Raw genomic sequence first — 144,179 nt, 5'->3', positions numbered from 1 at the left:
CCCCCTGTGCATACATTAAGTGTCCAATCTGTTGGTGGCTCTTCCTCCTTTCCCTGTTCATAACTTTTCCACAATTCAAGAACAGCAAGGCGTTTTTCTAACTTCTTGCCTGTATATGTGGCATGCAAATATGTTGTCATATGTTGTAAGACGGCTTTAGATAACGACCCATTTTGTGGCCATGGCATAAACATCTTGTGGGCGGTACCTTTAACCCACTCGGTACTATACTTCTTTAGCTTGGGTGTGTGTTTTGGCAACTGCTTCCATAAGTGTGCTAATGGAGTCATGTCCTCCATGCTTAAATCTGTTCCCTTTCCTCTTATACAACACTTGTCAATGCTTTCGTGTGGTTTAAACAACTTCTGACAATATGAGCGAGCACCAACACCGCAAACTCCAATCCAAATTTTCTCAAATTTTTATATATCCTAATCTACTCAAAAACCATCACTTCATGTGCGATTCTATCTCAGCTATTAAATCGCAAACATCTTAAATCAGTTCTCTAAAATAATACAAAAATATTTTACATATAACGTCACAACAAAACATGTAAGACAGACGCTTGACAGACTAGACAGACACCAGCTGGACACAGATATCCTTGCCTCTAATCATTACCCCTTCATGGAGTGTAAATGTACCCCTTTCACGACGTCTTTAAACGTTGTGGTAGCCTTTCATTCCCCATTATGTGGGACTTTGGGTACACGTTTCTTCTAGCTGCTATATTAAGCGTAGGAATAAGGCAAATCCTCTCACTTCTCGGGTGTCTACCCGGTAACCTCTTCGTTCTCGGGTGTCCTCCCCGGTAACTTTTATTTATTTAATTTATTCTCTAGTCATTATCTCCTTATATATATATATACAGTCTTCCCTACTTCTGACTGTTTTTGTTTTCCCTCCTCCCTCCGTTACCTTTTCCCTTTATTTGTTCTAAGGCATGCACTAATTGCCAAAGCATTCAATTCTTTGCTTCACTCACCGTTCGCATTGTTCGTCTCAGGACCCTCTGGATCATAACCTTTGTTACCGCCTTCTTCAGCTTTTCGCCCGATCAACTGCCCGTAGGAATGGGAAGGGAAGTGTGGGGAACACGGGACCCTTCAGGCCCTGACTGCAGTCTCTTCTTTATCTACCACTGTCTACGGGGAGCTTCACGGTCTACTCAGCCGAATGGCAAATGACTCGTGATATTGCCGAGGACCTAGAGTTACTTTATGTCATCGGTCAATAGGTGTCTTATTTTAATCAATAATCGATAATCGATAACCATCCTCTGCTACCAAGTGTACTGGGGAGACCCCCGGCCGGCCCATAGAGTCAGGGTTTGCTCTGAAGTACTTTAAGATGAGATAGATGCACCTTCAGATGGATGGGGGTGCAGATTTATTACTCCAACACCAATCAATAAGGACAACTCAAGGGTTTGGCAAAGGGGAGTCCGTTTAATGATAGGTACAAAAAACGTGGAGTCATGGCAATCAGCAGTGATGCGATAGTCTGTCTTGCTCCAACTCCTTGAACTTCATACAAAACATAACTTTTATACTAAAAACACGTCATAATCTGACGTGTAACACTCAACAGTTAACATGCAATTCTATTGGTCAGGAAAAGGTAACTTTAATATAGGTGCTATATCTGTATATGGTAACGGAGTGAGGGGACAGGGTGAACACTATCAGGTGGGCAACTAAGCCCTTCCTTCAAAAATGACTACTGCAGATGTCACTAAAAGTATGACGTCCCATTGGTTCTACTGACTATAGGACCCTAGATTATTTGGTCCATTGTGATTGGGTTGGCATCAACCCCATGCATAAATTTCCACTTTGCTTAGCAGCACGCAGAATAGTCAGCCAGGTGCAAGGTGTCCCCCAATTCACCCTACCTTCCTTCAATCAATCATCACTTTATGTGCTATGTGTCAATTAGTTCACTGTGGTTGGCCTCGAAACTGCATCTTCTTGTCTCGAGAAAGTTCTGATATCTCTGTCTTGGCGGATGCCAAGCATAGGTGTGAACCCGTGCCTCTTCTCGCTCGGATGGTCACGTGCTACCACACTGTGAATTTGCCTTGGTTCTCTCAATTTGTTTATTTGATTTTTGTTTCACCCGCCACCTGCCTTTGCCTTCTTATCTCGATCCTTCAGAGGCAGGATATTCTGTTCTTAGCTTCAATTAAAAGTAGCTACTGTTCATAGCTGCCTCTGCCGAGTTTTGATTCAGCCTCTTTCCTTGTGTTGCTAGAATATGAAACTTCTTGCGTTTGGCCTATAATAACCTGGGTTGGTTCTGCTTTTCATGCAAAGTGGACTCGCACTTATATAAAGTGCTTCCTTTTGAGGTAGATTGTGTGCAATGGCACTTGCCACTCTATTCTTCTACTTAGCATAGCAAGCCGCACTATTTTCTTAGCTTTCTTGCTGTTACAAGCATATGTACAGGTGTTAGCTGGTTGAATATCTTCATCCTGCCTACTGCTTAAGCTCCCTTGTATTTTAAAAAGGATCTCTTCTTTCAGTTTCACGATATCTTTATTCATGGCATTTTGTCTCTTTACGTCACCCTTGGATCGTCATATCTTCTATGGGTGCGTTAGTCCAGGCCCTTGTGACATCACCATTCGTCTTCCTTTAAGGACCTTTTGGTTTCTTCCTGTACAGTACTTAAGCAATCTTCATTTTGTCTCATTTGCTGGTAGGGTTTTCTCAATGGATACTTTACTGTCCATGGTTGTCTGGTTATGGGTACTTCAATAGGTATTGTTCTTCTGATAGGTACTGGGCAGAGCCCTACTGCGGCTCTCTGCTGGTTTATCTGCTCATCATATGTCACATATTTTGGTGTGAACGTTCCTGGCACTTCAAAATGGGCGACTGGAGTGCAGGCTTTATTTGGGACCTCCTCTACACTACCACTGGTGCGCGGTCCTGCCTGGAGAAGAGAAGGTGAACATCTCCCGCCTGGAGGAGGTAGAGACCGAGGTCCGAGGGTGGCCTCCTGCTGCTGTGGAGAGAACTAGGCAGCAAGTGGCCCCAACACCGTACTACTACAGTCACCCCGCCTGCCCTACAGGTGGCCTTGACACTGTGCCACGTATGTTCCTAGACTTCCATGCGGTCCAGGGCAATACCTGCCGGCCCCCTGAGCTGAGCCAACAACTTGTCTCTGGCCGACCAACACATGTGGCCCTGACACACACCACCAGGAAGCAGCAAGAAGCAGTGCAATGGGCAAGGGAGGGGTTGCAGCTCGGCATGAGTGTGTGTGCACCCTCCTGTGCCCCTGGAGACAAGTGACACTCCTGACTGGGGAGCATAGCCATAAAGGAGGGTGAGTGTCATTCTGTTACCCCAAGCCTTCGCAGCATCACGTGGCGTGGCCTAGACACCCTGCTATCTGTGTCTCGCTGCCCTGCCCCAACATCAAGGGACTATGCTGATGTGGCCCCTGTTACCAGCTAGGTGCGGCTTTGACGGCTATGGAATTGTACCATCAAGGGACCTGGACCCCGTGGAAGTGACTCCTGAACGGACACTGATGGAAAGTGAACTGGACTCCTGCAGTGCTGCAATTGCTTAAAGAGGACTCAGTGAACATATGTTTTTATGCTGTGATCCCGCAGTTAGTAGGTGTGCTCTATATGGTGCCAGCAGCTAACAAAAGGCGTCATTCGGTGGTTGCAGTTCCACATCCCAGGTTAATAAAGGGTTTTGTAACATGTGGTCGAACTGCCAACATCTCACTGGCAGTTCACCAACAGCGACTGTCATCTGCGGGTTATGTGTTGTAGGTGTACAAAATATGTGAGACCCATGTGTGTAGCAGTGGCATATCCTATTTGTTGTTGGTCCCATAACTTAGAAATAGCCCAAGTAATGTTGTTCTGTAACAGGGGAGGGAATAATTTATGTTGTAGTAACATTTGTTTGTTATGAAAAAGGAGTGTTGTGTAGTGACCCTGCAACATGTGTTGCCCCTTTAAGGGGATGTGTCCCTCCCACGTGTATTGCCCTTTTAAGATGGGCCATGGCTGTGTCATGGCCCAAAGCTAATAAAAGGAGCCCCTGCAGCCATGTGCACCAGAACGCTGCAGACTCCAAGATGGAATGACCCGAGTCCATGTCTCATTTCAGGCCTGCACACCCACCCCGTGTAAGCATGGGCGTGCATGCCATGTTGCCATGGGGCCCTCTTGCCAGCGAGGTGGCCAGGGTCCCCATGTGCGGGTTTAGTTTACTTTAGTTTATTTTCTTATATGGCGCAGCTCACACAATGGTAACTGGGCGCTTGGGCGCCGGGTAAGGCCCACCCTGCCTCAACAAAGACCGGGTGTCCCCCCGGTAACCCCTTGAGGCACTCGGCCTCCGTGGTGCTGGCGTCCCATAACACCCACAGGCGACTGGCGCGATGTCCATGGCCAGCCCCCATAACATGCACTACCAAATGCACCACCTGGTTACACAAATATTACCAGCCTTTGGTTGGGGCTGAGTGCACGCCCAGGTGTGGAGAAGACGGGCAGAATCATCAGGCATCAATCATTACAGGCAACCTGGACTGTGAAGATCAAACAGAATTGCCAGCGTTAAAGGGGAGGCTCCCGTGCAGAATCTAACTAGTAAATAGAGAAATGCACAAAGGAGAACACCCCTCGGCTGCTAATGCAGGCACCTGCCAGCGTGCGAGCATTTCAAGTAGTGTATAAAAGAGACCCGGTATGGTAGGGTGGACAAAGAAGGCCTGATTATGATCCCTGGGGAAAAGTAGTGTGGAAAGCCAACATTCTCCCCCTCCACTTTCCAGTGCTACCATTCTGATGTGGGTCGAGGGTCTGCAGGGGAGATGTTGTACTTTCCAGCTGCAAAAGCTGACCAAATCTAGCGTCGTAGAGGTGGCGTGTGCGTCAGTATAACCACAAGCATTTCTATAAAGTCCACCACTTTTTATTTAGGAAATGTGATTTTAACTTTTTGAATTTAAATGCAAAAGTTTGTTCTTGATTGAATATAAACTAAAAGAATTAATAAAAAAAATAATAATAATAAAAGTCAACCACTCTTCTGATGGCCGAAAGTGTTGGTGACCCGTCAGTACATCAGGTAAGTGGTGTCGCTGTCTGCAAAATGCCTGTCGTGTACAGCAACGACTTGTACACTAGATGCTAACGAAAACTCACAAGTGCATACATTAACACTTATTTTTGTATATGAAAAAATATGGTTATTCTTTCACGGGATATGGTGCTTTTAAGAAAAGTGTTGTTCCTCCACAAAACGTTTCTAATTTTCACGACCACTGAATTGGGCACAGAGTGTCTTGGCGCCATGCAATCTCCAAGAAGTGGCCTCTTCTTTCACAGGTGAGGATGGAAGGCCGAATGGGGTAACGTTTCCATGAGCACGTCTCACGCGGCCCCTGCGCGTGCATCTGGGGTTATTTAACTGACTGGCGTATCTGGGCCCAGTTCTTGGTTTTTCAAAGAAATTGAATGTATTCCCTGGTGCGTATTGAGGAAAACCAGCGATGTTTCTTCTGATGTGCGCTGGCATATCTGCAGACACTGCAGTTCATCCGTAATATTTCGGCCGCTCCCAGTGCCACGTAAATTATAATAGGTTTCCACAAAAATGGCATCGCGCAGCGGGGGTAAAAGCACACGGCTGCATTTCATACATCTGGACGCAGTTGTTCTCCGGTTGTTTTAGCCTCTTAAACCCTAGGTGGGCAATAATTCATCGGGCCCCTTTGCAGAGGTCTTCTGAGGAGTGATGACCTTTCAGCTGCCATGAATCTCTTCTCGCAACATCATTCCTTTGTGAAATGGGCGCGCCTGTCATGTGACACATGCTCTGCACGCTGTAGTAAAATGGCGGCATTCCACGACTCCTCTTGCCGTGGAGTGGGGGAAGACATTTTACATGTTTTGTCAATTGTGAACGCTGAGAGTGGCTTGGGGAAAGAACAGGAGACTCTGCGGGTCATAGCTTCCCATCCGGATCCCATCCAGCATTTGAAAGGAATCGAACGTGCACGGGTTTTGCATGGAAGAGTTGAAGGCATGTTGGCATGTTGTTTTGAAAAAGAACCCCATTCCTTAAGCATGTTTCTGTCCTATTTAAAGATGCAATAATGCACAAATTAACCTGTTATATTGTTTTGATTTGTGAGGTGGAAAATGCAAGTTCCATTTGCTTCGGGGTGCCGAATAATGGGAGAAGGCAGGGGCGTCGCTAGGGGGGGGGCTAAAGGGGCTATAGCCCCGGATCCTTTGCTTGTAGCCCCGGATGAAGATCACGGGGCTACAAGCAAAGGCTAGCCCCGAACATTATGATGCAGGCTAGGAGGCAGCAGCAACGTTCGCGATTAGCTAGAATAAAAGCACACTGTGACACGAACATTGCTGCCTCTTGGGCTGCTACTCGTGCTGCTGCTGCTGCTAACTGTCGTGGCTGCGCAGTCTGCACTTGAGCACAGGGAGCAGGGCCCAAACGCACGTGCCCTAGGTCTGCATGCGCACTTGCGAAGTAGGCAGTAGGTGTGAGAGACGCTTGTAGACACTGGTGCTTTCTGCGAGGAACTCGAGTTGCCATGCCACCACCTGCTGGTGTGACCCCCCAGCCGTCACCTACCCATCCCGGTCACCGGTGACCCCCGCCCCCTTGAAGAATTTACTAGCTGCCGGCCTGGGCGCCTTGCCATGTGCCCCCATCCTAGGTAGGTAATGTATGCACACGCTATAGGCCTACGATTGGAATTGGAAGCGAATCGACATTATTTTAGACAGTTGAGTGAACTGTCTAAAATAACATCGGTTCGGAGTTGAGTTGTACGCACTGACCTCCTGCCCCCAATCAAAAAGAGCCCCCACAAGCTGTGACACATCTTCAGCCTGCCCCTGTTTGTGCTCTGTGGCGTGCTGTTTCTGTTCAGGGTTTCACAGCTGTGCCTGTGTTCTTTGTGTGCGTGGGTCGGATCTGTGACAGGATTCAGTGTAGGTTTCCCATGGCATTTCTTTTTCAGGACTTCAGTGATGGACCTCAGTGTGACTTCATATATGTTTTCCTTAAATATACTGGCGGGGCACACCATGCCCGCACTGGTTTTAGGAAGAAGCCCTCCCCTGCATGGGCTGTGGATTTCTGCCCGCCACACACACCCACAGAAGTGGGACTTCGGGACTCCCAGGATGCTGCCCCATCTTTGCTTATTTTGCTGTATTGGTTTCTGAATGGATTTTCCTGGAAGGTGCTGCGCTGTTTACTCAGGTGGAGATAATTTCTAGTTTGGGCCCTGGTGAGTATAATATATCTCCTCTCAAAAGTTTGGTCTTTTCCCAATTTTTGGTTTTCAATGGAATAGTGCCTCGTGGCCAGGAGTGGGTGTGTACAATAGTTCAACGTGGATGGGCACACCAGAGAATGTTGAATCTTAAAATGCAGGCAGGGCTGGGAAAGGGAGTCGTATCAGGCGGTGCAACTGACTTGCCCTATACCTGCCAGCCGTGCGGTGTGCAGCGTTTTCACGTTTTGTCGTTTTCCCCCCCTGTCTATAGGGCTATAGGGATTTTTTGCTTGGCGCGAGGCTCTTGGATTCGTGTACGTTGATTTGCTTACCTTGTGTGCACTAGTGTGCTCCCGCAGCGAGCACAGTCCACTCCTGGCCGTTTCAAAATGTTCTCGCTGGAAGTGGAGTGTGATATGCTTCTGTTATTTGATGACTTCAAAGGCCCTTATTCGTGGCCCCTGTTCCTTGTACTGTATTTCTGCCGCAACCAAGCACTGGCAAAGCCAACAGTTCTGGCTCTTGTATAGGCATTTACCAGGAACTGCAATACTATTTATTTGTATAGCGCATAACGCAAGCCCAGAGGCATAGTGGCGCTTATACAGGACAAACAACAGGCAACAAAACATGTCGAATCAACACGAAGGTAAGAATGCCTAGGTATTACCATTTGCCAACTGTTGCTATCCTCTGGCCAGATAAAACCCGGAAAATGCCAATCCATGTGCCCACAAACAAGCCAAAACGTTGCTGTGCTTTTTGGTTTTTCATGTGACATACTGTATCAAGGTATACATATATTTTTTGGGTTGTGTGGAATGCGGTTCTCTGATTCGAATGACTGCAATATATTATAAGGCACACAGGTATTGAGGGCTTTTTTTAGCCGAATGTTGAGTGAGGGGGGCTTTACTGGGATTGGTTAATCTTTATATGAGATAAGCAAATCGGGTACTCTACGCTATGCTAACTTAGCTTGAGGCTCCTAAATAAGGAATATTTTCGTTTGTTTTGCCTCACTTGTTTGTGCCACCACCGTTTACCAGATGTTGACTGGTCCACCGTAGAGGGTTATGCATTCTACTGCACAAAGCACTGTGTCCTAACCGTTCCATGCTGTGTGCATCCTGTCCCATCAAAAGTAGTCCTTAGCAATGCCTGGAGTATCCTCTTGCAGAGTGTGCAGATGTGGGGTACAGGGTATGCTCTTTTAGCATAAATGTGCATGCACTGCAGATAAACAAACTGATTTTTTCATTACTCAGTTTACGTGGTTAGTCTCCTTCAGAACATTCCCCACCTTGATACTGGCAGAGAAAGTTGGGTGTTACTCTGCTTACAAGGGGAAGAGGTTTGTAGGGCTGGATTGAATGCAATTGTCCTACCTCCCTCATTGTACACTTGTTGATTTAGATCTAGCAATTCCACCATTTTCCCATGCATGCCTCTACATAGATGCCAAGTTGCCCTTTGTCATGCGTGACACCTCAATCCAGTCCATGTTTTTCCCATTCTATGCTGCGACTTGTAGACCTTTAACCTCAATGGTAAAAACAAAACCACAAATCCCAGCATGCAGTTTGCCCTTATTTGTTCTATGCCCTGCCAGGCTGCCTATTGGCTGTGCTTAGTACCATTGGGGATTGTTTATTTAGTGCTGTGCGGGTCAGTGTGGCAGCAAGATGTGGGTTCATGTTATGGCCTGCACACACCCGCCCCCTCAATCCTACTGAAATAGCTACAAAGTGGAGCATTTATTTACGAAATTCTAGCATGTGTGTTTAAAGTACAGGTGTGAAAGGGCACAATGGGGAATGTAGCACATGAAAGCAAAGGTTCTGACTGTGGCTACCACCTGCTGGAACTCTGCCGGTGGTTTTCTTGCGCACATGGAAACCCACAGTGGTAAACATAATAAACGGTTAGCAGCACTAGATCTGAGTAAATTAGTTTTAACACTGGTAGCTTCTGAAAACCGTATTTAGTGTCCACTCTAACATTTCAGTGGAACCTTCCTACCTAGGACAAGGCGCCCGAAAACTAATCAGCACCCGCATTCTTATGCTGGGCACTTTACAAAATAAGATGCGCTTTAAAAACAATCTACTTACAAATGTAGGGGCGTATGGTTAAACTAAGCTTTAAACAACATGGCCATGAGCCCCCCCGCCGTCCGATTTCACATTTGGGGTTCCCCATCGGCCTTGTACAATTCATGAATATTATCCCATGTAAGTTTGGAAGAGGTGTGAAGGCAGTGTAGCAAAGTTAGATCTCCATGCAGCACCTCCACCCCAAAGGCCATGCACCTCCTTTATTCCGCCTCCCCTGTCCCGGCTTGGAAAAGAACCATGAAACATCTTTCAATGTGTGTGTGTGTGTTTGTTCATTTTATTCATTTTTAAATTCATATACATAAATTAGTAATTGAGGCAGAAAGTAAAAGCATATTTAAACCAAACCGATTTTTTGTTGGGTAATGTTAACACAACTGTGTAAGAAGACAGACATATTTGTAAAAACTGCTCCCCCACTTGACCATGTTGTGTGAACGTGGGCAATACTTTCCTGCACTTGCTTTAGTTCCCAAATCTTCAAAAACTGGAATCTCTTAAAAACAGCCAACAGCTAGCATTGAACCCCTTTATTGAAACTATATATTTGCATAATTAGTTCCGTAAACTGCTTTTGCCCCAAAAAATGGTTTCTATTTGTCCTAGCCACCGTAATACATATTTGGCAGACTCAACCAGTTAACGCAGACTTGTAGAACTAAATCCTTTGACGTTTTCTTTACTTTGATTGTGTACTAATTAGCTGTCTATCCAATAAGATGATTGCGATTCTGGTGAAAGCAATGCTTATTTTGGCCGCCTCCATTTGCTTGCACAGTATTCTGCTTTGGCAGCACAGCTTCTTGAAGGTTTTTTGGGATTCATCAAGTTTGGTTGGACATGTGTTACTACTGAAATTGTATTTGCTTTCCCCTCTTGCTTCTCCACTCTTTTTGACTGCTTACTCTCTCTGTAGTCTCCTCCTTTCCCTTTCTTCATTTTCCTATCTCCTCCCTTCCCCCCCTTACTTTCTTCTATGCACTTCTCTATCAGAATTTTTCCTGGACCTAGTATGATAGCAACCTCGTCTTTCTCCTCCCCCTTTTCTTACTTGTCCCCCCCCACTATCTGAAATGTCATCAGGCCTAGTATGATATTTGCTTGTTTTGTTCCTCCCCTCCCTTTCTGCTCCCTCTCCGTCACCCTTTGGTTTTTTTCGGCTCTACTAGAAATGTCAGGCCTAGTATGGTAGTCGCCTGCCTGTTTCCATTTCCTATCCACTCTCCCCCTCCCGTCCCCCCACCCCATACCACCCTGTTCAAGTTGAGGCTCGCTCGCTCCATAATTACATTTGTTATGTCCCACCACTTCGTAAGCCCACTAGCTACCCCCTGTCAGTCCAACAACCAGCAGTAAGTGACTGTATGGTTAAGGTAGCAAACAGATATTTCTCCAGTTGCTGCTTAAATACAATTTTTCAATCCACGGCAAGTCTTTGACTGTCCTGTCCAAAGGCTTTTCTTTGATTTATATAACCTCATAAAGTATTACATAGCACTACTGGATGAATGTTCAGGTTTTGGAGTGGCAAATCTTTCAAATGAGAATGAGCACTTTGAGCATTATAGTTTGCAATATTAACGCATGAAATCGCAATGCGGCGCATTCGTTCATATCATGTAGTTATGTGACGTCCAAGCTTACAATGGGCTCTAGCCCCGGATCTTTTACAAACCTAGCAAAGCCCCTGGGAGAAGGGAAACAGGTTGAGAGCAGTTGTGCCTGCAGTAAGGACAAGAAAACACCTTTCATAGTAGTACAACGAACCACATTCCTAAGAATATGAGAGAGAAGGGAAAGCCATTGTATAGGAAAGATATCTATGTTCAACTCCTCGCTCCCAACCCTCTGACTACCCTCCTCATTTTCCACCCAGAGGGTGCCCCCAATCTCTTCCTCTCTGATTTTGCATTCTTTTCCTAAAAGGCTCCCGAATGTGGTCCTTGCTGTCCTAATGGGCAACCACAATCTCTCCGATGTGCCAATCCCCTCCGGACTACAGTGGCACAGGCAAAATGGAAATAAGTGCACAAAAAGGAAAGAAAATAGCCGGCGGCCCGGGTGCCGGGAGGGGGCGCCCGCCAAGGACATTTGTACTGTCTTTCCTTTTTATGCATTTATGTCCATTTTGCCCACTCGGGTGCAGGGGAGAAGGGCACATGCCTCTCCCATCAGCCTCTGTCAGGCTGCTCCGGTGACTCCCTTTTCTGCCCCCAGCCAATCCTGTTGTGTGAGGGCAAAATAGGGAGTCATGGCTTTCTACTATGTGGGCGGGCACGCAGCGCAGCGTAGGCTACATTTCATATTTTATTTCTAATGGTTCTCTTTTTTCGCCCGAATCGCTGTGGGCAACCATGGTGGGGCCCACAGTAGGCCTGTGGCGTCCGGGTTTACCGGCCCTACACGAGGGCGGGGCTAGAGCCCCAATTTCAGCCCGGATGGCTCAGGTCTAGCAAGGCTCACCCAACTCTAGAGGAAACATAGTATCTCCCTTGTAGAAATCTTTTGCTGGCAAACAATACTTCAATGTCTTTCTTTCAATGGCCTTGGAGCTTCAGAGTTGAAACATTGTATCTGCTGGCCTCCCGCATTCACATACATGTGTGTTTACATGAAAGGAGTCAACTTGAACTGCAATGAGTTTGTAACTGTATGAAGTCCTTTGCTTTCTGTTTGCCCGGTGATTGGGACTGGTTGTGTGTGCGTTTATGTGAACTGACCCGGCTTTGAACTGAGATGTGCTAGTAACTGTATCACATTGTTTGCTACCTTTGTCGAGCGTTTGAGACTGATTTCCCTTAAGGGGAAATGTAGCTTTTTGGATGTCAGTGGTTTTAAGTCTTGCTATGCAGCGTATTGGCCCTCCAGAGATCTCTCTTACAAACCTAAGGTAAATGGGACATTTTTTTGTTGGAGCATGCCCCTTTGTTTCCAGTGGGAAATCCATGAGGGTGGGATTGGGATCCTCCATGTACCTCCGCTGGGCTGAACATCCTTTAGCTTGTGAATTACCCTCTTCCCCCTCCCCCGAAACCCCATTAGCCACCCTACTGACTGTCCCGCAGTTAAGCAGGGGAATTTGTCACGCCTCACTTTCCCCATCTACTGACCCAGATCACAAGTCTTGATGCTGATAAATTGTCCTGTTACACTAATCGGGTTCCCTTTGTCCACTTAGACACACTTAAGTCCATGTCCCTCCAGGCCATCCGTCCAATTGTAAGATCTGCTCCATTTCCCTCCCCGCCACCACCGCTGATGACTTTGTCCCCAATTTCTCATCCCAAATCACCAAAATACAGGAAACCCTGTCCACCTATTTGTCCCGCTCCTCCCTCATCCTCCTCTCCTCTCATCTCCCACACGCTCCTCACTCTGCTCCACATCTCCTCAATCCCCATTAACCATTTACCCATCCTTTGCTCTGCCAACCAATCCTGCACTCCACTGAACTCCTTTGCCCCACAGACTAATGAGGGGCTTGCCCCTGTAACCTCTGCTCAACACTCCACCCTATTCAGCCTATCACTCTCAACCGGTATGTTGCCAGCCTGCTGCTTGATACAAAACAACCACACTCACACCTATTCTAAAGAAACCAGGTTCTGACCCCAACACCCCCGCATTCTATAGACCTGTCTCTCGTCTCCTGTACCTCTCTAAATTCCTCAAGAGGGTTGTCTTCAAATGAATAGTCAAGTATTTCCAGGTGCACTCACTTGTTCACCCCCAGACAATCTACATTTTGTTCCAAACACTCCACTGACACTGCTCTCACCCATGTCACCAATTCTCCCACCTTTTTCCACAATCCTCACCTCTTCGATATCTTCATTGTTCTAGACCTTTCCACAAACGTTCACACTGTGGTGCATCCATTACTCCTCCAAACTGCTTTATTCTTTGGCTTTCAGGAAAGGGCGACCTCCTGTCTCTCCGAGCCCTCTTCCTCCATCTCACAGAATAGTTACTCAACTGACCAGTTGGGGAGATGGCATGATGCCATTACGAGAACATTGGTCCAGCATTCTCTGCCAAGCGGTCCTGTCTGTCATTTTAATTATTCTGATTGTTTTAGAGCTTAAAAAGGTCTCCTGGAAAGTGTAGACTCTGTCTGTTATTTTATCGTCAGGGACGAACTAGAGACCAAAAACGTCTCCAAAAAGAATAGGATGATGTTGTATTTTATTTTCTGCAATTTTATATAATCAATTTTAGTCGTTTTAATATGAATTTTACTTATGATGATGATGTACATTTCTCATCTTGTCTTTCTATTGTGATATTTCAGCATATTTTATCTTACGTTGTTGTATATTTTCTGTCACAAAAGGCTCTTGGAGCCGAAAGTGCTAAATAATAATTTCCTCCGCATCACATCTCTCTGTGGGAGTTCCTCAAGGATCAGTCCTCGACCCACTTCTCTTCACCCTCCAACATCCTCCCATGGCAAACTGATCTCCTCCTTCGGCTTTAACTATCACCCCTTCAGAGAGGACACACAGATCCTGGCCTCGCTCCCTCCTTCACTCCTACAATCTCCGAACACATAACCGGGTGCTGCCTGACTAGCATCTGCCACTAGTTAGCTATATGCTGCTTCGCGCTCAACTCTTCAATGATGCAAGTCATCTTTTCTCCATACCCTCATGCCAACCAGCTCTGCCAATTCTCATCTCTTACCCACGACCTCCTCACCCCCTCACCCATGGCCTTCAACCTTGGAGTTCTCATTGACAGCGACCTGAGATTGTTATGGTTAATCACAGCCACTGCATCTGGAACCATACTCAATTTCCTAAAGACCAACATTGGCCCACACCTCACGCAGTTCTCAACTAAAACCCTACCCTTTACTCTTGTGCTCTGAAAGCTGTACTACTGGACAGCCTGCTTCTTGGCCTAGCCCCTCTACTTTGCTCCACTAAGGACAGTTCTCAACTTTGCAACACACACCTTTCTCAACCTGCCTGGATTCTTCTCCACCGCCCTCCTCATGCTAGATGGATCTCCAAGCAAAATCTCACCCTCATAAAATTCTGCCTATTCGTCTATGGCTCCATCTGTGGTTTTGCCCCTATTACTTCTCTGAATCCCTCTCACTGTACTCCCCCTCCAGAACTCTCTGCTCTTCGTCTCTCTACAACATGTCAGTCCCACATGCCCCGTGCCTCCTCTTGCTATTGCTCCTTTTCCCAACTTCCCCCATTCCAGTCTCCCTGTGGCTATCAAAGCCATCTCCTCATTAGAGAACTTCAAAACGGGGCTGAAACTCCACCTGCCAGCAATGGAAGGCGCCCCTGCACTCTCCCACCTTCCTGCCCTAACTAACCCCCCAAATCCGCTTCTCTTGCCCTCAGCTCTTTAAGACTACTCTATCTAAATTGGAAATAGATAACTACTGGTCTCAGTCTCCAAAAGGTTCAACAGTGTTTGTATGTCCCCCTGTCCCTGTTATACGTCCCATTCCTACTCATTGACCACCCATTTTACGTCATTCTATGCAAGAATGTATTTTTTTTTGTAAATGCACCTCAGTTTTCTATTGCTTTGTAAGTCATTTCTGCTCAAAATGACACCATGACACCATTGTTCTTCAATAAATATAAATAGCAGCAAAAATGGTTATTATTGTTTATTGTATTTGACATAATACTGGTGAAGGGGATATGCCACTGTAGCCTTTGGGCCTAACAATATTTATATTAGCCAGACAGATAGCTCAGTAAGTTAAGTGCTCGCCTCAGAGATCCTGCAGCAAAATGCAGTCGCAAGTACAAACCACTCAGCCCTTCGCCCTTTCAAGGTCGATAAAATGAGTGCCCACAAATTGACAAATAATAACATTGGGAGGGCTTTGGCAATATGTGCTTTATTACGTTCCTGTTCTATGTTGAAAGGTGCTGGTACATTAGTGGTGCTTTTCTGACATTGTAGCATGCACCTATAGAACAGGTAATCATTATTATGGGCCTCATTATAAGGTAGGCACTCCCGTAATGAAGGGTGCCAGTATAGGACCGGCACCCTTCATTACGGGGCGCCCTATTACGAGGTTCCCTTTGCGGGCCCGGTAAGGACGCCTGGTAAAGCCAGGCGTCCTTAGCGGGTCCCACGAGGGGAACAGGGAGCTAATTACGGGCTGTTACTAAGGGTCCCGTTATTATCTCTCTCCCCATTCCCTTTGAGCCCTATTGGGGCTCAAATGGGGATGGGTTCCTTCAAGGAGGAATTACTGGGTCCTCCAAAGTCGGAATTACCCGGTTATTCCTCATTGAAGGAACACGGTACTGGGACCCGGTATGGAGGCAGCCATGCCCTTATTAAGGAAACTACGAGCTCTGCGAGCGGGAGCCTTTCAGCCCACCAGGTCTGACCTGGCGGGTGGAACGGCACCTGCTCGCAGACCTTGTCAGATGCACCAGCACCATTCATGAATGGTGCCGGTGCATCCAACCACCCCATTCCCATTGAGTCCAATGGGACTCAAATGGGAATGGGGAGTAATATTTTCCGGCGCCCGAGAATGGGCAATTACTGGGTCCGCCAGGGCTATAATGCCCCAGTTATTGTCCATTCCCGGGTGCCAGAAAATTAATGACTCCGGGGGCTGCCGTGCCAGTATTTACTGGCACGGCTACCGCCAGACTCATAATGAGGCACAGTGAGTTGCGATTCAATGAAATCTCACAGATCCCTTAAATGCAGAGCGTTCTCCCCCAATTTTGCATGTGACTAGATGGAGAGACTCTCTGTTTTGGGAGACCACTATGGGTACCTGATCGCTTAATCATAGGGCAGGAAGAGTTTTGCTAGGTCAGTGGTCTGCCACATGCACCTATCCAGATGTTTGGAACTGTAACTCCCATGATGCCGGTGACGAAATGAAGTGGTTAAACCACATACTCAGCCTAATACTCCCACTAAACCAGCAATGATCCCATTCATAAAGGTGACACAGACCCAGCCCAGCCATCATAATGTCTGTGCCGCTTTTGGTAACGTGGGCAGAGTGCAGGCGACACTCTTCAGGAGGGGTGTGGGCTGATGACAGTAGCAACCCAAACATCAACACTACAACTATTTCTAAACAAAAAGGGTGCCCAATCAAGGTTCTATAACAATATAGACTTTTAATGAAACAATAAAAATACAGACAACTAGCTAAAAACACTAGCAAAAACCGTCCCATTTAAACAAAATACATAAAATGCAGACTGTTATAGAAGTGTAGAGGAGGAGCCAAATGCCTCTACCGGAAGTCCCGTCCCTATTTTGTCTATATGTTGGAAACCGGAAATTGCAACACGTGCAACGTCAGTATTGATGCCTATATCACGAAAAGCCTTTGAGGCAAGGTATCCATTGAGAAAACCCTATCTGATGTATCTTCTGAGAACTGACGGTCTCCTGGAGGAAATCCCACAGCGAATATGAAGATGAATGAAAGAGAAGATTGGTGGTGTCATACGTAGTAAAGGTGACACACCGAGGGTTAATCGAAGGATAGGATGTAAACACCGTATAAAATCTGATGACGAAATAAAGAATAAAGTGAATTTTAGTATGACGATTCCACGTGCGAAGATGCAATGTACAGATGCAGCAATGCAAATGGACTAAGTAATCATAAAGGCTGGCTATATGTAGTGAATAGACGGGAGGCGATGCTGCCAATATATACAATCTGGATATTTGATGTCTCAATTTTAGTAAGCCTGGACCCATGAAGAGAAGGGCTGGACGTGTGGCGCAGCAGAGAAAACAGCTGAGGATCAAGAAGGCTGTCTGGTCCAGTGTCAAGAGTTGTGGCAGCCAAGAACTGGTTATCTATTCATAAGGACACAAAGAACTTGAGAAGCGAGACGAGCCCCTGTTAAGGTGCGAAGGAGAGACACTATGAGTGCCAAGATGTATTCATTTAATACTATTAAATACAAAAAGGAGCTAAAACACAGCCTCCTGTCACATGGGGTAGATGGAAATAGAAACTGGGCAAGCAGCACCAACACTTGATTATAAGAACGTGCTTGCACTCCCTTCTATTCACAGGAGCAGTGATACTTTGCAAGGCCAAGTTCAAAGACAATTCAAATAGCAGAAGGCATGAGTGATGATAGATGGTTGGTTAATTGGGTGGGGAGGCATGGTCAAGTCCACCCACCAACACCTGTGTACCAGTTTATGCACTGCTAGCGAGCCGAATATTCCAGAAGGGTACAAGCGTGGCAACCAATTATAGAGGGGCGTATAACAAAGAGCCCTATAGTTTGAGAGCCAATGATGTGTCGTGCATCTAAAAAGTGTGAAGAAGACTTGCACTAGGGGTCGGCATAAGTTGTCCATCTGACTGTAGAGATCGAATCACTATCCAATCCCTTGAAAGTATACCTAGATGTTCCCCTTAGTCCAACCACAATCTTACATACGTTTTCTTAGTTTGCCATGTAGTATGTCGTCACGAATGACATGTTTTTTGTTATATAAGTATGTTTTTTATGGAATGCTTCAAGATTATGCTGTGCAACATCCGTTGATGTTCGTTGTACTCCCTGTTTTAGACAATTGAGATTAAAACAGAAATACTTTGCAAACTTCCTGAGTCTGTCTTATTATTTGGTGTAAGAGTTATTCTGCATCCCCACCATCGAGCGATGTGTTATCTCAGTTAAAAGGGCTGTAAGGGTTCACGTGGTAGCATGTCAGTGGTTGTATAGAAAGACCCATCGACCAGCAAACTCTAGTGTTTCGGTTGATCGGACACCATCCGCCATCTAGCTGGAAGATCGCAAGGTTTCCTGTGGAGAGCGGCCGACATAGAATTCTTGCAAGAAAATCAAGACGGTGGAAGAGGTCCCTCATTGACGAAAATCCCTCATGGTTTCCACAGGCGCCTTGTGAACAAAAGGTGAAAGTGGTTGATTGGAGGGGGGTGTAAAAGCATATTTGTATTATAATGTTGGCCTAAGCACACACACATTGAATCGTGCCATCAGTTTTCATTCTGAACGCAGTAAAGATTCACAAAGTCACCGCTTCGGAAGCTTCAATAAACATGCCCCTGCACAGGAATGCTAAATCTGCTGAGCACATTGTTTGTCTTTAACCCAAAGCCTTGAAGTACTGGCACGAACTTAGCTAATCTGTAAATTAGGTGTCATCCTGTCTTCCTGGACTCTCTTGCTATTCCGCAGCTAATTGTGAATGTGCACCCAGACTATTAAAGCAAAGCACAATTCATGGCACATGTTGTTCTGAAAGACTGAGTTACTGAGTAGAAATACAGACCTTTTAGTCTAGAAACATCATAGATAAAGTAGCGCAAGGAATGTTACCTTGTGTTAGGAACACAATATACTCCTACACCACACTCCGCTCTGCTTCCCACAAAGTAAATTGTCTGCGAGGTGATGCATATGTTGTTATGGTAAAATGCTCCGTCCTGTAGGTCATGAACCATCATCACGTGATGGGTTAGCGCAAATTTCCCATGATGTTCTAGTGTATAAAGAATGCTCATTCCCCTATGTCTTAGCTCACTTTCTCTATGCCTGTATACATGCATTGACAAACCTGGGTCCGTTCAAGCGCTAATAAACTGTTGTTTATATATTTGTTCCTCGTGATTGGTGTGTCTTTATTTCTTTGCAGTAGCCTCATATTTTCTGACTAACAGGGGAGCCGATACCGAAGACCTCGAGCTGAACGAATGAATGGTGAGTAGACTGAGGGGAATGGCAAACTGAGGGGACGGGATTGTGGTAAACTAGAAAAGTAACGGGGTAACTTAGAAAAGTAATAGGGTAACTTAGAAAAGTAACAGGAAGGTTTTTTAACATATAAATGAGAGAGAGAGGAAAGCCCAGAATTCCTAACCCAAGTGGGTTTTAGAAGAGGTTATCTCACACTCCAATCGGAGTAAAATAGGCTGCGTACTGGACATTTCCATATTAGGAGGTAAGCTAAATTCTGTAATCAGAGTATTATTAGGGGTGAAATGATGAGGAGGAATATCATGGTTTAATGTAAAAAAAAGTCAACTAGTCTGTCTGTTTATGTATTTGGTGTTGAAAAAGGTGTCGAAGAGCTACACAAATAAGTTGTGTGGAAATCAGGATTAAGATGAGAAGCTAGTACCTATCTAGGGCAATTGTCGGCGCCCACCTAGAGCTGTAGGTTGAAGTTATTGAGAAACAGAGGTTTTGAGTGGCAAGTGTTGGAGCGCGCTCATATTTGTTGTGTTTATAAAAGTATCTGTGTAAACGTTGGTAAGTATTGACAGTCAATTGAGACTCGTCACAATGGGAAATATTACTCCGCTGATGCATTTATGTAAGACATTGCCAAAACATATGCCAAAGCTCAAACAGTACAGTGTGGACTTGGTAAGGGGCATGGCAGATAAAATGTTCATGCCATGGCCACAAGGGGGATCACTGGCAAAAGCAGTATTGCAACACATGACCACATACTTGCACGCTGCATACACAGGGAAGAAATTGGAGAAGAGGTTAGCTATTCTAGAGCTTTGGAAAATGTGCCAGGAAGAGAGAGAGGATCCGCCACCAGAGGAATAGATGCTTAACCAGTGTAGGGAGGAAGGTGTTGAGCCTTCTGTTCCCCTTACCTCACCAGAAGAAAATGGCGACAGTATGGAAGACCTAGGATTGTATCCGTTAAAGGAACCAAAAGCGGTGACGGGTTATAGTTATCCGATATACGAACTACCTGTTTATAGCACTGACGTTAGTCCAGAAGAAACTAAAGGAAAGGAGGAGATCTTTAAGATCTTGCAGAACAAGGAGGAGAAAAGTAAGCGATCAAATGTAGCAACAGACATAGAAAGAGAGATTAAGAGATGGAAAGAAGAGAAGGATAAAACTGATGAGGTAGCGCTCATACAGAACAAATGGATGGGAGGACAGATATTACTCAAGCTTGATGGGAAAAGTATCAAGGAAGTCAGCAAAGGGGAAGATCAAGACGAACAAGATAGAAAACATAGGGCACGAGAAAAGAGACTGAAGGAAGATGAGCATAAAAGGAAAAGCAGACAGCAGCGAGAACAGATGTATCAGGAAGAAAGGACAGAGGAGCAAAGAAAGTATGACAACAAGCAGAGAGCAATCGAAGAACAAGATAGACAAGAAAGGAAAAGAGAGGAGGAAGAGCAGAAATTAAGGGATAAAAGAATACAGAGACGAAAGGAAGAAGAAGAACGAAGAGCAGGGGTAAGAAGGGAGGAGAGAAAACAAGAAGAGGAAAGAGTTAGATGGGAAACAAGAAAGCAAAGAGAATTAGACGAAGAATTGGAACGAAAAAGCAGACAACGGGAGCGCTATCTTGACTGCATTCAGAAGGAGCTAATGGAACTGAGCCCACTAATACAATCGGGCAATATAGAGGAGTTTCTTCTGCTAATGGAGGCAATGCCGGAGCCATCTGGGTAGCCCTAGAAGAGAATTTTGATATATGAAGCATTGGGGATAGGATTGATAGGCCTATCAAGACTTAAGAGAACATAGCAAATAGGGAAGGCCAGGAAAGGGAGATCGATCCCTGGTCTTCCAATTATGAAGTGAAGAAAGTGACATGTTCACCCTCGAGCATAGAGCCTTGTCCTTAGACAGATTAACCCTAGACAAGGGTAAAGGGGACGAGAGCCATCCTAGTTGGCTATATATATCAGATGAAGATAGGAAATCCTTCCATGTGGAAGAGGGAGGAGGTGCATGCGCCCCTGAGGGAAGCTTTCAGGCGGACAAGGAAGTGAAATGGTCTGGTCTAGATCAACCTAAGGATAGGACAACAGATCCCATAACATATCCAGAGCATCACAGAGGACGATCGTATTGTGAAAAGGGAGAGTCACTGGCATATGTGAGCAGGCTAAAGTCATTGCCAGGTAGAAGGCGATCAGGAACCATTGTCCCCACTATGAATAGGCAGATAATGGGAGCCGATTGCAGATTGGGGTTCACGCAGTTCCTTTAATTAGAGAAAGGAGGAGCAAGACCACAGTATATTCCATGGCCACAGATGGAAAAAGATAATTTAAGATGCAAGCTCCCTAGTTTAATGGCAGGTGCGGGAAAATGGATTTCTGAATTCGAAAAAAGGAGAGGAGTGTCAGTCTAGAAAAATAGATACCTCTCACGATCAATGGCAATGTATCATATTGGCCGAAGACCAACCGTTTCATGTACTGAACGTCAGAAATACAGACTCATAAGTTTGACCAATGTGCGGCCATTTTAATGTAGCAAGAATCGCCATTTTGTTCTCTAACGTTTGTTCATTGCTTTTTGTTCAAAATTGCTTAGCCGAAAGCTTATTCTGCTTGCTTATTCCGCTTAATCTGTTTCACTTTTACATTGTTGTTCAACGTGAAAGAGCAAGGCCGCAAGGCGGGGAGTTATTCGTTGAAACATAACGTAGGCAGCCACAGAGAGGAATGCCCAATCCCCTCCCGCGTATAGCCTTGGAGGAGAGCAACACAGCATTTAATAATTTCACTAATGCCAGCTAGTCTCGTTAATATGGTGGAAATGCTAGAAAGGAACAGTTAAAGGCTTGAATTATGCTTTTCTTATGGCCCCCCTTTCCTAAGCACAGCAGAGCGTGCTGACTCCCAGGACACAAATAGCAAATAGGAGATAGCAAGGCCTGGAATGCAACTCTTCCCCTGTAAGCAGCTTGCTCGCAAGAACAGAAGCACTGTGTTCTGTTCAACAAAGAAATATGTCTCTAGACTCGCAATGTTGCATATTGTTGCTAAAATAGGTGTTCGAAGGTGCAATATTCGTCAAAATTGTCAATCATCAGACCCAGTTCAAAGAAACTATGCAATGGCCGGTGTTAAACATGTCATGACTGATTGTAAGATGTCCATTTTTTATATATGTAACTGATGTACGTTATTTGCTCTCTTGCGTCCCTCAAGGTCTGGAGACACGTCGCGGGGCGTGAGACTGAGTTGGCCAACTGAGACTATTTTTCTTTGCAATAAACCCTAGCTTTTGGGAATACAACCTCGTATCTGGCGTATCAGTTCGTGTGTGGTGATTTGCCTTATTTCCACTACGTGAGGGACCATAGGGGCCCCTTCAAGATGGCGCCCGAATAGGGACCCTCCCCCACTTGTTCCATCATGTACGTAGTTATTTGAGGAAGGCAGAGAGAACGGCGAGGACAGGACGATCGAGCCGGGATCAAGAGGTGTTTGTGGCGCCCTGCGTAAGTGATGAGAGACTCCTTTGCAGATCTGCACACAACTGATCCCTGATCGACGTGCCCGGCCAGAGAAAAAGGAGGTGAGGGTCCCGAAACAAGGCAGAGCCAAGAGACGCAGACACAACGTCATTGGTTGCGTCAGCATACAGACAAATGGTTTGGAAGACAATTTGACTTATCAGGTGAGTCGTACCCCGATTCGAAATAGCCTTGATATTGGTTGAGAGTTGACTTTGCAAAAATCAAACACCCAGTATAAGGTTGATTAACCGAGGGTAAGGTTAAAACATGCCTGGGGTATTGTCCACCCTAGCAGGGTATTTCCGCTGTGGTAGACAATCTTTGGAAATTGGCCAGGTTGCACCACCTGGGGGAACGCTGGCGTATGAGATGTATGTGAAGTATGGTGTGGGTGCGATAATGTTCTGTGAGATTTGGCATAAGCAAACCAGAAAACAAGAAGACCTTCAGTGGCCAGTTAATGGAAGTTTTGCGATGGAGAGAATAGATAACTTGGAAAAGGTGTTGATAAGAAAGAAAACACGTCCCGCAGCATTTGATATCCTTAGGGACTGGAGAAGGGAAGCTATGCTGAAATAGCGGAAGAAAAGGAGGAGGAGGAGTAGACTGAGAGGCTGAGAAGGTCAGGTAGACGCGACCAGTTGAACATAGAAAAAATATACCCACACCGAGAATTGCACAAAGCAGACGACTTAATAGAGAAAATATTGACTGATACAAAGCGGGGTGCAAAACCAAAAATTAAAACGAGCGCGTCAGTAACCATTGTTCAGCCCCCTCCTGTTGCCCAGCCCCTCCCAACTGTTCAAATCCTAGCACAGCCACAGATTGCACACTTAGCACCTCCTATTAGCCAGTCAGGACCACAACAGTCACTTCCCGTTCCTGTTGTCCCATCCGCACCTCCCGCCCTAGAAACAGACACAGTCCCGTCCCTCCCTCCTGTGCTTGAACTTGAAGCTACGGAGGTGAGAGATGGGACTGGACAAAGTGGATGCACAAGAGTGACCCGTAGTGCGATTAGCAAGGAGAGGAAATGGGCAACAGGCAGAGATGTATATAGACTGGAACGATGGGACGGCAGGATTGGATTCAATGTATGACTTCCGAAGGAGCAATGAAAGACAGGTAGTGTTGGAATGCATGGGTGAATATTTAGTGGGAAGATGGAAACAGTTAATTGGGAAATTACCACCGCAACGATTGTTGGATTTAAATGCATTAGCACGTTGTAGAGAAAGAGATGAAGAAATAAGGGAACATGTATATGGACTTTTTGAGCTTAAAAATGAACTTGATAATGAATATGCTGAAATGTTTACCACACCTGGGTATCGGAGTAAGGATATCAGAAGAGATAGGAAGGAAGCGTTAGAGCCATATATACAGCGGCGACATTTACCATTGCCAAGGCAGATAGGCGATAAACTAAAAGTATACATACGAGAGGCGTTGAGATGGATGACGAATCCTAGTATTCCCGCAATGGAGATACACGAGATATTTGATGAATATTCCCTGCCCATGAAAAGAAAAGCACTGCAGGCAATGGCTGAACATTTAATAGATAAAGATATAAAAGACCAAAAGGCCAGCCCCCCTGAAATAATGGCAATATATAAGAGGGCACTAGAACGAGGGACAGGGGAAACAGCCTTGTCACTTGACTTGGGGATATTATTGCATATGAGAGAAAGGGGAGGGACAGTGAGTGCGGTATTTCCAATGAGAGAAGTCCCACCTTCCTGCAACAGCCACCACAGTGGCGCAGGTAACACCAGCCCATTATACAGCCCAATATGTACATGTCCCCTTTTCCAGACAGGAAGTGAACAACATAAAAGAGACGATTCCTGATATAAGAAAGAATCCCGCAGTAGAGTCCTGCCTGCAATCACCCGTGCTTACAATGGGTGACATAGATTTAATATTCCCAGTAATTCTGCCACCAGACATATGGAAGCAAATAAGAAAAGTGGATGATATAACGGCCTATGGTGCCACGTGGGCGGATTTAATACTGGAGGATAGGAACAAAGAGGTACGGGGAAAGCCGGGGACAAATATGGTAGCATTACCAGCACGAATAATACAGAGATTAAAAGAAATTGTTCCGGAAAAAAGAATCCAATGGAACAAGTTAACTGCCTGTGTGCAGGGCAAGGATGAGCTAGCTACAGATTATTTTAATAGGTTTGAGGAAGTATTCACAGACTTTAGTGGGCAGGATGTGAGCTCGGAAGCGGGGAAAATACTATTTGTTGATAAGTATGTGAGGGGGTTAATACTTCCAATTCAAAATCTGATAATGACATCCGAAAGTGCGTGGCAAGCAAAAATGTTGGGCGAAGTATTACACATGGCTCAATATTATGAGAACAGAGTAAATGCACAAAAAGAAAAAGAGGGAAAAGACAGAGTAAATTTGAAGACGGGGGTGCTACTTCAGCAAGTAGCGGGACACAATAGAGGGAGAGGAAACGCACAAGGGAGAAGCAATTCAAATATGCATGGAGGGCCGTTGGGGCAGAATCAGTGTGCATACTGCAAAGAGGAAGGACACTGGAGAGCACAATGCCCACATTTGCAAAATAGAAATGGGGGTGGTCAGAGAAGACAGCACTGAGGGCACCCAAGAGCAAATGGACCGAATAGGAATAATATGCAGCAGCATCAGAATAACCAAGGAAATCAGAATCAAGCTCAGCATCAGAACACTACCAACCAGAATCAGGGCCAGAATAACCAACAATATGGGAGTACCCAGAATGGGTGAGCTAGAGGAAGGGATGGGAACATTTTTGATACACAACCAAATGCGTATTACAGTAATAGCAGTGATTACACATCGGACGATGTGTTATTCCCTCAATAGGACAGCCCAAGACAGGAGTCGGAACCAGTGTCTATTCCCGTGAATCAAAAAGGACCCTATGTAGAAATGAGAGTCAGGGATACAGAGCACCATTTCCTTGTAGATACAGGAGCGCAGAAGTGTTCAATAGATCATCACTTGGTTCCAGATATACCACTCTCAGGGCAAAGAAATATTTTCGTAGGGTTCGCAGGTACACCAGTAATTAACCCAGTGTCCCAATCAATCCCAGTAACCATAGGCCCATTCACTGAGCATTGTCCATTTCTCTTAACAGAAAATTGTGGGGAAAACCTCTTGGAATTGAATTTATTGAAAAAACTAGGTGCAGTTATTCATTGCACTCCTGATGGAGTGTTTTTGACGATTTGGCCACAATATGCCCCGGTGTCTGAATTTCTGTCTAAACCCTTGCCAGGAGAGTTGAGTGAAGTGCCAACTTGTATATGGGCGATGAATGGCAATGATGTGGGATGTTTAAAGATAGAGCCAGTAAAAATAATTTTGAAAGAAGGGGTCACGTTGCCGCGTATTCCACAGTATAACATTTCTGCAGATGGAGAGAAAGGATTGAAAAGTATTGTTTCAGATTTGGTGAAATTAGGAGTAATAGAGGAAATTACAGGTAGTACATGTAACAGCCATTCTCCCGTTGTATAAGAAAGGAGATAATGAAGTACCCTATCTTTTCATAATTGTTTTGCGCGTGTTAAACAAGGTAGTTGACCCCCAATTTCCCTTAGTGCCAAACGTCACGACAATTTTGACAATGATACCTGCATCAGCAGAATACTTTAGCGTGATTGACTTAAAGAATGCTTTCTTTATCATTCCAGTGGACAAGGACAGTAGATATTTGTTCGCGTTCACATTAGGAGGACGGTCATTCACATTCACGCGCATTCCACAAGGGTACACGGAAAGTCAGAGTATTTACAGCAGGGCATTGAAGGAACAACTAGATATGGTAGAGTTGCCAGCAGGGTGTGTGCTGTTACAGTACATAGATGATTTGTTAATAGCTGCAGATACAGAGGAGATTTGTAAAAAGAGCACTGTTTTATTATTGTCACACCTAGCAGCACATGGCCATAAAGCAAGCTTGAAGAAGTTTCAATATAATCGAAAGGAGGTGGCTTATTTGGGTTACCTACTTTCGAAAGAAGGGAGAAGACTAACGCCAGAGCGCATAGAGAGTATTTCTGGTATGCCTATTCCAAAAACACAGAAAGGAGTCAGAGCCATAATAGGCATGGCTTCTTATTGTCGGCAGTGGATTGGAAACTTCGCGTTGATTGTGAAGCCAATGGTGGCAATGACGAAAAAGGATGCTGTGATGCCTTTGCAGTGGGATGAAGAATGTCAGAGAGCATTTGATTTGTTGAAAATTGCATTATGTTCTGCTCCAGTTTTGAGCACACCAAATTATGAGAAGATTTTTAGACTGTATGTGAAATTGAAGGATGTGCATTGGCTGTTTTGACACAGGAACAAGGTGGAAGAAATAGGCCATGCGGCTATTTTTCTTCCACGCTGGACCCTGTAGCGCGCGCACTGCCACGATGTTTACGAGCTGTTGCAGCGGCTGCTGCGTCAGTAAAACAACCGGAAGGGATGGTGTATTGGGGCACACTTTAATTTTGATGGTGCCACATGCCATAGACGTTCTACTAAATAGAACACAGACGCAACACCTCACCTCTGCTAGACTGACTAGATATGAAATCATCCTATTCGCGCCCCATATCCAAATTATGAGGTGTAGCGCTTTGAATCCTGCAGAATTAATGCCACTACCCACGAAAGAAATTGGTGACAATGAATCACCTCCCCATGATTGTTTAATGGTTACTGAGGAATAAACGAAGGGGAGAATTGATTTAAGCGACACCCCACAAAAAGAGCCAGATGGAGAGTTATTTTGTGACGGCTCCTGTTTTAAACTACCTGATGGTACATCAACTGCCGCCTATGCTATCACTGCACTAGAGAGTATTGTAGAAAGCAAAAGAATCCCCTACAACTCAGCACAAGCCGCAGAGATAATAGCCTTGACCGGAGCCTGTGAGATTTCTGAGAATCTGAACGTAAACATATATACTGACAGCCAGTACTCCTTTGGTGTAGTCCATAACTTTGGCCGACTTTGGGCTGAGAGGGGTTTCTTGACATCACATGGGGCCAGAATTCAACATGGCTCTTTGATTGTACGATTACTGTCTGCACTCACGTTTCCAAAGCGCCTAGCAATAGTGAAATGCGAGGCTCATAAGAAAGTAACATGTAAAGTGGGAGAGGGAAACGCATTTGCACACAGAATTGCGAAACAAACTGCCACTGATCTAAATACTAAAATGATGACAGTACAGTCTGAGGAAGTGCCTTGCATGATAGAAGATGGGATTGCCACTGTCAAATAAATGCAGGCTGAAGCTACTGCTGATGAGATACAAGGGTGGGCTGAGGGCTCTGCTGAATTAGATTTTGAGGGTTGTTGGGTGGACAAGGGAACTAAAAACTGATGTTGCCAAATTCCTATGTAATTGCAATGGTCACAATGGCCCACAGCCCTACTCATATTTGTGCCAAGAAAATAATCGAGCACCTAGCCACGGTATGGGAGAATGTAAACATAAAGAAGAATGCAGAGAGGTTGGTTCAGAACTGCATCACGTGTTTGCAACACAATGTAGGGAAGGGAACATTGGCTCCAACCAGCAGTTTTGGGTCTCCCTCTATGCCTTTTGAGGTAATCCATTTTGATTTCATAGAGATAGAGAGATGCCAAAACTTTAAATATGTACTAGTGGTGTATGTGCATTTAGCAAATGGGTGGAAGCATATCCCTTAAAAGACTGCACAGCAATGAGCACGGCGAAAGTAATGTTGAAGGAATACTTTTCCCGTTTTGGCCTGCCCCGTGTCATATGGTCAGATAACGGTCCACATTTTGTGGGAGCAGTGATATTACAGATTTGCGCAGGTCTCCAGATCAATAAGAAATTCCATTGTTCGAGACATCTGATGTCGGCCGGTTTTATTGAACGCCACAACAGAATCTTGAAATCTAAGATTAGTAAGATATCTGCAGGAAGTAGGTTGAATTGGGTGGACGCATTACCATTAGTGCTATTGTGTATGCGCACGTCAGTACAGGCAAGGACTGGGCTCTCACCATATGAAATTATCATGGGGAGGCCGGCGAATGTTTGGTGCGCACCTCAGCCTAAGCGGCTTTGCGAAGTCGAGCATCCTGTGCTTAGTACTTATTGTGGACTTTTAATACAAAAACTGTGTTTGATTCATCAGCAGGTGCAGGAGGCTTTACCCGTGAGGTATACTGGTCCGGGGCACGCGCTGGAGCCAGGAGACTGGGTGCTACTCAAAAACTTTGAACGAAAATCATCGTTAGCACCCAGATGGCGTGGCCCCTATCAAGTACTTCTGGCAACACAAACGGCGATTCGTGTGGATGGGAGGAAGGCGTGGATTCATGCCACACATGCCAAAAAGATCCCACCGCCGCTGAAAGACTTGCCTGATCGAGACGAACAGAAAGAAACAGCAGCTCCAGAAACGAAAGAAACTGTTGCTAGTCCCTTACTACAGGATCTGCCTAATCCTGAAGTCACGCTTGAAGCCAAGCCTGGAAAGATTGCTATAAAGAAGGAAGGGCAAAGAGTGCCCCAACGTTGGCCAGCAGAATCTGCATCACTGCTGGCCCACACAAAGCGTGTACCAATTGGGCGCCCACCAGCATCTGCCATTGTGCCACAGCCTGAAATGAAATCTGTACCACCACTGCGGCGTCCACAGCCACCTGTCACTGCGCCGCAGGACTCCGACTTTGAGTCTGGAAGTGCACCGACACTATTCATTGACCACACTGTACCAGGAGCTAAACGGTACAATCTACGGTTTCGAAAGAAGGAGTGATCGAATCTGCATTTCATTGATCTTTTCATTATTGCCTCTGGTTCCCAATACGGATGGAAAGGGAACTGGAGGACTAAAGAAGAGAAGCGTGACAGTTGTGCAAATCAGGCAACTCAAGACTCGCGGCTCCTCGGTGCGATCATAAAAATCCATGTGTCCTGAACCCGAGCGAACAAGCGGGGCACACAAGGTACAAAGGCAATTGATAAACGGCTCTGGAGTTCTTTTGAGCAAGATGCAAATGCATAATGATCTTGACTAATGAGTAAGCAATCTAGGCTGCTAAGAACTGGCAGAATGAACTGTTGACATTTATCGAACTCATTGACATTCGGACGAGTGCCACAAGGAGAGATATTCACAACGACCACTGCGGAAGAAGAAGAACGGTGAGAGAGAGAATGCCAGAACCAGCTTTAGCCTCCTCCTGCACCAATGCTGATAACAAATTACGTATGAAGACTGAAAAGTTAGAAAAAACACATTGTCGGACTAACTGTATGCTGATCTTAATGATAGTTATGTGTGCCATGAGTATGTTATCACCAATAATGACAGCTTTGATACTATGGTACGTGGAAGCAACGCACCCATTAAATATGCTCTTGCCAGTAATTAATATTTCCAATACTGAAAGCCCGGTTCATGTCATTACTTACACCTTGTCCCCAATGGAAGAGAGGCACAGAGAAGGATATGGGAATAATACATTACTGCTTATAATGAACATGACACATGCAATTTTAAAGAAAAATAATTGCTGGGTATGCGCCCATTTACCACAACATGCTGGAAAGGGAATAGGTTGGTATGTGCAGCCATTACCATTAAGTTCTGCATGCAGTGCATCGCTAAGTGCATTATTTTATGGGAAATGGAATAAGAGTGATACGAATCAATTAGATAAAACAAACATTAATGAATTTGAGGAAATAATTATGAGACCCGTAGGTTGTTCTTTATTCCATAAAGCGCGAATGATAATCGAAAAACCTACGCCCAAACCTGCACGACAAGACAGACTGTCCGTACCATCTAAAACATCAGTAATCACTTTTCGTGTGAGAACAGAAGGAAATAAAGATGCAATGCCCCCTTCCTAAACAGTGAATTATAGTCCATGAACTGTCCCTTTCTGCCTGAAGAAAAAAGGCTCCTATTCAGTAGGAACGTTCACTAAATGCATGAATACAGCGGTTCTCAAAAGAGAAGTAGAACCAGTATATGTAGGTGATCCTGTTTTTTTTTTATATGCAGAGAAAAAGCGTATCCCTGGTTACCTAGAAACTGGGGAGGCACATGTTATTTGGGTCTATTGTTCCCGGGAGTGTTCCTCTTGGAGACAGCAGATGTAGCCAGGTTATCCAGATCTAGGTTACGAAGAAGTACAGAAGGTGCTTTGATTACAGAAGACTTAGCAAAATCATTCGCACCATTTTTGGCCCAAGCAATACATTCCTGTAACATAAGGCAACTGTCCAGAGTATTAGAGAGTACAATACACATAACAACTGATATACTATACAACATGACGCTGGAAGAAAAAGGAATTAGATTAATGACGCTGCAAAATAGAATGGCTATTGATGTAATCCTGGTTTAATTGTGGGGGAGTTTGCAAAATCGTGGGATCAGCGTGCTGCGTATTCATAAATGACTCCTCCCCTATGATTTTTAAAGCGATAAGAAAGTTGCACGTCCTGAGCTCTGAACTCCATACCATGAATGGGAACTGGGAGGCAGGGTCCTGGTTCTGGGAGATATTAGGTGCTTGGGGATGGAAGTTACTTGCCATACTGGTAGTAGTATTCGGAATATTTATGACCTGCTGCTGTTGCATACACTGTCTGCCGATAATTTGCACTGAGATAAGTGAAGAGTGTATGCATATGGTAACCCAAAAACAAACATATGGCCAAGATAATAAAGATACTCATGAAATGAAAACAATAAAAGAATTCATGGCCATGAATATTGGTGGGAATGAAGACGCATATAATAGCATGCAAGATTCAGGTTCAAATTCAAATTCAGATACTTCAGACACATCATCAGAGGAGGATGCAATGTATGGATGAGGCATTTGGCAATCGGCCAAAAGGAGGGTTTGTCAGTCTAGAAAAATAGATACCTCTCACGATCAATGGCAATGTATCATATTGGCCGAAGACCAACCGTCTCATGTACTGAACGTCAGAAATACAGACTCATAAGTTTGACCAATGTGCGGCCATTTTAATGTAGCAATAATCACCATTTTGTTCTCTAACGTTTGCTCATTGCTTTTTGTTCAAAACTGCTTAGCCGAAAGCTTATTCTGCTTATTCTGCTTATTCCACTTATTCTGTTTCACTGTTACATTGTTGTTCAACGCGAAAGGGCAAGGCCGCGAGGTGGGGAATTATTCGTTGAAACATAACGTAGGCAGCCACAGAGAGGAATGCCCAATCCCCTCCCACGTATAGCCTTGGAGGAGAGCAACACAGCATTTAATCATTTCACTGATGCCAGCTAGTCTCGTTAATATGGTAGAAATGCTAGAAAGGACAGTTAAAGGCTTCAATTATGCTTTTCTTACGGCCCCCCTTTCCTAAGCCCAGCAGAGCGTGCTGACTCCCAGGACACAAATAGCAAATAGGAGATAGCAAGGCCTGGGATGCAACTCTTCCCCCGTAAGCAGCTTGCTCGCAAGAACAGAAGCACTGTGTTCTGTTCAACAAAGAAATATGTCTCTAGACTCGCAATGTTACATATTGTTGCTAAAATAGATGTTCGAAGGTGCAATATTAGTCGAAATTGTCAATCATCAGACCTAGTTCAAAGAAACTATACAATGGGCGGTGTTAAACATGTCATGGCTGATTGTAAGATGTCCATTTTTTATATATGTAACTGATGTACGTTATTTGCTCTCTTGCATCCCTCGAGGTCTGGAGACACACGTCGCGGGGCGTGAGACCATGTTGGCCAACTGAGACTATTTTGCTTTGCAATAAACCCTAGCTTTTGGGAATACAACCTTGTGTCTGGCGTATCAGTTCATGTGTGGTGATTTGCCTTGTTTCCACTACGCGTGGGCCCCTTCAGGAGGAAATACCTTGGCAATAGGGGATATCAAGGGTCTCCTTGCAGCCATTCTTGGGGAAAGAGCTGATGACATTTGGACGAGAGCAGGCTATTCAAGCATCACGGCACAAAATACAGCGCACGATGGAGCGAGGCCTCTCAGGGTGCAGTATCCTGTCACATCAGATATGGGTGCATTTATGACACGTAAGATGAAAGAGGATGAGGATCCGCTTGCTTATATTCAGGACATTCAGGAATGCTGGACTCTTGAAACTCGCGAGCCATGGGAAAAAACAGTAATTTACCACATTTTATGTCAGGGTTTGCCCGAGAAGGTACAGAGGCAACTCAAGAAGCTAGTGGGAATGGAAGTGAAGCCATGGGCAAATATCTGTCAACTGTTGCAGGAGAAGAATAGAAAGAAAGGTGATGCTAGAAAACTTGAAGAAGCCAAGCTAGTACAGAAGAAGTTGTTGAACTATGCCATAGAAGGGGCAGTATTATCAAGTGGAAAAGATTGGGAATACAGCAAGCTGTGGGTATGTCGCAAGCGAATAGCCAGCGCCCGATGGACCAAGGAGGGAATGGGATTGTACCACGAGGCAGAGGAATGGGCTATAGAGGAAGGGGTGGTTTTCAGAATAATCAAGGCAGGTTTCAGAATACGCAGAATGATAATCAGAATGCGCAAGGAGGATTTAACCAAGGGGGGCTAGTTAGAAGGGCTCCTCCTATATGTTGGACATGTGGGATGACAGGGCACATTGCACTCATAAGTGGAAGCCAAGGGTATGTACAGAATGGACAATTCTCAAGAGGGCAGACAGCTTATCCTCCAGCATATAGCTCACAAGCTAGGGAAGGATTCCGCCAAGATCAGACCGTGTATCAGATACAAGCGCCACAAATGCAGCAGGCATTGCAACCACATCATGCACCATTGAATCCACCGCAAGGACATTCACAGCATGCACCCATGCAGATACAGCAGAACGCAAACACAGGACAATTACTGACAACTAGAATAGGGGGTGTCACTGTGTTAGGATGGAATACTTTTACAGGTACCGGTGTATGCATGTATCCACAATAGGACAGCTCACAGGGCAACTTGATGTGTTCAGTACTATCCATGACACCAGACCCCCAGGAGGAACCAAGGGTTGATGTGACGATAGGAGGCAAATCTTTTTCTTTTTTAGTAGACACTGGTGCAACTTGCTCAGAGGGAAAATACCCAATCTCGGGGATTGCCATGAATGCTGTATGGGAGGACAGGTCAAAGAGACACCCCTCCCCTGCAGTCCCCTCCTTGTAATGTCCATGACTCGTCAGGGGCCCCTGTGCCACCAGGGCCCAGGTGGTGGGTGGACCACTGGCCGACACATCGACTAAACATACTGTATTAAGCTAGGCCCAGGAAACCATTTTGAGAACCAGAACGCCATCTTAAGACATGACTCCTTGTGCGCTGCAGCACGGCCCCCACCTTTGGAAAGTCCTCGTCTACCCTGTTGCCTCCGCTCCCTGGCAGATCGCTGAAAGCCCGTTCCCACGACAAGTCAGACATGAGCTAGTGTTAGAGCAAACACTGTATCTTTCACCTTCCGCAGTGCATCATTATCCTCAGCGTGACCCGGGCAGCGGGGCTGGCTTGGAAAATAACTGTAAATCGTCCTCGATGAAACAAAAGCCTTAACCCCACACCAAGAAACTGCTCAATACATATATACATATATGCATATATTACATTCCAATGATATCCCTCGTGCACGACTTCCGTGTTAAAAATCTACAAACCCTGTACGAACCGAAGAATGTGTCCTTGTGCGACCACATGGCCATAATACTCAAACCCCCTCAGTATGCGCACACACTCAGGGCCCCTAGCCTCCCACTATGTGCTTCTCTAGGGGTAATGTAAAGTGAGTGATACCAAGTGCTTATGCCATGACTACCCTGATGCTGCTAGAGTACAAAGGAACACAAGTGCGACAGTATTGTGAGCTCATGTAAACAAGATACATAGAATGCCATCAAGTGCAAATGTACAGGTTTAATGTGTATTACTGCTGTCAACCATGTTGGTCTGTTGCTCCTGCGTGCTCCACCAACCCTAATGCTACCTCCTGTATCATGTTTACACTGTGATGCTAAAACTGCTAATATTGCAAATACTTACCCTATAGTGACTAATGGAATTGCAGATATAGTTAACGAATTCTGAAATCAATATATACTGCTGTAAATGCTATAAATGTGTGACCCCTTAGCCAGTTTATGTTATGCAAATCCCTTCGTTTTACAGTTTGTAGCTTGCTAGAAGACTATCATTGTGGGCATATCCAAGGCCACCTCTCCTCCCTTCCCATTGAAGCCTGCCAGAGAAAGCAAAGGCCCGAGCGACACCGCCTCACCTCCCCCAATTCGGCTGGAGCCGTTTCAGGCATTCATGATTCCCCCGCAGCTCACATAGCCACGAACAGCCATCTGAATTATTTACAGCCCAGCAGCAAAATCCGGCCATAACCAGAGGCCAGAGGTGCCCCCTCATAGGTCCCACGACCCATCAGCTCACCCCAGATCAATGACGCTTGTAAAAGAAGACACCTAATATTGCACCAACATTGTATAAAAGCATCCGTCATAACTTCTAACGAGACCCAAAGCCTGGACAGCTTACCCCATGCCCTGAGACCCGACCCCGTGGCCTATGATACCTAGTCAACAGGATAACAGCAACCCCGTATTGATGTATCACCAAAGTACCCCACCTAATGCACATTCCTCCTGTGTTATATTAACCTGTAGAATAACCTATTGTAGGATTTACAGGACAACTGACATTTCAGCATTGAATGAATGGGGTGTGCCTGGCCGTTAGGGCAGAAAGCCAAGAAAGACGTCCATCATTGACACTGACCACGCCTGACCGGACAGCGCCTCCCGGGTGAGCCCAGCTGACCTGCCCACCCCACGTTGGCACCCGGCGGTGTCCACTAACCACGGAGAGACGCATCACGGCTGCACATATAGTTAGTCGACGCCATCCAATCCCCATGTACATGTGCCCCCTATAGTGTGTAGGTGCCTATGACGCTTTTTGTAAATAAAAACGCCTGTCTTTGCTATTGTCAGACAGAGCGCTCTCGGAGTTTGCAGAGTTCTTTGCATGCCCTATTTTGACCTAGATAAAGCTTCCCTTAAGCTCACCCGCACTTGGTCCTAGCCTTATTCCCATTCATGGGAGAGTCCATTATTGCCTCTCATTGCGGGGAGAGTTGTGCTATCTGGGGACGCTCGCCTTCAGGGGTGACCCCGATTGCGTGATTACATCTCCTGGTACATCCTTTCCGTCCCCTCTGGCACGAAAATCTCTGGTTGAAAGGGGTGACGCACAGTACGCCTGCTCCGGAAAGCTACCCGCCTACGATGACTGGTACGCTCAGAAATGCGCACGTATTAGAAAAAGGGTAAGGGATCCCATTTCAAAAAATCCCCTTTGAGTACCGCTCGACGGAGCTGGGGCTGGACGTTGAGCATGAGGCAGCGCCGCCTAGACAAACCCAGTTCGGAGACTCTCGGTTCAAGACGGGCACGTGAGTATTAAGTGCAAGCGATCATAAGGGATACAGGGAATAGGGGAAGGGAACAGGATTAAAACATTTTTAAAAACGAGGTCATTTAAAAGGGGGACGCGGTGGGTATCACTAGAATCAATACTATACTTCCTTTCCTTTTTCTTTGCATATGGCCATTAGGATCAAAAGGTGAAAAGAGATAAAGAGACGGGAACCTAGCTCTGCTAGGGGGTAGAAGGCGGCGCTGCATAGTGCTATCTTGACTAGTACTGGGAATATATGAACAAGTGGAGAATAAGATAAAGGTGTCTGGTAGAAAAAGGAGACACAGTGAATATATTAGTAAACGCTGTTCTTTGATTCTTTCTGGGTCTATAAATGAAAATAGGTGAAATACTTAGTAAAGACAAAAAGAGATTCGCGTGAAAAAGGGGGACCTCATAACAAATAAAGAAAGGTTAGGGGAAACAAGGGAGGGGGGGGAAAGAGATTAAAGGTTAAACTTCCAATAGGGTACCGACTATCATTGTATATGCATTATATGTGTTGACACAAAGCCGTGTTATGATGATTTTAGTGGATTGTAAAATGTGCATGATCATGGTGTAGTCATGGTAAGTGTGACCAGGAAACATTATAAGGTGGTAAGCCCAATGAATTAAATTGTTTCTTTTGAATATTTGTGCTGGAAATATTGGTAGTGTGCAGAAGGTGGTTTGCTCTTGTATGTGCCCCCTAAGTAATTTCTAGTATAAAGTACACAACCGCACACCCGCTTATTGCCAAAGTGTCAAAAAAGCATAGAATTTTAGATATACATATCTATACATATATTGTTACAGAAACCACCCACATACAATGGGGACAGAGACACCCCTGGCTCATATCTGTAAGAGTTTACCTGGATATGCTGAACGCATTAGAAAGTACCACGATCAGTGGTCACAGAGTTAAAGGGAGAAGGTCTGGCCCCAATATGGCCCGAAGGAGGATCTTTTGATAAAAACTTTCTAGACATGGTGGCAACATGCATTTTCATGAAATATAAGGGGAAACAGTTCCACAATAGGAGGGAGATATTAGATCTCTGGCGATTGTTTGAAGAGGTGCCTCCCATCAAAAAGACAGAGCCGATTACCAATTTGCCATCCACCACAGACAACCCGTTACTGATACCCAAAGGCGATAAAGAACTGACTGAGGAAGAAAAACCAGGTGAAGTGACACGGTTGTACCCTATACTTAAAAAACCGGTGCCCGCAGAAGGGTATAGTGACCCCACATATGTGCCCCCAACTCAAGCTACAACAACACATGGCCCGACTGCACCCCGGCCATACGAGGGACATAGACAGCGTGGACAGATATGTACACCCACAGTAGATATAGAGAAGTTAACAGAGGATTTAGACTCAAGGCTCTCATTAGCAAGAGATGAACTATCTAGAATTAAAAATATCTGTGAGCAAAGTGGGGCGAATGCTGCCCGATTAGAGGAAACACCAAGGGCACAAAGCCATGACGGGATGATTGAGGAAGAAGGGGGAAATATTGTTCAGAATACAAGATGAGCCCACGCGAATAATAGAAATAGATGGAGCAAGTGAACATGCAGATGATGAGCTTTTGGTTACAGGGGGAAGAGAGGACTTGTGGTGTGATGTGGAAGACGATGAAGAAGAAGGTGGGAGATTAAGTGTGGCAATGGGAGGAGAGAGTGGGAGAATGGATAGCGCACATCTGGGGAGAACAATGGATGAGGAATGGACTGGGCGACTAAGAAACAGGCTAGGGAGAATGGCCCCGCTAGGAAGGAAGGGAACGAAGGTGAGTACAAGCAAAGCAACAAAGGGGAAGTTACAACTCCCATTGATACACAGGGGAGGAGGGAGACCAAACTGCATACCCTGGGCTCAAATGGATAAGGCCAATCTGTTAAAACTATTACCACCACTGTCCGGAGGGGCAAGTAAGTGGATATATGCATTCGAGAAACAGACAGCAGGGGACCCACTGGCGGTAGGGGATGTAAAAAGCCTACTAGTATCAGCGGTTGGGGACCAAGCAGATAAAGTGTGGATAAAAGCCGGTTTTACGGGGATAACATTAGATTGTGACCGTCATGATGGTGCTTCCTTTAACACAGTACGAGCACAAGTGTGGGATGCATTAAGAGAAACATTTCCAGACACACCAGACTTACAGTCGGATATGCAATGCACAATGAACGAGGGGGAGGATGCTATCGATTAGTTTTTTTCGGGTACAGGAGATGTGGAGTGCGGAAACAGGCACGCCCTGGTACCAATCAACACCCTTATTTTATTTCATAATCAAGAGAGGATTGCCAAAAGAGGTACAAAAAGCACTTGACAAAATTGCAGGAATCGAAGCGAAGGGGTGGACCGAAATACAGAGATAATAGTACACCACTGCAAACGAATAAAGGAACAAGAAAAAGAAATAGCACAAAAAAGATTGGCAGATGAAGCCAAGTTAGTACAAACGAAACTGGTGAAGGTCGCTGCAGCAGTAGCGGCGCTCCCACATAGCAGGGAGGGAGACGAGGAGGAGGAGGGGCTAGTAGCAATACAGGGGAGGATGGCAGCAAATTGGGCAGGAGCGGGACAACCACAGTGGAACGGACAGGAGCAGTACGGAGATCTGCAGTGGCAGGATTGGGCCCCTCGCGGGGGACGAAGTGGGTACAGGGGTCGCAAAGGAGGGGGGCAGGGGTACGGTGGTAATGGAGGATATGGGGGGCAAGGCCCCAAAGGTGCACAAGGGAGCTTCTGGAATTGCGGGAGGTGGGGGCACTTCTCACGAGAATGTAGAAACAAACCAAACAACGGTTTTCAAGATGTGGAGCAATACGGTAACCCCCACCCAGGGAGCCCATATGGCCTCCCAAAGGGAAGACAACAGAGGCCAGAGGAGCAAGGGTATGTGGACCAAAGACACGTCCAACACAGCAGAACACAGGGTCACCCACATAACGACGAATCTATGCACTACACACCAGGAAACCCCTTTGCCACAGTTGCGAACGGGGCACCTGCCCCAGCCCCCTATAGCGGTGTGGAGGTTGTGTCAGGCAATGTTTTTAGTCAGGGGGGAACAATGAGGCAGCCAGCATAGGACAGCCCACAGGGAACACTTGCGTGTCCCATCCTATCTACCACCTACAATGCAGCGGAGGAACCATTAGTGGGAGCGCAGATAGGAGACAAGCAGTTCATATTTATGGTGGATTCGGGAGCCGAAAAGACATGCATACGTGAGGGTCGGTTTCCGCTTTCTAAGCGTAGGTTGGAGACGCAGGGGTTCTCTGGGGCTGTCATCAAAGTTCCTTACACAGAAGAGTTGGATGTGACCGTGGGGGGTAAGACAGTGAGGACACCCCTACTGTATTACGAACATTCCCCAATAAACTTGCTCGGAAGGGACCTTCTCAGCAAGCTCAATATGACTATATCCTTCACAGAAAGAGGGATAGTTTGCTCAACCCCAGGAATATGCCCGCTGCATGTAATGCTAGTGGTACATGCGCGAGCAACAACACCAGAGATACGTGGCATGCCTTTAGATGAAGGTGTGTTCACTGAAGGGTTGAAAACTCTAGCACAAGTAGTACTTGAGCTAAAAAGGTTAGAATGGAGGGTACCAGCAGAATTCATCTTCCGCCCAATAGTACGCACAGACATTACACCGGGGTCAGTGATATCTCTGGATTTGCACGCAGTACAGATATCAGCCAAAAGAATTGCAGTAATTGGTATGGACATAGACGGCTGTGAATGGCGCACTGTGTTGTGCATCAATGCTGACATTGCCTTACGTGATCTATCAGATGAGGATCTCTTCTCAGACTCAGAAAGTGACGGAGAAATAATAATGGAAATAGCAATACCATGTGATATCTTGATGCAAACGAGACAAGTGCCTGTACAGTTAATGGCTGTGGTGGGAGCACCACCTTCCTTCTTTAATGATGACATGAAATTAGTGCCAAGCAACTTGTGGACTACAGGTCCCCATGATGTAGGGTTGTTGCACGGAGTTACCCCAGTCACGATAAAACTAAAACCAGGAGCAATCCTGCCCCGAGTCAAAAAGTACCCATTGTCCCGTGAAGCTGAGGAAGGGATAAAAGAAACGATAAGTGCCTTATTGGCCCAGGGAATAATAGTACCCTCAAATTCCCCATGTAATACTTGCATTTACCCGATCAAAAAAGCAAAGGGAGGGGCATGGAGGATGATCCAGGACCTACGCCCACTAAATGACGTTATACAAAAAGAGTTTCCCCTAGTCCCGAACCCTGCATCAATACTTTGCAGTATCCCAAAGAACGCATCAACTTCACAGTAGTGGATTTGAAAAATGCATTTTTCTCCATTCCCCTGGCAGAAGAGAGCAGATACTTGACAGAATTTACGCTAGGGGGGAAGGGATATGAGCAATGCAGGTTGCCACAGGGCTACTGTGAGAGCCTCAGTACATTCAATCGTATCCTCCATGAAGACTTGGGAAATTTGACAGCTGAGAGTACAATCATTCAGTACGTGGATGACTTGCTCATATGCACACAGAATGAGGAAGAGTGCAGGAAGGACTCAGTTACACTCCTAACACTGTTAGCCCACAAGGGGTACAAAGTGGATAAAGGGAAACTGCAATACTGCCAACAAGAAGTATTATACCTGGGCCAGCTGATGTCAAAGGATGGCAAAAAGATAATACCCAACAGAGTAGAAGCAATCACAGCAGTAAAAGAGCCAAAAAAGGTAAAAGAAATGCAGAGGTTTTTAGGAATGTCCAACTATTGCAGAGCATGGATACTAGACTACGCAGAATACACAAGACCTTTATTACAAGCACTCAAAGAGGCCCAGCGGGAGAATAAAGGAATAAAATGGTCAAAAGAGATGAGTGACTCATTTGCGTCACTCAAACAACTAATTTCAAGAGCTTCAGTGCTCGCCAACCCAGACTATGAGCGCGAATTTTACCTGTTTTCTCACTGCAAGGGAACACTAATGACAGCTGTTTTGACGCAAAAGACATCCATGGGACACAAGCCGTGGCTTACTACAGCCCCACAATAGACACAGTTATGCAAGGACACTTTGCTTGCGAACAATCTCTCGCTGCCGCCGCGTTCGCCATTGAGAAAAGTGCCACAATAGTAATGGGATGCTCCGTTACATTTTATGTGGAACACTCCCTTTTTGCGATACTGGAAAGATCAACAAGCACACTAACAACACTGCGAGCAACAGCGTACGAGATAATATTCTCCAGCGCCAACATTCACATAGTGAGGTGTAGAACAGTAAATCCAGTGACATTTATCACAGAGCCGTATACAGTAGAAGACATGCAAAAACACGATTGGCAACATACACAGGAGAAGAGGGTGAGGGCCCGGTGGTAAGTGAAAATGCCCTAATAGAAGGAGAAGTGTACTTTGTAGATGGATCAGCATCAATTGACATGGATACAGGTGAAAAACATGTAGGAATGGTGGTGGTGAGACTAGAGGAAGGTGAGTACGAAGTGCTAGTACAATATCGCCTACCATCACACTTTTCCACACAAGCAGCAGGGCTTGTTGCCCTAATTGAAGCCTTAGGTGCAGCCAAGGGATGCACAGTCACAATATACACAGATTCTGCATACATGACTACAACGGTACACAGTGGTATGGCCCGATGGGGGTGGAGAGGGTTTCGGAGAGCGGATGGGACCCCAGTACAACATGCTGAGTTGTTACAGGAATTAATTGAGGCACTTGAAGAACCTACAATGGTGGCCATCGTCAAGTGCAAAGCACATACGTCCAATACAGATATTGTATCTTTGGGAAACGCGGCAGCGGACGCTGCCGCCAAGGAGGCGTCATATTACCAAAAGGAAATAGCAGGTGATTACATTTTATAGCAACAAACAAGTGAGGAGTTACCAGAAGGGTACAATGCCATGCCCATATCACAAATACTAGAGATACAGGAAGAAGCAAGTAATGAAGAAAAGGCATTGTGGGAAAAAAGGGTTTGCAGCCAGTCGGCAACAGATTTACTATGGCGCCAAAATAACACAGGTAAAGTGGTGATGCCCATTAAATTGATGGAGATAGCGTTCCAGCAATTGAACTTTCCAGCACACAATGCCAAACAACACATAGCAGCAGAGATAAAGGAAGATTGGTTCGTGCCAGGGCTCCAGGAACATATATCAAGGTTAGCAATGGAGTGCACAACGTGTCAAATATACAATTCTGGGATGACATTACGGACACTCAGAGGGACAATTCCAAAGCCAACATGGCCCTTCCGGGAACTACATATTGACTACACACATGGGGGAAAGGTGTAATGGGGCACGCTACATGATAGTAGTTTTATGTCCATTTTCAAGATGGGTTGAGGCTGGTCCATGGGCACGACCAGATGCTAAGTGCGCAGCAAAGTTCCTAGTGAGGGAAGTATTCCCACGCTGGGGAATTTGCGACGTGATTCGCTCAGATAATGACACTCATTTTGTGAATGAACTGTTCAAGGAAGTTACTGCATTATTGGGGATCAAACACAAGCTTTGCTCGATTTATCACCCTCAAAGCAATGGCATTGTGGAGAAGATCAACGGCCTATTAAAAGGAAGATTGTCCAAACTATGCTTCTCACTTAAAAAGAACTGGGTGTATTGCTTACCCCTAGCACTATTCGAATTGAGAAACCAGCCTAGTAAGGACCACCACTTGGCCCCTCACGAGATTGTGACTGGGAGAAGAATGTACACAGCACATTCTCTGCTGCGTAGACACTCAGATGCAGATAGAAGCGCCACGATATTAGGAGATGAGTTTACTGATTATCTGAAAAAATTGACTAGAGCAGCACGTGCGATCTCAAGACAATTGTCACCGCCAATTACAAGAGAAGAGGGAAACCAGACTGTGTAATTTGTGGAACAGAGCCCCCAAAGTCAACTAATGCCAGGGGATTTTATTTATGTTAGAAGTTTTGTGCGCAGATGGAGTGCCCCAAGATTCCATGGCCCATACGAGGTAGTATTTTGTACTCCCACAGCAGTCAAAGTTAAAGGGCTGAGGTACTGGATACATTTAACAGACGTACGATTGGCCTACAATAATGTTCAGGATGAAGTGGCTAAGGAGGCGCAGACAACAGCAAACGATAACAAATGAAACATTGAACGAAAAAAGTGCAACTAAAAAGAAATGTATCAGGTATATTAATATGTTAACAAAATATTTGACTCACAGGTACGGGAAATAAATAAATAAATAACATTAATGGTTGAAATAAAAAATGGAAAAAAGTGATCAAATATGAATAAGAATATGTCTCTCTCTCTCTCTCTCTCTCTCTCGTTCTCTCTGCACCCATCCCCTCCCTCTCCCTCTATCTCACATTATAATTGTATGGTGGCTACTGTACAAAATGAAAATGTTTACATGTATATACTTAATGCACTTTTATGTTTCAAATAGGAACAACCATGGCAACAAACGGGCAGCCTGCAACGGAGAGCAATAGAATAACGAGATGTAGAAATGCTATAGTAGAAAGTTGTAGATATTCGTATGAATGTGGATTGACTGTGTGTATCGTATTATTTTTTGTGATACTGTTTGGTATAAGCACATATTGGTTCATAGCATTCATCTCTGTCGAGATGAATGAGGGGGGAGGGGGGAACAGAAGTAATATTGCAATTGAAAATATAACAACTGAAAATGCAAAAGAAGGTGATTTTTTGGTATGGAACAGACACCAGCTTGTGTGGGGGTATAACACGAAACCGCCCAAAAGAACCAACCATTCCAAGGAAAGCAGTGCTGAAATAAATGCTAGCATAAGTCCCCTGCCAAATGTCTCTAACTACAATGCCCTCAGTTTAAATGACCGTAACCCTTCTGTCATATTGTGGCTTTATAAGACCCCCACTCTCAGCCCACACAAGTAACCACCCCTACAGCAGCCAGTACCTTACTTCATAGAACAACTGAAGAGAACAAAAGGATGGCAGAAAAGTTTGCATCTCTGTATGATGAATGGACAGAGAGGGATGTGGGAAAAGGGAGGTATAGAGCACAGATCGCCCACGAAGCTGCGAGATATCTTAGAAATAATAGGAGGAAAAGGGAGGTGGGAAGTAGGAAATATGACAAATATTATGGTCTGGGTTTAGATCAGATGGAAGACCCAAGACACCCTCACCAGACTAATAAATGGTATGCAGACATGAGTGTGACTGCTAAACAAACAACAAATGAAAGCTGCTATGTCTGCTCTCTTATCCCCCATGCCTCAGGAACACCCAAGGTGTTGCTACCAAAGGAATTGCCTCTGATAAATGCCCAATGTCTCCTTCATCTTACGCTGTGCAGAATTAAGAACACCTTTCAGGCACACAAAATAACTTTTAGCATGCTGCAGAATGAGAAAACATGCTAACCGAAAGTGGAAGGAGTAATATGCATGAAAGAACCATTTTGTGTAATAAAAGGGACATTATTCACAGACAACCGATGGAAAGACGAAGAAGTTACATGCAAAGCAGAGGCGCTGCGGGGAGTGTCACCTGGATCGAAAGAACATGTACACCCATCTGGAAAGAGCACATCTCAAAGTTAACGTGGGTGACTGCCATTGAAAAACCATTCAAACTGCAGAAAGAAATAACATTTGAATTATGCTTCCAGGGGGAAAGGAAAGACCGCAATGGGGGTAAACAAAGACTGCAACAGGACTCTCACCATCCCAGAGCTAGGAAGGGGACAGCAGCACTCATGGACACCTACTGGGTGTGTGGCCGCCAGGCATACTTGCATCTCCCGCAATCATGCAGCGGCAGTTGCTCATTGACCACACTACATTCAGCGCTAATGGTGATACCAGAGAGCCATATCAGCGGGGGCATAAAGGGGCAAGAAGCGCCCCGTGAAAATAAGGCCCAACCGACAGAAGAACCGCAGATGTATATTTTGTCCTCTGGCAACAAGGAGGAAATGCAGTCCCGAAACAGACGATCATCTAACTAAATATCCAAGGCATCTTCAGAGCTATTGGCACAGATCCCAGACAGATATCGATTGTTTAGCTCTGCAGAGACCTTCTTCCCATCACTCATTCCAAGCATCCAGGCACGGGCAAATGCTAAGTGGCTCCAAATAACACGCTGGGAGCTGATCCAGTTGGCAAACGATACAGAGGAAGGTTTCAACGTGATCAAGGTAGAATTGAGAGCCCTGCGGCTAAGGACAATGCAAAATAGGTATGTCCTGGACCTATTAACAGCAATGGATGGAGGTGTTTGCCGAATTATTGGAAGTGCATGTTGCACTTTCGTACCTTCTGAAGACGCTGATAATGGTACATTGTCCCACGTGATCGCAGCAGTGCACAATCTAGGAGAAAGAATGAAAACGGAAGGCGGGACAGAAGCAAGCACGTGGTTCGATAACCTCTTCTCCTGGGTCCCATCATGGCTGGGATTGACTGTTAAGCTACCAATGCCAACAGTAGTGTTTTTACTTCAAATTATTTGTGTGTGCCAGATGGGCCTTCGATGCTGTGCAGGCGCAGTACCAAATGGTACATTGATGATGGTGACAATGGGCAATGCTCAAGGCACAACAGTGCAAACTATGCAGGAAGCTCAAGTACAAACAGGTGAAGAGCCGGGGCCTAAATACCAGATAGTACCGTGTACCGCAATGGGGATATAGTAGGTAGATTATGGCACACAACAATTAGAGAGCCCCGGGAACTGGAGTGGTACGAGGAGGTGTGGGTAGACTTGGAGGGAACTAGGGATTGTATATATCTAACTTGTACCCCAAACGAATATGTTAGAAGGAGGGAAAGCCTGAGGGGGGTGTGCAGGGCTTGGATGCCAATAAAGGGCACCCCGCGTGGGATGAGGCTGTGGCTGATGAAAAAGAATGTGAGCGGTTGAGGGAATTACGGTATTTGTTACTTAAGTAACGAAAGGGGGGAAATGTATGGGAGGACAGGTCAAAGAGACCCCCCCTCCCCTGCACTCCCCTCCTTGTAATGTCCATGACTCGTCAGGGGCCCCTCTGCCACCAGGGCCCAGGTGGTGGGCGGACCACTGGCCGACACATCAACTAAACATACTGTATTAAGCTAGGCCCAGGAAACCATTTTGAGAACCAGAACGCCATCTTAAGACATGACTCCTTGTGCGCTGCAGCACAGCCTCCACCTTTGGAAAGTCCTCGTCTACCCTGTTGCCTCCGCTCCCTGGCAGATCGCTGAAAGCCCGTTCCCACGACAAGTCGGACATGAGCTAGTGTTAGAGCAAACACTGTATCTTTCACCTTCCACAGTGCATCATTATCCTCAGCGTGACCCGGGCAGCGGGACTGGCTCGGAAAATAACTGTAAATCGTCCTCGATGAAACAAAAGCCTTAACCCCACACCAAGAAACTGCTCAATACATATATACATATATGCATATATTACATTCCAATGATATCCCTCGTGCACGACTTCCGTGTTAAAAATCTACAAACCCTGTACGAACCGAAGAATGTGTCATTGTGCGACCACATGGCCATAATACTCAAACCCCCTCAGTATGCGCACACACTCAGGGCCCCTAGCCTCCCACTATGTGCTTCTCTAGGGGTAATGTAAAGTGAGTGATACCAAATGCTTATGCCATGACTACCCTGATGCTGCTAGAGTACAAAGGAACACAAGTGCGACAGTATTGTGAGCTCATGTAAACAAGATACATAGAATGCCATCAAGTGCAAATGTACAGGTTTAATGTGTATTACTGCTGTCAACCGTGTTGGTCTGTTGCTCCTGCGTGCTCCACCAACCCTAATGCTACCTCGCGTATCATGTTTACAGTGTGATGCTAAAACTGCTAATATTGCAAATACTTACCCTATAGTGACTAATGGAGTTGCAGATATAGTTAACGAATTCTGAAATGAATATATACTGCTGTAAATGCTATAAATGTGTGACCCCTTAGCCAGTTTATGTTATGCAAATCCCTTCGTTTTACAGTTTGTAGCTTGCTAGAAGACTATCATTGTGGACATATCCAAGGCCACCTCTCCTCCCTTCCCATTGAAGCCTGCCAGAGAAAGCAAAGGCCCGAGCGACACCGCCTCACCTCCCCCAATTCGGCTGGAGCCGTTTCAGGCATTCATGATTCCCCCGTAGCTCACATAGCCACGAACAGCCACCTGAATTATTTACAGCCCAGCAGCGAAATCCGGCCATAACCAGAGGCCAGAGGTGCACCCTCATAGGTCCCACGACCCATCAGCTCACCCCAGATTAATGACGCTTGTAAAAGAAGACACCTAATATTGCACCAACATTGTATAAAAGCATCCGTCATGACTTCTAACGAGACCCAAAGCCTGGACAGCTTACCCCATGCCCTGAGACCCGACCCCGTGGCCTATGATACCTAGTCAACAGGATAACAGCAACCCCGTATTGATGTATCGCCAAAGTACCCCACCTAATGCACATTCCTCCTGTGTTATATTAACCTGTAGAATAACCTATTGTAGGATTTACAGGACAAGTGACATTTCAGTATTGAATGAATGGGGTGTGCCTGGCCCTTAGGGCAGAAAGCCAAGAAAGACATCCATCAATGACACTGACCACGCCTGACCAGACAGCGTCTCCCGGATGAGCCCAGCTGACCTGCCCACCCCACGTTGGCACCTGACGGTGTCCACTAACCATGGAGAGACGCATCACGGCTGCACATATAGTTAGTCAACGCCATCCAATCCCCATGTACATGTGCCCCCTATAGTGTGTAGGTGCCTATGACGCTTTTTGTAAATAAAAACGCCTGTCTTTGCTATTGTCAGACAGAGCGCTCTCAGAGTTTGCAGAGTTCTTTGCATGCCCTATTTTGACCTAGATAAAGCTTCCCTTAAGCTCACCCGCACTTGGTCTTAGCCTTATTCCCATTCGTGGGAGAGTCCATTATTGCCTCTCATTGCAGGGAGGGTCGTGCTATCTGGGGACGCTCGCCTTCAATGCTCAGGGATTCTCTGGAGCTACGAGTCGTGTTCCTTTTACTGATGAATTACATGTTTCCATAGGAGAGTGTGACATGTCTGTTCCATTATTGTATTCACGGCAGACACCAGTTAACATTCTGGGAAGAGATTTAATGACAAAGCTTAACATGGCGATTTCTTTCACTGACGAAGGCATGGTGTGCTCCACTCCTGGGATACATTATATGAATGTGGGCAAATTTATATTGGCATTTACATGACAAATGGCTCTGAGAGGAGTGCCACTGGAACCAGACATTCTTCTTTATGGGGTGAGCATTCTCTTGACATGGATACCCGGCTTAGTGGGAAGTTCTATGAGAATACCCAATGAATTTCTATTTAGGCCAGAGATACCTATGGGCAAAGAGGGGGGACAGAGTATTCCCCTAGAGTTAGATGCAGCTATAATACAAGGGGAAATGGCAATGCTCGAAGTTACAAATGACGAGGCCAGGCTATGGAGAACAGTGATTGCCATTGGGGAAGAGTGCAGGCTGACTGACAACACTGATGATGACATGTTTAGAGATGATCCATCAGATGATGAAGTGATATTCTCTATGTGTATTACATTTTGGATTAGAATAGAGAAGAGAGAGATTCTGCAGCGAATGATGATCATGCGGCAGCGTCCAGCATTTTTTGATGAAGACTAGGAAAATGTGCCAAGCACTTTATGGACTACAGGCCATTATGACGTAGGCTTACTGAAGGGGGTCAGGGAGGTTAAAATAAAGCTGAAGCCAGGAGCAATTTTGCCTCGAGCAAAACAGTATCCCCTGTCTCGAGAGGCGGATGAAAGTATTTTTAAGACTATTTCAGCACTAATGGAACAAGGCATCTTGGTGCTGTCAGAGTCATCGTGCAATACTGTGGTGTACACTGTGAATAAATCAAAGGGGGGTCATGGACATTCATACAAGACATGAGAACAATTAACCAGATTGTAGAGGCAGAGTTTCTTTAGTTCCTAATCCGGCGACGATACTATGCAGCATCCCAGTAGAAGCGCGATATTTCATGGTGATTGAATTGAAAAATGTTTTTCTCAATCCCGTTGCACAAGGGCTCACAGGACTTGACTTCCATTATGTTCTGCAAAAATCGACTGAAACAAACTAGGTTGCCCCAAGGGTACTGCGAGTCCCCATCGATCTTTAACAGCATCCTCCAGATGGACCTAGTTAACATGGATTTGAAGACCGCTGTCATACAGTATGAAGATGACTTTTTGATCTGTAATTTGTACAGCTCCTGTTTTAGGAACTCCCAATTATGCTAAGGAGTTTTTCTTGTTTTCACACACAAACGGGACAGTCATGATAGCAGTGCTTGCACAGAGGACTACACTAGGGTATAAACCTCTGGCATACTACAGTTTGATTCTAGATCCGGTTATGAAGGGACAGTTTCCTTGCGAACAGTCATTGGCAGCAGCTACATTTGAAATTGAGAAATCTACCAGTATTGTAATGGGTGTTCTATGACGCTTTTGTAGAGCATGCTTTCTTTGCCATTTTGGAGAAACCCAAGGGTAGATAGACATCGCAGAGAGCTTCTGCGTACGAGGTAGAGATATCAAATCCAGCGATTAAAATTGCCAGATGTAAAATAGTGAACCCTGCCACATTTGTAGCTGAGCCTGTGGTAGAGGGTGAGCATGTGCATGATTGCGCGAACTATGAAGGGTTTTATGACGATATACCACGCGTAAAAGAGAATGCATTGTCAGGAGGGGGGATTATCTTTATTGATGGTTCTTCAAAAATCGATCAAACAAGTGGATAAAGGCACTCTGGCACAGCTGTAGTGAGACATGGAGCAAATGGTGAATTTGAGATTGTAGCAAGTGCAAGACAATGGGCCTCATTACGAGTATGGAGATAGCCATGGTGCTATTAGCGCCATGGCTGCCTCCATACCGGGTTCCTGCAATGAGGAATTACCGAGTCATTCTGACATTGGAGGACCCGGTAATTCCTCCTTGCAGGAACCCATCCCCATTCCCATTTGAGCCCCCATAGGGCTTAATGGAAATGGGGAGGGAGGTAATAATTGTAACGCTCACCTGATTCCCACGGAGGCGCAGGTCTGGCTTCGAGTGCTGATGCTTCTTCAATGGTGAAGCTCAGGACTCTGAAGATGGACAGGAAGGGCCCTCTACTCTGGCTTCTCCGGCTCGCAGGAATATTCCCCTGTGCGTGAAAAGGGAGTATTACCTACTGACTGAGTTATGCTCAAGCCTCCCACTCTCTTCCAACCCTCCACGATACCCTTCCACGATTCCCTGTGAAGTCTCACGTTAGGGTCAGGAAGGATGAGCTCTCCATCCTGCTTCTGATGCAGGGGCGCGATGAAACCCAGTTACTTCACTGGATTGAGGATTGATGGGAGTTCAGGTAAGCTTGACTCCTCAGGTAAGGCTCTGTAAAAGTTCTGTTGCAAGTTCAAAAGTCCAAGCTTAATAATAATGTTCATTGTCTTTTTGCAGCAAGCGCTAATGCTTATGTCTTTTTTCCCCTTAGGGGCCGGGGTTCGGAATGCCGGAGATATGGCGCCGACCCGAAGTGAAACGTGCAGTTCCAGTTCCAGTAAATGGCAGGTTAGTTCTGGATGAGCGCTCGGGAACTGTTTTTGCATATGCTCATTCAATGTCTTTGTCTTTTTTCCCCATAGGGGCCGGGGTCCGGAAAATGCCTGGAAGCGGCAAGACCCGAAATGAAATGGGAATGACCCAACAGGTAAGTCTTATTCCCTTCCTTCTCTCACCTCCTATTCTTGTCTTTTACTCTAGGCTCTGGGAAGTCGCTGTGTATCCGGATGATCGCTGCTGAAGATGGAGGAACCCAGGAAAGGTGAGTGAAATGCAGCGCTGCAGCGATCGTAACGAAATGCTTTTAAAAATAATGTCTTCCCTTTCAGGATCGTCGGTGATGTCTCTGTGGTGCAGATTTAGCTGGTAAGGTCTCTTGTCTCCCTTTGCAGGTGACCCGGGATGCTGACAGGCATGGCTGAAGTCCAGATGCAGGAGCTGACACGGTGAGCATCCAGCTGCGAGGAGCAGAACAACGCGAAGCGTGAGTTGCTGATCGGGTGTGGTTTAAATAGCTTTGGAAGAAGTTCCAAGTTGTATCCTTCCTCCGATCAGGTATGTATCCTTCCCCGACCACACCCGGGTGGAAAGTAATCCCACAGGTAAAGTAGTTCCATTCAGGCCTCAAGAGGGCCTGGATGTGGCAGCATGGTCTGCATCAGGTAAGTGCACATTAAAACACTTGAACACATGTCTAGCTTTATGAGCCTGGCGCCTAAGGTGCCAGGACAGGGGTCCAACATGAGCCTGGCGCATAAGGCGCCAGGACTGCGTCCAAAGGGCCCCAGCTTGGGCCCGCTGGCACTCCCCTGGGGGAAATGATGCCTGCCTCTGGGGTTGCTGGGTCGGACCTGGCTCCTTGGAGGTAGGCATCATGACAGTACCCCCCCTCAAGGCCCCTCCCAAGGTTCTTCCCTCCGGGGGTTTTGGCTTGTTGGAAATCTCCGGTGAAACCTTTGTATTAATCGAGGTGCGTGGACATGGTTACTAGGCTCCCACGATCTCTCCTGAGGTCCATATCCCTTCCAGTCAACAAGATAGAAGAGTTTCGACTTTACCACCTTGGAGTCTAAAATGTCTTTAACTTCGAATTCCAATTCCCCTTCAATTTGAACTGGATCTGGAGGCTTGGACAATCGGGTTCCTGGTTGTACGGGCTTCAAAAGTGATGCATGAAAAACTGGATGTATAATACGCATGTTGGACGGTGGATCCAGATTAAAGGCCACTGGGTTGATAATAGCCTTGTTGGGATAAGGTCCTATGAATCTGGGATTGAAGGTTCGCGGGCCCTTGAGGGATAAATGTTTAGTTGCTAGCCATACCTGGTCTCCTACTTGGTAAGGCGGAGTTTTACTCCGGTGCAAATCTGCGTTTTCTTTATACTTTTTCTTGACTTGCTGTAAATGAGTTGCAGCTTCTTTGAAGGCTCGGGTTATTGTGGAATGCAGATGATTTACTGCGGGCATTTCCAGGGTCAGAGGTGGATCTAGGTCAGAGGTCCGAGGATGGTGACCATACAAAGTATAAAAGGGGGTTTGTCCGGTTCCAGAATGCACTGAATTGTTGTATGCATATTCTGCGATCCAAAGGATGTCTTTCCAATTTAACTCGGATTGGTGTAACATGCACCGAAGATATTGCTCGAGAGTCTGATTGGTTCTCTCGGTTTGTCCGTCGGTCTGGGGGTGGTGGCTGGTGGATAACCGCACATCTATTTATGCTAGTTGGCAACACTTCTTCCAAAAATGGGAGATAAATTGACTTCCACGATCCGAGACTAATATGGAAGGGAAACAGTGTATGCGAACTACATTCTCCAGGAATTCCTTGGCCAAGGTGGAAGCAGAAGGCAAACCCTTTAAAGGGATAAAGTGGGCCATTTTGGTGAATAGGTCCACAATTACAAGGATTGTGTTGTAACCAGCACAAGGAGGCAGGTCGGTTATAAAGTCCATTGACAGTGTATGGCATGGCGCCGGTGGAATATCAAAGAGTTGAAGTAGGCCGGCTGGCCTTTTCTTTTGAGCCTTGTTTTGGGCGCAAATTCCGCAAGACAGAACAAAAGACTTTGGCCCTCATTAGGACCCTGGCGCTAAGGGGTTAGCGCCAGCGTTAGCTGCGCCGACCCCTTACCGCCAACTACGAGTTCCCGGAGCGCCATGGTCATTTTTCCGCCCGCTTTTTGCGGGCGGAGAAATCCATGGCGCTAAGGGACCTCGTTGTTAATTACGCCGCCGTACTTTACGGCGGCGTAATTAACTCCTTCCCCACTCCCATTATACCCTATGGGGCGAAAATGGGAATGGGGAAGGGTAAATGGGGATTGGGGACTTACCGCCCCGCCGACCTCGGAATGGGGCGGTAAGTCCGCCATCCGCCATGGCGTAAAGGGACTTTGCGCCATGGCCGGAAAGTCCGTCGATGGCGGAAAAAATCCGCCAGGGTCGTAATGAGGGCCTTTATGTCTTTTCTCCAAGAAGGCCACCAGAAGTGACGTTTAATTTTTTCCTCCGTTTTAGCGATACCAGGATGTCCTTCCATTAAAGATTCATGATGATGGGCAATAACAAGTTCTTGCAATTCTTTACTTGGCAGAAACAACTGCTCCTGGAAGTAGGGTAAGTCATCCTTAACGGTGTAATGAGGACCCTTCTGACTCCATTCCAGTAAGGTTGAAGAGTCTAGAAGTTGTTTTACTTGCGTTTGGATGTCCTCAATAGTGTGCAATGAGGTTAAGCCTAAGATTCTTTGCTCAGGTATGATGGACACAGGTTCTAAGCTCGAATTAGGTTCTTCCATGCCAATCCGGGATAAGGCGTCCGCTTTTCCATTCTTGCAGCAAGGGCGATAGGTAATTACAAAATCAAATTCCGCAAAGAATAGAGCCCAGCGGAGTTGTCGTGAAGATTGAGCTTTGGCCGTTTTTAAATACTGTAACTTTCTGTGGTCCGTAATTACGGTGATGGTGTGTCTTGCCCCGAGAAGGTAGTGACGCCAAGCCTTGAAAGCAGATTTGATGGCCAGTAACTCTTTATCGGTAATTGCGTAGTTGATTTCAGGAGGAGAAACTTTTCTGGATCAAAAGGCCACTGGGTGTAGTTGGTTAGTTTTTGGGTCTCTTTGCGACAGGACAGCTTCCATGGCCGAACTGGATGCATCGGTTTCCACTATGTACGGGAGATCTGGGTGCGGGTGCTTCAATACAGGTGCAGAGGTGAATTTGGTTTTCAGGTCCTGGAAGGCTTGTTCGGCCTCAAGAGTCCATTCGAAGCGTTTGTTTTTCTTTAGGAGAGCGGTGATGGGTTGGACTGTTCGGGAACATTCCGGGATGAATCTTCGATAGAAATTGGCAAAGCCGAGCATGCTCTGAACTCCCTTCACCGAGCTTGGAGATGGCCATTTGAGGATGGCTTCCACCTTTCGCGAGTCCATTCGGACTCCTTGAGGTGTCAGGATGAATCCGAGAAACTCAACTTCTGTGGTATGAAAAACGCATTTTTCGAGTTTTGCAAATAGTCTGTGCTGGCACAGTTTCTCAAGAACTGCCCTAACATGTTTTCTGTGATCAGATTCTGAAGAAGAGTACACCAGGATGTCGTCAATATAAAGAATGACACAGACATCGATAAGTTCCCGAAGAACATCATTCATAAAGTACTGAAAGGCGGCAGGTGCATTGCACAAACCGAAGGGCATCACCTGATATTCGAAGAGCCCAAACTTGGTGCAGAATGCAGTCTTCCATTTGTCGCCTTCTTTTATGCGCACCAGGTGATTAGCTCCTCGGAGATCTAACTTGGTGTACACACAAGCGTCTTTCACCTGGTCGATAAGCTCAGGGATCAAGGGCAGAGGATAACGATTCTTAATCGTTATTTGATTTAGGGCGCGATAGCCTATACACGTTCTAAGGTCGCCTTCTTTTTTCGGCACGAAGAACAGAGCTGAAGAGACAGGAGACTTGGACGGGCGAATAAAACCATTGGCTAGGTACTGATCTAAATACTGACGCAAATGCAGGTTCTCAGGTTCCGTAACAGCATAAATCCTACTACAAGGTAGTTGAGCATTGGGTACCAGATCAATTTGGCAATCATAAGACCGATGGGGAGGTAACGTGTTAGCCTGTTCTTTCTGAAAAACGTCTTGGAATTCTTGGTATTCTGACGGTAGCTGTACAGGGGTGGAAGTTGCTGAGGCTAGACCCATAGCTGGATTTCTTGGATAACAAGTTGGTTCACAATCAGGAAAACCTATCTTCTTTGCTCGCCAGTCAATTCTGGGATTATGTGTTTCTAACCAAGGAATTCCAAGAATTACTTGAAATTGTGGGGCCTTGATCACATCAAACACGATTGCTTCCCGATGTCCATCCTTACCCACCAGTGTCACTTGAACAGTGGAATGCGTTACAGGCCCTGAGGCTATTTCGGTTCCATCTACTGTAGTAATGACATCTTGGGTTACTTTCGGGTCGGAGAGGAAGCTTAATCCTGGAAGCCAATTCACGGTTTATGTAATTTCCAATAGCTCCACTGTCGATGTATGCTTTTATAGCATGCAACTGCTGAGGCTGTTTTGGGTCCACGAACACCATTGGCATGACAAAATGCGAGGTCAAAGAGTTAGTTTTCAAGCTTGGCAAGCGGACCCCTACGCTTTCCGGGCTAGGTCGTTTCCCGAATCAGGTGTCACTAATTCGTTATCAGTAGCTCCAACCACCTTCTTAAGTGGTTTAACTGGACAATTTCGAAGAAAGTGACCGGAAGTCCCGCAATACAGACAAAGTTGCATTTGCCGCCTTCTCTCTCGTTCTTTCTGCGTTAATGGTCCTTTAACATCACCGATTTGCATAGGTTCAGATACGTCGGTACTCTTGGAGTTAGCGTGGGTTTTGATCGGTGCTCGGTTTTCATACTTGAACCGATCTGCTTTTCTATTTTGAAGTCTGTGATCAAGTTGAACCACCAAGTCAATGTAGTCTGCGCAGACCTGGGGTGGGTTTACTATCTGAGCTAGAACATCCTTAAGCTCTCCGCGCAGGCCTCGATGAAACAATGTGATCCTTTTGCTTTCTGGCCATCCAGTTTCCACAACCAGTCTGTTAAAGGTGGCTATGTAGGACAGAAGATCCTGATTACCTTGTCGTAAGGATAGCAGTTCGTTATCAAGGGCCTGTCCTTGAGAGTGTCGAGCGAACAATCTTTCCATGCTGGCCTGGAAGCCCTGAAAATTCTGGAGAATGGGATCATCCTGATTTACCAATGGAATAGACCAATCGGCAGCACTGCCACTGAGGTAAGATAGTATAAAGGCTACCTTGGTCTGGTCGTTAGGGAAGGCTCCGGGTCTGCATAGAAAGTGTAAACGAAATTGGTTCATAAAGACGGCATATTTCTTGGGATCCCCCGCAAAACGTTCAGGCGGGGCCAAAGGCATGTGTCCAGGTAGATTAATTTGTACCGGGTTACTCAAACCCACTGATGTGGAAATGTCTCCGGAATTAGGTAAAGGAGTGTGCCCTGGCTGGGCCTGTAATAACCTTTTGGCTAGGTCATCTGTTCTTTCCTTGGATAAGATCAGTTCTCTTTTGAGAGCGTTAGTCTCCTGGCGGGCTGAGTGCACCTCCGCCCGTAATTCCCCCAAAAGCTGGGCCAGCTGGTCAGTCTCGGATGTCTCCATAGCGCCCGGGTGGGAAATTGTGGGTAGGCTTCGCGTTCTGTAACACTCACCTGATTCCCACGGAGGCGCAGGTCTGGCTTCGAGTGCAGATGCTTCTTCAATGGTGAAGCTCAGGACTCTGAAGATGGACAGGAAGGGCCCTCTACTCTGGCTTCTCCGGCTCGCAGGAATATTCCCCTGTGCGTGAAAAGGGAGTATTACCTACTGACTGAGTTATGCTCAAGCCTCCCACTCTCTTCCAACCCTCCACAATACCCTTCCACGATTCCCCGTGAAGTCTCACCTTAGGGTCAGGAAGGATGAGCTCTCCATCCTGTTTCTGATGCAGGGGCGCGATGAAACCCAGTTACTTCACTGGATTGAGGATTGATGGGAGTTCAGGTAAGCTTGACTATTCAGGTAAGGCTCTGTAAAAGTTCTGTTGCAAGTTCAAAAGTCCAAGCTTAATAATAATGTTCATTGTCTTTTTGCAGCAAGCGCTAATGCTTATGTCTTTTTTCCCCTTAGGGGCCGGGGTTCGGAATGCCGGAGATATGGCGCTGACCCGAAGTGAAACGTGCATTTCCAGTTCCAGTAAATGGCAGGTTAGTTCTGGATGAGCGCTCGGGAACTGTCTTTGCATATGCTCATTCAATGTCTTTGTCTTTTTTCCCCATAGGGGCCGGGGTCCGGAAAATGCCTGGAAGCGGCAAGACCCGAAATGAAATGGGAATGACCCAACAGGTAAGTCTTATTCCCTTCCTTCTCTCACCTCTTATTCTTGTCTTTTTCTCTAGGCTCTGGGAAGTGGCTGTGTATCCGGATGATCGCTGCTGAAGATGGAGGAACCCAGGAAAGGTGAGTGAAATGCAGCGCTGCAGCGATCGTAACGAAATGCTTTTAAAAATAATGTCTTCCCTTTCAGGATCGTCGGTGATGTCTCCGTGGTGCAGATTTAGCTGGTAAGGTCTCTTGTCTCCCTTTGCAGGTGGCCCGGGATGCTGACAGGCGTGGCTGAAGTCCAGATGCAGGAGCTAACACGGTGAGCATCCAGCTGCGAGGAGCAGAACAACGCGAAGCGTGAGTTGCTGATCGGGTGTGGTTTAAATAGCTTTGGAAGAAGTTCCTAGTGTGTATCCTTCCTCCGATCAGGTATGTATCCTTCCCCAACCACACCCGGGTGGAAAGTAATCCCACAGGTAAAGTAGTTCCATTCAGGCCTCAAGAGGGCCTGGATGTGGCAGCATGGTCTGCATCAGGTAAGTGCACATTAAAACACTTGAACACATGTCTAGCTTTATGAGCCTGGCGCCTAAGGCGCCAGGACAGGGGTCCAACATGAGCCTGGCGCCTAAGGCGCCAGGACTGCGTCCAAAGGGCCCCAGCTTGGGCCCGCTGGCACTCCCCTGGGGGAAATGATGCCTGCCTCTGGGGTTGCTGGGTCGGACCTGGCTCCTTGGAGGTAGGCATCATGACAATAATGTGCACATTACAAATGGTCCGTTATTAGCTCCCTCTTCCTCTCGCGGGACCCGGAAAGGACGTCTGGTTTTACCAGATGTCTGTTCCGGGTCCCGCAAAGGGAACCTCGTAATAGGCACTCCCGTAATGAAGGGTGCCGTTCCCGTACCGGCACCCTTCATTACAGGAGCGCCAGGGTCATAATGAAGCCCTATGGGCCTCATTACGAGGTGGGCGGTATGGGATTACCGGCACCGGTAAGGGCACCGGTGCCGGCAATCCCTTACCGCCCTACTATGAGTTCTCTTTGCGGGTCCTCCCTTAACGCCTGGTTTTTCCAGGCATTAAGGACGGGACCCGCAAAGGGACTCTGGAGCTAATAACGGTACCGCAATTTGCGGTACCGTTATTAGCGCCTTCCCCATTCCCATTGAGCCCTATGGGGGCTCAAATGGGAATGGGGAAGGGCCTTGGTGAATGGGGAATTACCGGTCCCGCCAACCTTGGAATGGGCTGGTAATAGCTCCATTTACCAGGGCGGAGTCGGTAAGGTTTTGGAGGCAGCCATGGCGCTAATAGCGCCATGGTTACCTCCAACCTCGTAAGGAGGCCCTATGTCTCACTTTTCAGCGCATGCAGCAGAATTGGTAGCGCTTAGTGTAACGCTCGAAAACCACACAGGGCAGGAAGTGACGGTGTATAGAGACTATGCCTATGTGACATCAACCGTACACGCAGGGCTAGCATGTTGAAAAAGGAGGGGCTACCTCAGAGCGACCGGCACTCTAGTGCAGCACGCATCCTTATTGGACAGGCTTATTAAGGCACTAAAACTCCCAGTAGCCATCGCTATAGTTAAATGCACAGCACATACTGAGCAAACTTACTTTATCTCTTGCCGGAATGCAGCCACAGACGAAGAGGCCAAAAGGGTTGCATATTCACCAGATATTTCGAGTTTTGATACTACAGATGTTAAGGAGAAAGTTGTCACAATTATGGTGGCAAACAAAGGATTTAATCATTTACCAAGAACACAATTGATGGAAATTCAAGCCAGTGCACCACAGGAAGAGCAGGAATTATGGAAACGGGGGGTGGGGAGTGCTTTTTACCCCCACAGAAGCATTATGGCGACAGGATAGCACTGGAAAGCCAGTAATGCCAGTAGCATTGTTAAGGGTAGCGCTTGAGCAGCTGCACTACCCTGCGCGTGTAACTAGGGAAAGTCTTGCTGCAACAATTGCAGAGGACTGGTTCGTACCAAACCTGTTAGAGCACATGGCATTTCATGTAGTAAACTGCATTGTATGTTAAAAGGTTACCACTGGGCATACAATGCGAATGATTAGAGGAGTGATTCCTTGACCGAATGGTCCTTTTCAGCATTTACATATTGACTATGCTGATATAATGCAAGTATGTAATGTATATAGGTGTATGATAGTGGTGGTGTGTCCCTTCTCCAGGTGGATCAAAGCAGGTCTGTGCACACACCCTGATGCCACTTGTGCAGCATCATTTTTAGTATGAGAAGTCTTTCCAAGATAGGGAGTGTGTGAGGTGCTGAGATCCGATAATGAACCCCACTTTGTTAATGAAGTATTTTAACCGATTAGTTTATTATTGAATATTAAGCACAAGTTCTTCTGCTTATTATCTGCAATCAAACAGGATATGTGAGAGACTCAATGCTCTTCTTAAAGAGATGATCGCCAAGCTTAAATTGACATGGAAGAAGGGATGGCTACATTGCCTGCCCCTAGCCTTGTATGCGTTAAGGAATCAGCCTGGGTCAGATCACCACCTCACACCCCACGATCTAGTGACAGGGAGGCAAATGAGAATGCCGCCTTTGTCTCCTCCATCGAGGAGCAGAAGTGATGCCCAGAAGACTGCGCAAATGTTAGGAAATGTGTTAAGTATGACCGCTAGTATCTCTGTCATTTCAAATCAACTCAAGCACCAGGGGGGTCGGTCTCAGAACACAGATGAAAACCATTCAGCAACCAGACCTGCAGAACTAGTACCAGTACCGGCACTATTCAGTGGTGACTCTTTCCTAATAAGGAATTTTACTAGGAAGTGGCATGAGCCCAAGTTCAATGGGCCATTTATAATTGAGAATATTACTCCTTCAGCAGTAAAAGTCCAAGGAAGACGTGCTTGGATTCATCTCAACAACGTCAAGCTCTACACTGGTGAGACCGTCACACCCCTAACAATTGATCCAGAAGCAAAACAAAAAGAAGAAGTTCAGCATGTGCGGACTCAATCGATGATGAGGAAGAAAGACGGCAAGGTTACTGACTAAATAAATGCAAATGTGCATTTGGACTGTGGCTCTCCCCGGACACTCTTTATAGATATTTTAGCAGGAGTGCAAACTCAGTTCTTGAGCCACAGGAATCTTTGAAAAATTAACTTTAGAAAGTTGTTGAAATGTTACGGATATGTTAAAGCAGCAACATTTAATAAGAAATCGGAAGCGTGAGCAGTACGCTGATTCATTCCTTACAACACAATTGTTTGGCCGAGTCTATGGTTATGACAAATGACGATTGCCCATAGGCTCCTACTCATATTTATCCTCAGAGCTTATCCTGCTCTTGTTGGGCTTAGTGTTGACATGGACATTTTTTTTGCAGGAACCTAAAAATGGCCCTGCGTTAAGGAGGCTGCTTGTGACAATAGTTGAGGAAATCCTGCAGCTACCTGATTTACCAGAATTGCCTGATTAAAAAGGGTTGTCCTTCCTTAAAACAGTTTACAGGCAAAATGAGAAATAGTGAGATTGGTACGATTTCAGAAAATGAGCAAGCCCAACGGAGTTTGAAATGTCATGTATGGCTGGGATTAATATGTTGGTTTCTGATATACGTATGTGCAACCATACTTTCTGTCTTTCTGTTTCTCCTGTTTAGCATTCCTTAATATCTTGATGCGCCTTTTGAGATTTAGACTACTATGGTTTCCCCTACTACAGGGACTACTCTTGGGTTGCTGAGAAAATAAGAGGGAGACACAGGAGGAGTACAGAGGGAGACAGCAATTAAATAAATAATTATCTAGATAGCACAGCACATCTGGGCATAACATGTGGTATTAGCACATGAAAAAGATGGGAGAAAGAACGTCTAAAGAGAGTTGCTTTGTTTGTGCCCTCATACCGTATGCCATGAATGCTGCACAAACTTTCATTACCAGAGAAATCCTGGAGTACGATGCCAGATGACTTTTTCATCTTACAGCATGCATGACAAGAGGCCAGTTTCAGGGGAGTTGGGCAGTGCTTTAAGTGGGATAAGAAATTGAGGGGGGGCCCTTGTTTGGGGGCGTGGCTTTCGTTGTGGGCGTGGCCTAAAAGTGCACAAATCATAGTAAGGTGCGCAAACAAATATATAAATGTATGTGAGCATATATATGTTTGTATGCGTACTACTATGGTGTGTGTACTTTTCAAGCCATATTTTATAAACATAGCAATGTTACATATTTCTATGTTTATAAAAGGTGGCTTGAAAAGTGCACAAACCATAGTAAGTTACGCACACTTGTGTGCTTACCTTACTATGGTTTGTGTACTTTTCAAGCCACCTTTTATAATCATAGATATTTGTAACATGTTTCTATGTTTCTAAAAGATGGCTTGACACGTAAACAAGTCAAGGCATCTTTTATAAAGCGTTGATGACGGACAAAACAAACCGCAAGGTGGCTTTGTCCGTCGACAAAGCGTTATAAAAGATGCCTTGAATTGTGCACGTTTCAGGCCGTCTTTTATAAACATAGAAATATTTCTACCTTTATAAAAGATGGCTTGAAACGTACACAGTTCAAGGCATCTTTTATAAAGCTTTGCCGACGGAGAAAGGCACCTCGGGCTCTGTGATTTATCTGCTCAGAGCACATAGATCACTGAGCCCGAGGCGTCTTTCACCCTGTGCGAACCCGCGGGCTCCGTGATTTAATCTGCATATTAGATCACGGAGCCCGCGGGGGTCAGTGACCTGGGGAGGAAAAACAAAGGGACAGTAACTTCCTCTGATGACCCTGATGAGGGGTCATCAGAGGGAGTTACACTAACTAACTGACAGAAGTGCCGCCAGCCTCAGCGTCGCTGTGGCTGGCTGGCACTTCTGTCAGCTTGGCCGACATACTGACGGGCGCATCTCCCGTCGCGGCTGCGGCCGCGGCGGGATAATGCATCCCGCCAATGTTGTGTGGGACGGGGGGCCCCGGCTGGGCCCCGGCTCAGCCCCACTTTATGGAGACTGACGGGGCCCGGCCCCGGCAGGCCCCGGCCCACTTAAAGCACTGGAGTTGGGCCACCTTGAGATGGAGATCGAAATGGTTGTTTCCATTCCAGGATGATTATATTAAGACTACACAAATGGAAAAGGAGCCTGCATGGAAAAGCAAGATGCTCACGTATACTAGGGCAGGAAAGGATGAAGTGGTCATAAAGGAAATGAAGAAGATGGACTGTCCTGATAAGGAAGAAAAGCATTGGGCGCCTGGATGCTGGGAACGATCTCAGACGTTAGTTTATGGACTGAAAACCAAGATAGGATGCGAAGAAGGACTGATGTCATGTGCATCTCACCTATTGAAGTCAGAATATGTGCAAAAGGTGAACGATGAGTGCTTAAAGTCGTGGGCCGACATGGGTGGAAGATGAATCAGGTCCAATGATGGTGGTGCCATTGGCAAATGCGACCTTGTGTTTTCAAAGAAAGGGGAAAAGACACATGGGAGATAATGTAGGGTGCAAGAATACAGTCAATGTCTCTAAAATGGGAGCAGGGACAGCCGTCCTAATGGATCGACACTGGGCCTGTGGACCCAGAGCCTATATGAAGTTGCCCAAGGATTGGGGAGGGACATGCTCCATAGTGATTATTCATGTTCCAGCATCAGTTATTCCAAAGAGTGACCTGAACATTGGAGGGTTTCCAAAAGCAGATGCTCATATGAGGAAGAAGAGATCATTTGGATTTCTCAATGGGACAAAAAGGGAGAATTACTTTTCAGCTAAATCAATAGAAGCCTTTAATGCCATTCCACATGAACGCAGGTTGTTCAGTCAGACTTCAGCAATATTCACGACTATCTTTATGCCAGGGATCCAGACGATAGCGAATGCGAAGTGCAAATCACTCGCTGGGAGCTCGTCCAAATGATCAACACTACTATAAAGGGATTCAACAATATCAAGGAAGGATTGAGAACCATAATGTTGATGACTCTCCAGAAGAGGAATGTCCTTTATATGATCACAGCTATGGAAGGAGGTGTTTGCGCCAGAATCGGGCCAACATGTTGCAAATTCACAACTTGTCACGATGACGAGAATGGGACCTTAACGGAGGCCATAGCGTTAATGACAAACCTGCACAATAAGATGGAAGATGAAGTAGAAGACATTGCAGATGACAACTGGTTTGAATCGATCTTCTCATGGGTTCCACAATGGATGGCTAACATCTTCAAGTTTCTTGGAGCACTATTGGTGATCATCATGTTTGGATTCTGTGTGATCAGGATAGTAATCACACAGTGTAAGAAGTCAGTGAAAAAGGCAGTACAAATGAAGGTCATGATCGATGTTGAATCAGCGTTTGGACCCAAGGAGATGACGGATGAAGAAATCAGAAAATATATAGAGGCCAAAATCCTAGCACCTGAAGGAACGAAGTTCTTGCATCAAAGGAACCAAAAGAAGTATGTAGGATTATGGATCTACTGTAACCCGAATGGACAATGTAGCCCCATGACTTGAAGCCTTGATGACCATGCAGAATAAGCAGGATCCCTGAAAGGAGTAGTGAAAATGTAGACTCTAAAGAAGCACTTCTTCAAGAGAGGATGTCTAGATGTGAAGACTGATGTAGGAGTGGTCAATGTTATGTTATGTTATGTTATTTTGCATTTATATAGCGCCTTATATACCATTGGTATGGTCGGAAGGCGCTGGTAGGTTGAATGCCCTTGGGAACCGAAGTTCAGGTCAGTAGAGAGAGTAGAGAGAGTTAAGGTCCGTGTGAGCACCGGGTATGTGTGCAGCTGGTGCGGTATTCGTGTAATAGCTGCTTCTTAGCGGTAGGTGTGGTGGTTGAGAGATCAGGAGTATGTGTTAGTTCTGGCAGGATTTATCCAGCCCGGATGTGGCTGTGTTAGGCCTGAGGAGAACGCCTGGCTTGGGGGTGTGTAACCAGCAGTGTTTACTTAGAATGATGTGGAGTGTGCGGCAGATGTTGGTATGACAACAGTTATACTGAATGGTGTCATAGTATCTCTGTGTTCTAGCTGAGTGGTGGTGTAAAGGAGAGAGTAAGCATGGTGGTGTGATATGATGGGTTATATGGTCCGCACCCAGTATCTCTGTGTTCTAGCTGAGTGGTGGTGTAAATGAGAGAGTAAGCGTGGTGGTGTGATATGATGGGTTATATGGTCCGCACCCATCCCCTCTACTCACTCAACCCCTCTACTCACTCATCCCCTCTACGCACTCATCCTCTCTACGCACTCGTCCCCTCTACATACTCGTCCCCTCTACGCACTCGTCCCATCTACGTTCCCCTTTTTTCATATGCACTCATTTGCTTGTATGCATTCGTATGTTCTCCATATTTACCGGACCTACCCATTAGTCTGTTCTATGCAGTCCTCCACTCTACACATTCTTCTGCTCAGCTTATCCATCCCGCTCTGCTCATCCGTCCGCTCCTCGCATTCTGTATGCATTCGGTACTCATCCATTTTACATGCTTATCCATTCTAGGCACTCACCTGGTCTGTGTAACTCATCCACTCTAGGCGTTTGTCCGCTTTATCCCCTTGCGTGCATTACACCTTCGTCTGCTCTACGCATTCACCCACCCTATGCAATCACCTGCTCCCCGCACTCACCTGGTCTCCGCACTCACCGCTCCCTGGACTCGGCAGCTTCCCGCACGCATCCGCTCTCCACACTCATCCACTCTCCACCCTCATCCGCTCTCCACCCTCATCCGCTCTCCACCCTCATCCGCTCTCCACAATCTTCCGCTCTCCACACTCATCCGCTCCCCACACTCATCCGCTCCCCACATTCACCCGCTCTCCGCGCTCACCCGCTCCCCGCACTCACCTGCTTCCCGTGCTCCCCGCACTCATCCGCTCCCCGCACTCATCCATTCTATGCATCTATGAATCCGCTCCCTGTGCTCGCCCGCTCCCCGCCCTCATCCGCTCCCCACCCTCATCCGCTCCCCGCCCTCATCCGCTCCCCGCCCTCATCCATTCTATGTATCTATGAGTCCTCTCCCCGCGCTCATCCGCTCCCAGCGCTCATCCGCTCCCTGCACTCATCCACTTTATGCACTCGTGCTTTCCACACGCTGTCATGATCACTGCTTCCAAGGAGCCAGGACCAGCCCAACGTCCTTGGAAGCAGGCCCCTAACCCTAATCCTAGGCACCAGCCGGTCCCCACTGGGACCTTTTGGACCTTGTCCTGGCGCCGGTGGCACCAGGCTCATCAAAACCATCGGTCCCGGCACTGGAAGCGCCGGGCTCATAATATGTTTGAAGATGCTTGGGTGGACTTACCTGCAGCAGACCATGCTGCTTACTTACCAGCCACTTAGAAGTCCTCGGTGAACAGGAACTACTTTCTTACCTGGGTGGGGCAAGCTCCACTCCCTGGATACAGCACTGGAACTCTTCTGGAACTGGAACTCTTTTCTTACCTAGGCGGGGCCGTGGAGGAAGATGCCTCATCACTCCAAGGCTATTTAAACCACACCCGATAGATGAAACGTGCTTCGCGTTATTCTGCATCTGCAGCAGAACGCTGACCGAGTCTGTTCCAGCCTTTCTTCTTTCGATCCTGAACCTGCAAGAATTATACTTACCATTCCTGTATCCAGTCAACAGCAGCACCTGCAAAGACAAGAAACAACAGGTTAGCAAGGCAACCTTTACTCGCAGTGCTTACTCACCTGATCCATCGGCTGCGGCCATTTCTTCACGCTGCACCTCCGCCTGTGAAGACAAAAGCATTGTTATTACTTACCGGCACCCCGCGAATTCCGGATTTCTTCACGCTGCATCGCCGCCTGTGAAGACAAAAGCATTGTTATTACTTACGGGCATTCCGCGGACTCCGGCGCTGCAACCCAACTTCTGAAAGACAAAAGAAGAGACATTAGACAGGAATTTACTTACGCCCATCGCGCTCGTCGCAATAGAACGCCTGCAAATACTCCGGCGTCTCTTCAGCACGAACTAAGCTGCAAGGGAAAAAGACAGTTAGAGCGCTTGCATTTACTTACGCATTTCCAGGTGCTTCACTCCATCTTCCATCTCAAGAGTCCTGCAAGACAAAAAGGGAAAAGCATTATACAGAGTCCTGTTCAATATTAACGTGCCACGCACCTAAAGACTATAAAGACTAAAAAGGTGTCTGGAAACTCACTGCTCGTGCAGTTAACGACGGTAACGATCCTCTGAGTTCAAGAGGCCTATGTTTCACCAGTGAAGGAACTGGCAACGGCACCCTGCACCAGACGCAGATGGAGAGTCCAGCATTCACCTATTTAAGGTGAGCACGTTGACCTGGGGGCTCTATGGAGAAGCTAGGAAGAGAGAGAGAGAGGGACATTCAACAACCCAGACCATTAACCCCCATATTCTTTCACCTGCAGAAACCTCACCCTACGAGTTCGACACACAGTGCGAAGAGGTTCGACCCCAGAAGCCAATCGAGTCCTGCACATCACTTTTCGAGTCACAGACACCTTCCTGCCAAGACCAGCGCCTCCGTGGGAATCAGGTGAGCGTTACACACATTCAACAGCATTATCTTGTTCTATCTATTCATCTCTACACTCATCTGTTCTATACCTTCATCCACTCTGTACACTCATCCGCTCCGTACACTCAACCAGAGTGGGGAATGTAGAGGAGGAGCCGAATGCCTCTACCAGATGTCCTGCCCCTATTTTACCTATATGTTGGAAACCGGAAATGGTGACATGCGCAATGCCAGTAATGATGCCTATAGCACGAAAGCCTTTGAGGTGAGGTTTCCTTTGAGAAAACCCTATCTGATGTATCCTCAGAGAACTGACGGTCTTCTGGAGGAAATCCCAGAGGGAATATGAAGATGAATGAAAGAGAAGATTGGTGGCGTCATATGAAGTAAAGGTAACGCACTGAGGAGAATAATTGAAGGAATGGATGTATAGCCCGTACAAAATCTGATGACAAAATAAAGAATCAAGTGACTTTTAGTACACGGAATGAAGATTGAACGTGCAAATACCACTGCAGAAAATGCAAGCCGTTTTTATAACTGTACAGATGCAGCAACGTAAGTAGACTAAGTAATCATGAAGGCTGGCTATACGTAGTGAATAGACTGCAAGAGGTGCCGCCATTATGTAGAATCTGGATATACGATGTTGCAACTTTAGTAAGCCAGGACTCATGACGAGAAGGGCTGGAAGTGTGGCTCAGCAGAGAAAACAGCTGAAGATCGAGGAAGGATCGAGAAGGCTGTCTGGCCCAGTGTCAAGGGTTGGGGCTGCCAAGAACTGGTTATCTATTCGTAAGGATACAAAGAACGTGAGAAGTGAGGCAAGGCCCTCTTAAGGTGCGAAGGAGAGACACTATGAGTGCCAAGTTGCATTCATTTCATACTATTAAATACAAAAAAGGAGCTAAAACACAGTCTCCTGTCACATGGGGTATATGGAAATAGAAACTAGTAACTGGGCAAGCAGCACCAAGACTTGAAGATAAGAACGTGCTCACACTCCCTTCTATTCACAGGAGCCGTGATACTTTGCAAGGCCAAGCTCAAAGACAATACAAATGTCAGAAGGCATGAGTGATGATAGATGTTGGGTTAATGTAACGCTTATCTGGACTCCACAGGAGCGTAATTATCCCAAAGCCTGATGAACTGCTAAACTAGTGCCTTAAAAGGTACTCCCTGTCGTAAAAGAAAGAAGGAACAAGAATAGGGGGTGCTGTGATTGATAAGAATGGTGAAAACTATTAGACGTCTTCCTCTTTTGAAATAACTCCCCTTATTTTCTAAGACCCACTCTCCTCACTTGTGTTTTATGTTGAGGGAGCTCTCCAACCTGCTATCACACAGGGGCGCGTTGATATGGAGGTTCTGAACATTGAGGTGCTGTTGACTCTGGAAACCTCTAAAGGCAAGTGTCATAGATGTAGATGAGCCTCTTGGCAGAACTAAAGAGGAAAAAGGCTGATCTCTCTGTGAAGATTAATGTATTTTCTTAGTTGGAGAGATCTCTCTTACTGTGGCTTAATTCTTCTTTTCTTTAGCAGATCCTTAAAAGAAAAGGCTTTAACAAAGAGTTTTGAGTTTCAAGGCAAAGAATATAAAACCCTTTCTTGAGGTAAGTTGAAGCGCTTGCTATCGGTTAAGCGCACAAAAAATGGAGAGGTCTTCGGTAACCTAATAAGGTGTTTTGACTGAGGTAAGTATGCACGCGTATTCAGGAAGAAAAACGCAGTGCAGCATAGGTTCATCTTGTCAGAGAAAACTGTTATCTTTTACTGCAACGCGCAATTCTCAACTGTGAGGTATATCTCTATGGAGCTTTAGGTAAGTTTGCACGTAGGTTTTATCTTCACTATTAATTCTGTAATGTTCATTCTTTAGCTAATGTACCTTTTGTTTGCGGGTCTTTGGTATACGAAAGACTACTGCGGAACGTTGCTGCGACTGTGAACGGAGGCTGCGGGCTGAAGAGGAACAGTGATGAAAGAAGAATTCTTCCACTGGAAAAACTGCGGCGGCAGAAAACTTTGGTCAGGTAATTCTTGTCAGTGGTGTCTAGGTAATTCTGTGAAACTGTTGAATGGTTAATATTCTTTTTCTTTGATTTTGTAGGTTCTGTGAACAGATGCGCTGGTAGCGTTGCACTGCTGTCAGTGGACCAAACGCGAACCGCACGTTGCAGCAGAGGCGGGGCTTATGTAGCCCTCAAGGTCCAAAGGCTAGTTCACTGATAAAAACTTGCCCATGACCCACAGGGCGGTCGTTTTAGGGATATGGGTATGCTATTGGATCCTATGGAACTCTATGGTGATTTAATGCTGTGAAGTGTGTGAATGCCATGTGTGCCAAGATAACACCCACCGGAGGCCTGCTGATCTATACAACGAATCCCGTCTGGCCTGAACTCCTGCATCTAGGTTAGGAACCCTGGAGGTGCTCACGACAGTTAATTGGGTGGGGAGGCATGGTCAAGTCCACCCACCAACACCTGGGGTACCAGTTTACGTGCTGCTAGTGACCCGAATATTCCAGAAGGGTACAAGCATACTCCCTGTTTTAGACGATTGGGATTAAAACAGAAATACTTTGCCAACTTCCTGAGTCAGTCTTATTATTTGGTGTAAGACTTATTCTGCATCCTCCTCTATTGAACGATGTGTTGCCTCAGTCAAAAGGGCCACAAGGGTCCATAATGGCACTTTGGGCAGATGAGCATGCACTTAATTGACAAAATGTATAATGCTCAAGAATGTCTTTAAAGAAATAGGCATGGAAGAGTGGGCTTAAAAGTCACTATGGTCACAAAAACTGTCCAGGGGGACAGGACCTCTTCACAGTACCTTATTTTTTTATCTTTGGTGGCTCTGCAACATCAGGCCAGGTGTCTAGAAGTTTCCTGAGGCAGTGATTTGGTGTCATGTTTGTGAGCTATTTGACTGGGTCCAACATGGGGTGCAATACAAGCAGCAATGGCGCGTGGCACGAAGAATCGTTTGACAAAATGGTGATTTGCAGGTCGGTGTATCTCACAAGTAGTTCGTTGCTGGAATTAGGGCCCAGTGATGTTCCTTGACTTCTGGGTTGCTCGGGGCCCAATCAAGGGTCTCCAGGGCCATAGTGAGTCAAAGGCATAGCCAGGATTGTGTAACAAGTGGGTCCTAGAGCTAGTGTAGTAGGGCCCACCCTAAAGGGAGCCTGCAGAGGGACATGCATTTGTTCTGAATGTGCAGGAGTGACAAAGCATAGATAGGGAACCTAAACCATTCATGCGGGATTCATTAGAAGAGCCAAGTCAGCAACAATGCACAGACGATGTTTTCAATGCATTTTCATAGTGTAGCACCTTCCCCATACACCAACCTCTCCTTCAAATAATAACACTCAATTTGCCATGTCCCTGTTAAAAATTGTTCATGGTCCAATGACCCTTCCTGGGCCCCAGCCTCGCATACACAGACACACACACAGAGCAGTACACACACACACACACACACATAGCACATACAGAAACACAAATTCATGCACATGTATACACATTCATCCACCAGTCACATACTCTTACAGTTTGTCTGTCATTCAAACAAGCACCGAGAACATTCATACTGCATTCTCCTTCACTCCAGTTCTCGCACCAATGTATACCATTCACACTTCATTAATTCATATGATTGCACTTACAGACATCCCCTTGCATACATACATGGTACATACACACACACGTGCACTTACACACACCCTCGCAATCATGTACACATACATTCATACCTACATACAATCCTCACACACATGCATACACACAAGCAAAAACACTTTTTCTGCCATTACCTGTTTCCCTCCAGACTCGCTACGCCGCCGCCTCTTCAGCTGCTCTTTAGGCCTCCACCTCCCGTACCACAGACAGACACCAGGAAACAGAGATAGGTTCCTGGTTCCTGAAATGCAGGCAGCATGGTCCGTTATCAGTCTCATCTGCTCAACACATGGATTTTCGGGAGAGAAGAACCCTGCTGCTCAGGCCGCACAGTGGAAGTTGTAAATGCCCACTCAGCTATGCTGAGTGGGCATTTACAGATTTTGGGTGGGCCTTGCCCCATAGGCCCTACCCTGTCTATGCCTCTGCAGTGAGTCCTTGTGTTCTGCCCTCTCACTGGCTGCAGGGACCTTGGCTGAGGGTATCCTTCACCTCCAGTGAAGATGGTCCTGGTTCCAGTGCAGCCAGCAGTGAGGCCTTGGTCCAATAGCAGTCACCCTGACTGTTCACTGGAGAATGTTAGGGGACAGAGGTCTCTTCTGCCTTTGATGCCTTTTGTTTTCACCTCTGAGGCAGAGAGGACTTTGGAATGGAACAGCATTCCACACAGAGGTCCAAAGGTATATATTTCCTCATGTCATGATGGTCCAAAAGTGATTCGAAGAATGAGGGGGTGCCCTGCTCCTTTTAAAGACGTAGGGGGTCATTACAAGTTGGGCAGTAAGGGATACCGGGCACCGTTAAGGAGACCGGTGCCAGTAATCCCTTACTGCCCAATTTCCGAGGTCCCTTAGCGGGTCCCACCAGGAACGGCTGGTCTGACCAGCCGTTCTGGACGGGACCCGTTAAGGGACCTTGGGCCTTATAACGGGCCCGCAATTTGCGGACCCGTTATTAGCGCCTTCCCCATTCCCATTGAGCCCTATGAGGGCCCTATGAAGGCTCAAATGGGAATGGGGAATGGTTTGTTCAATGGGGACTTACCGGTCCCGCCAGGGTCGGACTGCACCGGTAGGTCCCCAATGAACAAGACCGGTGCCGGACCCGTTATTGGAGGCAGTCATGGTGCAAATAGCACCATGACTACCACCAATCTCGGAATGAGGCCTAGAGTACTACAGGGGATTGGATCTAGTGGACCTAGTGTAAGTGGCCCATTTATGCAGGAAATTGGTTGGACAGAAAAAAGAAAGAGAGCCCTAACAGAATCAAGATGTTAAGACCCTTCTCCAGGCCTACCTTAACTGTCTGGCTACTCTTACTCTGCCCTCTTTCCATGCCTGCTAGCTTCAGAGGGACTGCATTGAGCAGCCCCCAGGTGAGCCTGTGGTTTGGACATGTCAGTGCTGCCTTTGAAAGACAGATCCCTAGGAGACCTCCTTGGGACTTTGCATCCCAGCAGCAGGGAGGGATGCATACTTGACCTTTGAACCTGCTCTGTGCCTCTGCTGCCCTGGAGCTGGAGGTGATTGTAGGTTGTCTCAGCAAGGCACATGTTTGCACTATGATTTTGGCATGGAGCATTTATGAAAGAGGGTGTGATTAGCAGACAGAATTACCTACATCAGTTCATTATTCATGTAAATAAAAAGGCTTGGGCTATTCTGCCCTTAGCAGATGGAATTCTGTCACAGTAGTCCTTCACCATTGCCTGTGCTGGCTAAGGTTGAGGAATTTGTAGTTAAGAATATCTGAGACGGGGCCTTGGTGGACAAGGTAGCAGGTTTGTAATTGTTCCTTCTAATTGAATGGAAGCAGGTGTAGCTGCACCTTAACTGCTGCTGGGGTTGCAGATGTTCTTCTTTAGTGTTAGGATGAGGTGCATGCAACAGTTGTGTGCTCTTTGGTGCCTAGACAACCACTTGACTGGAAGGTGCCCGCACACACTGCCCTGCAATCAAGGCTTGCTGGAAGGCATCCATGCAGCAGCAGCGATGGTAGGATCCCACGAAGGTGGCAAAAGTGATGGGATGAATGTTAAGAGATGCTGATATATGTTATGTTATGGTATGTCACGTTCATTTATACCGTGCAACGCTACCACCCAAGGGCAGTCTCCAGGCGCTCACCTATATATAACGAATAAATGACAGTTCACCCTGAAAGGAGACAGAGGCTTGCAATGCGTCCACAGAGCTGTTTGCAAAAGATAGTGTGTAGTTAGGAATGTGTAGATGAACAACCCAGTGGGCATAAAGGAACTAGACAGCGGTAGACCAGGCCCAAGCCAGTACGCCCTGTTACACTTAATGTGGAAGATTGAAACGAGCACAAGATGCACAGGCAAGCCACCTTATACTCACAGTACTACTTCCAAACTACTCGCACGCCTGGGCAATAACGCCAAAGGCACAGCTGTGCCCTGCCATCTTACTCCCACAACCGCCACAACTAATATGTTTGTCTGTTTGTTTGTTTGTTTGTTTGTTTATTTCTATAACGCACCGAGCCCGCGCGTAACTGGGCACTTAAAGCACATTGCACTTGTTACAGAAGTAGTCATATAGCCGGTGACAAATTACACTTGTTACAGAGTGACCCATTACAAATATACAAGTAGCAGTAAGGTACATTGAGAGCAGGTACATTGCCAGAAGCAAGACATACATAAGTCATGGTAGCAGGTACAAGTTTCATGCAGTAAGAACAGGCAGTATGAAGCTATGGCTAGGGGCCTAGGGATAAAGGCAAAGAGCCTAATGCCATGGAGGGGGCGTGAGCAAACATAGCGCGCAGAGAGAGGCCTTGGATGTGTTGTACTCCTAGTGTCACAGTTAGTTCTTCGTAGTTAGCCAAGTGATGGACTTTCTCCTGAAGTTAGTGAAGGATTATGATAACTAGAAACATAGGCCCCAAAAGCAGACACAGACAGACAGCTAGAAACGGTGGGGGTCAAACAGGGTCAAACAGGGAAGGGTGGCCAATCTTGGGGGGCCATCCCCAAATTAAAATCATGCCGAGACCCTCCCGAGTAACAGCATTAGAGAGGGAAGGTCTGTCCGACAGCGCACATTGCAATGTCTCTCAGTGCATTCTGCAAAGACTGTCAACTCCCTGAACACCACGCTTTGTGCTGTGCTGTGCATTGGTCGAGGGTTGGCGACGCCAGTTCCTGCACTGACACATGCAGAGCACTGGATAGGGTGCCAGGTGTCCAGGGCTACCAAGCAATGAGGGCCGCAGCCAAGTTCCCTGTCCTGGGCAACGTATTCTATGCCCAGAACAGGTAAACAGGTTTTCTTCACTGTGCCATGTTCATGCCAGTCACAGGTTGGAGGTGGGTTTAGTTTCCTGACCTCACATCAAGCCTCATTTTTTTATTTTTTTATTTATACATGGTTTATTTAAACCTTAATCAATGATATAAAAACATTAAATACATTAATACATAAATGTGATGTAATATATACAATACAGTCAGCAATTCATGGTGTTAATAATGATAAAATAATTAGAAATTCATGTTGTCAAGGCCACAGATCCACATTTATCAACAATGTACCAGTTCTAATCAAAAGTGGAGTCACTCTACCTTCTAAAACATAGTGCCAAAATGGTTCTTCATTTAGTGAGGCCAATCGACATACAAAGTTGCCAAATGCTTCTATTATCAAATTTTGCAATTCCAGACATCCGATCACCAGATGTTTTATTGACTCCAATTCCCTCCCACAATATCGACCATCAGAGTTTTTTCAGTTTGGCTACTTTTAAACAATATTTCTTTTGTTGGTAGCAGATTGAACCTCATTCTTGTAATACTGGGCCTCATCACGAGCTTGGCGGTAACCCTTAAATGTGGCGGTAGCGCTTTTACCGCCGCATTTAAGGGTCCGCCAAATCACGGGTTTGGCAAATTTCCCCCCAGCTCTGAGCTGGGGAGAAATCCGCCGAAATTTTGCGCTATTACCGCCGGCGGGAAATCCGCCAGCGGTAAGAGCGCGAAAATTCCCCATTGAGCCCAATGGGGAATGGGGAATTCCCGAATGGGCTCAGTGGGGAATGGGCAATGCACGTTCCGCCAAACCCGTGATCCAGCGCTATTAACGCCGGGGGGTTGGCGGTAGGGCTTTTAACGCCGGCGCTGATAACGGCGGTGTTACCGCCCAACTCGTGATGAGGCCTACTGTCTCTTAATCGGCCATCTGGGCATTCTCTATATACTTCCGCATTTCCTTGGCTCTCGATGTATATTTGCATATGTGGAGTATGCTATTCTTGCATCACTGGTCATAGTCAAATCTACCTCCAACATTTTGGCTTTGACCTTATCAGGATTCTCTATTAGGACCTCCATGTTTATCCCATGTTGTGCCATGATGTTGATGCAGTCATCCCTAAATGGGACGATCGGCCCCTCTGCTGACTGTGCAATGTTTCTCCCCATCAACACATACAATGACTTCATCTCACTAGTTAATAGCTCCCTAAACAGCATCAGTTTCTTTACATGTAATGCACACCTCGGGGAGCTTAGGCCTAATTCGAAGGGCAGAATGGTGACTGGACACAATTCGGGAGGCCCATTTCTCCAAATCAACCCTTCTAGTTTACTCAGAGCGGGCCTTTCATTTTCAAGCCCCGTTTCCAGTCCGTATAGGAGGGCCGGCACTACTTTGGGGGCAAAGGCTAAAGCGGCAGTAGTTGTTCTTCAGATGTTTCATTTCGGCTGTGCATTGAATTCCTCTAGCCCTTAGCGCCTCTCTCCCGGCCTTTAAGTCTATAGGCCTTACTAAGGTTATGCCCAGATATTTTGTCGACTGAGAGACATTAGGCCCTGTTCGGCCTAGTCTCCAAGTGAAGTTTGTGGGCTTTTTCCCCCACCCACCATTCAAGGACATAACCATAGATTTGGAGGGATGGATTGGGACTCTGTTTAGAGCCAAGTACGTCTCATATTGGGTCAGGAGTGTCTGGAGCCCCACAGGCGTCCTGTCCAGAAGGATAACATCCTCTGCATACACAACCCATGAGCAGGGGTTGCCCTGTTTCCTCGGGGCGACCAAACCTGTTTTGCCTCAAAAGTCCCCCAGGTCGACAAAGAATAGGTTAAATATGCATGCTGCAAGGGAGCCTCCCTGCCTTAAACCGCGGGCCCTTTTAATTGGGTTGGTCACTACGCCCTTATTACCCAATCTCACCCTTACAGTGGAATTAGCGTGTAAAGGCCGGGATGGGGTGAGGAGAGTCACTCAGTGCTGAGTGACTTGCCTCTTGGGCAACGCATGCTCAGAGAGCGCTGAGTGAGTCATATCTGGATCCGGTGTCCCTCTGCACTCCAATGCTTGAGATTGGAGGACAATGGAAGCAAGGGACTGAGGAGTAGAAACTAGCATGGCGAGGAAGAGACGTGGAACAAACTGGGATGGCACTGTTGTTGGAACTGGCACCACAATACGTTATTTGCTGAGTTATTTGGAAAATTGACTTGAAAATGTTGAAATTTGCATTACAAATTTAAACTGACTGATTGGCACATCGAAAAGCACTCTGGCAAAATTATTTGTATCGTGGGGCTTTAAATGAGCACCCCTGGCAGAGTAGCACTGTATGCATACAACCTATTATAAGTAGCGCCCTGGAGTATTTGAACAACATCCAGGTATTATTAGCAAAATCCTGGCTTATTTGAGAAACACTCAGAAATACTTTTCAACTATTTCAACTCGGATGGCATTTAACTAACTAGCACGAGAACACATGTGTGCATTCTAGGCCTGAATCACAAAATCATTTGCCATCTTGCTTGAGCCACCTGCTCACAGAGTTAGGGAAAATGAATATAGTTTAAGTTCCGCCTGATTACCACACTACACCGCTATAAGTCATTCCCTCACTTAAAATCTTAGGATTCTTACACCAATTATCTAGTTGAAATGAGTCTGATGAAGCAGTGCTGTAGTGTTAATTAAGATACAATTTGTAGTGTATCAGACTTTTTTGGAAAGTTTTTAGCCAAAATTCTATAGCTAATAAACTTTAACTCGCTGGAAACATTTGGATGTAGTTTACTAAGACAAATGTCTGGCAAAATCCCATCCAAACTGGAAATATGGGGGAGAATGTGTTCAACGGTTTAAAAGTTATTAAGAAAACAAAAACCATCTGTTTTGGGCTACTCTCAGTCTATGCATCATAAAGAAAAAGGTGCTTCCATTGAACACTCCTAGTACGAAAACCTCTGGGTGGATTTGCACAAAATAAGAAACAGGTTGGGCACAAAGGATTGGAGATGTGCCTTTTCAATGGTTTGGTGTCAATTAGTCCAGTAGTTTTTAAAATATATGACAGAGAAGTGGGTGCCCCAGTCCCAAAAACATGTATATATCTCCCATGGTGCATTGCAGCAACTGACGCTTTTAAGAAATGAAAAACAGCCATCTTGCTTTTTCATTGATGTAAGCCGTTATTACAGTAATTTTGTGGTAAAACCATAGTAATTTTGCTGTGACTTCACTATTTTCAAAATGTATGCTAAAACAGCAAATGGGTACTTTTGTTAAGAAATCGTTGATTGCATTCAGGCAACCACCAACCTTAGTACTTATGTGCTGTTAAAAGCAAACAGTAAAAACAGACAACATTTCCTTTACTATTTATTTTGACTCGCCGAATGTCGTTTTGGTCACTTTGCCTTGTCCTTTTCGGCTTCCTGGGTGATTGTATTTTCCTCAGGGTGCTCATGGGCTCTGCAACGGGGGCTCAAAGTTAAGATGGAGTAGTATCCAGCACTTGCTGAATTTCAAGGGTTGTGTTGCACCAGTTCATAACTTGAACTGCATGTTTTCACTGTATATGTTATATCTATGAATGTATAGTCTAATGTCTCAAACTCCATATGCCACACGTGCATTTAGTAGAATCACACACGAAGCCACTTGAGATATTCCACCCGTGCTGCAATTGGCCTCTGCTATAACGTTTTTCATACCCTAGCATGCATTCCATTTGAATATTTCCAAATGGTCTCTACTGGATCCAGTTGCTCACATATGGTTTGTGCTCTGAAGACAGTTTCATTGGTGATATCTCTCCCTCCCATCTCTATGTCCATACATCAGTTGACATTGCCCTTAAAGCTCCACGCTGTACCTCCCCCATTGCCCCTTTTCTCTCCCTACTCCCGGACTCCTTTTCCCCATGCACTTCATTATAGCAGCAACTTACTGCCTCCGTGGGGCTGCTGGGAAACACTCGGGGACTTTGTAACTAAACAGAAACTTAAAACGATAATAGCAATGAATGTGAAATGCACACACGCAATTTAGTTGGCTTGTGGATGGGAGATTAGGAGCTTGCTTCTTCCTCTGGCTCCCTGCGGTAAAATATGTTTACTTATGACACATAAGGTTTAAAATGTGATTAAAAAACCTCTGACGTTGTAGTGATGATACAGTCAGGAAAAAACGCAACCGCAGACTTCCTGAAATAGGGCCCTTGTGTGACTTCCCTGCATGGCCACCCACGTGTTTACTTATCTATTTGGACATTTTATATAGAGCAATATTGTAGCACTTGCCAGCTGCACTTGACATGTGACAGCTCAACACCTATTAGCTTTGCCTGTTTCTGTTGCCATTAACAATTTATTTTTGAGATAGTCTTAACAATCTTTCCACACACCCCAATTTACTTCTGCAGTACTGGATGAGCATTGATTATAGTGTATGCAACTCAGATATTGGTTCAACTTCAACTGGTAGATATATACAAGCTGTACTTGTCTGTCTTTCTCACTATTTCCTATCTCTCTCTCTCTCTCTCTCTCTCTCTCTCCCTCCCCCTCGCTCTCTCTCCCCCGCCCCTCTCTCCTCTCTCTCTCTCCTATATCGCTCCTCTGTCGAAAAAAGCATGTTGTCGGGTGCACTCTTTCTAGAGCCTCCACAGCGCGACCAGAGGAAAAACACTGATACTTGGAAGGAGGGATTAAATACAGGACTTCAACTACCAGAATGCAATGGGCTGTGAGCCTAAAAGCTAAGGCTGGCTGATTATGTCATACCTAATTTGTGACAACCTGAGGTCCTGCCAAGTTAGTTGCGCTACTTTCAAGCCTTAAACGCACCCCAGAAGTGCATCAATCACACCAACGACCCCCAATTTTGCCGCACTCGTAAGGGGGAAAATAGGGGGCCTCTGCTGTGATTGATGAGTATATATATATTTATATATATATATATATATATATATATATATTAATTTATGTACGTTATACATATATCCCACTGAATGTACGCTGTCAATAAAGCAACGCATCGCAAATGTAGTGCATTAATTTAATAGTCATGTCATTTTGGACAAAAATCTTAATTGAATCTCCTTTGACATTTGAAACTCTTCAGGGAACCTCTATTACACTGGCAATGATGTGGGCACGTGATTCTATTGGTTCTGGAGTGCTTTATTTGAGTTTCATTACCTGTCAGTTCTGCTTATTGCCACAGGTTTCAATGCAGATCCATAAAGAAGGCTTCACAGAGACCTTTCGATTCCATGTCACAAAGGCGAGACCACTTTATTGGTTTCAACTTAATAATGTGAGATAAATCCTTAATAAAGTTCAACCTTGAATTATTAATTTGGTTTAGATGAATGTGTGCGCCGCGCGGCGCGGCACGCTGCGCGCACTCACACATTTTTGGTGAATGTGGTTGAAGTGTTGGTTTCACTGCAAATCAAAACGTGGTTCTTCCCTTAGTTCATCGGCCAGCCAATAGGCCTGTGTTACATATAATAAGCTATGCTAGTGGTATTCAATCTTGTTCATGCTGAGGCCCCACCCCTTGAGTAAAAGTATTAGTGCCATCCTTCCTGTTGATTAAAAATGTTGTGGCCTGGTCGCCTTAGATGCCATATCTGCTTATGTTTTCTATTAAATGCATTCACTGTACTCCCTTTTTGAAGAGCCTCCTCCCCCTCCGCTACCCCCCCCCCCACTACATTCGGGCTCCTATAGTGGGGTCAGCCCCACAGTCTGAAGACCACTGTGCTATAGAAGGCTATCTCGGGAGTAGTCCAATTCTACATTGTATCAACTCATCTGTCCGTTATCGCATTTAGGTTCTTTTAAGTCCAATGACATGCAAAAGGGTGGCCACTCCATTAACAACACTGCAGCCATATCTAAGGGATTTTCTAAGTGGTCACGCTCTGAATAATGTTTTTACGTTTGTCTCGGGCGGATAGCTCAGGGGCAACATGGTCACCTTGGAAGCAAAACATGTGGAGCAACACAGGTTCGATCCCCGGGTCCAGGCTTAGAAACAGCTGGGTATTAAGTGCATTATAAATAACCATTTACAATTTGTATTTATTTGCTTCTCTTTCTTTTTTCTTTGGCATGAAATCTAAAGATCAAATTCAAAGCTTATGTACGAATATTTAGCATAAATGCATTACGTAGGGTCAAGAGTCTTCATCGTTTGACTCTCCAGATAGTTTGCATTACAACTCCTATCAGCCCTAGACATTCCACTCAATGGTGAAGGATACATCTGGAGAACCGAAGGATGCCGACCCCTGACATAGGACGTAAAGAAATGGGGCACGAGAGAACTACTGTAGGTAACCCTTTGTTTTCCTAGGATGTGAGCAGGGAGAGGCGGGCGTCGGCTGAATGGATACAATACCTGATCTTCACAGGAGCCGAAACCTCAAACGGTATGTCATCTCGAGGTTTGGAACTAGGAAGCAGGGATGAAATTAAATGCCAGACCCCACTCACCTTAATTAGTGGACACAGGTTGGAAACACCCTTTGCATAAATGATTCTATACACCGAGCCCCCAATATTATCCAATTCAAACTTGATATGATATGATATGATATGATATGGCATTTGTAACGCGCCTATACACAAGTGTTTCAAGGCGCGAGCTTGACAAACTAAACAGTAATTATATTATAACAAAGCCCAGAAGACTGGGTATAGATTACAGGACTCTGTTGGTTCCTTCCAAGAGCATCTTAAAGGAATGGCCAACAGGTACATAAGTCCCTTTCACTGGAAACCCCCTCCCACATCACAGCACCTTCGGTTCAACCGTCCGAATGTGAGAAATAATGTTCAAGGCAGTAAATGGCTTGTGCCAGAATGGATCTGAGCACAGATTCCAGAGGTGGATCTAAAGACAGATTCCACATGTGAATCTGAGCACAGGATCCAGAGGTGAATCTGAACACAGATTCCAGAGGCGAACCTAGACACAGATTCCAGAGCTGACGTGAACACAGATTCCAGAGGTGAATCTGAACACAAGTTCCGGAGGTGTACCTGAACACAGATTCCAGAGGTGAACCTGAACACAGATTCCACAGGTGAACCTGAACACAGATTCCAGAGGTGAACCTGAACACAGATTCCACAGGTGAACCTGAACACAGATTCCAGAGGTAGACAAAGTGATGGGAGTAGGCATGAGCAGTGATGGAAACCTAAACCATGGCGCTATTAGCACCATGGTTGGTGCCGGTGTTGTAACGGGTCCGCCATGGTTCAATGGGGAATTACCACCCCATTCCAAGGTTGGCGGGCGGTAATTCCCCATTGAACCATGGCCCTTCCCGATTCCCATTTTCGCCCCATAGGGCTCAATGGGACTGGGGAAGGCGCTAAGTACGGTACCGCAAATTGCGGTACCGTACTTAGCACCAAGGTCCCTTTGCGGGTCCCTACTTTAACGGCTGGTGTAGACCAGCCGTTAAGGTCGGGTCCCGCAAAGGGACCTCGTAATCAGGCATTAAGGGTTTAACGGCGCCGACACCTTTTACGGCGCCGTTAAACCCTTAACGCCAGGGTCGTAACGACCCCGGTGCAGCACAAAAAGCAAGAGCACAAGCAGTACCAGATTTCAGTGTATAACAGACTGTACACCTTGTGCATGCAGAATAAAGAGGGCAGGGGCCAACAAACTCGTACTGTTTCCAGTTTCCTTCGGATCCATCAGCTTGAGCACTTCACAGTCCCGCATCCCGACAGCCACCGTTGAAATGTGCACATCATGGCGGCATAGAAAAGGTGTAAAACGTTGCAGTTGAGCTCCTTTTGTGTCATTTATTCAGACGGTCCAATTATAAAATGGCGCCATATCAGATCTAGTGAAAGAAGCTGAGCCACAGAGCGAGGTGGAAGGTCATTTATCAAGTATAGACAATGCGGGGAAAGATCATAAGGGCACACACGCAGGCAGCTGGAGCTCTTCACCCTTCATGCCCCTCGCTCACCTTCCTACCTTGGTGCGTTGTCTCCCCATTGGTTTTCCATGCACCCACATCACAAAGAGTGCATAGAGCGCTCACCACACACCTCCTCCCATTATGCTAGCTTTCCTGGAACAACAGTCTTACATTTGTTTGGCAGCTGACGCAAGCGAGGTGGTGTCCTTCAAGGGGTCCCAGGGAGCACCGGGCATGTTGCACTTGAGGCTGCTTAGGTAACAGCTCTGCTGCCTATGTGAGGTGCAGCGGCGCGCTGGAAGGCTTCATGAGGAGGTTTATAATAAAGGAGTAGGAACCTCGTACTTTCCTCATGAGGACCCATCACCTAAGGTACAGTGGCAGCGGACTCTGTAATGGTTTATTGAGAAGCCACCCTTAACACAGGGAGTTCCTTCCCTCACCACTCAAGTGGTGACACAACAAACTAACAGATTCTTTTCTTTAGCCCTATCTCAGACACATATGGGATTCCTCTCCACTGAGCTAGCAATGAGCCAAGAACCAGGCCGGTGTACGGGAATTGTATTGGTATTTATTTAAATTAAAAGTAATAGAAATGAGCACGAAAATATAAAAAAACACCACTTTATCTGTGGCACAACACAATCAACTTCTCTCAACATAAATAAATCACAAAAGTGAGTTAAAAAGAAAACAGACACAATTCTTCCCTTTCTGTAAATTTCACTTCACAAAATAATTACACTGATCAATAAAGAAGGCACTTAGGTAATGTGCGATTTTGATTTTCCTGCAGGCTTAAGGGTAGCAGTAGTATTTCAAGATTGGTAAAAATACATATGGCAATTATAATTTCGCCCACACTTTTGGTTTAAAATAAACACAGGGTGATTTATCACTTTGTCTTTCAGACCCCCCGCTTGGTTTGGTCTAGGTTGGGAAGTCAGACAGAAAAATTGAAACGCTTTGGGGAATTTTGGATTTCAGCGCCACCCCTTACTGAAAGGCTGTGTTGGGGAACTTGGATAAAAAGGTTGAACTGATTTAAGAACAAAGACACCCCTCTTCCTTAAAGAAGTCGGGGTCAGCTGGACGACAAGGATTACCCAAATAAATTATAGGCTATAGTTTTCAGCGCACACTGGGAAATGAGCTTTATTAATTTTGAATTTTAACAAAATTCACCCCGTATTGTTCTACCAAATGGGGAATTAATTAAATTCATATTTTGGTTACATAGGCTAAGGATCTACACAGATTTGCCCTCCCACCCACTATAAGGGGAAAGAATTCAAGGCAAGCAGACTCCCCCACCTTTTGGTTTCCGTGGGCTCAGTTCTACTTACATAGCAAGCCTCTGTTTACGGTTCAGGAAAGCCAACTGCATCTCAGGACACTCTGGAAAGATAGGGATGGGGTCTGGTCACTCCACTGTCAAAGATGGCCTCCCACTCTCCACCATAGGACACAGTCTGCTTTGAGGCCTTCCTAGAGATAGACAGCTCTTCCCAGATACACTCTCAGTAATCTCCTCTTGTGTCTCCTTAAAGTTGTCAGATGGTAAGTTTCAGCAGCCTTTCTGATGGTCTGTCTCTTCTCACTGTCCTCCTGTCTTTCTCCTTTTTCTGTCTGGTGGCTGTGTGTGTCTTCTGTCCTAGTACAGTCCCCCCTATATAGCAGCAATGTCATCACCAGTTTTACAATCTTGGAGAAGTACCCTGCAATAATCCCTGCCACTAGGATTGGACAGTTACCCATCTCCCTCCTCAAAACCCACCCTCCAAATCAGGATTGTTTTAGGGGACTGGAGCAACATATGGCAATTCCTATTTGTAATCTCCCCTTTGTTCCCCTTTCAACTTTTTGGCAAAAACAAGTTATGTATCACAACTTCATAATTAAATTAGCAACTGCCATACTAAAAATATTTTCTGATTCCCCTAATCATGGAGAATTAGATAAGTCAACCACCAAATCTGCATCATGTAGCATGGCCATGTGGCACCTTTCTGCCATTTCCACAAAAAGCACAACAGTTGTGAATATGTAAGTTATTAAGCATATCCCTAATTTCATTTTCCACCCGCTCACCAACTCTCACATTTGGAACATGTTCAGATCAGCCACAAACCTAGTTTAACTGCCCATTACAGTTCCAGAGTCACGGGTAGCTGCATTTTACATCCCCAAAATCACCTGGAAATTACATAAAAAATGGTTAAAAAAAATGAAATCAATCCACAATATGGTTGCTGAGAAAAAGGCCTAAATGATAATAGTCATTTTAACTAATTGTGAATCTTCCTGTGAGACAAATGTCAAATGACCTCCGGCTATTTGTTTTCACTGGGTCAGCCTGTACCTTCATCAGTCTCTCCTTTGTGTTGGAAGCTTGCTCTTTGAAGTGGGTGCCCCCATTTTCACACATATTAGTTGTGCTCCACCCAAGGGTGACTTTTCTTGAAGTCCCTGTGTTCAGAGCCAGCAGGTCTGGAGAACACTGAATTTCGATACCTTTAGCAGGGTATTTTATTGCGGGTGGTCATTAGATGGGAGATGTGACATCCAGGCTGGAAGTGGGAGATGTCCTTGGGAAGTTTTGCCCACAGCCAGCAACAGGGTCTGCCTTGGGCTGACATTTTTTTTCATGAAGACAAAGTGGCTCTTCAAAAGTCACTGGAGTTTTGTAGGTGAAACATAATATACATTGCTTTTGTCAACCCAGACATCATGTTTTGTTTTCAAGACATTTTTCTGTGAGCAATGATCTTTTTTTACTTTTGCTTTTGAAAGCCATTTTTATTTGCACACACGTGTGCAGGCCGTTTTTGTTTTCACTGTTTAAAAATCCTGTTTTCCATGTGACAGGGATCTTTGATTCCTCCTTTTTTGTAAATTAAAATGCTGCTTGTCCATTGGTAATGACAGGTAGGCCCCTTTCCACATGGCTCTTTAAATTTACTTGAAAAACAAAAGTAAATGCCAGGCCGTTTTTTTTCAGTGTTAAAAATCTTGCTATTTATATGAAAGGGACTTCTGTTTAGGGCCTTTAAATGCACCCAACAACTGCCTGTAGGCCTGCAGGGCTAATGATGTAAAATAGTCACAGTGCTCATTTCAATAGACGTCCCATCAGGGCGACATACTTTGCTCATCCTCGTGACATTTGACCAATTGGCACTCACACCACTTGCAGCTGTCCTCTAGGTTCACTTACTGTGCCCAGTGTCATATGCACCCTTTTCCTTTTGCCCGGTGAGAGATGGGGAGCTCACCTGCCCCCATACTGTTTTTATTTTCACTCTGCTCCATTGTGCAGCTTTGACACTCTCATGGCACACATGGTTTAGCTTTTGAAATCAGCTCTTCAATTTTGCTTGACACATTTCTGCTTGTTTTATAAGCTCACATTTGTCAACACTCATGGGACCTGACACAACACTCATGGGGCCTGACACAACACTCACGGGGCCTGACATCCCCAGCCACTCCCGGTCAAGCTCACCCACAGGTTTGCGTCCCTTCAAAGGATTGAACGGCCTGATGCCTGTGACAGTGGGGCATGCTTCAATTGCAAGGACTGTGCATCCAAATTCGAAGCTTTGTCAAGTTGAAGAGTTCCATTTAGAAACCGATTAACTGTCTCCATGTGGCCACTTTGCCTTGGGCAATACAACACTGTGGATTCATGGTGTACGCTGGCTCTCTGTAAGAAATCTGAGAGAATGTTTGAGCCAAACTAGTACTCATCGTCATTGTCAGTTAAGAGGACAGAGGGGAACCCTTCCTCTTGGAAAACATTGGGGGTCATTCCGAGTTTGGAGGTAAGTAACGTCCCTTACCGGCATGGCGCAAATAGTGTGTCCGTGCTGGCACCAGTCCGCTAATAGAGGACTATTACGACTTCGCGGGCACAAGCTTTACGCCATGCCGGTAAGGTATGAAGCGCCATGCCGCAAAAGGCTCCCAAAAAGCCCTTACCGGCATCAAGCATAGCGCAGATAACACTACCGACAGTGTTCAATGCATCATTAGCGGTGACCGTAAATAGCGGTGACCGTAAATAGCGGTGACCATAATTAGCGGTCACCGCTATTTACGGTCACCGCTAATAAGCCGGAACCGAAAGTAGCGTCATCGCACAGTAACGGGAAGGAGCAGGGTGGCCATCTTTAAAAACACAATCCATTGCCATACTCACCAAACAGAACCCCTGGGACACTGCTGATTGTCTGAAAACATCCACCTCCAAGACCACAATCCCTAAGGCCCTGAAGAAGGGAGCTGGCCGCCTGAGAAAGGAACGATTTAATGAGGATGAGCTCCAGATGCTTGTGGACACACTGCACGAGCATGCTGCCACAGTCTTCTCCAGCAACATGAGCAGAGAGGCAGTGATAAGGAAAAAAGAGATCTGGGCACTTGTTGCCCAGATGGTTAGTGCTGTGGGCAACACACCACGCCCAGTTAAAGACTGCCGTAAGCGATGGGATGACCTGAGACTAAGGGTGCGCAACATCCTCTCTGTCAATCGCAGCCAGGCCATGGGAACAGGAGGAGGGTCCAGTTCCCCAATAAAGCTCACCCCATTGGAGGACATATGTGCAAGCATGAAAGGGACGGAATCCATCGAAGGTGTAAGCGAGATGGAGTGTGGCACCACAACATCTGGCGATGGAGGTGAGTGTCCAATGAAAACACTGCTATGCCAAATCTGATGAAAGTCAACCCCAATGTCAGTCCGAAGAGTCAAGCTATGGTCGCCCACACACACACACTTCCTGCAAAGTAGGCCGATGCATCACAGACACATGCAGATGCCTGGTGCAAGGCAATATCGTACATGACACATACCACACAAAGTAGGAAATTCCACGAGGGACACAGCGTGCATGTCCAAAATAGTATGCATGTCAGACAGCACTGTTCCTGGCTAACATGAGTGACGCCGACATATGCCTGCATTAACCACCCATGTATCAAATGACGTGCCCTTAAAACACAGATGCCTATTACCCCCAATAGTGTGGATGAGCAAATCAAATCAAATCAAAACATCACTCATGCCGTCCCTCTCTTCCACCCCCAAAGGCACTGACCATGACAGCGATGGGCAGTACGCAACCCCTGCACAGGCCATACCCCAGAAGAGGTCCCAGGAGGACAGCAACCGGCCGTCAACCTTGAGGGGACAACCCAGGGGGTGCCGTGTACCAGCATCCAAGCCACCCCGGGTACCCATTGCACCTGTGCCACTAAGTTCCATAGAGGGCACAGCACCACCACCTCCACCCACTGGTCAGCCTGATGACACATGCGAGGCACCACATTCGGAGGAGTCGAGTGTGGCTGGGGAGGTGGTAGCCACGGCACCCCTGACTGTGGATGACACACAGGAGGACACCTGGGGCACCATGGAGGACGATATTTCAGATGTGGGCCATACCCCAACACAACTTGCATCCCCCCAAGTATCGTCGTTTGATAAGGGGAACGCCACCACCCCAGAGCAGTCCGGACATGACCACACAGAGGGACACTTCAGTCCAGGGCTGGGGAGGATGAGCATGCTGGGCATGTTAGCCAGGGGCCCAATACCTCCACAGGTGCACCCACAGGGCCGCAGCGGGCTGACCTGCTAACTGCCCTTGTGCGTGAGTTCGTACAGGACAACAGGCTGGCCAGGGTCTAGTGGCGTACGGAGTTAGCTGCACTAGGCCAGTCCATTACGGACAACACTGCCTCCATGGTGAGATCTTTCTCGGACAACACCAGCCGCCTCTGCGAGGAGGTCTCGGCACTCCGGCAGGTGTTAGGGCGCATCGCGGATGCCATGGAGGCAGGGCATTCCGCCACACAACCTCAGCAGGCGGCCACACCATCGTCCTGCAGTTCCACACAAACGAGCCCGCTCCGCAGGTCAACCCGTACACAGCGCCAACAAGACATGCCGCCCCCTGGGCCAGGGAGTACCGAGTAATTGACATGGCAGCCTCATGTAGGCTTCGGGGACTCAATGGGACTTGTGTGGGGGAGTTGTGGGGCGAAGGGGAGGAGGGTGAGGGTGTGTGGGGGAGTTGTGGGGGGAGGGGTAAGGGGGTGAAGGTGTGTGGGGGAGTTGTGGGGGGAGGAAGGTGAGGGTGGTTGAGGGTTTTGTCACTTAAGTTTACTTTGTTACATTTAATACACCGGTTGTGTGAAAAACAAGACCTGAGTGGACATTCATCATTGCGCATGTGTCAATTATTCAGTTACAGTGCATGTGTAGTTGTACCCCCACACCCAGTGCCCTCTGTCCAACCATCATGTCACCCTCTGCTGCCATGTGTGTCACAAATATTGTGCAATCACGGACTTGCACACAGTACGGCCCTCCTGTGCATCGCCACCGCGATGATGTCCAGCCACATCTTCTTCCTCCCCTTCATTATCACCAGGTGGTAGTTGTTCAATGTCAGGGGGCAGGGGCATGTTCCGGCGGATGCACATATCATGCAGCTCGACACATGCCCTGATGATCTTGGCCACCTTCTCATGCCTGTAACGGAGTGCCCCACACGACTGGCTGAGGCAGTGAAATCGTGCCTTCAACAGGCCAAAGGTCTGCTTGATGTCCACACGGGTACGGGAATGGGAACAATTGTAGTCCTCCTCGTGCCTGTTCTGTGGGTTTCGGACAGGGGTGAGAAGCCACGGCTTCAAGGGATAGCCACTATCACCTGCATGCGAGGCAATTAAAGGTAAATGTCATGCGAATAATGATGGACAGCTGTACTAGTCACACATGCTGGCAGATTATCGTTGGTCACATGCACATGTCCCTGGTTGTATGCTAGCTATATTTTGGCCCTCAATGTGTCCTGTGCCATGTAATAATGGTGTGGGTTTCATCTTCAAGATGATACACTGTGTGCTCTGCCGTATTGTAGCTTATGCATTGTGTACGCATATTGCTGTGTTTGTGTGAATTTGGTGATTTGTTGTGTTGTGTAGGATTTTCTGATGGTGAGCGTTGGCAGTAGCCTCTGCAAGTTTTGGCATTCTGCACTGATTTTTCCCATGGTGACATGCAGCATTCCTGTGGTTGATCCGGGATTATGTGCAGCACAATGTGTGAGGATCTTGCTTGCGTCACCTTCCATCTCCACCTGTTTGTGGTGGAATTGTTTGTGTTTGCGTTGAACCACCTCCATGGCATGGAGGCCACCTTTTGTTTCTAGTATCTCCTGGGGAGTCCGTTGTAGAGATATGTATTCTGTTGTGTGCTTGAGGTGGAGCACCGACACTACCTTCAGTAGAGGGGGGATGGCTGTGCATATTTCAATGAGACTGACAGTCGTATATCATGTCTACAATGGTGTTGATGGTGTCACAGTCCAAACGGTACGGGGTGTGGTTGTGCTGCGGGGTTGGGTTGGAGGGTTTGGCTCTGATGTTTGGGATTGGGGGCTGCATGCGTGGTTAAGCTGGCTGCACTGGTGGGGCATGCAGGGCCTGTCTCACCCTGATTCTCCTGCTGCGTCTCCTCTGTGGTGCCTCTGTGGTGCCTGCTGTTGTCGCTGGTGTTGTTGCTGGTGTTGCAATGCATGCATGTCCTCCAGCTGAAGTGTTGATGCTGCTATTGTATTGATCTTGGTGTGGTAAGGGGTGTGGTGTGTGGGTGTGCTCATTGCCTCCACCTGTGCTGATTGTGTGCACCTGTGGCATTTGAGATCACTGCACATGGCATTTTACAGTAGGTCTGCAATGCTGGTATTTACAGCATGCCGGTAGGCACTTTTAACGCCTTCATGAAGCCAAAATTTACATGTCCGTTTACCTTGTGATCTACTCCGGTTTACGGCATGCCGCTATTGCCGGCATGGTGGGTTGCGTGCCCGCGCCCTGACCGCTATTAACGGCACTGTACTTTACGATGCCGTTAACAGCGTTTGGGCTGGTCAGAATAGCCTGCAGCGTTATTTGAAGCTGGTATTCCTTTACCGGCATCGGTGTCCCCTTAGCACCAACCTCGGAATGACCACCATTGTCTAAGAATCGGACTACCGAACGAGCAGTCATGTTGTCTGACCATGCCATACAAGGCCCCTTAGAATGGCAGTCCATTAATACAAATGTAAACTTGCTTTCTGGAGTCATGACTGTTAAGGAACCAATTATCTCACACATAGCGGGGTGGGAATGGGAACTAGGAGCAATGGTGGTTTTGTGTTAATATGGAATTGGGCTCTCTCTGTGCACAGCAGACAGTTTTTGACTGCTGTCTCCACCTCAGAGTCCTTACCAAGCAGCCATTACCACTCACGTAACCTGAGGTTAGTCATGCCTCTGCTGAGGTCTCCTTTATGTACTATTTCCCCAAAAAGGGGCTGTTCACACATGGGTGGGACTATTTTGCACCTCTGAACAGCATATCACCTGCAGTCCACAATTCATTGTTTAATTGGTGGATATGGACGCTGACACTTGGCCAACCACTATTAGATAAGTAGGGAGATGAACCCACTGTAGTTCAGAACTTGGGGCATTCTCGCTGTCACATGGTTTGATCAATGGTTCCATGAAAGATACCACGTGTCATCCGCTGTATCAATGACATCTGCACCAGGGTATGGACTATTGTGAAGTTATATTCTTTTAGGGCTAGGGCCCACCTTTTGATACTAGTTGAGGTAGCATGGAGGACATGGAGAAGGGGCTTGTGAGCTGTTTTGTTGATGAAGTGAATTCCTCTTTTTCAATGGTCAAGTAATTATTTCCATGCTCTGCAGGGTGCTAGAGGCAAAAGCCAGCATCACTTCTTACCATTGGTGCAAGTGTGAGAGGGCCTTCCCCAGGCTCACATTGCTGGCTTCCATTGTGAGTATGATGTGGTCGCAGGGATTGAACATGTAGAGGAGCAGGTAAACGTTTTATTGCCAGTTCCCGTCCCCGTCCCCTATCACCATCATATTGGAACAGTCAAAGAAAAGCCATAGATGGGACCCCTGCATCGTTCCTATACCGCATTGAGTGTATGAGAGACGTTATGACTCAGACAGCCATACAGAATGTATGCTCGCACTGAAAGTGGGGAAGGATGTCACATGGAAGAAAGCTACATGGAAATATGTCGCTTGCCAAGATGTCCGAAAGCATCAATGAATATTATGGGCGGAAATTAAAGTGAAATCTGATGAGGACAAAGTGGTGTCATGAAGAAGATATATGAACCTATGTTGAAACGATATGAAAATATTAAGTAACAATGTAACTGAAGCACTGAGAGTAACATAAATCTAAAGCTAAAGTAATCATGGATCTAAAGAAGATGAAGTAACTTACTGACCAATTACTCTAAATACGCAGTAACGCACGGTAGAAAGACAACATATAGAAGCTTGCTATAGAGGAATATATAACATGGCAAGGAAGGCCATATTAGGAAAATGGACAACGGCTCACATTTAATTTAACTAAGCTACCTCAGAGACAGGCTGAGGCTGTAAGAATCAGGAGACATGGAAAAATAGCCCCGCCAGCAGACCCGACGATGAATCAAGGTTGGCCCAGAGCAAAGATGCTTTTTTGGGGGATACGTGCTAAGCACAAAGGGAGTACATGGATAAGATCTGAGTGCGGGACATTCTTTATAAATGAAGGAAGACAAAAACATCTATGAGAGCCTCACTGCTGGTCAATTAAAAGTGTATAAAGTTCATATGAGATAGAGTGAGCAAGTCTCTTGAGGCCAAGAGGAGCAACTGCACCCTGAATAATTAAAACAAATATCAGTAAATGGAAGGCTGAATTTGAAAAATGTGTGGTCTTTTCGCATGTGACTTAAAAGTCGAAAACAAAGGCTATTCATTAGAGCCTCAAGCTAAGATAGTGGGGTGCTCACACTCCCTGGAATGTTCCAGGACGGTGAGCAGCAACAAGGTCAACTACAAACGGAAGACTTTGGGTGATGGCCTACCAATGACAGATGACAGACTAATTGGGAACATTGGGAGAAGTCTGACGGGATTCAAACACCTAGGTTTTGTTTCACGTACGTGCTGCTAAGGAGCTAAAAGTCCAACGTTGGGATAGAATGCCAACCAATAGGTGGGGTTGGAGGACAACCTAACATACAATGTGGTAGGAGCTAATCAAATTATGTTTTGTCCGCTATAATCAGTACTACATGTGTTTAGAGGTAGTTCAAGGCATGCCATACAGACAAGGAGTAGCCAATGAAGCACTGATCCTTATATGTTCTAAGAGTATATATATTCCCATCACTAATCACTCCCGTTGATAGATTTTGTATTTTGCCACATAGAATGACATCACAGATGATGCACATTGGGTATAAGACCTCCATGTAATCAAACTTGGTTGTGAGTGTGCAAGCATCAGTCCGTTATCTGCCAGTTGACCCTGCTTTATTAAACTGAGAATAAAGTAGTACTTTGCCATACTCTTTGAGCCTGTCCGATTATTTGGTCTAATATCTATTATTGTAATTCCATCTAGCACAAAAGACGCTTCAAGGTGCTAGAGCACAAACATGTCAAGCATGTGGGCCAAGGCAATCTATTTCTTTATTTGATTAAAGGTTAATTTGTTCATGTGCGACCAACTGAACTTCATTGGTTCTGCAGTATATTCTGCAGGGATTTAAAAGTTTTGACACATTTCTAATCATACTCTGTGAGGCCTAGGAAGGTAAACAGGGCATCAGCTTTCGTTACAGCACAATTTAGAGACCATTTTGGGTGGATGCCTTGGGATTTTATAGCATGGCCTAAATATGTGACCTCTGTTCATCTAAACTGCCATTTTTGCATTTATCATGAGACCCATAGAGTGTTTAAGACCTGTGTAAGGTTTCTTTCGCGAACACTAAGATGACATCTTGAAGCACCTCTGTAATGGGGAAGCTGAAATAAAGATAGGGTACCAACAACTGAATGCAGTGGGGAGCAGCCCCCTCCACTTAAAGCTAAGCAGGAAAATCTGTATAGACTGATTTAGTATTGTAAATTATGTGAAAACAGTAGTCTAACAAATGTCAAGTCTATAAAGTCGAAAGTGTATTTATCATGGTTTAGTAAGTAGGCAAAGTACAGAATGGATAATAAGGTTTTCTGTACACAGACAGAAAAGAGCTCTGACAAATGCCTTTTACTGGAAATGCATGTAACTGAAAATGTGGCTAAAATGAGAGAAATGAAGTAATGGTTCAGAGTGTGTAGAATTAGGTAATTCTAAAGTTGAAACATTCAAGGATGACATGCTTTCAGAAATTTGACTAATGGGCAGAAACCAGACATTTAATTAGGCCATGTATGGAAAACTTATCTAAAAGGGTCCAGCTGCATCAACCATAATTGGGCAGAACACCGGAAAAAAGTAAGAATGTGCGCCAGATTGTATTTCATGTTGGAAGGTTTAGTTCAATTAAAAAATAATTGGTGGTGGAGTCCGTGTACTTGACCACAATGCTGTTCTGTGCTCTGTGTCAGCCTTAGTATGGCATGAAATAAACTTGATGAACTTCACTGTCTCCTTGTTGGACCATTGAGTGGTCATTATTGACTGGTGTTGGAGTAAAGAATCGTGCACCCTTTCCCCCTCAAGGTGCAGCTATCTTGTCTTAAAGTACTCGAGAGCGAGCTCTGATCCCATGGGCCCGTCAGAGGTCACTCGGACCTCGATTACACTTGGTAGCGAGGAGGATGGTTTTGGCCATTAACTATTGAATATTAATTATTGATAAGACACCCATTGACCGTCGACACAAAGTAACTCTAGGTCTTCGGCAATATCACGAGTCCTTCATCATTCAGCTGAGTAGAATGTGAAGCTTCCCGTGGACAATGGTAGTGTAATAGACCCAAGGCTGCAGTCGGGGCCTGAAGGGACCCGTTTTTTAAAAAACATATCCCTTCGCAATCCTACAGGCAGCTGACCGGACGAAAACCTGAAGAAGGCGGTGATCGCGAGGGTCGGGAGACGGACAGTGGGAAAGGTGAGTGTAGAAATAAAAAATGTCATGACTTAAGGCACACAAATTCGTGGCGATTTCATCACAAAAAATTCAAACCACCAACTATTGAGTTAAAATTGTGACTTTCTAGTTCTAGACAGGATAACTGATGAATCGCGCTAAGTACGGCAGAGTTTAGCATTTAAATGACAAAGTTATAATGATTTAAGGGACTGTTGTGTGTGGGCATTGAAAAATTTATGGGAACGGTGCCTATGTAAAGGAATTATTTGTTGAGGGTAGATAAGAAAGGCGGTATTGCGAATTTAAGTCTGTGTGTGAGTGCGCATCTTTAAAAAGTACATTTTTAAAAGTGTAGACACGGTTGTTCTGCAGAGTGAAGGAAAATTAATTATGTTTTTGGGGACACGAGACAAGGAGAGAAAAGTGATGTTGTGTTTAGACTACAGTTTTTGTTAGCGAGAGATGCAATGTTACAACCATTGTGAATATAAAGTCAGAGAAAACTGTTTAAAAAGCACATAGTTAAGAACCATCTGAGATTTAAGATAGGGTTGCTATGTGCAAATTGAAGTGGGCAGACTGGCACACGAATAGCATTGTGTTTTCGTTTTTAGCAAGGTGAGAGCTCAAATGAGAGGGCTTCTGGACAGGAATGCACGATGCAGAATTGTCCTTTCGAATGGGTTTTTTAATCAAAAACAGAGCCTAGTGAAATATAAGTAGAGGTTGTCTGCGCGCCTAAATTCAAGGGATGTTGATAAGAATGTTGTGCTTGTGTATAAACCGCTTTGTTAGAATGTTTTGTGTGGGATTGCATGTCGTGGTTTGAAAGATAATGGGTTTTATATTTTAACATCAGGAGCAGCTGTTTGAAAAAATGCACAGTTGAAAACTAACGTGTAAGAGGATGACAAGAGAAATGAAACAGGCTCCCGTTAAGGCCCACGACAGTGAACGCAGTGATTTATCAAGAAAGGAATGCGCATGGGCAGTCTTTGAGATAAGCACTGCGCGGCAAATGATCCTGTCTTGCAAAACTGTATTTATCGCACCCAAGCGAGTGTGGTAAGGACACAGGCTAACAGCCGATGTAATTGTGAGGTTATTTCAGTGATCTGGAAAATGCTTGAGTGAATGTGTCTTATACATTGCATTTATATTTTGAAAATAAAGTGCATTACATGCAAAATGAATGTGTTTCACGGTAGGACAGCCCCAGAAGTTGTCCGGATGTGACTAAAAAGTTAACTGACACTAGGGTTTTGGAATGCAAGGAGAAAAATGACAAGATAAACGATTTGTTGGTCCAAATGATAAGACTATGAGGCTGTATGCCCATGTAGCAAAGGCGGCTTTTGGACTATAGATGTGACATTGGTTTAGCAGTCTCTTGAGGAAAATATGTCAGCTGGGGTGTGATTTTAATAGGCACCTTTTCAGTGGTAGTCATTTAAACTTGTAGGCGCACATTAGCCCAGTAGCATTTTTGTGGCGAGCGCAGAGGATTCAATGGTGCTAATGCAGGAACACATTGAACAAGAGAAGAATTAGCACATGGATGGCATTTCTAGAGCCAGCCTAGATATTTATCATGAGGAAATTAGGAAGGGGCTTGATTGCATATTAATGCGTCCAGCCTGTTGAGGAAAGCAATGCAAGATTCTTTCATTTTTTAGTACTGGTGGGTGGGCATTCCAGCTTTAGGAGCCGGATGACTAAAGCTAGGTCGCCAGTTGTGGAGTTTTAAAGATAGGCGTATATTATATTGGTCTGACCTGGAGGGTCTGGTGGACTAACAAGAGTGATTCATTCTGAAAAGGATGAAAGGGCACGGACAAAAAGACATTTTTTGTGCTGCCCATGAGTTTAATAAAGGAATGTTTCTGTTTTATCGACAGCCAGTGCGCTTTTCCCTTGGCTTATGAGAGGTTTCTATATGGGAATATTCAGTATTGCCTAAAGGCATTTTCCCGTGTGATGCACCTTTTTATTTTATTTTGAGGAGTAGTCCATGAGTGCCCAGAGAAGGGGTATTGTAGTGATCCAACAGTAGCGCCTACCAGGGCCATCTTAAGCATTTCTGGGGCCCTGAGCATGGACACCTTTGGGGCCCCCCCTTCACTAAACCAAAGGAATAAAGTGATCAAGAATATATGGAGGCACCCTCCCCCCACCATGATCATAACCTATAGGTTGATATGCTGCCTTGCAGCATTCCAAATAAGCATGTTTATGCCTTTTAAAGTCCCCTTATCCTTTCCATTGTTGCTCTAATCAGAATGATAAACAAGTAGCTTTTGAAGGCCAACATTAGCAATCTACGTAGAGGTAACTTCTCTTCTAGTATAGAAATAAGATACTTTTATCAATAGCAACCGGGAAGGTATGCAGCCTGTAGTATTAATGTAGGACTGTATGTAAAAGGGTACATGTAACCCAGAATAGGCAGAGAACTCACATTACCTGCCTCAGAGAATGCAAAATTGCTCAAGCATGGAAGGAAAAAACTGCACATAGCATAGCATAGATAGTGAATGCAGATTAGAAGCTGCCAGGAAGGTGTCACTATCCAGACAGACTGAGAGTAGGAGTGGGACATGGTTTTCAAATAGCGTTGCCATTAGAGATCAAGGGAACAGGTGGCTGTAGTGTGCAGTATATCAATGCTCACTATCATAGCGGAAACAATCCTATAGCCAGTGAAAGTATGAGTGATGCTTTTATGAAAAACATACCCTGAGAAGAAAATCACCCTGAAGGGCTGACGGTTTTGAAAGGTTTAGGGACTGGCAATTCTGAAATGTTAGGCAATAAAAGATTAAATGAAATGCCCAGGATCACACAGTGCTTAAGCGGTGAAGCTGGGATGTGTGCCAGCTAAACAATTCCTGCATTTGAACACTTGCTTTTCCAGCCCTTAACATGCACTAAAACTGTTATGATGTGACTTCCAGACTTTCTTGTGTTACTTCTTAGGTTTATTACAGGAACTTAAAGACACAGTTACATGAAGGATAAATACATGAGAGTATGGACTATATCAGCACTGGCCCCATCACCCAGGCAGGGGAGCTCTAACTGCCTCAGTATGGAACCTTCAGATAAACATTCCACCATCCACACAGTGACATTCCATCTGACATCACAGGCTCACAGCAAGACAGCATAACACAGACAGCCACTACATAACACATCTCCTTTCCTTACCAGACACCCACACAGAAGGTCACTACACAACACATCTCCTTTCCTTACTAGACACCCACACAGAAGGTTACTACACAACACATCTCCTTTCCTTACCAGACACCCACACAGAAGGTCACTACATAACACATCTCCTTTCCTTACCAAACACACCCACACACAGAGGCAAAACAATAAAGAGTTCCAAATAGACGCAGCCTATAAGGTGTAACCAGACTAGTCAACACGACCAAATACCACAGATCACCATGAGACACTGGCCAGACATCCCAAACCCATCTGCGTACCAGGCACTTGACCACTGATGACCTAAACAGCATTTCTAGAGTACTATGCCAAACATACTGTCTGGAGAAAACGCAGTCTTTGGCACAGCAAAATATAGGAAAAATATTACAAAAAAACGAAGGCGCTACCTCCTTTGAATATTTGTGGAAACAATCCAACGCGACACTAATCTACTATGTTACCAGCCCCACTCCATACTGGCAGAGGCGCTACCTCTCGCACAACAGAATGTTCCACACGCTGGAGGCGCTACCTCCCTCGCGTACACTAGGGTCCATGCTCACCAGAGGCGCTACCTCTCTTCAATACAATTCTTCGCATACGCACCGGAGGCGCTACCTCCTTCAAACACCCAAATGACACGCACATCAGAGGCGCTACCTCACTTCAAAACTTATTTTGCCACATTAACGGGAGGCGCTACCTCCCTCTAATACCGATTGAGCCACACTCACCAGAGGCGCTACCTCTCTCACTCGTGACCCACATACCAGAGGCGCTACCTCTAATTACTACTACAATGTCACTCAAGCCAGAGGTGCTACCTCACTTCAATACAAATTTAGCCACACTCACCAGAGGCGCTACCTCTCTCACTCGTGACCCATATACCAGAGGCGCTACCTCTGAGTGACAACCTGCATCCCTTTCTTTAGGCATCCATTACACAGTCGACCTTAACTCAGGGTTAAAACATCTTGCATTACACAGCTTTTACACGTATTGTTATGACTGTAGTATAATGTCAATGCAAATAAAAACTTTAGAACAACATACCTTTCAACATCTCTGTCCTACAAGTCCATGTCGTCATACGACAACGTAAACCTGAAAAGCCTCAAGGTGGTTAAAGCTACAACTTATCATACATCGGGTCCCATACCCGCATTGTAAAGTAAATAAAGGAAGGTATTTTTTTTTCCTTTTTTTTTTTTAAGTGAAAACCACCTCTTACATTACTCCACAAAAACCTACACCCATCCAACGATACAGGAATACATCCACTCATTCAACTTCTCCATCAACTGCAAAACCTTCTTATGCACAGCTCTTGACTAAAAGGATATGCTGCAACATGAAGAGCAACCAAAATCCCTTCAACCATGTCTTTGCATTGTTCCTTTCTTATTGTGCACTTAATCGACGCTTGCGGTAGAACCTCCGATGTCCACTGTCCCTCGGCTGTAAATGGAAACATCATACCGCAAGACTTGCTACCGCCGTAGATTCTCACCGCCATCGCTACACGGGTCAGCTTCACGCCGTACCATAAAATCCAAAACGAAAATGTTCCTTGCCAGAAAGTTGCATGTGCAAAATCCACGGCCGTCCATGCCCACGTGAACTGTGCGGCAAACCATGGTGACGCTCGGGTTTATTTCCAGATCCTCGGCACACCCGCTTATCAGTGCCGCTGCCTTTCCGAACTGGGAAGGAACTTACTGGTCACGCTGGAGGACGTCGAAAGGTCCTTTACTCGTGCCGTACTGACGCACCCACACCGTGGTTTGCTCTCAATACGTACAACAACCGCATCACGGGATCATCGCTCTTCTCATTAGAGACACTGTGGGCGTTCCACCTGGTCGCCAACTCCCCAGACCAACTTATTGACGTCATCATTTGGCCCACAGCTGTTCACGGTGCAGAGCTCTGCCTCCAACCGTCACTTAGCCCAGCTCGCACTTCCCAGCAGCTGTACGAGCGCCTCTATTGGCAAAAACAGGTTCGAACCATACTCCATCATCCAGTACATGACAATACGAAAGAGACCGACTATGTAAGAGTCATCCAACACACTCCGGGCTCTTGTAGGGTTCGTCTATTTACGGGTACAGGACCGCTTTACATGCCGAGGTTACTTTAACACTTTCCAAAGTGTCAAAATTAAATGTAGCACCAACCGGCTCTCTCTCTCCAGCCTTCCCTTCGACCTTTTCTATAAATGGGCAGTTTAGTTGAGCTTCCCTCCGGGCCATGGACAGTCCCCATCTCCTTCTCCAGGGGCTAGTACCCTTATTGCCCTTTTTTTTTTTTCTGGCATTAGTCCATGCATAGGGGCTGTGTCTCCTCCCCTTGCAAAGAGTCTTGTACTCTGGTGCGCTCCTCATACATTCAAGAGCTAGAACAGTCTTCAATACTTCATAGTAGCTGCTTGCATGCCCAGCATATGACTCAGCCCCAGACAGCCCATTTACAGTACCTTTTCTTTTGTCTGTGATCAAGGGGCATTTCCACTCATAACTTCTTTGGCTGCCTGCAAGGGAGAATATGTCTTCCCATCCCCAACAGGACTTATGCCACGTCGAGTTCAGGGCATCATTTTCAGCATCAGCCCTCACCAGCTTCACTTCTGTGGGCACTTTTCATAATTTCTGCTTCACCACAGGGCGCCATCACATCACTGGACAGCTTCACTTTTGTTGATGTCTGAAAATGTGGGTCTTCCTTGCTCCTCCCCCGCCTTGTCCCTGGGTGATGGGTCTTACTTGTATGTGGGGGCAGTGCTGACCACCACTTTGTCCTCCTCTCTCCTGCACCCCCCGCAGCAGGCTCCTTCAGACTTCAACTTCTTATTATGTGCGCAGGTTCTTCTTGAAAGACATCCTCGTCGCCATTGTTATGATGTGACTTCCAGACTTTCTTGTGTTACTTCTTAGGTTTATTACAGGAACTTAAAGACACAGTTACATGAAGGATAAATACATGAGAGTATGGACTATATCAGCACTGGCCCCATCACCCAGGCAGGGGAGCTCTAACTGCCTCAGTATGGAACCTTCAGATAAACATTCCACCATCCACACAGTGACATTCCATCTGACATCACAGGCTCACAGCAAGACAGCATAACACAGACAGCCACTACATAACAAAAACAACCTAATTTATAAAACTGACTTGCAAAGTACGCAAATCACATTTCCAAACCTGACAATTCTAAAAACCAAGCTATTACAGAAAGGTGTTACACAACGTGGGAATGATTCTAGTATCATTCCCTCCATTATCAAGGGAAGTACCAGCATGCACATAGGCAAACCTCACAGAAGACAGCACAGTAATGCAAGGGGGGGTCCTATATGATCTGACCAGGATCACTGTATCGTCTGCTGGCAAAGCCAGGATACAAGTATGAACATTTTGGCTCCACAGTCGTGAATTTGCATACTTATTTACCTCTTGGACTAATAGTTTATGCACATCTTTGGAGGGGATTGCTTAGGTTTTAAGAATGCCCCATCTGAACAAACTAACATCTAGACCTTCACCATACGAATGGCACTTTAATTTTATAGCAACCCCTATCTGGTGCAGGAACAGTGCTGTTAATAGCACCTCTTGTGCTGCAAAACCAAGTAAATATGGAGCTATGTTTATAAACTTCAGACATAGGAAAGGTTCAGCCAGCCTTGCTGGAATGTTCCCTTCTAATCTTTCATATGAAGACATATCTCTGCAATGAGTGCTGAACACACTGAGCTAACTTCTGAACCATCATGGATGAACATGGATTTCAACTTTGGCTATTGCACGTGATCAACAACATTCCCACAGGAAGGAAATAACGCTACAAAATTGTGCTATACAAACTATGTATTCCACAGTGAAAACAGAAAGCACGACATGATTCATTAATCAAGGCAGAATGTACTTGTCAAAACAGACAGGCAATAGGTTTAGAGCCTCAGCAGCATGCAATAAAATCTCCTGGCGTGTGCTACTTAAGCCTGGTGAACAATGGAATCTTACTTTAGATCAGGCAGCATTGTGGGGGCCCTGGGCAGGTGCCCCTTTTGCCCTCCCATAAAAACGTCTCTGGTGCCTACTGTAGTCTGGCTAGGAATGAGCGATTCCTAGTAGCATGGAGCACACAGAAGCCCTTAGACATTGTGGTGCTATTCCAAAGAAGGGGCTTGTAGATTACAATAAAATGGCATACACTAGGGGTTGCATGACGAAGCCTTGCCTGTAGTTATAGGACAGAAATATATATATATTGTAATTACAATGAATGAGCTGCATGTTTAGCTCACACTGGATAGAGTAAATATTGAGTAAAACACAACATAGAGGTTAATTTAGCAACAGGGGGATGAGTATAGACGCCTCTGGGGGAACTGATAGGCGTAGGTAACTAAAGTAGGATTGAGGGTTTTGCGAAAAATTAAGGATGGTTCTGTGCTAAATTCACTAGAGAAAGCATTCCATGGTGTGGGGACAAGACGGGGAAGCTTAGCCCGCTGGCATTTGCTATTTTGGTTAATGGGACTTGTAGTTGAGTGACATGGTGGCTTCTCTTGGGTCAGGATGAACTGACTCTAGTAACAGCATCAGTCATATATACTGGTGCTGTGTGAGACATACATGTGTGATTTTAAATTAACCGTTCCTTCACGGGTAGCCAGTGAGCAGCTCGCATGGCATGAGTAATGTATATTCTTTTGAAGAATATTGAGAGTTGCACACAGCATCATTCCGCACTTCCAGAGCCTGTGAAGATTTTTTTTAAGATGCCTGCAAGGATGACCGTGTAGTAATCCAATTTAACACTGATAATGACACAGGAAATGAATGAGCAGGTTTTGTAAGTATTGCAGGGAAAGGAAAAAGGCCAGTGGCATTAGTACATGTGGTAGTGAAGAGGAAGCATTGGCACTCAAATGATAAGTGCAACAAAACAGACTGTAGCATGTAATCTGGCATGGCATGAACAAGGGTGAATGGAGGAACAATCCTAAGGGTTGTTTTAACAGCTACAGAAATAGTGTTGGAATCAAAGGAGGTATTGATGGATGTCATGGGATGAGAAGCAAGTGATTTTTCAATGGAGTTTTTAAACTAACGTGCAGGCAGGAGCAGGCATCGCCTCGTAGCCGAATGGCCCAATGCCATTCATGTTTTCTATTATTTTTTACTTAGAATGCCCTCCGAAGTTGAAGGGGGTTACTGGGTCCTCTGTGACCTGCTTTTGGGGAATTTCAAAGATAGCACAAATGTATTGAAGGGGGTTTTAGGGTGCTCCTAAAGGTTTTTTTAGGAGCTCCACCGTGAGTGGTAGGACAGTTTGAATGGTGTTATACCAGAGGTGATATTTTACAATTTTGAGGCCTCGATGGCCAGAGTGGGAAACATTTCTTTTATAGGAAAAACCCTTTGTGATTTGAAACGAGCAGTTGAGATTCTGGTATTATAGGATTTAGATGGTTGAAGAAGGGTTTGAATGACAAAGCATGAAAGCATGATGATAGTGTTTAGGTTACCAAGGAAAGCATGTTTTATTTAGGACATGCCCCATTTAGACACAAGCACAATTTTGAAGGCATGAAAGCGGCGGAAGGCCAATGAGATTGTTTGGGTGAAAATTAAAAGATTTTATTAGTGTGGCAGCATAGTAAAATATAGCCAGATGTATGACCTGGTGGAGAAATAATGAAAGTATTTTAGAAATTCAGGCGCAGGCCGCGAGTATTTATGAACATTTTCGAACAAAAGGTAGTGACAGATGACCTCCAGGAAACTAAAGGCAGCCATAACGTAGGGAAATATGGCAAAAGATTAAGAAGCAAGCAGAATGAAATAAGAGTCATGAGGGACAGTAGTGGTTCAAGTGAAAGGATACCGGGTCAGACACCCGAGAAGTGAAAGGATACTGGGTCAGACACCCGAGAAGTAAAAGGATACCGGGTCAGACACCCGAGAAGGGTAAAGTATACCGGGTCAGACACCCGAGAAATGAAAGGTTACCGGGATAGACACCCGAGAGAAAACAGAGGATACCGGGGCAGACACCCGGGAAGAGAGAGGATTCCAGGGGGACACCTGAGGTATAAAATAATTCCAGGGCGGACACCTCAGGAGAGAGAGGATACGCCTTGGTCCTGCACTTTAATTTAGCGGTCAGAAGATACGTGAACTCAGAGCCCACATAATAGGGGACGACTAGGCTATGACCACGTTTAAAGACGTCGTTAAGGGGGTTTGTTTAAACTCCATGACGGGGTACATATTAGAAGGCAGAGATATTTGTGTCCAGCTGGTGTTTGCCTAGTCTGTCAAGTGTCTGTTATACATGTCCTGTTGTATGTCACATGTAAGGAATTTTGTCTCCTTGTTGTTTGAAATCAAGGAGAGTTTTTACGCGATTCTATAGTTAAGAGAGAATCGCACATGAATTGATGTTCTTGAAGTAAATTGGTGACAAAAAAGTTCTGGCGGGAAAAGATTGGATTGGAGCTTGCGGTATTTGGTGCTCGCTCATAGTGATGGGAGTGTTGGAATTGCATAAAGATATCGTTAAAAACAGATTTAAGCCTGGAAAACATTACTCCATTAGCACACTTATGCAAGCAACTGGCGGAACACGCACCCAAGCTTAAGAAACATAGCACGGAGTGGGTTAAAGTTACCGCCCACAAGATGTTTATGCCGTGGCCACGAATTGCGTCTTTATCTAAAGCCGTCTTACAACACATAACGATTTATTTTCATGCCACATATACAGGCAAAAAACTAGAAAAATGCCTCGCTGTTCTAGAAATTTGGAAAATGTTCGAACAGTCGAAGGATGAAGAGCCACCTGCTGACTGGATATTAAACGTATGCACGGAGGGTTGTGAGGCGCCTACCGTGCCACCAGCCCCGCCTGAACCAGAATCTGAGGGAAGTAAGCCAGAGGGACTCTACCCATTGCGAAAGCTTAAGGCAGCCGCATGGTACAGCAACCCCGCATATGAGTCGCCTACATATAGAAGTGACGACAATAAAGGAAAGGAGCAGGAGAGAATCTCATCTCCGCAGTCCCGAGGGACAAGGAGAGACGCGATGATGAAAGAAAGGATCAGGCACTGACAAGTCCATATCTTGTATAAAGACAGAGAGGGAAAGAAGTGGAAAGGAAGTGAAGACAGAACTGATGAGATAGCATCGCAAAAGACGGATGGATGGGAGGACAAATCTTATTGAAACTCGATGGGAAAGGAAGTGATGATGTGAGACCTAAGAGAGGTCAGATGAGGCACAGAGGAAAGAAGAAAGAGAAGGAGTAAGGAATGAAAGGATAAGAAGGAGAGATAGGCTGAGGCGAGAACAGCTATATCGCGAAGAGCAAGAAAAGCAGCTCAATCGCAAACATAGAGCAGCCTGTGAACAGGACAGACATAAACAGCAAAGGTTAGAAGAAAAGCAAAGGGTACGTGAAAAAAGGATAAGGAGATTAAGGGATGAGAAACTTTGAAGGGCAGATGAATGTAAAAATGAAAGGAGAAGGGAAGAAGATAAGGTCAGAGAAGAGGCGAGGCAGCGCAAAAGGATTTTATGACAGAGTGCACGCAATCTCGAATATTTGGAGAGGGAGGTTAAAAAACCTGCTCCAGTGGCAGACTGGGAAGACATTGAAGAATTCTTCCCTGCGTACGATCAGTTCCAGGCACATCTAGGGAAAATACTGATGATGACTTCGACACCAGAAGTATCAGGGAAACGATTGATAGAATATATGATGAAATGGGGCTGGGACAAATAACACAAAGGGGGAAGACGAGCGTCCAGAGAGCACCCAGCGCTACGACACTGAGGATATCACCCAAAGTAGTGGGAATAAGGAATTATCCCTGGACAAATTAGAAATCAATAGGAACAATGAAGAAAAATAAATAAATAAGTAAACCAGGAAAATATCAAAATGATTGGTTATCTTGAGAAAAAAAAATGAATAAAAGAAAATTGAGACAGGGAACAATTTGGCAAATGAATAAAGGGATAGGGGATAAACTCAAAGCATAAACGGACAAAAAATCAAAAATTGGAAAACAAATAGCACTTATGAGGCTTCCTGGCCAACAGCAAAAAGGAGCGTTGGGCAATAAAAGCCATCAGAGACCAGGAAGATCAAGAAAAGGAGTATGGCTGACAAAAGTTGGGTCAGTTAAACAAAGGAAAATCAAAGAAAGCCATTTTTAGGAAATATAGTGAGGTAAGTAAAAAACAACTTTTGAGTGCCTGTAACGATTTTGATTTATTTTACAGATAAACATTATGGACCTTTTGCGTGGAAGCATGAGAAATGTCTGCATGGCCTTACGATTAGGGAGAAAAAAAAGGTAAGTACTAGTTCATGCTAAAAGGGTGTGGGCACACAATTGATCAGCACTAAAGGTAAGAGGATCCAGGTGAGTACCAGGAAAAAGGTAGTAAGAGACACAATTTCTTCAAGTGTTAGCTGTCTTTCCCAAGATAGGTGTAATCAGGTGTGGAAAGAGTAGAAAATAAATGACAATATGGCCATTTCAGACAACCGCAGACAACAGAAGTAAAATTGAATGTGAGTAATAATTTTCGTGTTCACAATGTCAAAAAAGATTGTTATGATAGGGGTATGCAATCATTAAAAGAGGCAAACATTGTTGGGTACGATAAAAAATGGAGGCACGTAGTAAGAATTGGTGCCATAGTCTTGGAAAACAGGGGTAGGCTAGATTAAGTTAGACAGGGATGGCGTGCAGCGAAACGCCTCTGTTTTATCTCCATAGGATGAACACAAAGCACAAGCATAGAGCATGGTCCAACTTTCGACAAGAAAAGAAAGGGAAGAATGGCTGCTGAGCTGAGGAAGAATGTGCAGCTAACCAGCAAGAATGTGCAGCTAAGCTGAACAAAGAACCAAGCCTAAACCAAGTATCCCGCGGGGTGGTTGGAAAATAGTTGCTTATGTGCACCAACAAATAGGGGAAATGATCCAGAAAATATTTTTTTGATAGCAGAAAAGGAGGAAAGGGTTGAAGTTGGGAAGAAACCCTGACCCCTTGCCAGTGCCCGAATGACTTTTGTCCCTATTTTTAACTTTCTACAGGCGACGGGGATCCCCAAGGACGTTTCCATCATCGGTGACGGACGTGCCTAGAAGACCAGAAAAGAAGAAGACGTCTTTCTTTAAGTAGTTTTGTCTCCTTAGGGTTGCATGTGGCACCCGGAAGAGGAAAAATGTGTCCCATGAAGGACAGAGTTAATTATATTGAAAACAAATTCCGGTTGTAGCCGGATGACACAGAGCTAGGAATAGGGGGTATTTTTGGTTGTAATGTGAGAATGCACCACAAAAGGCAATATTTAAATGAAAATGTTTTGTAACTGTGTCTAAGAGGCAGGGGTGCCCAACAAGGGGGAATGTCTCGTGATTTTTAGGAACAAGGTATAAGAGCCAATACGAAAAGAGAGGTTAAGGAAATGGGTTGGTAGGAAATGTGTTAAATAAAAGAGACTTGTTTATTTTACAAAGGAAACTCATTCCGTTTTATATTACAGGTATGCATTGAGGGACCTGTATGCCTTGGGAAATTAACATTGAACCGCGTGAGGAAAGAGGGAGGTCGTAGAGAAACCCAGTGAAAGCCCGACGCTGAATTGTGTCTGCAAAAGACTCCCCCAACCCTGCGTCCCCATGCTGAAACGTCCCCTCTTTTGGACTCATTGAACAATGAACCTTTGGAAGAGCAATGGACTCCTGGTCTAAGCATCAAAGGAATCTGGGAGACTGACTGTGAAAACAGCTCAAAAGTAAGGACAACAGGCAAGTAAAGTGGAAGATACGGAAGAAGGAAGAGTGTCGAAAAGAGGGAAAGACACAGTGAAAACGATATAGTCATATGCATGGGCAGGAGAAGATGATCAAGGAGAGATTGTATTTTGTTGGTGTGGGAGTTGCAGACAAGGTATGGCATACGAAGAGACAATGGGCTAATGGGTTAACTCAATGCTTGACCAACCTCTCGAGTCTCACAATGGCTGTGAAATTATCTAAGGCATACAGATAGTTTAAAGCAAATGATTTCAGGAAGCAGGGCTTAAATGGAAGAAGATGACACACACATGATTTGTTTGAAAAGTAACAGTACAGTATTATGGGACAAATTGTAAGATTGTGATAGGATGTTGTAGATAAATATAAGGAGAGAAGACATGGATGTGGTTAAAGGTTATTGTTTTTACAAACAAAGAACTTTAAAGACGGGGAAATATAATGGGGAAGCCGAAATAAAGATAGGGTACCAACAACTGAATGCAGTGGGGGGCAGCCCCCCTTCACTTAAAGCTAATCAGGAAAATCCGTATAGACTGATTTAGTATTGTAAATTATGTGAAAACAGTAGTCTAACAAATGTCAAGTCTATAAAGTCGAAAGTGTATTTATCATGGTTTAGTAAGTAGGCAAAGTACAGAATGGATAATAAGGTTTTCTGTACACAAACAGAAAAGAGCTCTGACAAATGCCTTTTACTGGAAATGCATGTAACTGAAAATGTGGCTAAAATGAGAGAAATTAAGTAATGGTTCAGACTGTGTAGAATGAGGTAATTCTAAAGTTGAAACATTCATGGATGACATGCTTTCAGAAATGTAATTAGGCCATGTCTGGAAAACTTATCTAAAGGGTCCGGCTGCATCAACCATAATTGGGCAGAGCACCGGAAAAAAGTAAGAATGTGCGCCAGATTGTATTTCATGTTGGAAGGTTTAGTTCAATTAAAAAACAATTGCCTGGTGAGCGAATACTTAAAGGAAGAGTTTGCCTAGACACGGGTTGAGAGAGTGGGGGCTGGATTCTCCCTCGGCGAGCTATAAGAGGGAGCACTGTTTTGAGCTCAAGGAAGTGGAGTCCATGTACTTGACCACAATGCTGTTCTGTGCTCTGTGTCAGCCTTAGCTTGGCATGAAATAAAACTTGATGAACTTCACTGTCTCCTTGTTTAACCATTGAGTGGTCCTTATTGACTGGTGTTGGAGTAAAGAATCGTGCACCCTTTCCCCCTCAAGGTGCAGCTATCTTGTCTTAAGGTACTCGAGGGCGAGCTCTGATCCCATGGGCCCGTCAGAGGTCACTCGGACCTCGATCACACCTCACGTTGGGAGTTTTTCTGAAAAGAACTTCCATGACTCTCTGGAGTACTGCCACAACCAATACGAGGCTGAAAGGCAGCAGCACAAACCAAGAGCTTCAGAATTGGGTGATAAAGGAGGTTAGGTGTTTGGAGTCATCGTGTAGTTTGGTCTGGTGGTAAGCCCCAGAGAGGTAAAAGGTGGAAAAGAAGTTTATGCCTTACATGAAGGCTAGCATGCCTGTACTCTGGGAAGGGGGGTGACCCACCTAAATCCTTGTACTGAGCGAGTGCAGGTCAACACACATCCATAAGGCCCCATTGTGTTTACAGGCAATTACTATCAGTAAAATCCATTCAGCTGACCCAATTATTTCAATTACGTTGTTGCACACAAATCTTTTCAGATCTTCAGCCAGCACTACATTCCTGCACTGAAAATTCCCTACCACTTGTCACAGAATGTTAAAGAAAACAGGATCCATGCAGTTGGGGCCAGGCACACATCCCAGTATGCACACAACATTAACTGTCTGAACCTGTATTACACCAATTCTACCTTCTGTATACTTAAAGGTGTCAATCACTGTTGATGAGGAATTTTTAGCTCAACATCGCTCCCCTTCTCGAATTGTACTGACTTTGTATAACATCATCAGTCCAATCCTCATTATCACCAAATTCTCCTCTATCTGCTCCCTTTCCTGAATAAATTCAAATTCATGTAAATCAACACCTTCTTTTATTTCAATGCATTACTCATGCCATTTACATTCCACTTAACTTCAATAAACTGTCCAGATTGTAAGCAACAAAATAGATGCTAACAACCCTACTTAATGTTCTCTTTGATGACCACCACCCCCAAAGCAAACGTCACCTTCCTTAATTGTATTCTTCTGCCTGTACATACATCCCCACTCTCTACATAATGACCCTTGTTTGTTTTATTATTTGTTTGTTTGTTTGTTTTATTATTTATAATGCGCAACATACCTGAGGGTAACAGGGCCCAGCAGTTACAAGTATATGCGAAGCTTAGTTACAACAGCAAGGTATAAAATCAACATACAATATTAATTTCATAAGGGTATATACAAAGGGTACACATTTACAGGTTGAGGGAATGAGAATGGTATATACAGATGAGACAGATATCTTACATCAGCAATGTATGCAGGTTTAGGTGTTTGAGTAAAAATATACAGGCAATAGGTGTGTCAGTTGTAGTTACCACGAGGTGTCAGGTTGATGGGAGCGAGGAGGATGTACTCCAAGGCAGATGGTATAGCGGCAGGTAGCCCTAGCTACTTGCTAAGCAGGAGTAATCATATGGTGATTAATTGGATTTCAGCCATAAAATGATGTTGGATATGAAGTTTTGGTAAGATTGGTCAGTTCTCAGTATGGGAGGTAGGGAATTCCATAATTTGGCTGCTTTCACAGGGAAGCTGTTGCCTCCGATTGTGGATCATTTGAAACTAGGAATGGAGAGGCGGTCTCTATAGGCTGTTCTAGGTATTCTCCGGGAGATCTGTTTGTGGAATCTTTCGGCCAAGTAAATGGGGTCAGCATTGTTGAGGGATTTGTGGGTTAGCGACAAAGTTTTAGAAGGATTTTGTCATTGGTTGGGAGCCAATTATTCTGTCGGCTACTCTCAGAGATGTGATCTCTTCTAGAGATGCCTAATGCCACTCGTAGGGCATTGTTTTGTAATATTTGGATTTTTTTGATAGTGACTTTAGTTGAGCCTATGTAGAGGGCATTTCAGTAATCGAGGCCGGGATGTCATTTAGGGGTCGCCAGAGGTCGCAACTGCGACCTCTGTGGTCTCCCTTGCGACCTCCCAAAAAAAATGTTTTTTTTTTGTAATCACCATGTGGCTCTTTACTTCTGGAGTGGCTGGTTTTCTTGTTCAGGCCCCTTAAAAAAGAAGAACAAGAAGAACAGGAGTGCCACAAGTCTAACACTTTCAGCACTGACCCTAAATAAGAAAGAATAGGAATACCAAATAATGTGTCTCTCTGGAATTCTATACAATGATTGCTAGACTCATTAATGGTTTATTTCAGGCACACTTCAGGGGGTGAGTCACTGATTTAGTCTGTTCTTAAATGCCTCAACTCAGCCTTTCATCCTTCTGAGGTCGATAAATGCATACCAACACAGGTTGGGTGATATTGGGTGTATATTTTTTCTATATAAAGCGCTTAAGCGTAAGTGATGTATAGTAACACATCATTATCATTTGGTCATGGACGTCTGCTTGCATTCACAGTAATTTGGTAATATGGGCCTATACACACTGATTTTAATGATACATATGGCGACCCATTTGAATATGAAATGTACATCACATTATAGTGATATCGAAACCATATTTTTCGTAGTGTACAATGCTATGTGATGCCACTTCCTGTTTTGTCAATGGGTGAAAGGTTGTGTTCCATTGCTTCCCCTGATATCACTTTGGGGTGGGGTCAAATGACATCACTTCCTGTGATGTCATCAGGGGGTCAAGGGTCATGTGATGTCACTTCCGCTACCCCTGGCATTTTGGTGAAATGACGTCCCTGAATCGAGGCGAGACAGGATGAGGGCTCTGGCCAGGATTGTGCAGCTAGTGTCAGAGAGAAACGGCTTGCCTGTGCGGATGAGTTTGCACGTGTAAGCCGTGAAAGACACTAGAGAATTGACCTGTTTGGCAAAGGACAGGTTTGAGTCAAGATAAAAGCCTAGTGTTTTTACCTCTTCTTCTACTTTCAGACTATTGCCATCGATTGTGAATGAGTAGTCAGATCCTAGTTTTTTTAAGTTGGACGTTGCCCAAGATGATAAATTCAGTTTTATCATCATTCAGGCATAGCCCATGCGTGGCCATCCATGCTTGGATGATGATGTACACCTTATTCGCCAAGGCCAAATCCTTTTCATAATCTCCTGAAAGCGGGAGGAGGATCTGGGTATCATCTGCATTAGTTAGTGTAGGTGATACCGAGATGATCCAGATCATCGAAAAGGGGCTTGGTAAGTTGTACAATGTGGGCGAGACGAAGATCCCTGAGGCACACTACAGGTAATAGGTATAGGGTCGGCCGCTGCTGTGGGCGAGAAGACCCTCATCGTTCTCCCATTTAAGAAGGACCTAATACAAGTGATAGCATTGTCAGAAAAGTGTGCTGCTGTGTTAAGATGGATGCATAGAATAGCATGATCGACCAGGTCGAACACAGCCGAGAGATCTAGGAGGAGGAGTAGGGCTGATTTGCCATTATCTCTAAGCTCATCAACTTTTATCTTAAGATCGATAAGGGTTGTCTCCATTCCGTGTTGAGGACAGAAGCCTGATTGTCTGGCACCAAGTAAGTGGTGTAGTTCCAGGTGCTTTTGGATTTGTACATAGGCTACCTTGTCCAGAATTTTTAGGAGGAAGGGCACTGTCGTGATTGGCATGTAGTTCGTAGGTGTGGATGGGTCAAGAGTCGTTTTTTTGAGAGTGGGAGTACCCAGGATTTTTTAAGGTTAGTAGGGATGCTGCCAGTAGAGAAGGACACATTGATGAGCTTTGTTATGAAAGGTGATAGGTCTTGGGCTGCATCCTTAATGAGCTGCATGGGGCAGAGATCACCCTGACAATTAGAAGGTTTAAGGGACAGAATGATTCTTTCCACTTCAGGGATGGAAACTTTGGTGAAGTTGAATCGGGTGGATTCATTGGTATTGGTATTCTCGCTTATTTTGGATGGGGAAATGTCATTTAGGGAAGCTCTTTTACTGGAAATTTTGTTTTGTAAGGTGGATATTTTATTGGCTAGAGCGTGTTGGATCTCAGAGCACCATTTTTTATCTTTAGTGCATGTGTCAGGTAATGCTCTGGGGGTTTCTATTTCTTTGAGAATGGTGAAGAGTTCCTTCATATTGGACTTGGCTTGGGATATGCGTGTGTCGAAGGATATTCGTTTAGCTAGACATATTTCTTTTACGTACAGGGAGGATAGCTTAGTGAGTTTAAGTTTGTTGGCTACTGATGGTAGTTTTTTCCAGGCGGCCTCGCAGTTCTTTTTTGTTGCCTTTGGTTTTTATATTGAAGTCTCCCAGTACAAGTACTTGTGAAGAACTTTTGAGATTGCTAGACAGGATGGTGTTAATATCATCCTCAAATGTTCCGGGAAGGCCCGGGGGCGATAAATCAGGTGGATATTAAGGGTTTGGGCATTGGTGAGTGGTACTTTAACTGATAAAAGTTCACATGAGTGGACATCGATGGGAGTGGCTAATCTCATGGAGAGGCTACATTTGTAGATGATAGCGATGCCTCCTCCTCTAGATTTTAGTTTGTCTTGCCTCAGTATAGAATAGCCGTCCGGGACTGCTAACATGAGCATAGGACCTGTGGCGGGGTGTAGCCATGTCTCAGTGATGGCAAGGAAATCTAAGTCCTCACTTTGGATCAGGTCGGGGATTTCTGTGGCATGTGCTACTGAGGATCTGGAGTGAATTAGAGCTCCATTAATCTGAGGGCTTGTGGCAGTTGTACTTATCAAATGGGGGGCTTGCACAGGTTTGGGTTTGCAATATTTGGCTGTGTTATTTATTGACCTAAGGCCAAGGTTGCGAGCTAGATTCAAACTTGTATTCGTTCGGCTAGGCAGAGTTGACAGAGTTCTTATTCCTATAGTGGTAGGGATAGAACTGATAGGAGGCTCATATATTTTAGCTAACCTAGCTCTAAGCCGTAGGTTCCTAGCTGTGGTTGGGCAGGGATGACTTGGTAAGGGATTTTTCGGGTCTTTCATGTCTGAGAATAAACTTGTGGTAGTTATTATTCGGGTTAGTGGTGGGTGTCAGGATGGGTATATGGAATGACATAGTGAAGAGCGTGATGCTTTGTATGAGGACTAAGATGTAAATGGTCTGGCTGGTGGCTGAGGGGTGCATGCTGGTATAAGGTAGCAATGCACTTTCTTGTAATAGAAGTAAGTGGTGCCAAAAACTGGAGTGCGGGTTAGGGCGACAGATGGTATATTTGCAAGTTAGCATAGGGCCACAATGTGAAAACTTGTACCAACAATCAGTCCTAAATCAAAGTCAATAGAAGGCGCTAGTCGCATTCTGTAAAGCAAGTTGAGGCATAGGCAGGCAGATAGTCAACAAGAGGCACTAGCTATGTTTTACAGGTTGAATTGGTGTAATGGCCGGTAAGCAATCAACAAAAGGCACCGGCCACGTTTTTTTGAACATCAAATAGGGCAGTGGCAGGTAAGCAATCAACAGGAGGCACTAGCACGTTTTGAACATCAAATAGGGCAGTAGCAGGTAAGCAATCAACAGGAGGCACTAGCCACGTTTTGAACATCAAATAGGGCAGTAGCAGGTAAGCAATCAATAGGAGGCACTAGCCACGTTTTGAACACCAAATAGGGCAGTAGCAGGTAAGCAACCAACAGGAGGCACTAGCCACGTTGTGAACATCAAATGGGGCAGTAGCAGGTAAGCAATCAACAGGATGCACTAGCCAGGTTGTACAAGTCAAAATCATGCAATGGTATACAGGCAATCAAACGGAAGCACTGGCCACATTCTGAAAACAAGTTGAGGCATTGGCAGGCAGGCGCAGTCGACAAGAGGCACTAGCCAGGTTTGCAAATCAGGTTAAGTAAATGGCGCTAATCAAGTTTGCAACGTAAGTTGAGGCATTAGCAAAGGTCCATTAGCAGGTCCGGAGGGAGTTCGTGGTACGCGGTTGCAGCAGTTGAGGGAGAAGCAGTACCCAGTGTAGTGGCCGGGACCTAGTCGCGGCGCTGCTGTAGTCCTGCTCACGGCGGCTGTAATATTTAGACACGTAAGTCTCCAGGCGGCTCATAACACGTGGTGCTTTAGAGTAGTATGTATGTAGTTTGCCGATCGGCTGGGTGTAAGTAGGCTGCGGAAGCCCAATATGAGGGATGAGGACGCAGATGTGGATGAATGGGAGACGAGCAGGGCCGGTGGGGCAGCGCTCAAGCTGGCATATGGTGGGAGGCAGGATGTAAGAGTTGGGCAAGACAGGAGGTAGGGGTACCAAGGCTAGGATAGGGAGGTAGAGGTCTAACCTTACTCAAGTCAGGGCTGGTGCGCGGATATGAACATAGCACGTACAAGCTCGGTCAGGCTCAGTCAGGTGGAGCCTTTTTACGTGTGCCTCCTCTTATAAAGCATCATCTTCTCAGCTACCCTATATCTGTACCATTATAGCACCTTCTCTTACCCAGAAACCACTCTCATATGATACATGTCACATTCTGTTGACAATGCCCACCAGATTCCCTATGTGTACCCCTGCTATTTTACCAGAACCTGTAATCCACTTGTCCAAAAAGAAAACTATTACTGCAATGTTATGCTTTCAATAAAGCCTGTTATTAGAAATATGAGATCCTCATCAATTATCATATTTACTATGATGTATTTCACTTTTCATACAACTTGCTGTAATGTCTACATAATTATTCTTAACTTTCAATAACAATCAATTAACTTAAAAAAAGAAATATAAGATCCTCTTCCTGCATACATTTGTATTCCTGGCCCATTAAAACAATTGTTTTACAAAATGTAATAACTCATTTATACTTAGTTGAATGGTACTATGAATATGTCTTGTAGGTCAATTTTTGAAAATGGCATTTAGTTGATCAAATAAATAAAGTAAGAACTATCCAGGCAATGAAGGGCTAACAGTGAGGAAAAATCAATGTGAGCATCTGGGACTGCAATGAAGTCTAGCATATTACCCTTACAAAGTGCTGGCTACTGAATACATTGGTACAGATGTAATATTGAAAATCCCTCCTATAATTTGGCCAGCATAGACACAAAAACCTCTGTCGCCAGTTTATTGAAATCCACTAATAACACGTTGGTTGAATACTTTAAAACAACCTTATGGGCTAAACCTGCAAATTCATCCAATAATTTGCCAGTTGCCGCTGGCAGACATTACAATAGATTTAGTGAAATCAATATTTTAATGCACCGATGTAATGGCTATAAGGGTTTAAAAAGCAAAAGGGATGTTGAATGTAATTGTTTACAAACTAAATTATTCTTGACAATACTGTCCACCCCACCCTATCTATTTCTTCTCTGTTCATATGATAAAGGGAGAATCCATCTGGCATTAATTCTTCAAAGTGCACTGTGGACGAAGATGAAAACAAGGTCTTGGTTACAAAAATAATAAAGCAAGAGAGTCAATGGTTTACATAAATTCCAAGGGGCAAGATGTAGCGTACTGACGATTCAGAAGCTGCCAGTAAGACCTGCGTAATAACGTAATGTAAGTGGTCTTGAATATCACCCGTCTGTCCTATTGCTCGCCTCGCAGCACTTGACTGTGTAAGGAAAAAGGGGGCTGGGGTTTATTAGTGGGACAGTGGGAAAGGCAGATGCGAAACCTGTGATGTTGATGGGGGCAGGTTGGAAGCACCGAGATCCTTAGTGCCAATCTACTTTCTGTGGGTTTGGCGGAAAAACTTGGGAGAATGTTATCCACAGGGAAGAGCCCAAGATCTGATAGACTACAGTGCTTTGGGTCTGGTTAGCCGCTGATGGGGGAGACTGTGACAGGCCTAAAGAGGAGAGCTTAGTCATGGCTCGGTTGCTGGTGATGCGCTAATGGCTAGGCTAGTGGTGGATTTCTGTTGGGTGTTTGTGTGTGTCTAGTGCAGGGGTGTTGCTAGGTCTGGAAAAGATCTTGGGCTACGCTAATGTTGGGATTGTCAGCACTCAAGGCTAGCTAGCATTTTTCTTGTAGCCCTTGAGCTTCTATCCGGGACTACAACCAAAAGACCCTGGGCTATAGCCCCCTCAGCCCCCCCAGCAACGCATCTGGTCTAGTGTAATGTGGTAGGGGATCGTAGAGGTGAGTAGGTTAGTCAGGGGAAGGTGGGAGTAGGCTTCACAACTGGTAAGTCATGAGAAAATATTACTGTTTTGTTCACATCATTTACATTTTCAACAGGGATGATGAACTGAGATACATCTTCAAAGAAGCCCCCCAAATTGCATACAAGCAACCAAGAAACCTAGCACAGTCTTTGATCAGGAGAACATTGCCACTAGATCAAGAACAAGGAAGACCTGGTGTGTACCCTTGCATCATCAGGAGATGCAAAATATGCCAACACATCTTCACCAGATCTGCCATAACTCCACAAAATCGAACACTATAGATACAAGGGACATAAAACTGCAGATCATCCAAGGTTGCATATCTCAACCAATGCAAAAATCACTTCAAGTGAATTATGTGGGTAAGAGCTGCAAAGAGCTGCTTGAAAGGAAGAACATACATAGATACACCATCGCAAACCACAAAACAGAAACACAGTTTGGTCGACACTTTACACAGAATGGACATTCATTGCTGGATCTATCAGTGTTGGTTTTAAAGGGTGGCCTCTCAAATACCACACACAGAAGGACGCGGGGGCTCAAGAACCTGAACATGCTTAACCTAAAAGACAGCAGCCTTAACATCAATATTGGATTTATGACTCACTAGTGTGAACTTTGAGCCCATGTCCAGCAATGCCATCACATTAACAAAGGTAGAAGACTCCCCACTGTTTCTTACCAACAGCTGCCAGACACTACTGTTAGAAAATGTGCGCGGGGCATAGGACACCCACAACGGAACTCTTGGGCGTCCAAGCTCAATTTTTGGCACTCAATACCGAGCATGAGACAGGCTCAGATAACAGTGGACAATGCACCACCCAAAAATGGTTAACGTTTTTATTTTCATTTGCCACACTGTCTGCAAGCCAGGAAACCATTGTGAAGCTTCAGGCATAGCGAGGTAGAATTGGAGACTGCAACAATTAAACCTTAGAGTACATCTTTGTAGTATCAAATTGTATACCAGCGAGAAAGCCTTAGATACTGCATTGGAATCACTAAAACAGCCTGATGCTACTTAAAGGCTGCAAAACACTTTTTCAGACTCTGTAAAAAACTGACCCCGTTCCCCAATTATGTGTTTTCCAACCTCTCCCTTTAACAAGCCTTTTAAAATAACTGTAATATTAGGAAACCAGCTGGGCCCAGCATACGACTGCTTGCAACTAACTTAATGACTACATGTTATGTTATGTTATGTTATGTTATCGGTACTTGTATAGCGCACCGTCACCAACGGAACTGGTCCCCAGGCGCTCTGGCGGATCTGTGAACAGGAAGGGTGGGTGTAAAGAATGTGTAAAGAATCTGGTTTTTCTCCTTTGCAAATTGTATGGCATTTGAGGTAGCAGTTGCCCTGGCTCTAAGTTCCTTATTTGAGGCTGATGTGCAGAGATGCCCATATAGTCCCAAATGTGTCTGTTGTTACATGAATGGTGTGCCAGTGCACTCCATCAGCGCTTATGATTGTTGACAACAGTGTTTCGTGTAGCTCAGGCAGAGCAACTTTTATAATATATGTTTGGCTTGGTACCTGATACTTTGGGCAAAGGGCATTGACACATTTAATGAATCCTTCCATCTCCACAAAAGAATAGCAGAGGAGGTCAAGCAACAATATTTTGGCCAGTTTCCCATTGTGAGAATGCACCAAAGGATATTTTCTGGGGTTATAAGCATGGGTGGACTGGGAACCAAAAGAGGCCCTGGAAATAATTTTCAAAGTGGCCCCCTTTCACACATTTTCAGCAAGCTCAACCCTTTTCCCATGAGAAAATTTGACAATAAAATAGGTAACAACACAAAAGAGGCCCCGAGTGTAGAGGCCTGCTGGGAAATCTCCAGAGTTCCCTATAGGCCAGTCCACCCCTGGTAATAAGTACTCTTGCTGAAATGAGCATTATAAAGGGTTTTTATTTTGCCCGTGACACAAAAGTGCCTTGTAATTTGTGAAAGTGCAGTCTAGTGCGGTCAGGATCACTATTTATTGATTACATGAATGTGTGCGGGTGACAACTCTCTGCCATATGGAAACTGGAGATATACTAGGGGCTGGTGCCCTCACATCTGAAGGACGATGTGTTCTGACAGCTCCTAGGCCATCTTCGTCTTTGTGACGCATGCGCATTGGTGATTGTTGTCCTGATGCGCAGGTACGTTTTGCAACTGATTTCCAAGTGACTACACTGGCCCTGGTGCCGTAAGGTGTGCGCAGTGTGTAGACTGCAATGCGTTCATTGTTGTTATCAGTGAAAAATAAAGTCCCAGAGCTGCGATGAGGCCTTCTGACTGTGGCGAAGTGGGTACCAAAGCCTTCTATTTTGGCAGCAGCCATAGGACGCTGGCCCTATGGCTGTTAGACTATTGACTGGTACTGCTGTATCAGTTGCATTTGTACTACCTGCGATATTGTGACTTCATTTATTTTCCTCGCCATATTTTGTATTAGTTGCGATCACATGTCCAGTGTCACAAAGCCAAATAAGATCAACAGTATGTGGACACAGAGTGGTCAAATAAAGGATGAAAAAATCAACTGAAAACCGTGTGTCCATAACACACCAGAATGCATTTTTCTTGGGTACCAACGTTCTTGATTCATCCATCATCCCACAGATTCCCTTCCCCAGCTAGTTCACCAATAGCCCCAGGGTTCCGAGTGTCCCTGACACGTCTTTCTTGTCTCTTGATCGTCTGGATGGCATCCTTGGTGTCACTGGTTCAGTCTCCAGGGACCTCCATGTTGGAGTGTGTCCCCACACCAGGGTATGCAATGGACAGTTGCAGGTGCTTGGGACGCGCTGGCAAGACCCCAGCACTTCCAGGGGGGAATAGGTGACCTATCTTGTTATGCACTTTCCTTCTGCCCTTTTCCTGTCCCAGGGTGCTATCTCAGTTCCCCAAACCCCCATCCTCCTCTACTTCCTTAATGGTCTGCAACAGTCTATTTCTTAAGGTAGCCTTTCTGACCTTAGCCTTCTCCTCTCCTTATTCCTGTACATTCTAAGTTCTGTCTTCAGGACTTTCAGGTTTCTTCTCCAGCTGTTCTTTCGCCTCCTTTACTCTACACTTCTCCACTTTCCCACTGTCTTTCCACTTGACCTACACCTTAGTATTCTCTCCTCTTACCTGCTTGCAACTCATCACAACTCTCTCCATATCATATTTATCAACCTCTTCTCTGATCTTCCACCCTCCACTCTCCTTTGAACTCCACCTATCCAGGTTATCTGCCAACCTCCATCACCTCATTCATTCGACCAACATCCTTCTCAGTCTTCCCCCCCCACCTCCTCCTCCTCCTTCTCCTATCAAGCTCCACCTCAGCACACTGATCAACCCCACTCTTATTTACCAACCTCATGAGTCATTGTGACAAGGTACCCTGCCTGACTCGGGTGATTGGCCAGGAAGGTGACTCAGGGGGGCGGTTGTCACCCCAAGCAGGACCATGTTGGTCCCTAGGGTGGTAGGTTTGGGTCTATAGGACCTAAAACATTTGACCCAGTCACATTTGATGGAATTTATTTGACCTTATTTCAGTCTAAAATGTGGGGGGAGACCCCCTTGTATTCATCCACTTCCCCTCAGCCTAATCTAAATTCTTAACTAACCCATATATATATTTAATTCAATTTATTCTGATAAAAAGGTTAAAGAAAATGTGATCGAATGTTTTAGGTCAATTATGCTAATACCATTGTGAGAATATAGTCAGATTGCCTCACCGCAGTACAACATATGGGTTTCAGTCCTTCCCCACCACACTGGGCCATCAGAGCAGTCCAACCCTAGTGACTTCATTTCTGCTCGTTCCCTAAATAATAATTTGTAGGCTAGAGAAGACAGTCCTGCTCCTCCTCAAGAAATAGAAAGTAAACCATGCACTAGCTTAACCCATATTTCCAATGCCGAAAGGTCAAGCGTTTCTCCCTGACCAGCGAAAGGGGGAGGTAACATCAGGGGGAGGTGGGGAAGTTCTAGAGGAAGTGGCTGTACTGGGAGGAGGTGATGGACGTCTTGAAGAAATCATAACATTAGGAGAGGGTGGTGGACCCAAGGAGGAGTTCTTAAATGTTGGAGGAGAAGGAGTCCAAGGCAGCAAGAGCAGGAAAGTTCTGATGGCCCAGGTCAGAAATAGGCAGGACCAGAAAGACGGATGAGGAATGAGACATGGACAGAATGGTCAGCATCAGTTCAGAAAGGTGAGGAAGAGAGACCAAGGGGTATTTCTCTGAAGGTGGGAAGGGCACAGGGAACAAGAGAGTGGCAAGGGGAACTCCTGGATCCAGCTCCAACTCAAGTAATTCCTACAACTATTGGGAGTCAAGCAAGGAATAATCCAGGAGGACTGTCAAATAGCAGACTTGGCTTTGGATAGCGGAAACAAACTTGGTGCCAAATAGCAGTAGGTACAGGACCAGGGAAAGCCAACATCTAGTTGGACTATAAATACTGGCCACCATCATGGGATGAAGGGACTGGACAAAAGTGAGTGAGCTACTTTGCTCGTTGCACATTAAGACTTTTGTTTTGCTCTTTGGATTTCATGTTACATGTTGTGCCATGCCAAACTAAAGACAGCAAAACATTATCTTTTGAGTCCAGTGTGACAAGGGCTGTAGCCAGGCATTGTTAAAGGGAGGAGGGAGGAAGCCAGATCCAGCCCTCATCCTCAGGGCCAGTTTAACTGCAATGGTCCCAAGTCCTTACCCCTTACCCCCTGCCTGCATGCTAGTTTACAGACACTTATATTCATCCATACCTCCTGGTGCATATACTCACCGATATTTCTCATTCTTTTCAGGAAACCCCACGGCAGGAGCAAAAAACAACAGAGAAAGCTCAGTGAGAAGATCAGCACCAGCACCCCATGCATCAACTAGCAAAGAGAGGAAGACAGTAGCCGCTGCAGCCCCACAAATACCTGACCACTGCCGGGAATCAGAAGGAAAGAGGTGATCCACTGTAACCACGCCCATTCTTAGAGCAGAGAGTCAGCACTGCACACCCAGTAGCAGGAGAGAGAGAACAGCTGTAAGCCAGCCAGCCCCAGCATGCGAGAAGTACAACACGCACGTGAGGTCCCGCACCTATAATGCCAAACCTAATGACTCACCAGGGACAGAAAAAGGGAAAAGAACTTGTGTTCCCCAAACTTACCAGACTGCCAACTGAGAAGGAAGCCTGGGACAAGGCTGCTGTGGTCATTATGCAGATTAGCATGCATGGAGAAAGTGTGTGGGACTTAGCCCCCTTTTGAAGACTTCCCCAGGCACATACTACATACACATCCCAACAGTGGAAGGCCAAGCAAGATTGGCTAGGGAAAGCTGTCCAATCAGGACAAAGGAAGGGAGATTTAAGATGGGGACAGGAAACAGACCGTTTGTGTTTCCGGCTAAGGGCAGCAGTGAAGGCAGAGGTAGACAAAGAGGCCACAAGGAGGAAGAAAGCACACCTGTGATGGATATTGTGGGAGCAGGTGAGGTATTTGTTTAGGAGTGAAAGTGGTTCTGCATTGTGACTGTGTGTGTTTGTGTGACAGGTTAACAGAATGGAGTGAATGTGCATTGAATTGTACTGAGTGAAAGGAGGCTTTTTTAGTAGTAGTGTGAGGAGGAGACTAGTAGTGGGAGGAGAGTAGTGGTAGAAGGAAAGAAGGAATGGTGGTGGGAGGAGGAGAGCAGTAAAGGGAGTAGGAGAGTAGTAGTTAATGCGAGGGGAGTAGTAAAGGGGAGTTGAAGGAGTTATAACATCAAAGGGTGCAGGTGAGAGTAGGAGGATTGAAACATCAAGGGGACAGATAACTGGTGGGAGGAGTAACCCAGAAGGAGTCCCCCACCTGTAATGGTAGGAACAGTAGCTTTTCAAGCCACCAATCCAAAGAAAATGGAAGATCTACTACTGTAATGGTGAGGGCCAAATAAAGATTAGATGTAAATACCAGGAAACACAGGCTGTTTTGCAATGTGTGATGGTGTAGAGATGAGAGTGTAGAGGAGCAGCCAACTGCCTCTGCTGGAAGTCCCACCCCCTACTACCTGTATACTGGAAGCCTGAAATAGTGCCATGTTTGACACTAGTAGTTGTGACTATTCTGCATTGAGTCTTCGAGAAAAGGTACCCATTGAGAAAACCCTATCAAATGTATTCCCGAAGAGATGATAATCTGTTGGAGGAGATCCCCAAAGTAATATGAAAAAGAGAGAAAGAGAAGTTGATGTCACAAAAAATGAGGGTGACGCACTGAGAAGAATGGCTGACGAAGAGAATGTATGGACCTTATAGAAACTGATGGCGAAGAATCGAGTAAACTTTCATGTCCGAAAAGAAGAATGCACATGGGAAAAGCACTGAAGAAAATGCAAGCCATTTACAAAATGTACAGATGCAGTAACGCAAGTAGACTAAGTAATCATAGAAGCTGGCTATACGTAGTGAATGGACTGCAGGGGAAGCCACCATTATATAGAAGCTGGACATCGGTGTCACAATTTTAGTAAGTTCAAATCATGAAGAGACGGTCTGAAGACTGTGTCGCAGCAAAGAATTAGCTGGGAGCATTGAAGAAGCGGGAAGGGCGGTTTGGTGTCAAGACTGAAGTCAGCCAAGAACTGGTTATCTATCCTCAAGGAACAGTGAACGTGAGAAGCTGAATTATCCCTCGTTAAGGTGCAAGGAAAGAACACCATGAGTGCCAAGTTCATTAATTCAAGACAATTAAATGCTATAAAATGGGTCAAATTGTGGTCTTGTGTTACGTGCGCTGAGGAATTAGAATAAAGTTGGGCATGCAGTCCAGAACTTTGAAAAGCATGTGCCCATACTCCCTTATATTCCCAGAGACGAGAATACATTGCAAGGCCAAGTTCAAAGACAGTCTGCATGGCTGAAGGCATGGGTGATGAGAGATGATGGGCTAATTAGGTGGGGAGGTACAGTCCAGTCTACACCCTGGCACCTGGATCTGAGCTCACATGCTGCTAAGTGAACTGAACGTTCCAGAAGGGCGCTAGCATGCCAGCCAATTGTAGAGGGCCATATAACAAAGGGCCTTATAGTTTGAGTGCCAATAGAGTACTGTGTTTCTAATAACTGATGAAGATGACTTGCACCTGGGGTGGGCATGAGTTGTCCACATGACTGTAGAGACCCATTCATAATCCCAGTCCCTATAGAAAGTATACTTAGATGTTCCCCTTGAGCCAACCACAATCCCCCATAGGTTTTTCTTATTTGCCACATAGTATGATGTCACGTATGACAAGTTTTTGCTATAAAAGAAGTGTTTTTTATTAAATACTTTGAGAGAATGCTGTGCGACGTCTGTTGACATTGTCTGTTATAACTCCCTGTTTTAGATAATTGTTATTAAAACAGTAAAATGACTTTTGCCATCTTCCTGAGATGGTCTGATTATTGGAGTACAGAGTTATTCTGTTCCCATCCACCTGCATTACGCGCTACCTGAAATAAGGCCCATATGGTCAAGAGCCACCTACAGTGGCCCTTACTATCTTGCAAACATTTGTTATCGGAAAAGATCTGTCCGCTTTCTTTGTTAACTTTTAGAGGGTAGCTGAGACAGTTGCCACAGTTTATTAGGTGGCGCACACCCATAACTCTTATACAGATTGAATTTTAGTGAGGTCTCCAACCCGTCTCGCACGAACCCCAACAAATACCCTATGTACCACTAATAGGCTAGGAACCAGGCTAGTGTATAGTAAGAATATATATTTATTTCAGGTTTGAAAAAGGAGACTAGCATCCAACATCAACCACAAATGTTGTGGCACTACACAATATCACAACACCAAATGACTTTCCGTTATTAAAATAACACAGGTAACATTTTGAAATATGCTGTCACAACTTACATCAGATTTAATTGCAAATGAACCAATAGAAAACATTCACAATACAATGGGAAAATTGTTTTGGCTTTATTTTTAGAACGGCAATGTTTGAGAAAGAAACTCAATGGGAAAATTATTTCAGCTTTATTTTCGGAAAGGCAATGTTCGAGAAAGAAACTCAATGTGAACATTGTTTTGGCTTTTTTTTAGAAAGGCAATGTTTGGAAAAGGAACTCAAATGGGGAAATCATTTTTTATGCTTTTATTTGAAAGGCAAGGTTGGAAAAAGGAACTCACATGGGATCATTCTGGTTCGGGATGCAAGTGAATAAATGGGGAATTTTGTTTTTGCACCCTCTACATTCACTTGAACAGCAGCGTTTTAGGGTTACTTATTTTGGGATTATGAACACCCCCTTTCGGTACAAAAGACAGGGGTTTCCGAAAGGTAGAGTCACCCAAATACGTTATTGTCTATACCGGCTCTAACACACTGGACATGAACTTTGTTAGTTTCAAATTCTAACAACAATCATCCCGTGATTTCCCATATGGGAATTAATTGATTTAGCTTCTCCCCTCCCCACAATTTAATGACAAGGATTAAGACGGGCTGTTCCCAACACAATTCAATTTAAATGGATAGGGTGATTAATAAAATGTGGCAAGGGTCATCCCAGTACCAGCCCTCTACCCGCTATGCAAGATGGAGATAAAGGCTGGCAGTTCCCCCCACACACTTTTGATGTCTTTGGGATATATCTACTTACATGGGAGGCCTTGGTTATGTGGCATCCAAAGAAACAGCAGGGCTTCTCTGAGGACAGCACAGATCTGCTCAAGGGCTTCAGTCAAGGATTTTCTCCTGCACACAGTCTTAATCTGCTCCTAGATTTCCCCTGTCACTGTCTCAAATGCTAGGATTGAAGCCTCTGTGCTAGTTATTCCTGCCAAGAGTCCACAGTAGACTACCTCCAGGAATAAAGTGAACAATCCCTGTTCTGATGCAAAATTTACCTCTTATAGGGCTGATGACACCCGTACATTATCATAACTCCCACGGTAAAGATTGGCTAGCACTCTCCCTTTACCTCCCACCAAGATGCCTACTGGCTGCTGATAGGACCAGAATGGGGAGTTATGGGTTATGGAAGCTGAAGGAGGAGGAAAAATACATCACCCCAAAATGACAGGTGGGTTTTACCTTTTTGGATTTGAAACTCTAACAACATGGCAGCTATGCTAATTTTTCAGATAACTACAGAAAACTATATATTTTCTAATTCTATATTTTATGCCAAGTCGGAAAATACACATTTTATTTCGGCATGGCCTTCCTGGGCGGAGCCACCATTTTACACACTTTGTGGCTGCTCTGCAATAGCTACAACTCTGACACTAAACACCTCCAACATTAATTTTACTGTCTACCACTTCACCAATGTTCCAGTAGCTCCAACCTATGAAAATGCAAGAATCATAATGTTGATCATAACTTAAGTTACGTGCATCACAAACATTGTGTTATTAAATGAGCCCAACAGTCTCTTTATAACCTTTAATATGAATCTGGGCTGGACACACTGGGACACACAATGCTCTTTTTATTTAGGAAAATGTGTTCAATGTTAAACATATGGCAATGCATTAGAGGTTGTTTCATTTCTGGCAACTCCACGCAGTTTCATTTCCCCTCTCAGTTTCCATTTCTCCTTAAGCATGTGACCAGGCTCTCTGCTTGGGCTGATGTTTATTCTGCCCTCTTCTCATGAGCTTCAAAGGGCTTTGCTCAAAGCTAAGGCACTCTTTATGGGGAACCTGACCTTAAAGGTCATTTCAGTTGGTTATGTTATCGTAAATCCCTGCAGTCCCGATCTCTCTTGCAACATTTCTTATATTTTTAACTGAATCTCCAAGCCTGTTTCCTTGATAAACCCAGCCCCAAAGGTCTTGGGATCAAAGTTTCACTCCAAGAAAAACAAGTTCCAGTTGACAATTCTGAAAGGCTAGCATATTACATTTACCCACTGTGTACATGTAACTTTCAATACATCATTTGCCGTGCTCACTCGCCGTGGAGAGGGTGGATCCCTCTCTCCCGCAGGAGCTGCCTGCACCCAATCCATCCCTGAAGGAGCACCGTGTCCCCAGACTCATCTTCGTTCAACATGCCACATCGATGATAGCCACCATCCAAAGGAATAAGAATATATCCAGTGCCCATGACCTGAGGCACTACATATCCTACATTTCCTGACTGCCTGCTTTGATTTGCATGCTGATCGGGTTGTTCGCATGAATGCCTGCCTTCAAAGTGGCTGGTGCGTGCTCCAGCTGAGTACGGGGCTAGTCTCCGTCGCCTAGCAACTAGCATCCACGTTACCCAATCGAGGATGCCGGCAGCCAGAATCACCAGTCCTGCCAAGTAAGGCCCACAGAAGAAGGCCCTGTTTGCCCCTGTTCGCCATTGAGAGCTACGCTCTATCCTTATCAGGTGATCACTTTCGCACTTTCCCAACTGTGCATACTACAACATCACTGCTTGGTGCCTGGCCCTAAGATATGTGCCCGGCTGTCTCCTACCTTACTCACTTTGCCATTGGCCAGGCTTTCACATCGGCTACCCATGCCTGGAGCCTACCATAACAACTGTCTGCTACTCATGAAGCTAACATGCAGATAGCGCAACAACGGTGCAAGGTGCCTTGTTCATTTTCAATGCTACCTTACCCTGCCGAGTTGTCTACCGCCTAAATTGGCATTTACAATTTCATATTACCGTCCACTACTAAACCCCCGTCTAATTGTGACACTAACACTTGTTTAATCATGACTGCATGAACACTTATGTGCAGCTGGTGGAAAATCAGTCTTCGATGCCGCCTTCCACCACAAGACCCTGCCTTTCCGACATGTAAAGTAACTCTGCTATCCGATCGCTAACCGCTTAACCTTTGTAACGCAAACTAATGTTCTCCACTGTACCTTTCAAATGACTCTCTGGTGCCTTGATTATTGTCTGCTGCTTTTTATATTTATTGGGCGGGTTTCAGATATCAATAGTTAGGATAACAATAAGATTGCCCATACCTGATGCCTATAGATGCATGCCAGCAACTCATTATAGGGCCTATCAGCAATGTTCCCCATGATAGTAGCCGGCCTGGGGATGTATGCAACAGGTACTTGTAACTAACAGACATGTCTTATTCTAATTGCCATAGCCGTACCTATGTACTCTACCATTGTCGATCAACCCAGAGGCGTCTAGTGAGATCCCACTGCATTGAATGTCTGCGGATTGCCTTAGTGCACCTCTCTGTTAACAACTATGTACGCCACCATTATTGCCATCAATGTTACATTTTTGATTATCAGCCTAAATGTTACTATCGCCTCACCAGATTATGTCACCTGGTAATCAAATACCCAGGTCTCACTTACCACGACACAGTCCCAAATAAATCGAGGACTATCCACCATGACAACTCAAGCTAACAGCGTGGCTTGGATTAAGCCCACTAACTTCCTGCCCCCTTTGAACATACTAGTTAGGATTAAGCCTACCAAATTCCTTCCCCCCTTGAAGCGGATGGCCTTACCACCACCCATCAGAACCACTATACCTATTCATGAACCAAATGCTGTAATTAACCACATCAACCTTGAGGCTTACCCACCAGAGGATACGCCCGGCAGACTAGCTAATATCCCAGTGACCCAGACTGACTTCCCTACTCTGGTTTCTAACTTCCCATGTCCTACATCAGTCAGAAACACTAAACTTGGCTCCAGATCTGGTTATCGTACACAGTCAGCCAACCTCAGGCCTTGAAGGAAACGCACCCTAAAATCCACAAAGCCCACAACGGAGTAAGAAAGAAATCTATCACACCTGACTCTAACTCCACGATTAACACTTCTATACTAATCAAAGGGGGCACTGATCAATGCTAGATCTTTGGTTGCTCATGCAACAGACGTTGCCGACTTGATTATTGACTAAAAAAATGGATTTCTAGCAATAACATGGCTACATGCAGCTGCAGGTCCATCCCTTGCAATTGCTCCCCCAAATAACTATACGATCTTCAGATCTGACAGAGAATCATCTAGACTGAGGCAGCGGGATTGTCTTTATTGCAACACCCACTTAGGAACTTAGAATTTCAACACACTCTCCTGTCACGTCTTGTGAACTGCTGACAGTAAAACTTCCTCTCACCAACTCTCGCACTATAACGGTGCATTTGATGTAGAGACCTCCTGGGCCTAGCCGTTCTTTTGAGGAAGAAATCATCACCATACTATCTACCAATACTAAGCCGTCTTCGCAGATCCTAATATTAAGGGATTTTAATCTTGGCTTCAACGACCCCAATGATCATTATGCCTTGGCTCTATCAAACTCCCTGGCTGAACTAGGCCTAATGCAAAGAGTGCTTCACCCCACGCATGAAAAAGGAAGAGTGAGTAGCTGACCTTAATTGTATGACAAATATAACCTCTATTGAACCGTATCCCTGGACTGACCATCTTCTATTGTCCTTTACTATCCAAGACTGTGCATTGCCCAACAAAAATTACCTTATAGCTCCACCAATTCCTACCAGAAACAAATGGAACACCACAGTGGATAAACTCAGGCCCCTTCTCCAACCTTTTTCTAAATCCTCAGTCTGCCTCCTCCGATCCGGCAATGTTAGTTGAACTATACAAAAATACTATCACCCAAGCCCTAGACAAATTCGCACCTCTAAAATTGCACAAAGGCAAACCAAGATCACATCTAAACACCTAGTTTACACCTAAACTTAAAGCCCTGCGGAATGAAAAAAGGAATTGCGAAACCACGTGGAGAAATAAACCTACTTCAGCCAACAAAGATAACTTACTTACAATCACAGCCAACTATAAATTAGAAATACTTCAAGCTAAATGCAACACCTATAACGATAGGATCAAAAAAGCCAGTTCTAGTACTAGAGAACTCTTTGTCATTTTAAGAGAATTGGAATCACCCATCCCTCCACCTGACAACTGCAACAAGGATAAAACCTGGTGCACTAAGATCCAAAATGCACTAGCTAACAAGATCTCTCTTCTCCAAAATAAAATAGCTACATAAAAACATAACCTTCCTACTCATGGAAACACCCCGAAAATACTTCCCATCCTCTCTAAACCTCTACAGCGATTTACATTTATCAATGTGTCCACCTTAGAAGTGGAAAACATCAAAGCCTCGCACAAACCTTCCAGATGCCAGGGAGATACCTGCCTGGCATCTATAATCAAAGAAGTGGCTAGCGACCTAGCCCCCTTCATCCCCACCTTAACTAATTCATCATTCCGCACATGCACTGTCCCCACTAATTTGAAACACTCGTGGATACTCCCATTGTTAAAGAAACTTTCCTTGGACCCAAGTATCCCATGCAACTATAGACCTATCACAAATGTCCCCTTTCTATTGAAAATCATTGATAAAGCAGCCTACATCTAGATACAAGCATGCTTAGAGACTAACAATCTACTAGGACTCCGACAATCTGGCTTCAGACCCCAACATGGCACAGAAACAGCTCTGATTGACCTGAGGAACCAAATTGATGAACTGAAAGACAAAGGGAAACCTGCCCTCTTACTCCTACTAGATTTGACATCCACTTTTGATCTGGTTGATCATAATGTGCTTTGCAAACATTTGTCTACAGCGGCCCACTTCTCTATAGAAGCAACAGCCTGGATCCAATCTTTCTTGAATAATAGATCCATGAGAGTTTTCTCTCCCTCGGCAGCAGCCAACCCTATACCTATAACATGTGGAGTACTGCAGGGTCTCGCCTACGATATATAATGTGTTTACCAAACCATTATTTGATGACTTAGACCTTCTGGCTGTCACCTACACTAATTATGCAGATGATTCCCAAATACTCATACCTCTGACAGGCAACTACGACAAAGACTTGTCACTGGTTAACAAAATGTATCTCATCATTCAGGCCTGGATGGCCTCACATGGCCTGTATCTGAATGATGAGAAGACCAATCTACTGCTTCTAGGTGCACCAAACACTCTGAAGAAACTTAGCAACCTCTACCTATCCTTCAACATTGATGGTATTGATATCAAGGTGACTAAAGAGGTAGAAACCTTGGGTTTTTACCTAGACTCTGCCTTAAGTCTGCATAAACAAGTCAATGCTACGGCCTCAGCGACAGCTTACACCTGTAAACTGATCCATGCCTGTAAGCCCTTTCTAACTACAGAAAGCTGCATTACCTTGGCCAGAGCATTAATACTATCAAAACTTGATTATTGCAATGCACTGTACCTATGTGCTAGCAAATATATTGTCAATAAACTTCAAATACTGCAGAACAATGCACTTAGAACAGTCTTAAGCATCCCCAGAAGACAATATATTTCCGTGATCAGACGGAAGAATAATTGGCTTTCCATCAAGGACAGAATACAACTGAAAACAGTCTCCCTGACTCACAATTGTCTCAACAACTCAGCCCCGCAATATCTGACAGAAAAATGTATCAAAACTACTAACTCTACACGACCGACGAGGACGTCTAACTCCTTTTGCGTAAGAGTCCCCAGATTCAAATTGAAAAAAGCAGGTGGCAGCAGCTTCCCCGTTATGTCCGCCCAACTCTGGAACTCCTTACCCACAACTGTAAGAGCAGACCAATCCTTTTACAACTTCAGGAAAAACACAAAACTTTGGCTCATCGTCAATAACCTAACACAATCCAAGCGTTCTGAAACTAGGACCTTGTAATCTGTACCTTGTATTATCTTTATCCTCTGTAAATAACTTTGTGTATACATTCTATGTCTTAGAACTTTGTGTTTTATGGAAGCTCAAAATGTATGCAATGTAACTAAGAAACTGAAAATTCCTGCAATGCGCCCAGATACCTTCGGGTTTGGAGCGCTTTATAAATAAACAAACAATACTGCACCAGGGCCTGTTGTTCACAGTATAATCTTTCTTTATATACTGCATAAACAGAAATAAGTTCACTTTTGGTATTCTTCACACAAATAGGCCACAGTTAACAAAGAGAACCAGTGTTCATTTATGCAAAAATGAAATAGGCCTTTCTCTTTAGATGCTGTCATTTTGTACGAGAAACATAAGTCTCTTTATTCCTGATAACCACATTCTGTCACTTGATTTTATTTCTTAAATGTCAGGCATCATTCTATTTTTTATCTTGAAATGCACAGTATTTCAAATGTATTTATTTCCTTCCATGTGCAATTCTGCAGCCTTAAATCTGTCACATGTGCCTTTATACGAAGTCAGCATCTGCAGCACCCATGTCTTTTTGGAATCATTGGACAATGTTAGTCATATTACAGTTCTGAGTCACACTCTTCTTCAGCTGAGTGCCTGTAGATTCAAAGAAAATAGAGGGAGGACCGTTCTCACTTATTCACTATGCCTTATGTCAAAATCACTGTTTTGTACTGGTTTTTATATTTCAGTCAAACTCCACACTTAGCCAGCTTCACTTTCACAATGGGGCCTAGCATGGCCTCTTCATCTCTGTAGCTCTAGGGCTGCCTTTCTACCCCACACAGGCGGGTTGCTTTACGACCGTTAGACTGAGTATATCGCCCTGTTCTTGCCCAGAAAGGCTCAACAGGCCTTCCAGGCCCCAAATCCAGATGGCAGAAGACACACTAATGATCTGAAGAGGGGTATTTTCAAGCAACTAGGACAGGCTCATGAACTCTATCGGTTCCACCATTGGCACCTATGCCTTCATTAAGGTGAGGCTCTTGGGTAACTCTCATATCGAATAAGAGACCTACTGAATAAGTAGCTGACAGATACAACATTTGAAGAGGTAAAAGAATCTATTGAAAGTAACTAGCAGTTACATAAAGCCACACAGCAGGACCCACCAAGACCGCAAATGCCCTCCAGAGAGCCATGTAAGCCAGAGAACCTAGTGGAGTCCCAAGAATACCAACTGATCCAAGACCATCTGGACGGGGAAGAGACAATAGTCCACTTGTTAGAAGGCCGGGTCCCCCAATCTCAACACTCATGGAACCTAGACCCAGACCGACAATCCCATAGACTAGCAGAAAGCAGGACCTCCACCTTGACTAGAAATAGTATTAAATGTTATGTTTGTGGGAAACCTGTCCTCAGAGTATTTTTCTGTGCCATCTGTGACACTGGTTGTTTGTAAATCCCATGAGGCCTATTGACACTCCTCCTCAGCACTTTGATGAACCTGATCTTCCTCACTCCAGCTACCAAGCTCCTCCTCCCCCTTCTCTCTGTACCCTTAGGCCCTTTAATCAAGTCATCCTTTTGCCACCAATCACCCTTCACATTCGGTCTTCTCTCTGCCACCACCTCCTTGTCTCTCACACTTTGTGCCTCTCTTGCCAACTCCAAAGGCCCACACCATGAATAAGCCCCTTGCAGCTATATAGGGCCATTGATCCTCTACCTACCAGTTGTGCCCTCTTACCGGGTGTAACAGTAAAGGATAATGAGTTGGTGTTTGTGATAGCTTTACTGGTGTGGCTGAACTGTGGACAGGTGTGAAAGCCACAGGCCCACAAGGCCACATCCGCTTGTGAATCATGCCTTCAGAAGATTTGACTTCCATCTTGAATCTGATATACAGCACTCTGGTCTCAGGCTTCTCCCATGGCTGAGTGGCTCTTCAGACAGTTGAGCCAGAGCCAAACAACTCTGCCGGTCTAGTACATTTTGCACTCTCCTTCATATTACCCAAATGGTCAGGATATAAATAGGAAGCCCCCAGAAATCTATACAACATTGCCTATTTATGTATTTATTTATTTTATTTATTTTGTGAAGCGCCTAAGCCCAGGGGCTTCAAGGTGCTGCTGCAACCAGTTACACTTGTTGTGGGTACATAGTGAAAACAAAAATGCTTACATACAGTAAATATATACATACAGAGAACTCAAGAAGTTATGAGGCCAGTCAGTGTTATCGGGCAAGCACCCAGTTCATCGCTGTTTAGGCAAAGAGCCATGTTTTCAGTGCTTTACAGAAGGCCGAGTAAGAGTTCTCTGCTCTTAGGCCGGGTGGGAGAGAGGTCCAGTGATTTGCCGCCACCGCAGGGATGCTTATGCCTCTTCCTTTGATTAGTTTGTATTTCATTTTGGCGTGGCAGTGTGCGTAGGCTGATCTCACAAGTCTGGACGAGCTTGCTTTTGATGTTCTTTGTGACAGGTAGATGGGGGCTGAGTGAGACAAGCACTTCTGTGCAATTGAGAGAGTTTTGAAGATTATCCTTTCCTGGATGGGGAGCCAGTCTACCTCTCTTCTTGTCGAAGATGTGTTCTCTTTCAGGGATGTTGAGGGCAGAGCGGAGGGAAGTGTTTTGAATCATCTCAAACTTCCTGATGTTCTTCTATGAGGTGCCTGCATAGAGGGCGTTGCTGTAATCCTGCCTAGATCCGATTTTAGCTCGCACAATGGTGAGACAGCTGGTTGGGGTGAGCAATTGTCTGGCCGCATTGATTAGCTTATTTGTGTAACTGGCCGAAGATGCAATGTAGTTCACCAGCCTTGTAGGGTGGAAGGGTGGCATCCAGGTGGACGCCCAAGGTTTTCACTGAGGCCGGAACTGGAATGAGTAGGCCGTCTATGTTGAAAGAAGTGTATTGTGTTTGGAGCTTCTTTAGCAAGGCTGGAGAGCGTATGAGCATGAGCATGAGCTTGGTCTTACTGTCATTTAAGCAGAGATGGTTGTTGGCCATCCATTCTTGGATTGTTCGATGCATTTCATTGAGGGATTTGGCATCATCCTCATAAATGCCTGGTAGTGGGAGGAGAATATAAGTATCATCAGCATAGTTAGTGTAAGAAATGCTGATGGAGTCGAGGAGGTCAAAAGGGGGCTTGGTAAACACATTATATAGGGTTGGAGCCTACAGCCTATGGGGGTTGCCCGAGCACTAGCTGTATCTGCAAACACTCGCATGGTTCTGCCTCCAAAGAAGGAGGTGACCCAAGCGGTAGCTTCCGGGGAGAGGTTGGCAGAACCCTTGAGATGGTGACAGAGTGTTTGGTGATTGACCAGGTCAAAGGCTGCTGTGAAGTCCAGCAAGACCTATGACATCCTGGGACATCTCACTTAACTGCGAAAGTGGGCGGTGCCTAAAATGATTTCTTATGGGAATTCAGGATGAACATTGATGCCCTTATCACTTAAGAGGACAGGTTCTGCATGGGTGGAAACGCCTTGACAGTGTCCTGATACAGAATTGGGGTGAGATGATCCAGGGTATCCCTTATGTACTGCCAGCAGCCCCTACATCACACCACAGGTAGTAGCACCACATAACTGTGATCACTCCAGCCTAAGCCCGGAGAGGCAGGCAGGAATCATAGTCACACCAGGGATAATGCTAAGAACAGCAACATCATTGTCATCACTAGAGAAACCTGTACATTCTTGCAACTTTCTTTTCTCATCTTTACCGGGGCCCATAGCTAACCATAGATGATCCTTAGGATGATCACCTGAATGAGGTCATGTATGTCTTCCCTTTCCCCCTAACATGAAGCCCAACTTCACAGAATAAGATGCATTGCCTGTTACCAGAGCTGGACCTTCTTGCGTTTTTTACAGTGCTTGTTTCGACCTGTGAGTATCCTATTTCACGAGGGCCTCCACCACAGCAGCATCCACCAGAAGAGGTCTTGGGGTCAGGATTTATAACTTGTTGATTATCAGGACAGGTACTCATGGTTGCACTTGGAACTCAGCCTATGAGCCTGGGCCTGGCTATGGCATCTGCTGGGTCTGTGCACCACCTACACCACCCTGCTCCCTTGATGAAGCATGCAACGTCTGTTCATCCACCTAGACGTTTAGTGAGGCCTTGACTGGACAGGGAATTGGAGCTTGTTAACCTGGAACAAGAACAGGGACAACGTACCTACATTTCTCCTCCTCCACTCTGTCCTCATATTCAAGACTGGAGAGCTGGGACCAGACAATGACATCTGCCAGGCCCACAAGGCATCCACTCTTTTCTGCTGCTCTGATGCAGCCTGAAACATTCTGCCACCTACCTGGAAGTCACACGAGGTCCTGATTGGTCTGAGAATCTGATGACATGACCCTGGAAGAATGGGGATATCCACTTTGATGGCCTTCTCATCCTTTATCCTGGGCGTTGCGGGAGAGCAGGGTGTGACTATGCAGTCTACCAGGCCCCCACACTCTTTGGTTGACGCTGCTCCACTAATTCAGCCGGAGGTCTCGCATTGCCCATCCATAAGTCTACCAAGACTCCTATTTGGTCAGATAATGACCATGTGATCTCAGAAGTAAAACAGGATATACACCCTGAAGATATCCTCCACTCTGCCCCTTTGTCCAGGTCTTTGTGGTAGACTGGAGTTTGGATATTCCATCTGCCAGGACACCACACCATCTGCTCTACTCTGCTTCCCTGATGAGATCTCCATTCTCCTCCTGGCCACTGAAATGTCTCATGAACAGCTAAACGGTGCTGGGACTCGGACGCGATGACCCTGGGATGCAATTGAACCTGGTAGAAGTGGCTGTCCATTGTGTAACATTGTGTCAAATGATGCATGAAAAGAGTATACCTGATAAGTGCTTTGCCAGACCCCGCCTCCCTACCCTTTGCCAGAACCCCTGGCAAGATAGCACTTTGGTACTGCCTCAATGTGCCTCAAAATGATAGGGGGTTTCTCATGGTTGTTGTGTGTCACTCCTCCCCTGGCTGATCCTGTTTTCCCTGACCCCTTTACCTCTGTCTGGTCCTGGGACTCTCCACTGCTGCCTCCAACTGCTCCACTGGCTGGTCCTGATTTCTGCAGGCCCTGGCTCCCTCCACACCTTCCTCCGCTCTCCTCCCCTGGATTGCCAAAGATCTCCTCATCGGTTCTTCCTCCTTCCCCATTGACTGGTCCTGGATTTGGCTCTCTCCCTTCCCCAGTTCCCCCAGCTGGTCCCTCCACCTCACATCCCCTGGCTTGACCTGGGTGCCCCTAACCCCACTGCTTTCCCCCTACCCTCCCCAGACCCCATCAGAGCCTTTCCATGTGCTGGCCTTGTAGTGCTATAATCTCTCCACAACGCCACACTTTTTTATTCCGTATTTACCACCACGATTCCTTCAAATTGTAAGGCATCCTTCAGTGGGATAGTCAGCATCTTTCTTGGACCTGTTCAAAACACATATTCTTTTGATTTTTCAAATATAACACAAAATACAAAGTACACCAGACAATGGTAGAAGTGTTCCAAATAATTGGGAAGGTTTTATCCCAGACTGTGCCAAAGTGGTGGTCTTCTTGGAAATTAGCACTTTTTTGACGCCTCTGGTTTTTTAGGTAGCATTCTTTAGTCCGGTTTCGACTGTAAGGAAAAGAACTACATCTAAGGTGTGGGTGATTTTCGACAAACATTTAAGTATGTGTATTGTTCATTTATGGCCACTTTCTTTCTGCAACACTAACCGGTTACGCCTTTGTTGAAGCATCACACTCACAGGAAACTCGAACCAGAAATCTCAAGTCCTCTAGATTCTGATTTGTGTTTGCTACACTTTATCTGTGCTCCTGAAGATGCAGCACAGGGCTGACCCGAATTCTTGGTCCCCTGGTCCTCTCCCCTCATTCCCCGAATCTCCTTTGGGCTATGCTGAGAAGCCTGACTGGGAGAGGCTCTTAGGACAGCCTCTGGGGAACAGGGTGGGTGCAGGTTAGTGAGAACACTGAGTTCCCGGTCGTTGAACTCTTAACCTCAGGGGTTTTGGCATGTGATCTGTAAGGAGATGTAGAGATACTTGGTCCCTGTCCTGAACCCTTATCCCCCTACACTCTCCCCCTGTACCAAGGACCACTCTACTGTGGAGCTTGATGCTGCATATTTAGGTTTACTAGGTTTTGGAGACAAGCTTGGCGAGTCATAGTTGAGTTCAGTAGCATTCTTTGTCCAATCATGCTTGATTTGGTGCAATTAAGTTCACTTGCACACTGGCAAGTGAACTCGATTCCTCGGGTTTGTTTGCATGGATCTGCTTGCACTGAGTAGTCTCTCAGAGATGTGCTGTGTTTGAGCCTTAGTGCTCACATCGAATCACAAGATGATGCATGCATGTGATTAGGCCATTTATAAGTCTGATTGGAAAAGTCTAGATCTAGTGAATGCACCTATAAGCCTGCATGCGATTGGCAGGTTAATTCTGAGCATGCAGCGCGTTCGCTGTGGAGTTGTTGCTGTACTAAAAAAAAATAGCAGTTTTGCAACCATACCCTAATACTTGCACTTATCATTATTATTATGATACATTTTATTTGAAATTTTATACAGCGATTTTCCATACCCAAAGGGTCTTGGAGCACCTTAAAAAGTTAAAAGTGAAGGAGATGGAAAAGAAAATACATTTTTTTCAAGACAGGTTAGGAAGGTTGGCATAGGCAAAGGATAGCAGGGGAAGGTAAAGAGGTACGTGGCGAGGCTATTGTTGAAGGTGATGATGAAAGGTGTGGCACATGTGTGGGGTGGTAGTGTATTCCTGGATATGGGTGCCCTTTGTTTGAAGGCTTGTGTATGTGCATGGGTTAGCTTGCTGGAATGAGATGTGTAGGAGGTTTTGGTTGGCGTGTCTGCTGTTTGGGTGGGTGATGAGTTTTAGTTCGTTGTGAAGTTAGGATGGGGGTTTGAGGTGAATGGCCTTGTACTGATGCAGAGTGAAAGTGATTCTCTGGGGTGCTGGGAGCCTGTGGAGCTGGGGTAGAGCTGGAGGGAGTGTGGGGGTTTGGGTTTGGGTAGTTGTAGATTAAGTTGTGGTGCTATGTTCTGTGTTGCTTGAAGTGTGGGTGCAAATGTTTTTGGAGAATCCAGTGAGGAAAACTTTTCGGAGTCCAGCTTGGAGAGTCCTAGCGCCTGGACTGAGGTACAAAAGTCGTTTGGGGATGGATGTGTCTTATTTTGCATTGGAGGTGTAGCTGTAAGTTGAATGCTTTGGTGACAATGGCTATGTGTTGTGTGAACTCTAGGTAGGGATTAATGGTGAACTCTAGAGGCTTGCCTGGTTTGTTTAAGGATTTGTGTGGGTTTACTGTGGTGAGTTCTTTGATCCCGGGGGTGGGGTCCGGTATGTGCCTCGAGGATCATGGAAGGAGGTATTCTGTTTAGGATGGGTTTAGTTTGAGGAAGTGGGTGGCCGTCCAGGTGGTGTGGATAAAAAGACAGTGTTTGATGGTGCAGAGTTCTACGGCAGAAGATTCAGAAGTATATTTGCATGACGTCTGCATATTGGTGAAACTGCATCTTGTGCTTGCTAATAGTCAGTCCAAGGGATTCAATATATACGTTGAAGATGAGGGGACATAGGGACGATCCTTGTGGTACCCATATATGACTGGGCTGGGGTATGATAAGTAGGGGGTTGGGAACAAAGTGTGTCCTGTCAGTTAGGAAGGAGGTAAACCAGTGCCTGAGAGTTTCATTCCATGGGATTGGATGTTTAGGAGGATGGTGTGGTCATTAGTGTCGAAAACCGCACATGTGTCAAAGAGGACAGGAAGGGCTTTGTATCATTTGTAAGTGTTGTTGTGGAGGTCATCCAGGATAAGAAGTGTGGCAGTCAGTGATGTGTCTGAGTGGAGAACCTGGTTGGAAGGGGTTGAGGAGGTTGCTTGTGGTGATGCATTGTTGGAGTTGGTTTGTGACAAAGCATCCCATGATTCTTGCGCTATATGTGGGGATTGTGATGAGACGGTTGTTCTCAGGGAGCGTAGGGTCGAGGGGTGGTTTCTTGAGGAGGGGTAAAATTTGACCTGTGGAGGACAAACCACTGCAAAGATCTATGACTCAGATTTTTGTTTTGCAATTCTTTTCTGACCTCCTCCTCTGTGGTTCTTTTTTGTAAATCTTCTCCACTCCCTCGTAGAATTGTAAATATATATTTTTAAAAAAGCGTTGACAATATATTTGGGCACATACATTCATAAAATATTAAATAAAAAAATAATCATCAAGCGTAGATATGTTGAGCATATCATGACAAGGCCAGTAATCTGGTCATGCCAAGAGGGGATGGGAACCCCAATCAGTCCGGGGTGGGAGGCCTACCAGGAAGAAATCCAGAGCCAGTCCTACTCCTGAGGTGGACAGCGGCAGTTGAGAGGGCCCCAGTTCCTGCCCACCATTGTGCCAGCATGATGTTATACAGACCACTGTTATTTCCAGCCTTGCTTCCTTTGTGAGAGGCTTGCTAGTGTCTTTCTGTTAACTGCAGAACCCCAGGTCAGAATCAGAAGCAAAAGAAAACTTGCAGCCATAAAAGAGATCAGCAACACCACCTGATCACTGCAACAATCAGCTGCAGAGAGAGATAGAAGCTGGCTCCATACATGGCTTCGTAGAGGACCCCGCAGAGCTGCCGTACAGAGCAGGCAAGCCCACACAGCCGCCCAAAGGTCCCGTAGACCACTGAGTACCAGGAGGGGAGAAGGACCCACCCTACCCCGATAGAATTCCTGGTGGACCCAATTACCTGTGTCTCGTAACACAAACATGGACCCTGGCCTTCTTGGCCACCATCTCCCATAAGCGGCAATCTCGCGAAAAAGATATTGGTGGGGCTTTGCCGCTACCTATGCCTTTCCACCTCATACACACTCCCTGGGTGGGAAAGACAGTGACAGATTGGATAGGAAAAGAAATTCAATCCTGGACATGTGAGGGGACTATAAAGTAGGAACAGGAACAGGAAGTGTGGGTTTTTTGAGTGAGGTCTGATTTAGAGCTGGAGGATGACCAAGAGACCAGCAGAAGGAAGGCAGGAGCGGTGCATTATGGAGGCGAAATTTGGAGCAGGTGAGGTATTGTTGTAAGGAGTGGAAGGAGTACTATAGTGTGAGTGTGTGGGTTTTTGCGGCAAGTGTATAGCGAAGGTAGTGGAAGGAGTGATTGTGATGTGAACAAGTATTGGGTGAAAGGAGGGTGCTTGTGTAGTTTAACGTGGAAGAGGGGTTATTAGTGTGGAGGAGGAATGATAGTGTGGAGGAGGGAGAAGTAGTGTGGAGTAATGAGGAGGAGGAAGTAGTAATGTGGAGAAGGCAGTAGTAGTGTGGTGGGGGGAGTAGAAGTGAGGAGGAGGGAGTAGTAGCAAGATGGAGGGAGTGAGAGAGAATATCAAAGGCACAGCAGCTTGGTGGAAGGAGCTAGGAGCAGTAGAGGAATATTAAGAATACAAAAGAGAGTACAAAAGGGAGACGTGAGAGTTAACATGTTAGCAAGTGGCCTGAATCAATCAGTATATTTGCAAGGCACTATCCACACTTCCCATTTCAAGACTACCCATTGGATAGTGTGGGGAGAGTGAGGAAGTCCAATGGGGAGTCTAGAGGGATAAGGTAGTCATCCTTTAGGTCATCATCTGCAGCTGGAGACAGAATTAGCCAGTAGGCATCAAACGTCTGGAAATACTAACCCAGGGTCAGGGATGCCTGGGTAAGGGTTGAGGTTCTACAGTAAATGAGAGAGGGAGGGAGGTCTATAGGCCTCCCAAAATCTGTATAGCTGTAGTGGAGCACTGGGCCTCAAACGTTCAAAAAACTGTAATTTTAGGAAATTGATTACAGCCTTAAATAATGTCGTGTGTACCTGGCTCTGATGGCCTTTCCAATTTAGCATCAAGGGAATTCCTGTAGCAGTAGACTGTAATTGTGCCCACACTGTTCAGTCAGAAATAGTTCGGGACACTTGTAAGTGTGGATTTTAATTCCAATCTAATTCCCCTGCCAGATGCAACACGCTAATTGTCTGCCAAAGTACTGCTGAACCATTTGATTGAAGTTTTGGGGGAGCCAAAATGATTCCAATCTTCCAAAGTGGGGGTTCGTGAGGGCTGCCAACACTGCTGAAATGTGTGATTCTGGCACTAGGGCTAGGAGATCAGTGACAAGGAACGCAGACTAACTTTCTTTTGCGTTCATATACCTCATTAGACCTTTGATAAAGGATAACAAGGCCCTGGTGGATTTCTGCACAATGGAGATCACTTCTACGCTACTGAAAAGGCTTGCAAACGCACACGTTGGTAGATGGCCATAGTTTCCTGAAAGACAAGAGAGTTTCCCTTCAACACACAAGTATAGGTTAGAGTGAATAAGGAGGGATGTATGAAAGAGTGAGTCCCAATATAGGTCGAACTTAAACAGAGATGACTATTGGCGCCCCTCCTGTTCACATTTTTTGTGAGTCCTACCTGAGTAGCTCTCTGGCTGTAGATTATTTCCCCCTTAATTGGGACCAATGCCTATATCACATTATCAGGTGCAGGTGATACCATCTCACAGAATACAAACCTCATTGCCCTTCAACGTTCCCTTAACACATGAACTAACTATTGTAGCGTAGGAAGAAGAGTCTGATGATGAACAACTCCAAAGCAGAGATCATAAGATTCGGAAAGACTTCCCATAAATTCTCTTGGTTATTCCGGGCCAACAAATTTGTCATAGTTTCATTTTTGCACCTAGGAGGCTCATCTGGTGAATGTTGGCTGGTGAAGAAATAAAGGTCACTGAGCTGATATCTGCACTCTTGGCCTTGATCAAAGATATAGGGTACCCACATGATGAGGATCACTTGAGCCGAATGAAGAAAGAATAGTGTCAGTGGTATCCTTTGGGGTAGAAGCATGGCTTCGGTTGGACATGATAAACCTATTGAGAATCGAGGGCCATGTGTGGAGGCAAGCCGTAGGACTTCGCCAGCCAGGGTATGCCAATACAAATGGTGAGATTAGCACAGAATTCCCGATTGCAGCACTTCTAGGGTGCTTATTTCTTTCAGAAAGGCCAGACTCCCTGAGAAGGGCTGGATTTTAGGATGCACCTCTAAGGCGCTAGTCACATGGTACGCTAGGCCATGTGACTAGTAATCCTTTTAAGTTTAAAAGGATTACTGGACTCGCCAAAACCAATGATCTGGGGACTAGTAGAGACAGGATAAAGACATGAAAGGCAGATCACCTCTCGGATGTCAAGGGGGTGAACGTTCTCCGCACACCTCAGGGTATAGATCTAGCAACTGAGTAACTGAAGGAGTTGAGCGTAGCCTAGGCCCCAGTGGTATTTAGTAAAACTCACCTTCAGGTTAAACAATGATCCTTTTTTTCACTTAAATTAACTTCAGACAGGTGGAGGGGGAAGTAACATGAAACAACGTTCCACTGCAAGAGCATAGTTCTGTTTTTGCCTGGTCAACCTGTAGGCAGTAAAACATTTGACTCCTTGCATGTTCTCTATGAAAAGCAGAAAGAGATCACCAGCTAAATGTGCTCCTCAAGGACTATAAAGTGGTCACTCTGGTGGTGCTATTTAACGGTTGAGGCCAGACCCCTTTGATAGGGCCTTTCAAAGAACGATTGATGCTAATTTTAAATATTGTCATCCAATTCGATTGCAAGAGAGTGCATTGTGTTGAATACATTAACATTTGTTTTAGGTTGAAATTATACAGCTTCTATAATTTGTGGTATATTTTTATTTTGTTTAGTTAATGGTTTTCTTATAAACATAGTAATATTCTACTTTTTATAAAAAGCATTGAAAAGGTCATTATAACTCACTGATTAAACAGAATACAAGGAATATCATGCACATATTTGAACCCTGAGTACCAGGGTTATAAGTCACTTTAGAGCACCAATACCCTAAATAAAATGGACTCTGGATGAGTGGTAGTCTCCACTGTAGCCAGCAGGCCAAATCAATTGAAAAATTGGTAATTGGCCCTAGTTTCCTGGAACACAAGAGAGATTCTCTGATTGGACGGACCAACGCCTTGATCATGATGAGGAAGAGGACACACATCTCCCCCAAGTGATCATAGCTCTGTTTAATTGATCCAAAGAATACATTTACATAAAGTCTCCCAGAAATAGCTGATCTTTCCCAAATCTCCTTAGAAGAAATCAAAACATGGAGAATCGGGAATGCTTTCTGGTTTGACTACATCATGAACATTAAAATTAACTCTCTCTAAAATGGCCTCCTAAAAGTCTGTTTGGAAAACATGTAGTGTCCGAGTAGAAAAGAAGCTATTTATAATGCATTTGAAGGGTACAATTTGAAATCTGAACATAAAGGGTGCTTATCTGACGAGCTGCAGATGAGGATCCTGCATATTGGAAGATCATCCATTTATCCTATTCGGACTCACATGCTTTGCTCTTGTATAGACCTCCTGCTCCTATAAAAAAAGAATGGGCTTAGGGGTGGGGAACTAACTGATATACAGGAGAACAAATGAAGATTCCAGAATGGTGTGATGCTAGCTTAGAAAATGCCAATCCTAATGGGGTAATAGGCAGGGTCAGACTGGAACATTAAGTAGGAAGTGGCACAAAACAAAATGGCTGAATATATACTTTAATATATACATCAACAAACAAACCCTGTGGGGGAAACTAAGACGTTGGGGTGAGACAGGGATGCGTAGTGGCCCCAAAAATATTCAACCCAGCTGATCTATGGAAAGAAAGCTTGGCATTGTGAGGGCATGTGCCTAGATGGTAAGACTTGTGGGTAAACATCATCGCCTACACCAACAATCTAATTTTAAGGGATTATATGCCGGCAGGCTTCCAGAGGCTTCTTGGTGGCGTGCAAGCCATCCTGGCGACTAATCATCTGTAAATTAACTTCCTTGAATCGTATGCAATGACTTTCAAAACTAAACGCTCAGACAGTAGGTACACATGGAAAGTAAATCAGATCCTGATTAAGCAAGTCACCAGTATAAATTACCTGGGTTTTCCAATCTCCACAAAGCAACATCACATCATTCAAAAGGGGGAGATGGAGGCAAAAATGAATGCATCTATTACCTTGATAAAAGTCTTGAAGAAAAAGCTTTGTGCATATTCCTTACTGCCATTAATTGAGCTATACAAATTAAAGATAATGGCAACAATATTATGTGGCTGCCAATTCATATTGTTTACAGATCGGGTCTTCCTAGATCGTTTGGAAAGCAAAATTTGGAAGGCAGTATTGAACTTGCCAAAATCCCCTTCAATCAGTGCAATCAGACTGGATCTGGGCCTGATCTCGTGGTGGGCACAATATATAAAAAGATCATTGTCTCTAATGACTAAAATAGGGGAAGGTGAGGAATACTTGCTGAGCTCATATGTACTAGAACGTATGCGCAAGGGGCTTGTGCACAAGTCTTTTCTACCAAAATTTCACAAAAACTGTAAAATCTATTTGAATGTGTTGCAAGTGGTCACTACAGACAGCGCTTATATAATTTTAAAAA

The sequence above is a fragment of the Ambystoma mexicanum genome, chromosome 4q (genome assembly GCF_040938575.1).
Source record: "Ambystoma mexicanum isolate Mex_15411 chromosome 4q, UKY_AmexF1_1, whole genome shotgun sequence".
Taxonomy (NCBI): Eukaryota; Metazoa; Chordata; class Amphibia; order Caudata; family Ambystomatidae; genus Ambystoma; species Ambystoma mexicanum.
This window is presented reverse-complemented; position numbering follows the sequence as displayed.